This window comes from Pipra filicauda, unplaced genomic scaffold (genome assembly GCF_003945595.2).
Source record: "Pipra filicauda isolate LSUMZ 115617 unplaced genomic scaffold, ASM394559v2 scaffold359_size756093_pilon, whole genome shotgun sequence".
Lineage (NCBI taxonomy): Eukaryota > Metazoa > Chordata > Aves > Passeriformes > Pipridae > Pipra > Pipra filicauda.
The window spans coordinates 42637-186815 of record NW_024104486.1 but is presented as its reverse complement, the minus strand read 5'-3'; the positions used below and the strand labels follow the sequence as shown (position 1 = coordinate 186815).

At 39.2% G+C, this 144179-nt stretch overlaps 3 protein-coding genes across 10 annotated transcripts; all 3 read right to left on the bottom strand.

The window, feature by feature from the left end:
- Nucleotides 1-12137: 12137 nt before the first annotated feature.
- ZDHHC21 (zinc finger DHHC-type palmitoyltransferase 21) lies at nucleotides 12138-51211 on the bottom strand. 8 transcript variants are annotated; one of them, XM_039384483.1, is made up of 9 exons: nucleotides 51146-51211; nucleotides 47576-47685; nucleotides 43982-44177; nucleotides 43072-43170; nucleotides 41197-41308; nucleotides 40223-40361; nucleotides 27591-27707; nucleotides 13677-13720; nucleotides 12138-13162 (listed from the first exon to the last, which is right to left on the bottom strand). In XM_039384483.1, the coding sequence occupies exons 2-9, from the start codon at nucleotides 47585-47587 to the stop codon at nucleotides 13030-13032; spliced, it is 852 nt and encodes a 283-aa protein (XP_039240417.1). In that variant the 5' UTR covers nucleotides 47588-47685; nucleotides 51146-51211; the 3' UTR covers nucleotides 12138-13029. The 8 variants fall into 8 exon arrangements, with proteins under 8 accessions (XP_039240417.1, XP_039240416.1, XP_039240419.1 ...); XM_039384482.1 differs by lacking the exon at nucleotides 51146-51211 and adding an exon at nucleotides 50326-50455; XM_039384485.1 differs by lacking the exon at nucleotides 51146-51211 and adding an exon at nucleotides 50326-50455 and having other exon boundaries at nucleotides 47590-47685.
- Nucleotides 51212-58479: 7268 nt separating this feature from the next.
- CER1 (cerberus 1, DAN family BMP antagonist) lies at nucleotides 58480-60256 on the bottom strand. Its single transcript, XM_027744943.2, has 2 exons — nucleotides 59633-60256; nucleotides 58480-58773 (listed from the first exon to the last, which is right to left on the bottom strand). The coding sequence occupies exons 1-2, from the start codon at nucleotides 60155-60157 to the stop codon at nucleotides 58480-58482; spliced, it is 819 nt and encodes a 272-aa protein (XP_027600744.1). The 5' UTR covers nucleotides 60158-60256.
- Nucleotides 60257-67211: 6955 nt separating this feature from the next.
- Nucleotides 67212-129001, bottom strand: FREM1 (FRAS1 related extracellular matrix 1). The gene is made up of 36 exons (XM_027744944.2): nucleotides 128647-129001; nucleotides 123658-123752; nucleotides 122805-123106; nucleotides 122101-122297; nucleotides 121124-121447; nucleotides 119587-119695; nucleotides 117584-117715; nucleotides 115615-115959; nucleotides 114801-114943; nucleotides 114017-114213; nucleotides 112753-112843; nucleotides 111554-111721; nucleotides 110830-111038; nucleotides 109938-110031; nucleotides 108691-108943; nucleotides 106810-107007; nucleotides 105359-105544; nucleotides 104199-104395; nucleotides 103172-103400; nucleotides 101415-101559; nucleotides 98981-99122; nucleotides 97410-97605; nucleotides 96374-96638; nucleotides 90810-91224; nucleotides 89396-89597; nucleotides 88822-88966; nucleotides 86529-86658; nucleotides 85062-85134; nucleotides 84039-84188; nucleotides 82600-82838; nucleotides 81793-81840; nucleotides 81355-81513; nucleotides 80961-81086; nucleotides 80155-80270; nucleotides 72113-72198; nucleotides 67212-70810 (listed from the first exon to the last, which is right to left on the bottom strand). The coding sequence occupies exons 1-36, from the start codon at nucleotides 128875-128877 to the stop codon at nucleotides 70611-70613; spliced, it is 6537 nt and encodes a 2178-aa protein (XP_027600745.2). The 5' UTR covers nucleotides 128878-129001; the 3' UTR covers nucleotides 67212-70610.
- Between the last annotated feature and the right edge of the window lie 15178 nt (nucleotides 129002-144179).

The following is a 144179-nucleotide window of genomic DNA, read 5'->3' as shown; positions in this document are numbered from 1 at the left end:
CCAATAGGTGTCCCTATTGGGGAGAAGACAGGCTCAGCCTATCTTCTGAGCCCAGGAGTTACAATGGAGTCTTCCCTAACTTTCCCCACATTCTCAACTTACTTTTATGCTGTTCCTTTATATTCAGATGGAACTTGAGTGACTTGAGTCATAAATACCTTTGTTACTGATTGGTGTAAAATTCTCTTGCTTCATTTTTAAAGATAAAGTCAAGAAAATATGGAGCACGTGCCCAGTGCGGGGTGGTCATACCTTGGAGGTGGGTAACTTTGGGATGGAGGTGTGCACTAATATTATAATTAAGCTTTAATGAAGTTGATCTGAGCAGACAGTTTCACCACAGTTATTGGCTCAGCAGCAGGACAACGTCTCCCATCTCCCTTGGGTGACAGGTGCTATGCAGTTTATCATCTGCAAAATACCATTGAGTCCCCCACCCTGCAAGGATTTCTAGAGCCTGGCCACAGTGTTTCCACTGTGCTCCACCCCCTGTTCCATCCCCCTTGGCAGGTGTTTACTGTTGTAAGGGGAGTCACTGAGGAGCTACCAAGTGCATTTCATCCACAAAGTAGCAGTTGCATTTTATCCTATAATTTCTGTACCATTATAATTTCTGTTAGGATGTGACTATAATTTCTGAGTTTCCTCTAATTTTACCCCAGACATCTTTCCATACCATCCATATATTCTGAATGCCTGGTACTATTTTGACTTGATAGGAGTTTTGGCCTGCTTTGTTGTTTGTTTTGTTTGTTTTTTTTTTTTTTTTTTTTTTTCATATTCATGTGTTTCTGCATCTTTGTTTTGTCCAGTTTTAACAGATAAAGTTTAGCATTGTGGGCAGACCATGAAGTCCAACAAACTGACAAATCCTCTGCTGCCACGCGAGATACCTCACACCTACAGGAAAGAGCAAACATGGTGAAATAGAAGTCCAAAGGGAGTTCAGTGGTGCAGCACTAGAAGAAGCTAGCCCAAGTTCTTTCAGTTCATCATCTTTCCATACCCCAGTGAGCACAAAGCAGCAAACTGTAACAGAGAACAGCAAGCCCTGTGTAAATGGAAAGAAGCGTAAAACTTAGCTCAGTTCATATCTGGGAAAATTATTATTATCTGTCTGAAAATGGTTCAGAGTCTCAGGAGTGTCAATTTTTTAAAGCTTGTTCCCAAAAGAAATTCATATAATAATGTAGATCAATTCATCTAAGCAACTAAAAATTCTAAGGATGTAATAGGCATATTGAGTTAATCAATTCCAACCACCTAGCCAGCTCCTCTGGCTGATAATAATCAAAACATATTTAGTTCATGGTATAGATTCTTACCTTCAAATGCCCATTGGCTTTTGTGAAATAACTGCACAAGATATTTGGATAGAGACAGCATATCCAGCAAAGAGCTCACTAAACAAGTAGACCCACAGTTGCTGTCCTCCTCACGAGGTAATTTTACAGTGCTTATTTGCCATTCATTTTACATGATAAATAAATACAGCTTATGTTACATAACACTGGTTTTGTACACAATTACCACTGTAATACAATACAGATCTTCATATTCATAAACTTTAGGAATTATAACTGAAAGTGCATTTAAGGTACGTTTGCCAAAACCTTTTCTAGACCTAACACTAATAAGGAACCTCATCAGTACTCTCCTAGATGCAGACATAATACTTTTCTCTCCACCCCCTTTTAAGAAATACATTGTTGTTTACTGCCTATCTTTTATGAGAAAACAAATTGCTTTTCCATCCATTGACATAACTTTTTTCCTAATTCCTTTATCAGAATCAGCCACAAATTGCTATCAGAAAATTTGCCATTGTTGACTTTCTCAAACAAAAGAGATGCAGTTGAGATAACTGTTTCAACTAAACACTATTCTGTATTATCTGCTTTTCAGATTAATTCAAGATCTGCTTGTAAGCATAGTAATATTGTTCAGACTTCTCCAAAACTGCCAAAGTATTCATACTCATCTGTACATACACATTAATTTCAACTGTGAAATTAATTTTTCACAATTCTTTTTCTAAGCAGTTAAAATAGGATATCTAGAGAGTGACACATCTTAGATGTAGCATTAATCTCTGGCTGTTCAATTGCATTTGAGTTCATTTTTCAGAAAACAGCATCTACATTTTAATGAGAAGACTCTTTGAAGTCTAGGGATATCAATTTGGCTGGCTAATACATTCAAAAAAGGAGTAATTTTTGCTTGCCTGACAAAGGCATGCAGGTAAGAAATCTGATCAGTTGGATGTGACCGTGGATGAAGTTCAACAATTCCTTCAGTGTTCCATCTTCTTTTTAGTATCTGCAGCTTTGACAGACTTGAAATGTCTAGTTTTTGAAAAATGAGTTCTGTGTGGAATTTACAGGAAGACTTAGGAAGCGTGCACTGTGTGTCCCAGCCAGATGCATCCATCCATAACTCAGCAATTCCATGGGGAAGCTCCAAGGAATTGCACTTAACAGAATAAAAACAGCTGAACTGATGACAGAAGAAAGGATAATGAGACCAAATAAGAGATTTTTTTTCACCAAAAATGCTAGTATATAGTGACAAAAACAACATTGCTTTTACTGATAGATAGCTTTCATATATAAACAGTTTCAATGTCTTTCATTGTCGCCTTCTGTTAACATCACAAACCTACACTGCTGCACTAAGAATTGACTTTCATGCCCCACACAACACCACCGGGAACAAACTAATAAACAGACAGGGAGTATCAGTGATGGTGAAGATAAAGGCTTACTGAAACAACACAAGCATGGTTTCAGACCTTTTGAAAATAATTGCTTTTGATAACTCGAGGTCTGTGGGCTGGCAAAATGTTATTTTAGTACCACTATGCCAACAGCAGAGCTTGTGTCCCTAAACTGAGATTTCAAAAAACACTGAACAGAAAGTCACTTTGAGTGAGAAAATGAAGATAAATTGCATTGATTCAAAAATATGAAAAACACTCTGTTGAAAAGTTCTTCAAAACCAAACACTTTCTTGTAAAAAATCCCAATTTAAGCTGCCATTTTCCAATGAAATAGTTCAGTTGTATATACTTCAAAACTTGAGCTGATCAGGATAAAATGTGATGTTTGCAAGTATACTGATGTCATTGAACAGTCATAAATCAGGTCCCGAAAAATTACTTACTCAGTTCAGTGTGTGCATCTCCTCCTGTTCACTTATTGAGGTCCAGTCATACATTTGCCCCAGAGAACTGCAAGTAAAGCTGTGTTTATGCAGCAGGTACTCAGACACAATGCTGCTGAGACGCCTGATTAGTTTCCAGTTCTCATTGAAAAGGTGTAAGATGCTCACACGGTCACAATCCTTCGCTTTATCTTTTTCTGAGAAGCTATACAGGTTGTTAAGTTGATCCTGTAGGAATTTGGCATTTAGGTGCTCAGTAGAACATCAGCAAAAATGTGTTAGGATTTTATAGTTTAGACTTTATGTGAATCTTTCCACAAAACAAGTCTTTTAGCAGGGATTGTACAATCCTTCAGTTATCAGTTCTTGCTTGTCTTTTGGTATGGGTCAAGCCACTGTTTAACTGGAAGATGACAAAAAGTGGAGTGCTTGAGTTCCACCTGACATCATGCATTTGCTTCAAGTGACAACACTTGAGGCTTTGTACTTGAAAGAAGCTTACAGAGTCTGTCAGAGAAAAGAGAAACTCGTGTTCAGGTATCTCACCTGGGGAAGCAGGCCAGCGCCCAAGCTTCTTACAGGTAAAATAATTTCTAACTGCTTCCTCTGTTTTGGTAACAAAAATTTTTATTTCCCTGACTTTACAAGGCCCGTCTCTCCCATTCACAAGAAGATGCCTCTGAGGCATGGAGCATGGTGCTAGATCTCTCTGTTCATACAAAAAGCAAGCAAGAAAGAAGGGTCACAGAGACACACAGTAGCCCCACCTCTGCCTGGTGTGGGGTGGCTGCAGTGCTGTAGCTTCATCTACCTGAAAACTACACTGGGTTAAAAATCTATGCTTTATTCCTCAAACAAAGTTCCTGACTCTTCAAGATGCAGGAAAAAAAAAACAGACAAAAACCCCAAAACAAAGCAAACAACAAAACCCAAAAAACACCCAAACAAAACAGAAAAAAAAGCCCCAAACCAAAACCAAATCCAACAACAAAAAAACCCCCAAACCAATACACTTGGACCAGTGGAAAAGGCATTTGCCTCTCTCAGAATACTGAGTTATAAGGATATGAGATTATTTGACTAGTTAAGAAAAAATAATGTCTTGGCTGATTTGTTCTGTCAGTATTAAAGCAGAAGAACAAGGAAATCATATTCTGATTTTTCAGCGCCAGGATTAAGAACACTTGACATAAAGTTGAACAGCTGATGATGCTGAAGATGTTGTACTAGTGGTGAGTGAAAAAACTTACAATTAAAATTTCCTGTCCCGGATGTTAGTAACAAATAACCAGAATTTTTCCCCATCCATACACGTTGCATGTATAGGGTTTTCTAGAAATATGCGCTGAATGTGCAACCGTGTAGAAAAGAGCCAAATTGGATGCAGAAAAGTATTTTCAATTTCCCTACAAGTAGTTTCTATAATAAAGGCATATGCATAAAACTTCAACATTTGAAAACAAAATAAATTTACCTCAACATGATCACCTATGGCATACTCATCTGTTATCCTTTAATCCAAATTCAAAGGTAGAAAACTAAATGCAGTTTCTTATATAATCTTTCTCCTTGGTCATTGGTGTATCCAAAAGGTTTATCAGGATGAGCTGGAAAACACGTACGTCAAATTCCAATCACTGCTGGATGTTAGGAAACCCAAATTCCTTATCTGACCTGTGGGATACGGCTGTTTCTTCTGAATTGGATTATCCAGGTTTCTGTGACCTGGATAATACACCTTTGGCCCTGCAGATTTACACAACTTCCACTTCAGAAACCCAGGCGTCTTTGCCAAAAGAACCAGAGGTCACACAGAGAACTCAGATCTTCTGAGTCCCAGACCTGCAGACTAACCCAGTGAGTTAGCATCCATTAGCTATCAAAAAAAATTATCAAATTCCACCTTTATAGGGCTCAAATTACTGCATTGTCTGCACTTACCCTTCTTACACTTTATATTTACAAAAAAAGAGGAGCTCATCATCCACATGGCAGCCAACAGACTGCAGATTTTGAGGGATTTTGGCCACAGCTACAGAAAAGTCCTAGCTCCATCGTATAAAACTGAGGTTCTGAAGCATATCCTAATGAGGTTGTGAAGCATATTCGTATTTGGGAATAAATGGCTACTCAGGCTTGATAGCGTTGTTATTCCTCAGCAGTTCTGAATTCTATTCACATCCAGTTAATTTTATGTTCATCTCTGTGCCACTGAAATGCAGTTTTATGGCTTACTGCATACAAAGCTGCGTACAAAGCTGCATGTGCTATTAGTTCTTAAACTAATCCTTTGGCAAAGAGAATGTTTTTGAAATGGGAAGTCTAATGAGAAAAATATTGTGAAACTAGAGGACATAAAAAGAGTGTGCTGTAACTGATACACATTCTTACCTGTTTTTTTTTTTTTATCAGTTTAGCTTAGCTGTATTTTACTCAGACTAACATGTCTGCCATCCTTCCTCAAGCCTGTTTACTCAGCTGGATGTCTACAGGGTTCAATTTTCCCTCTAACTGCCCTTCCACACTAGTATAATTGCAGCTCATACGGGTAATTGGTCTGCCTACAGGAGTGTCTGCACGCATTTGTTCATCTGTACTATCTAGCTGCCTCTTAAAATGTATCTGTAGACTCAAAGTACTGTTTCATTCAGTTTATATAATGATAAAACACATCAAGAAACACTTCCAGGAGCTTTAGGCACTAAAAATACTGGAGTGTACATATTAAAATTACTTTTATGGGCAAGTGGGAATACATCTCTGTTTCCACACATCAGAAAGATGGCATGCACTCTCACAAGTCAGTTGTGTCTAATTACTAAGTATCTAAATACTAAACTAAATAAATGTCATAGCAGAGATAACCAGATTTCAAATTATTATATGAGTAAAAGAGGCCCATTGAAATTTCAGACATGAGAAACTGAAGTCATTGCAGAAGGTAAGAACAGCCTTTTCTGGAATACACACAGAACAAAGAATTTTAAAGGCTCAGTTTATGCTATTGTGGAAGGATCGGTATGGAAGTGATTTTTATTATTGTTATTTGAAGAATCTGGTTCTTGGGTTGGAACAGAAGACACAACGTCTGTGGCCACAAACCATCATCATTTAGTTTTTGTGACCTTACTCATGAAGTGACAGAGTTCAGGTATTTTAATCATTTCCTTGCAGGCATAATCACTGTTTTTTCTTTGGTTCACTAGTCTTGCAGTGAATCTTCCTAGGCGTCTAGGATCTTCCCCTTAGTTCTTCTAAAGCTGAGATTACTGCTCACACCATACTGAGCAGCTTTTATTTCTCTCTAATACTTTTTTCAGTGGCCACTATTGCACTTCTTTTAGCATGTTTAAAGCCAGTATCCCATCTGAAATACACAAAATGTTTGAAACTTCTCTGCATTAAAATCTGACATAAATTCACATGTACACAAGCAGGAGACCTGCTGGTTCAGATTCACTTAGCTCTCTCAAAAGCTGTTCCAAAAATGAATTATCTAATATATTGTATAAAAATTTTTTTAAAAAGGCAAAGATTAAAAAACCCAAACAATTCTGCTTTTGTAATTTGAAAAATGGCAATTTATAAATCTTTTAGTTTATACCTACATCAGAGGTTCTTACTCTGGTTGCAGTTACAGACAACTGTGATTAGGTAGACTGTAACAGTAACTAATACTGTAACTAGTGTTGTTACACCAACACTATTTGGTATACTAATCTCAGTGGAGAAAGTTTCCAATGCTTCCACCAACATCCAGCTCTTTTCTTAAAAGCAAACAACAGAGCTCAGATAATAAGTACTTCATTAACTATTCAGTAATTTTTCCCAGTTCAGTTTTTCAAAACAATCATTTGGGATTATAGCCTATTCTCTTGTAACAAAAACAAATATTCAGCAATGAGAGTAATTTATAACAGAATTAGGAAAATGTATAAACAGACTGGAAAAATATTAGCCAACTAGTTACACAACTTTAAACCAATATAAATGAAATCCAGAGGAGAAAAAGAAACTTTTATTTTTTTTATTTAAAAATAAGATTTCCAAAAAATACGAGATGAAAGAATTCTCAATAGGAATGAAAAAATAATCTATAACTTAAATCAATTTTAAAAACCCCACAGAAATATTACATTAATGAAATTGTAAACAAAGATGAATAAAAAACAATACACTGCTTATCAGCTGGATATACTGTTACACTTTCAGATTTAATGAAAGAATACCAGAGTAAACTTCCCTGTTCTAATATTATTCAATCATTCATCTCATACATTACCCACTCAGATATAAGCAGTGTTAGACCTTGTAATTTTCAACAACTCCAGTACGAACATTATTCAGCAGTATTTGAAAACAGTCAACATCAAACTAACAACAAATTAGTAAAACTCAATCACATGCCCATGTGAGAGCTACAAAATTCAGAATGCTAATTTACAAAAATCAGTATTATTTTGCTATTTGTTAAGTAGATAGAGTGATAATTTTCTATCTATAGGCTACACTGTGATCTACAGATATCAGTCTTGGGAATGTGAATAGAAATACTTACCCAGAAATGCACATAAATTATAAGTTTCCTATTTTCTAACTTGAAAAGCACATGTTCTACTGTAAATACAAGCTCCTACATCAAAAGAAGTGTGGCCAACAGGCTGAGGGAGGTGATTTTACCCAGCTAATAATTTGAATCTAATTCTAAATTAGGCAAAGTGTTAGGACCTCAAAACTGTCTGTGTGATGGATAATGACAACTTGAATTTTACACAAAATAATGCTGAAGGTTACCAAAAGCTCAAGCTGTGCTTTATTACAGAAAAAAAAAAAGGCAGTACTTTTTCAAAACCAATTAAAAGGTGTGACAACTTCCTTCTGCATATTTTAGTGTAAACAATCTATAAAAATTATCAGATCTCTTAGCAACTGATGATTTGCTCTCAACCTAAACCCAAATGGAACCAGGGATTTGGAATATCAATTTTATTTTTTTTTATTAAATCAAACCAATACTCCATATCTCAACACCTTCCTAGGCTACTTTATCTCATTGTCAATTCTGGCCAAGATGATACAAACATAACGGCAGGCAGGACTATGCTGTGCTGCTGTACGCTCAGTGAAAAGAGAGGAAAAGAGCCATCAAAATTGGAAGTGAGTAGAGAAATGAAAAGAAGTCATTTTAGGTAGTAACTTTTAGGTAGAACATGAATAACAACAAGAGTGATTTTGTCTGGGTAAATGGGACTCAAATACAACCAAGAAAGCTCTGATGTCTTACAGAAGTCGTAACTGTAAATTGCTCAAAAGTAGAATTTCTTCCCAGGACAAAGAAATGCTTCTTGAAAACATTCTAATTTGCACTGTCTTGAACCTTCCTACCACATATACGTGTTATGGAAACACTGAGTGTCAAATAGCAAATACTTTGGACAAAGGGTCTGGAACTGAATGAGAAGTGACTATCACCTGATTTGTTGTGAGACACTACCAACAGGTTCGGCCTCTGAGCCACTGACAGAAGTTATTTTTAAACCTAATTCCTTCTCCGTGAAACACAAAAATGCATTATGTCATTAATGGCAAGCATCAACTACTGAGCAGGAAAATTAAGCCAAACTTGAGCCTTAAGTCATCTGGTTAAAACAAAGTGCAAAGTTTCTGGAGGTCTGGGACCTCTAATTTCAAAGGCCCTTCAAGGATTCACACTACTTAGCACAGCAGAAAATCTAAGCACGAGATCTATGGGCCATCAAGGAATAATCTCAAGTAAGTATCTACCTCTTACCTGACGACTAACCTGATGCAGCTGGAAGGCAGTAAGCTGAGGTCTACCAGGACTTCAAGAAGCACACCAGCACACCATGTGCCCACTACTCATTCAGCCTAGGTAAGAGCTAACAGACAGCTACACAATGGCTATCAGGTATGACTAATGGTGATTTATACTGGGGGCAATAAAGAAAAATCCTTTCAGAGGGAAATGGTCTGACTGAGAAGGGACAGGCCCTGAGAAATGTGTACACCGGGCTTGCACTATGTATATACGAACTTATTTAGGATTATTTTTATCAGCAATGGTGGGCAGGTAAAATGCTCAGTCGGATCACTTAATTAGATTCAAACCTTCCTCTAGAGACTTTAATGCCAGATATGAGATTTTCCAGTTAAACTAAAGCTAGCTGTTTCCTGAAGTGCAAAAACCAGAACAGTACCCTTGTCTTCTGACAGTTAACTTTCAGTCAGTTACAAGACTATGAATAAAAGTGATTTTTTATACACAATGCTAAAAAAAATAATTTTTGTGCTTGTACTTTAGAAGTACGAGAGAGAATGAGAAGTACTAGGTGGCACTAGTTAAGATCTGCATTGTTTTATGCAGCTCTTATTCAGAAAGGGCACTTAGATTTTATTTTAGGAATAGTTTAGAAGTGCTAATCCAGTATTATTGATGGGAATACATGTAGAATAAGCACCAATCTTTGTCCAGAAAGATCAAGACCACACCCTACAAATAAAACAAACAAACAAACAAAAAAAAAAAAAAAAAAAAAAAAAAAAAAAAAGGAATGCAGTGATATTTCCAGTTGGGATATTGAGAAAATTGCCAACAGTCAATTGTATTTGTGTTGCTCCAATGAAGCTATGTTGGCCTCCTACCAGTGAACTGCAGTGAAATTGAGTGCATACTGAAGACAAAAGTGGAAATAGCCAAGTTAAGTAACCCATATAATTGATAGCATCCTCAAATGTATGACAGAAACTCCTGCTCTTTGCAATGACTTCAACTGGTAAACTTTGATATCAAATCAAAACAACACTTTTGGCCCATCTCCATTTTCTCTGTGCTTTTATGAATCTTCTGGTCATGTCTGCCTCCTCTAGATGCATAACAAGGAGTAAGCTGCCTAGTTTAAACTCCATCCTAAAAACTGGTTCTTAGTTCCTTCTCCTCAAGACTGAAAATGACTGTGTATCTGAACTACTCTAGCAGCTGTGAGACGGAACCTCTACTTCAAAGCAGTACATCTGAGGACAGGTTCATAGACATTATTTAATGCATTATCTTTTATTACAGACATTACTCTGATAAACTAATAACATGATATGGTCATTCAGTTAAATGTAAAAAAAAAATAAAAATTTATTCATTTTACCCTCTTAGAGGCCTCTCATTCAAAGAATACAGTTCAGTACCTCCTAAAACATGGAAGATTCTCCAAATTCTCTCTTCTGTTCTCTAAATACCTAGAAAAGGGGCAGAAATGACCTAGCAGCCTTAATCATATTACATATTGATTACTAATGTTGTGATGGATGGGAGGCTAAGAAAAAGCAGATTTAAAAAAAAAAAAAAAAAAGAAAAGAAAAAAACAAAACTTCCAATACAGAAACATTTGAGACGTCGCGAATCTGCGAAAACAACACTTTCGTTCGAGAATTTCGTTTGGGGAATCGGGCAAGGTTTTCATGGCCGGGGCTCGGCTCGGCTCCCGGGGAGTGGCCCCTCGCGGGCCGCGCATCGCCGCTGTCGCGACGGGCAACTGGCGACAGGGGGCGCGTGCTCGTGCCCGGCCCCTGGAACACGGGCTGCTCCCGGATCCTCCATCCCCACGGAGCCCGCGGAACTGCACTGCCCCGCGGCTCGGCTGCGCACCGGGCACACAAACGAAGAGCTCCCTTTGCCACCGAGGCTCCCGCCGTCGGGCGCGCTCTGCGCGGCAGGTTTGGTGCTCCAGGCACTGTTTCGGTAATACACTAACACCAGGAAACAATTATATGCCCCCCCCCCACGGTAAATGTAAAAAAAAATAGTTAAATTCGTGATCCTCTTTCAGAATAAGGTTCAGAACAGTAAAATCTCCTAACTACGATAACTGATTAGCACGAAAAATCTTCTAAAAAGCTTCTGTGTTTCACTCATGGAACATTTAAATATTGGCATGGAAAATGAAACTGCTATTATTCCCCTGTATATGCCAGAGACTATAACAGTGGCATTCCTTTAAAAAAGAGAAAAAAGGGGGGGGAAGGGGGGAGAGGGAAGAGAATACATCCATTACTTTATTATGAGTATCCACATTCTTTTTCATTTCCAGCACTGTCCCAGTCTTTTGTTTAAATCTTGCGGCCAATACCACCTCAAGGAAAGTCTAGGCTTGCTAAAACTGGCATAAAAAAATGGTTGAATATTAGGCTTGAAATTTAAAACAATAATACAATCCTCTATTTTTAAAAAGAGAGGAAAAGTAAAGTTGGATCAAATGTTAGAAGTTTACAAAAGTTTAAAATTCAAGTGATTTTTAAGATGCACCCTTTGGAACTGTCAGTGGATCATCAAAATCTGTTAATTCAATAAAGGGACCTCTAACATTGAGAGAAACTGCATTACAAACGAATCTTTTAAAATTTGTTACAAACACCACTCATGACAAGTCTTGCCCTTCATTTTTGGATGATCTGTTCCAAATAAAGTATTACTTCCTACACAAACTATATATATATTATCCTGATTTTGTATCTTTTATTGTGTCCAGTTGCATGGCTGCCATTTAAGGTGGAACCTAGTCCTGTTAGACTACGCAAAAAAACATTATAAGCAGCATAACTAAAACCACTGAATTTCTAGAAGAAATTCACAGTACTTTCCACAATCATCTCATGCTGATATTTGTACAGATACAGAGGGCTAAAATAAGTACATAATTTTTCCAGATACAGAAAGGCCAAACCAGTACTTTGGCAATTGTTGTCATTTTACCAGATATGAAGGATGCTTTCTTTGGTTAACTACTTCCATACTTAAAGGAACAACAAGTTATCTACATCAACACAATACCCTATTAAATGAGTTAATATATTTCACTGAACACGTTAGTAACAAATCTATATTTATGTATAAATATTTTAAATATTTGTATTTCCATTATACAAACACTCAGACTTCCAGATAATCATGACTAAAGAAAATATAAAATTTATAACTTTATTGACAATATACTCTTTTTTATGGTACATTATGCTAACTAACTACATCTGCATTTTTAAAAAGTAAGCATTCCAGTATTTGCACCATGCAACTTCTTTGTTGAATTATTGCAAGGAAATCCTCGGGATATAGGGAAAACACACTTCCCATTTGGACAGTTTACCCTGGAATATTTAATCCTGCTTGTTGACATAGAGACATGAATAATTTTCACTAAGATCATATCTAGGCCGAAAGATAACTGTAAGATGTAAGACTTCTCTCTATAAACATACACATTTATGTGTATTTATAAAAAACCTCTCTGAGAAAGGTTTAGGAAGTAGTCTGCCTCAGTTTTAAATGTTGCCTTTTATAGTGCGGTGCTGCAGGATTACTATTGCATATCATAAATAACTGGAAGTATCAGTTCAACACATGCAGAAAAAAAAAGGACATTATCTAGACAGACCTGCTGATAAAAACACTAAAAAAAATTCAAGGCAGAATAAGACACTTGGAGAGAAATCTAACCATAAATGTAAACTTCAGTGCTTCCTACAAAAAAAAAAAAAAAAAGGTAAAAAAAACAAAGAGCCAGTATCAAACAAATAGAGGAAGAGTGCATTTCAGTCATTTGCTTTTGGTATTAATCTCAAAACCAAAAGAAATTTCTTTGGAAAGCTAATCTGAAATTAAATATGCATAAAGTTAAACAATCAATTTGCATTAATCTCAGAACAGAATCAACACCACAACTAAAATAATGCCTGGGGCACATTGTGATGCCTACAACTGGATTTTAATTGACTTGAAGACTGTCATAGTCCTATTATCATAAAACCTGTAACGCACTTCCAGCATGGAGGACCCATCTGTGCCCACTATCCATCTGTTTAGACATGATTGGCAAAGTGGTAGGGAACTCGCAGTGGTTGCCTCTGCCTGAAAGGAATAAACCACAGGATCTTCCAGTGAGTGCCAAAAACTTCTGAGAAGGTCTGCTGCCATGGCTTTCGGGGCCTCGATCTACAGAAGACAGCATTATTAGTGAAAGACAGCATGCCCACGGTGCACTTCAGTCAGCTAGAACAATGTAGGTTGGCTGGGGATCCATTTCTGGACTCTGATGAATTGTGTCTCAGCGTCACAAATACAGCTTTCCTTTCATTACAGCATGCAGCTGAGACTTAACTTTGGACAACAGAAACTATCTGGGTCATCAATGAAACAAAAGCAACTTTTGAAGCAGAGGAGACCTCACAATCAATGAATTGTATGTCAAAACACAGCAGAAAGTATATTTTGATCTGTACTTTTGAAAGAAAATATAGTTCCACTGGGTTTGGGTAGGGAGGTTACTTTGTGTACAACCAATACTAATAGATTAGTGAGCTGCTGCTAAAGATAGGAAGTACAAGGCACAGTACCATGCAAAATCACCTTATCAAAGTGCCTTCAGTTCCTTTACTCTCTCACCCAGTTTAAAAAAAACAGCAACTCCTTTAGCATTTCATCAATGTAAAAATTTTACAGAACTTACATGTCTTCACAACAGTTTGACATTTTTTCTATACCTGTAGTATCCTGTTGAAGAAAAGAAAACACAATGAAAAAGTATTTATTTACATTTCTAACTGTTAAAATGTCATTATGAAAGCAACTAAATAAAGTAGGGGATCAATTATTAGTGTACACTGCTTTGACATTAGTTCAGTAGGTTGCGTATTACTTAAATGGCATATTAATTTTAAGTGAATCTGAGATTACCTACACAAATTTTACTCAGTCTGTTACATGATTTTTACACACATGACATGAAACTGTACTGTGTAGTTTGATTACAATACCAAAGAATGTCAACAAAAACTTATAGCACTAGTACAGCTAAAATGAATTCAGATACTACAATTAATTCATGGGACATTTAGAAGGAATGTGTATAAGGTACAGTCTTGCCATACTTTTCACAAGCACCCATTCCAGACTTGAAGTAGTCCACTCAGATAACCAAAGGAAAATTTAGTAAAATACAACTATTAACACAGATGTAGTATTTTGAAAAGCAGGAACTAGTAAGAGGTTTTAAAATCATTATCTTCATGAGTATTATAATGCAAACAGTACCACTGGAAATATACCATGAGTTTTCATAATTGCTACAGTTAAATAAGTCACCAACATGCCTGTAACAAATGTGGTTAGAGCCTTCCCAAATCTTCGTTTGCGAAGCCCAGCCATGATGACAATTAAATAACAAATATACAAATTATTCTCATAAAATGTAGCAGAGGCTAAATAACGTGCAGAGTGAAGGCAACCCTACAGCTAAGAGCAACTTAAATTCATATTTTTCTTTACTTAACATGATTTAATAAGTCACCAAGTTTTATAATTAACAAATCAATTTTAGCTTAGATCATCCTCAAATAAAACTTTTAAAACTACCACATATTTTTTCCTTACTTTTCACTATATATTTCATAAAAAAAATTATTTTGGAAATGAGCATTATTTAGGGTTTTGATACATATTCATAGTTCTTTATGTTCTTTAAATCACTCACAAACTCCAAAATACAATAATTGAAATACTTCTCCTGGTTTCAACTCCTGTTCATCGGTAGTTTGATATTTTCCTTTACTATTCTTTGATGGACATAATGCACCTGTCAGATTATACTAGCATTTGAATAACACCAAGAGCTAGTCTCAGTTGTCCCAGTCATATAGAGACACAAGGACTGTGGTTTAATTAGGCTGCAACTTCACTGTCACCTGGAAACACGACCTAGCAATAGAAACCATACTGTGTTTCTTGACTGTTCCTGCCATCAGTGCATGCAATTCAGTGCGGGTTCTGCTGGGATTCTGCCCCTCTTTAAAGTTTTAAGGGGGAAAGATGAGTGTGAGTGGGAAACAACATACAGGAAGCTGCTTCCCTGCTCCACCAGAGTTGGGTGACTTCAACTCCCCTTGCCAGATTTTGTCCTTCTAAATTCACTTCCCAGCTCAGATGAGTTTCGGAACATGAACCCTTACAACACGCCAAATAGCAAAAATCTTAATTTTGCCCACAGCCTACCTAGCTGAATTCCAGACACATTATGGCAAAGGAGAGAAGTCCCCACTTCTCACTCCAATCCACCAGGATGCAGAAGATCTTCTCTGTTTGCAGAGAAGGTATGCCCACAGCAAACTACATAAATCATTCTGACCCCATCATTAGGTGGGTTTTAACTCCCACTTAACAGTGAGGGAGGAAAGACTGGAGCCAGCAGACACTAAACACTGTCTGTTGTTTTGATTTCCACAGATAAACTGCTGTCCTTTCACCTTATGGGCCTGTCTAGCATATCTCCCCTCACCTGCCACAAGCAGCAGGAAAGCATCACAAGACACAAGCCATTCTCCTTGTTAGGGCAGGACCTGGCTGCACAGCACAGGGATATTCTGCTTCCTTGGGCTGGCTTTTTGTCCAGCTCTTGTCAGAACAAACACCACCTTTGCTGACCACAGAAATTCACACAAAGCTTTCTGAATAAAAAGGACTAAGTAAACACAGAGATTACTTCCATGGCACTTCAGCAAGGTAGTAACAGCATTTTCGTGAGATTCTATAGCTCCTTCTGTAACTGCAAAAATATCTCAGCTCCAGGAATTATTCTCTCGTCAACTCAAAGCTGTCTACCCAATAGTACAAAACAATATTGGTATGTTTGAAAGCAACAATGAAAAATATTTTTTTTTAATAAAACAGTAGCATCCTAGTCCAGACTCTAAATTGATTTGTAGCTATGAAAGATTTATGCTATCATTTCACAAAAGGAGTCCTAAACCAGTTTTGTGTGCAGAAGTAACATTACCAAATACCTTAAATATGGCTTTTTGGTACATTTCTGCGTATTGCTTATTCATTAATACACTTATACTCTTCCCTAAAATACTGTGTTTGAGATTTTTGGAGGAATTTCCTGGTTTGGAACTGAAGGGTGTATTTTGTTTTAATTGTTGTCATGGCATGTTATCAAGACCTGAAAGATTCTCATTAGGTAACTGCAGAAAATAACTGTAAGAAAAGACTGTCAAGCTTTCACACCTTTAAAAGATATTAAGGATTTCCCTTCCCTTCCTCCCTCCCCATCTTCCTTTCTTTACTTCTCTTCCTTCCTTTCCACCTCCCTCCCTCCCTTCCTTCCCTTCCCTCATTCCCTGCCTTCCTCCTTCCCCCTCTTCCTTAAAATGCCAACACATACTTCAGTTTACTTTTGCTTTACTGGGCAGTGAGTCCTTTGCTTCTGAGATACTTTTTCAGAATTAAAAAAACTTTACAGCCACATTTTAAAAGCTGCAGACTAGGGCTGGAGGGAATGGGAAGAAACATTGCTCTGAAGCTTAGCCACTCCACAAATGCTGGTGACTGAACTTAAGGAACAAAATGCCCCTCATAGCTTCCCTCCCCCAACACTGCTGCCAAGCAGGCTCATTTGAAATGTACTTTCATTTGAGAGTGAACCAAATTACCTTTTCACATGAAAGTGAAACTTCACAGCACCCCAGGAAAGTCAGTAGCCCCTCTGGAGATAGGAGATGAAGGAAAAGGAGAGGACCATAGTTGAGTTTTGACTTGTTATTTAAGTTTTTCTTCTCAGACATGAATTTTTCTTCTTTTGGCAACAGAGATCAGAATAACCACTATTCTTCTGAATGACAAGGTGTTCTGCTCATTAATACATCTCACAAATGGCCTTCAACCAGAATATCATCTCTCTTAATTATGCACTAGATGTATACCAAGGTTTTGCTACAACATCAGAATTACTGTGTCCAGCCTAAGAGGCTTTAGCTGTCTGCATCTACTATCAGCTTGGATTACTATTAATACAAATAGAACTCTGCTAAGACCTTTTTTTCCAGACTCACGGCTAATGCTAATGTTAAAACCTTTTGGAGAATTGGCACTCATCCAAAAGTTGAAAATAACTTAATATGAGCAAACATGGCATATCTATTGAGTCCTAGTAATCTCTAACTCTAAAAATCCCTTAAAATTTTTAGATAAAATTAAGATGAAATTGACAAACACACAACTAATTAAATTCACATGATGGATCATCAGGAGCCCCAAAGTCATCATCCAGATTGGAATCAACTATTGTTTCTACACTTGGTTCTTTAGAAATACATACTCTCTGATAAGCATCTTAAAGCATCTAGAGAAAAAATATTATACCTTAGTGAGAAAGGCAAAATAAATTAGAGGAAATAAACATAGGAATCATTAACAACATATCAGTTTAGAACATCAGAAAAAGTGCAAAGCGTTCCTTCTGAGGGGAGGAGGAATGGGGTTTTTTTTCACTTTGAGGATACACTACAAGTAAGAGCAGCTGTTTTACTCTAAGTTAAGTAAGCTACTGCCATGGCCAAGACTGCTTTATAAAAGGGAGGAGAGGAATGGAGAGACATATGTAAAAGCACTGAGTTCTGCAGACCAACTTCAGATTCGCTTGCAAATGAATGCACCCATGTCAGCTCCTAAGAGAAATGTATCTTTCACATCTATGTTTCTAATCAGCATAACTAACTGCCTGAAAAAAATTTAAAAGAGCACATGCATTGTGTAACAAACTGTGCTACAGGATGGGTTTCATCATGAACTAATTTATCATGAAAAAAAGCACACACAAAGAATATTTTTCTCTTACTGATTCATGTTTTCCAAAGGGGAAGTTGTAATTCGTAACTTACAGGACTAACTCCAAAGCATGCAGCCACAATCCCCGGTTCAATTTTTCTTCTGTGTTTGCTTAAAGTGACATGAAATCAATACAGCTCTACTAAATACTTGCAGTAGAAGAATGTAAGCATTATACTATGCTTTTAGTATTTTCGAAGCCTCAGTATAGAGATGAATCAGCAGAAAAGTATGATGAAGAATAAAGAAAAAACAAAACCTTCAAGCCTTCCTGGACTTGCAGCCACCGCTTTTATCTGAAAGTTCAAGACTTACCCTCTATATGAACAATACATTTTTTCATTCCTTCTACCTAACATCCTTTCATTGTATGTATGCAAATGACAAGTGAGCAGTTGAAGAATATAAAATACTGAACGTAGAAAGAATATTTCATCTTTCAGAAATTTTCTTTTTTGGAATTTAATACATTTTCGGTTTGCGTTTGGTCACTTCTTAGCATTCCTTTCTTAATCTAGACTTCTCATCATATAATGTAATATGATTAATTTTATCAATTACAATTATATTCAGCCTGAAAATCGCTAGTTCTGTTTTAACTTTAAATCTGTGCTAAATGAAAAATGAAGCTACACTATGCAATATCTAGGGAATGGTCCTGCTCTCTTCTATGCTCTGATTAATTCAGATAAATAGATTTCCAACGTATGTATCAGAAAATGATTCAGTGAAAAGAAAACCCCTGGTAACAAATAAGGGACATATCTACAAAGGAGGCAATACAAACAGATCTCTTAACTTCAGCCTAGTTCAAATCCATGGTGTGTTTGGTACAACATGACAACAAGATATGTGACAAAACATTATTTTTCTTGATACTTAGAAATGTAAGTACAAAACGTCCTTACAAAAATAGCAGGGGAAAAACCACTTAAGAAGGTTAGTTGTTGATCTTCACGTGGAAGTAATTTTAATGGTCTGATGTCTAAATCTGACAGGCAATATTTAAACAAAATGTATTCAGCCCCCAGAACACTCAAACATAATTTTTATAGTTACTTATTTTCAACTGGTTAAAGGTACTTCCTTTACTATTAGAAAAATAATTGAGCTGTAAAAGAAATTCCCCCTTGAGTGATGAACAGGGCATACTTTTGATATTCTATGATATTTTACACTCCTTGAACAGCATAAAATCTCTTTGATAAAATTTTCTAACTTACACTTTTTCTTTATAATATTGTAAATAATTAACTTCAATAAAAGTATTCACATTTACCTAAGACCATGAAGCGACCTAAATGAAACAGATGAGATCTTTTGCCACTTAGAGTGTCTTCACTTGAATTTATTTTAACATTTTAAACAGCTCATAAAAGAGTTTTTATAAAATAAACTAATAGTTTATTTTTATGGTAAATATGTGTTTAAGACTGTCCAGATACATTCATAAAAATGTTAAACAAATTGCTAGTCTATTTGAGAAAAATAAGGTAAAGATATAAAAGAATTTATACAGTTAACAAAATTGTATTCAAAGACCAGGACGTTACTAATTCCTGACTATTTAATTTATAGTACCTTATGCAGTCTTCTAATAGCAGATCTACCTATAGGTGAATCAAAGGTAGAGACAGGAAAAGGGGAAGGGTTAAGAACAATGGGGAAGAGGAAGACAGACAATGTTAACATGAACTTATTTTCTGTTGCATCTCTAATTTCCAATTACCATTTGGGTTTATAGTTTATATACCCTTTGCTCTCCCCTCTACAATTGCTTTATATCTTACACTTTATTATAGACAGGTAAAGAATACACTTGCCTGGAAATCCTAATTTCCCCAACCAATCCTAATTTTTAATATGCTAAACTTAATTATGAGGATTAATAGTTCCTTGATTACACTTCTGCCATGTTTGAAAAAACAGGAAAAGCCCTCAGTAGTCACTAATCAAAATTGTATTTAATAGATTATCTGATTTAAGATATGATTACAAATATTTTAATCATGAAATACTTATTTTTAAAGACAAAAAGCATTTCAGCACAACTAGATCACTTGTGCACTCCGCATATTAAATCAGCAATGGATCAATGCTATAAAACATGCAAAGAATTAAAAAGCCTTTGATTTTATTAATAGAATAACTGCAGCTACATTTCCATTATTTTGCAATTCAACCTTTGGAAAAGGTTGAAAAAATATCTAGTAAAATATATTTGCTACTTTAAGGTGAAAAGGAGAAACACTGCAACAATAAAAAATAAAAAACAACATTTTTAAATGCTTCTAAGAGGAAAAAATTATGTGGTAGGCATCATATTGTGCACTAGACAGGCTGCTGAACAGCATTTTCCCTTCCATCCTCCCCAAAGCAAATAAAGAGAAATTTCTCTTTTCCACATCCACACAGTACTGATGCAACAGGATATTGGCATATCACTGTACACCATTCAAACAGTTAATTAACAGGAAACCCTGGTAGCATTAATTTAATTAATAAAGTCACTGTCCACTTAGTTTATGATAACACATCCACTACCTTGCAAAAAGACCACATGGTATCTATTGAATTTTTAAAAGCCCATCATTAAATAGTTCTGCCCCAAAGAAACAAGTTCATTACTAAATAATTTCAATGAAAAGTTTTTCTTTGCAATACTAGCAAAAACCACATTAAATCATATTTAGTGGACTATAGTGTAAAAATTAAGAAAATCTCTTTTCTTCCACAGAAATAGTTTGTCAGAACATATGGAAAAATGAAAACACTGTTTAGTGTTTGAAATAAAAACAATCAAAGGTAATCCTCTAAAATTAGGGTTCAGATTAGTCTCTGGAAAGGATGCTGTTTAACTGAAACATCTGGTAGTGTTACGTTGAGAGACAGGCCTTTTTTAACTTTGGAAATGAGATTAGTAGATCAGTTATTTGTAAGTGTCCAAGTAATTTCTAATTATTTTATCTGGGTCACAGATAATCCGCTTTTACAGGGCTCCCACAATGACATCAGAGGATCACTGTTGAACTGATTATCCTGTTACCTTCCACCATCCATGGGAAGGCCGGATTTTCCTTTTGTACAGAGAAAGAGAAAGAAGTGGCTGATTGCTTCAGACAGGTGGCAGCCAACAAAATAAAGAACACCACAGATCTTGAGAGGAAGAAAACCTCACATATGCAAAAGGTATCAGCTTTAAAAAACAATTATCAAAATAATCAGAGAGGCAATTGTTTAAAAACATGCCATATTATTATATTTTTTATAGTAATACACTGTAGATCAAACATAAACAATATCAGAATCTTACAGTATAAATAGAAAAACTGGTTTTTATCATCATTTAACTGTTGAAGTGATGTGAAAGACAAACAGAAGTACTTTCTTAAAGCGACAATGGAATATGAGTGAAAGAAATGCAAATGCTAGGGGCTAGTCTGCTGGTCTATACACATGAGCATCCTGATAGTTCCACCTTTTTTTAAAAATCCTGAAAAAAAGCTCTTTTTAAAAGAGCTCTTTACCTCCAACAATCATACATCAGAAACAATCTGAGGCTGATAAAAGAAACTTTTTTCCTAGGTGAATTTTCTATGCCTTTTTGTATGAATAAATAGGTTAGTCATGCTTTTTTAAGGAAAACAGACATCAGTTTCACGTAAAAATGAGAGAGGAATTACTAAAAAACACATGTCAAGAAAATATGTCTTGAGAAAGCAAGTAAGTTTCTGGGTACTATTTGATTTAGCTTCCCGATATTTTATTATTTCATATATCTTCATAAAAAATGGGAATTAAAAATTAGTAACACAGATACATCCTTCTTAATACTTTCTTGTAGCTTAATACTGTTTTCTAGATAAGCTTTGCACTTGCCATTGCAATACAATGTCATTAACTGGTGTAGGCAGTAGTTGCACAAGACAGAAAGTTTGGATTTTTTTGTGGAAAATTTTAAAACTTTCTGAAATAGACAAAATTATAATTTACCTACAAATTGTACTTTTACTACTTATGACCAACCACCAACAAAAAAGCACCTCTCTACCTTCATGGAGTTTTAAAGTGTCTATACTAGAGCTGTCTTGTTACTCTGTAGTGATTGAGGCAAAAGATGAATAATTGCTTGTGGAGTACAAGCAGCTAGAAGAGGTCTGAAGTAAAGAGTAACAATAATTTTTACCGCTGTTACTCTCGGTAAGAGACCATCTAGTTTTTCTAGGGTGCAACTGCCAGAATTCTTTCTGATATGTTTTTGGGGTTTTGTTTGTTTTACTTAAGTTTTATGCTAAGTTTGCTTCTACATCATTTCAAACAAAATCATTACAAAATATCATGCTGCCTGAGAATGTAAAAATACAGGCTCATTTCCAGTTAAGGAATATAAAATTCAAAATTGCACTACAAGTAATGACAGGAAATAGAGGACTGTTAAAGCAACTAACAAGCACAGAAGGCAAGCAGGCCTTTAACATATACGCATGATCATTTTGGAAATTACATCAGATAGTGTTTTCCTCACAGGTAAAACAGATCCTTCTATCCGGTTCTCTAGAAACTTGAAACTTATAAGTAAGAAGACTAATTGTTATGCAGAGATTTTAAGAAGAATATCATCTTAGGATCCCAGACTTCCTAAATTAGGATTTTAAATTTCTCCCTATTTCAGAGGCTTATGAATTAGAGAGAACTTAGATACTTCTATTTCCAAAGTATCCAAATAAAAATTCCCCAAGAGGAACGTCAGATAGATACTGGAAGAAGTGTTAAAATTCAGGATGATGACAAAATCAGAGGCAAACAGGGCTTGGGGAAAGCAACTGGAGAAGGCGGATGAAAAGAACAATGTGCCGCTTCTGCTAGAAGTGTGTTTCACATATGCTAGTTTCTAGGGAGAAAGCACTAATCCCGTATACAGAGGCCACCTCAGCTGCTCCCCTCTTCATCGGAACAATTCATGTCAAAAGTTCCTCTAAGGACAGTTTTTGCCAACCAGCTGTTCTTCTCTCATTGTAGGAAGTCACCTCCTTTGCTCTTTGGCTTCCTGGACCTCCAAATGAGTTATGAATAGCCTTAAGCTAATGATACCCTAACAGTGATACCACACTAAGAGAGGTGGTAAAAGTATGCTGAGAAATTACTGTCTGGTAGGTTACTTGGCCTATTCATCACCTTCTCAAGCAGCATAGCTTTAAGAACATTCTCTCTGTAAGAGCCAATTTTAGCACACAAGCTACAAAGTTTTCAGTTTTACCAGAGCGCATTTTTCCCAAGCACCCAAATATCTGCTGAACACACATGAAACAGGATAACAGCAGAATACATGTGTATTTTTCTTAAAGAAATTAATCTACTGTTATAACTAATGACAGCTATGCAATGATAGGCACAGAAGATCAGGCAACTGCATAACAACCTGAATTTTGCAAAGTGCCAGCACACACGGCTGAATAACTTCACCTGCACTTGGTAATATGCTGCTTTGCTTTTCTGTTTTAGCTACTGTCCTGTTCCAGAAAAACGTGCTGCAGGATATCAGTTATATCCTTTCCATTATGCATTCAGCTGGACATTTCTTGACTTCAGAAAAATGTATCCAAGAGGTGAAAATGCCTATTAAAGGAAACATGAAAACCTTCTGCTAGTTCTTACAGCTTGTCAATCTACCACTTAGCACAATTCTAGTAAGGAGTAACTGTTTCTAAAAATGCTGTATACAAAAGTCACATAACGCAAATTTATTCTACACATTAAACTGTATGTATCTTCTTGAAGTGACAAAAGGATAAACTGTAAATACAAAGATCAAGGATTTGGGGTTTTTTTTAATATGCATGTCCTATACTCCTGGAAAAAGTCAGCCTTAGCTTTATATTACCAAGATGAACCAAAAACTATTGGTTTGATTTCTGGAAAATTATATAACGATGGTCATGCAAGTTTATCTTACGGAGAATCAGGAATTTTCGTTACAAACGGGTTAAAGTTTGACAAATCTTAGATTTTTTTTTTCCAAAAATACAATTTTGGCAGCATTTGAAATACAGGTAAATAGTAGTATTAAAACCTAACAAACCTGAGCTTGCTGGACTTATTTAGCAGCCATTTGTATTCACCAAACTTTAGATCACAGAGCCGCAATGTTGACTGTTGCTACTATTAAAAAATACCTTTCATCCAGGAGCTGTGGAATTAATCTTGGTTTATGCTGAACTGCAAACATAGGCATAGAGCATGAACCAGGAAAATGTGTATTACCTGTTCTCTTGTACAAGCACAAGTAAAAGTTGCTTAGCATTTTTCAAAAGGCCCATGCTCTTGTCCAGATCTCTTGCACATGCCTTTGGGCAGCTTCAGCAACCACTGAAATTAATGCTCTCAAGAGCAGCAATGGAGTAATGAATACTTTAACAAACATTAATTCTTTAACTGTGCATATACATGCCTTCAAGCATTTTGAGTCTCTTTCAAATTAACCTCAACTGCACTATTACACTTCAATGACTCTGTTCTGTTAAATTTTGATCTGTACTTTATACTAAGTTTAATTTCATAATTAATTTAGTATTTTAAATAGACCTCATTTCAGATAAAATTTAATTTATACAGGAAGGTTAGATGCTGAACAGTAACTCTAGTACAGTACACAGTAGAAACATTACTGCTTCTTAGTGACCATGGTTCACTGCTTCTACAGGACTTGAATGTCTTCCACACAGTGAGCTCAGCACTGTGGGTGGGTATACTCCGACTCTTTGTTTCCCTATTTTATGCATCACAGGCATGTCTTTCGGGAGCCTGCAAAGAAACTGCACACTCACCTGCTGCCCTCTCCTCTACCTTTTCCACTGGCTAGCTAAAGCTGTTAGTGCTTATGGAGGAAGCAAGTCCCCATATTACAATGCTGGCAATCAAAAGCCATTTGTACAGAAAGATTTTCTGACACTACTTGCAGACTAAGCACAACCTCAACAAACAGACTTGCTTTGTTCGTTTGAAGTCTGACTAGTTCTTGCCAAGTAGATTTCCTCAAAGTAACTGTATTGTTTATTCCTGCCAATTCTAGAATCATGAGGAAAGGAATGAAAAGGGAAAAGACGATTGTGTTGCTGGTATGGAAACACTTTGAGTGGGGGATAGACTACACAACCTACATTCTTCAATGAATCAAGGCAACAGCATCAACATGGTGTGAATGAACTAGTATTTGGAGATCCCAGTACTGGATTTCTACTTCCCCAGCAATCCGAACAAGCCTAAAAACTTGTCCATACGAGGCAAGCACAATAGCCCTTCTGCTACTGGGGGCAGGTAGAGTGCAGTGAGAGGCCTTAATGCAGTTCTGTACTTTCCAGCATCTGTCTCTCATAGACCATCCATATCCACAATTACTGCAGTATGTTTGTTTCACATTGGCAAAGACAACAAAAGAGAGTATCCAGGCATACTGCAGCTCAGCAATCCTCATAATTATGATTTGAGCACAAAAAAAAAGGGGGGCTGGACTTGAAAATGCTGTTAGCCCACACCTGTTCCAGCGTAGTTGCCAGCTCTGTAAGTGAATAGGATGTACCTCACAGTGTATCAGACCACTGACATAGAAAGGGCTTTAGAGCAGTTTATAAGCATGCAGTGGTGGTAACAGCCTGATGGTGTTAAGGCTCACGACAGTGAAGTAACAACTGGGTTCTTATTGGTATTCATGCCTTTTGCAGAGACAGCACAGTTGGTATCCTGTGTCAGAATAGAAACGTTCCAGGTTTCAGATATATGTGATAGAAACAGCTTCAGTCTAAGATGTTTTTATTTCATGCATAGTAATAGTACCTGAATGGATGCCGATGGTCACTGCGAAAACTAAGTCTAGCTTCTGGCAGCCCACAGAACAGAATGACAGACTTAGGGTTTGTTCCTTGTTTTCTTCTGTGTTGTGTTTGTGGTTTAGTGCAGTAGTGATCACATGGGCTTTTTGTTTCTCCTCATATATATCCATTTAACAGAAATCAAAAAGACATCCATATTTCAGTATGAGAACAATCAGGCTTCCTGAGTTTCCATCTCTCCCGTTACTGGGAGTGACAGTGAGTAGAATTCAGAGGTCCGTACCACTTCAGCTGGGGGGGGGCCCCCTGGTGGTCTAGTGGTTAGGATGCAGCACTCTCACCGCTGCGGCCTGGGTTTGATTCCCAGTCAGGGAACTCCTCTGGGCAGATGGAGCTCGTCAGCCCTGTAAGGCCATCCATCTAAGAGAAGGTCACTCTAAACAAACCTACGTCCTGAGGACCTCGCTGCCACCGTCCGAGCTCGCTCGGCCCCGGTAGATGAACCTCAGGATTAAAGGGTGGGCTCAGTTCAGCGCACGCTGTGTCTCACCTAAAAAATCCACTGCGCAGGCTCAAAGGGTAAAGACCTTTCCCAAATCTTCATTCGCGAAGACTGGCCATGATGATGACCACTTCAGCTAAATACCCAACAAGGCATAGTAGTAATTCAGAAAAACATCCCAACTCTAGAGGATGCAGACACAAATGTGGTATGCCTGCATTTAAACAAGGAGGATAGAACCTGTCAGCAAGACCTTGGAACAGAAATTAGGCACGCAGTAAAGGTGCAGAAATGTAAATCTGTTGACCTGGGGGTTGAGAGAAAGTGCAGAAAGCAATCTGGTAGAGCAGTTGGAGAACAGCAGAAATAATGCACAGCATAGCTACAGTCACAGAAAGAGCAAAAGGCAGTAAACTTATGCAAAGGTAATACAATAAAACAAAAAAAGCAATATTAATGTCTTATCTAACAGAAGGAAAAACTAAACAGTAATTTTTGTCCTTTATTCTATACAAATAAATTACCCAATACAGTTGGAAGGGTTTCCATTTTGTACCTAAAAAGGTTAATACTGTGCAAACCTTCCCAATTTCAAAATGAAATCTCAGGCAGATCTCCATCAGTTGTAGTCAGAAAGATGCTGTCATCTTGTACTTTATTGTCTTCAAAAAAAAAAGTTCAGCAGGCAAGACCATACACCCTTTCAGACAGGTACGGATCCAACTCATGTCCTCTTTCTGTTCAACACTGCTGTATTTTAAACATGTATATGGTTTCATAAGGTAACTTTAAAACAATTGCTGGAAGTTACTAACTTCTAATGTACAGAACAGGATGTTACACTAAAAAAAGCTAATTTCTTGTACATATTTATTACATTACCAAATTCATCTATCTGGAAAATTTTTCCATGCGAAAGTTTTTTTTTTTGGTACCTTTAAATATAGAGTATGCATTTGGACTGTAAATCGCACATGGTTATATTCCCCAGTTAAACAACTAAAGAGATACGAGCATAAGCATATTTATTAAAATACTTAACAAGAATTCTGTATTCTCAGAATGTATGACTTATTAGTGGGCCTCACTGTCACATAATTCAGACCAGACACATGAGAGTTTAAAATAAAACCAAAAATCAAAACCCGCAAATACATACCTTGTACACTGTAAAATTCCATGACAATGTATGGGTTTACTTCACTAATACAAAACAGGAAATTTACTTGATAGCCAGACTTATCACACATTTGTTTGTTAGAAAACTTCTTAAGACTTCTTGGTGTCAAGAGTCTTGACACACCACATACCAAACAGGTACCTCACAGTGCAAGTGTTTTTCTATTCTTCCCTTAGATACAATCTGTTTTTCTGTTTTTGTTAATTGTACTGAAAATAAAATTAATATATACTTCTAAAATTAGATACTTACAGTGAAAATACCCATTAGCTGAGTGTAAAAGAGTCGACTTATTCCACCTAATATTATTAGACCCATGAAGGCAGATATTCTTAGGACAGCAAGTTCATGTCTAAATACAAAAACATCCTAGAACAAGACACAAAGAAGAGAGACTTTAGCAGTTACAAATTAATTAAAGTCTTTGAACCAAGTGGAAATACTAGACAAGAAAAGTATGTTCTCACTGAAGGTAAATACTGGATTTTGAGCTACACTGCAAATCATTGATATAATTATGTATTAAAAGTAGAAAACAATAATTTTTTGTTTATACATGTAAGCAGTTGAGTTTTATTTTGCCAGACTGTTAAAAAAAACTTCTTCAAATATTTAAGGTTTCGCGAATAGATCAAGCTCAAGTGGGCTATTCCTGAATCTTCCATTTCAAACTGTGACAGATCGCTATACACAAGCTACATAACCCAGGAAAACCATTCTGTTAAACACTCTGATTTATTAAGACTCCGATGCCTCAGCTGCCAGTCATAGTACATTTCATTTTTACATCACCTCTTTTGTAATTAAAAAAACAGCATTCCGAGCTTTACTCTTGAAGATGGTACCTACAAAATCCAAGTATCTGTACTGGATTGTTCTCACTGCAATGCTGCCTATTATCCAAAATAAACTTATCTTCACCTTTTAAATTTTGGCCTTGAGTGCATTACTGTAACTCTGGATAGGAGTGCACAATAAAGATGCTTCAGGGTACAGGAAAATAGGGATATATTGGATCAGCTGCTCTGGAAAGGATAAAACACCTTATTTTTATCACAGGAAAACATTTGCGCATGGCAGTTACATTAGGTGTACCATGAGCTCATCTTACCCTTGGATAATCACCCACCCATTCTCTTATTTGTAAGCTACAATTACATTTTCAACGCTGTCTTTTGAGTACACACACCTGTTTTTCCACTTAGAAAAGCGTGATCACAGCAGGAAACTATTAAAACCTTTCAAGTAAACTTTAAATTACAAGCAGAACATAAAAGTAAACTGAATGGAAAAAAAAAACAAAACAACCCACAACACTGCTTTTGAACTTTCCTTATTTATATTCAACCAGTAGGAATTGAGGAGGAGCAATTCTTAGACACTGGGGTTTTTAAAATGGAAAATTGTTAAGGCAAATTATGTTTAGCAAAACAAATCTGATTTTTCATTTAAATTATTTCCATGAAGGTTCAAAATATAAACCCAGGGAAAACAGCAGCACTTCCTCCAAACTCAAGACGAATGTATACCTATGAGCAAGAAATAAAGCAAGCTGGCAGGAGACCTGCATGGATGAGCAGAAGAAAGAAATTTATGGGATGTGGAAAAAGAGACCATATGGGAGAACTATATGGAATATCGGCAGGGTATGCAGGGATGTGATGAGGAAAGCCAAGACCCCTTGGAATTGAGTCTGTCAGGGGATATCAAGGACAAAAAGAAGGCCTTGTGCAAGTATGTCAACAGCAAAAGGAAGATTAAGGAAAGTGTGGGGCTGCTGCTGAATCAGATGGGTGTCCTGGTGATGGAAGACACAGAGAAGGTAGAATTACTGAGTGCCTGCTTTGCTTCAGTCTTTACTGCTGAGGCCATCCCTTAGGAATCCCAGACCTTGGTTGTAAGAGAGAAAGGCTAGAGAAAGGAATACTCCCCTTTGGTCGTAAAAGGTTGGGTTAGAGATCAACTAGGGAGACTTAACACCCATAAATCTATGGGCCCTGATCGGATGCACCCATGGGTGCTGAGGGAGCTGGCAGATGTTGTTGTTCAGTCACTCTGCATCATCTTTGAAAAGTCATGGAGAAAGGAGAGGTGCGTGATGACAGAAGAAAAACTGGTGTTACTCCCATCTTCAAAAAGGCAAGAAGAAGGATTTGGGAAACTAGCCGCCAGTCAGGCTAACCTCGGACCCTGGAAAGGTGATGGAACAGATCATTCCGGAGGTCATCACCAAGTATGTAGAAGAAAAGAAAGTTATCAGGAATGGTCAACAGGGATACACCAAGGAGAAATCATGCTTGATTTCTGTGGTGGCATGGCAGGATGGATGACAAGGCAAGAGCAGTGGATATTGTCTGCCTTGACTTATCTACCTTTTGACACTATCTCCCATGGCATCCTCTCTCTTATGAGAAGAGACTGCGGGAGCTGGGCCTGTTTAGAGAAGACTGAAAGGGGTAAATATCTCAAAGGCAGGTGTCAAGAGGATGGTTGTGGAGTTTCCCTCTCCGGAATGTTCAAAACCTGTCTCTAGATATGTTCCTGTGCAACTCCAGAGGTCCCTTCCAATCATAGCAATTCTGTGATTCTGTGAACTGGGTTTGTTCAGCCTGGAAAAGAGAAGGCTTTGGGGTGATCTACTTGGAACCTTCCATTACCTGAATGGAACCTACAAGAAAGATGGAGAGGGACTATTTACAAGAGGTGGAGTGGCACAACAAGAGGGAATGGGTTCAAACTGAAAGAGAGTAGGTTGAGATTGGGTATTAGGAAGAAATTCTTTACTCAGAGGATAAGGATGCACTGGAGCAGCTTGCCAAAGGAATTTGTGGATGCCCATCCCTGGCACTGTTTAAAGCAGGTTTGATGGAGCTCTGAGCAACCTGCTCTAGTGTTCTGCTCACAGCAGGGGTGTTGGGACTAGCTGATCTTTAAGATCTCTTTCAACAGTTATACTCCCTACTAAAGCTGTGAAGAAAGTAAAAGTTTGATGAACACATAGAAATCACTAGTTAACCAGCTAAAACAAAAAGCAATCCCCAATAGTCTCTTCTGAACTGCTGCAACGGTGCATCCCCTCTCCCCCTCCCTTGTTAATATTGGCCTTTCTTGCTGTTGTAGAAAATATATTCTTTGCTTTCATATTTTTAGCCCTTCTTACTCAGTTAATGAGCTAATTAAAAGTTAAATCAACTTAAAATAAAAGCAGTCATACTAATCTGATTTCCCTTTCCCTTAGCCCATAAAAGCTTTAAAGAAAAGCAAGGTAATACACAGCTTCTACTAGTTGTTCATACCTTCATAGCTGTTTTATCATATCAGATATGTTTTGAAATATTCAAACTCAACTTCACAGAAAACATTGAAATGTAAGAGAAGAGTGCCAACAGCAAAGTTACATTCTGGATCTGGCTTCACACTCCCACATTAGCACCCCCTGCAACTCTGATTTAGAAGAATTCCTTCTCTTGAGCATCACCTTCAGCATGAAAAAGGTACCTCACCCAATACATGACAACAGAAAATCCTAGTGTAAAAAAGAGAGGTTACATTCTCATCTGACCCTTCTAACAAACGATAAACCTAGAGGCACAGAAAAGGAAAGACCTTTCATACTGAGGATAACAAAATCATAGGTTCACAGAATGGTCTGGGTTGAAAGATGCTCTCAGTCTATTCATCCCCCAGTCTGGCACCCCAACCCAGGTGCAGCACCTTGCACTTGGTCTTATTAAACCTCGTGAGATTCCTATAGGCCCACTTCTCAAGCTTGCCCACGTCCCTCTGGATGGCACCCCATCCTTCAGGTGTGTTAACAGCACCACTCAGCTTAGTGTCATCTGAAAATCGGCCAAGAGTGCACTCAACCCTTTCATCTATGTCATCAGTGACAATATTAACACTGGCCCACTACAGCCCCCTGAGGGACACCACTTGTCACTGATGCCCATTACCCTCTGGATGCGACTGTCCAACCACTTTCTTACCCGTCTAACAGTCCACTCATGAAATCCATCTCTCTCCAATTCAGAGCAAAGGATATTGTGGGGGACTGTAGGGGGCGTGTTTAAGGTACAGGGTACCAAGGCAAGAGCCCGAGGGAGCATGCGCCAACATAGACAACCTTATTGGTCAAAGAAGTCACATGGTTTTAAGGGATAAAACCAGCACCGAATTTGAAATAAACCTCTTTGTTCACCACCTCACGAGGAGCGTGTTTTTCCTTATTATATAAGGACATGTGCACCTTACAGGGGACTGTGGCAAAGGCTTTACAGAAGCTCAAATAAATGACATCTGTAGCCCTTCTCTTGTCCACTGATGTAGTCGCTCCACCACAGAAGGCCACTAGGGTCAGGCAGGGCTTGCCTTTAGTGAAGCCATGCTGGCTGTCCCGAATCATTCCCTGTCCTCCATGTGCCTTAGATGAAAGATCCCTAATTCCCTTCTTTCCCTTCTCCCTTTCTTCCCTCTTTTCTCCTCGATGAAAGCATCTACTGCAAAAGACTGGAGGTTGCTGAATTCCTAGTGAGAAGAGGTGACAGGACCAATGTTTTTTCCAACCATTATAAAACCCTAGTAAATCAAAGTCCCTGAGGCAATGATGACCTGAAAGTCAATGTCTGGCCCTCATTTAGTTCCTTCTTAGAACTGACAAAAACATTTTTTCATCTAAGAAAACCAATCAAATTATAACTGATCAATCTGCAAGACTAGTCAATAATTTACTAATCCCTCTTTCAATGTATTTTGAACAAATCCTCCTGTTCAAACACCATTTAGGATTCATCAGTCTCAGTGCAGTCTGAGTACTGAGTGTGATTTTGAAGTCTGGGGTGCAGGCTATCTGCGCTAACAGGAAGAACTACTCAGACTGAGCCACAAAGCATATGTACAGATTAGCTGACATCACCAATGCACGAACTATCAGCTCTCGTGGCAAAACAGGGTTTTGTCCCACGGTAGCTTTTTTCTACGTTGGGCCAGGCTGACATATGTGGCCTTGGCACAGATATTAAATGCACAGTTCTAACATGAGAGCTGCCCTTCAGGTACCCCTTTCTCCTCTCCTTTATGCCAACTCCACAGCCTAACTGCTCTGTCAAAACTTCAGTTCCCACGGGTTGCTGCCACTGCCTTTCTACTTAGCATTTGCTACGCCACTCAGATGTCCACTCCTCCTAGGTTGCTGCCTGTTCTCCAGGTTTTTAAGTTCCGTTTAACTGCTACTTCTATCCATCCAGTCAAACTGCAAGGATTCTTAGCTACCCATAAAAATGGATCGAAATGTGTATGATAGAAACTTGTCACAAAATACATGTAGGTCTATAGGATTATGTTGAGGAATGGACTACAAACCATGAGGTCTAGCATCTTTATCTTAACAAGCAATACCAAAACACTCTACAGACACCAAGTCTCTGTGACAGACTAACACAAGCCTTCCTCAACCCCATAGCAGAACACGTGCCAAGTCTTCATTTGTGAGCATCAACCACTATGGATGATCCCCATGACAATCGCTACCACTGACTAGAACAACAGCTATTACTGCCTTATGCTATCATACAGGAGAGAGGTCAAAAACAATGATGGGTCCAGCTCAAGATCATACTCAACTATATGATTACTGCTTCCAAATTCAGCTTTCTTCTTTATCCTGCTAACAATTACAGCAACAACAAAAAAGCACAAAAGCGTGTAACAGGTCCCTGCCATTTGCAGTATTGCATTGTTATTTTCAAGCATTTATAGTATTCCTTTAGAAACAGCACACTGTACTGAGGACAGAGCTTTCAGCAGCAAACACAAGACTATTGTATCTGTTCCAAAAGGGACAAAGTGAAAAAACCACCTTCGTAATTTTTCAGTTACAATGGAAGATTCATTTATTCAATCTCTCTTCTTTAATGAAAAATGTATCACATAAAAATTAATATACCAACAAAATATATTAAGATACCTCTTGAGAAACAATACTTCATGTAATACTTCATGCTTGTCTATTCTCAGCTACAAATGCCCAGGATGTCTGTCCCAGTCTGGTGATGAAATCAGTCTATCAACTTAGCTATCATAAAAAGAGCACAGAATATAGAACAAAGCCAGGTTGTCAGATTCCAGAAAGCAAACTAAAAAATACAGACTGCAGGTTTTGTAGGAAGAAAGAGGAAGGAGAGGTCCAAGGGGCAAAATTCATTCTTGTCAATTAAAAAGAAAAGAAAATTAATTCACAGAACATGAGTTGCATTCTAATAAGCCCTTTTTTATTATTAATAATGACCAATGTTTATGTAAAGCCCTTTTTACTCTGGACTATTTCAGGTCTACTAGATGAGTAATTTTCCAGTCTGATTCATGACAGATTTGGTTTAAAGTAAAAATGGGGATAGTGCTCTGATTCCAAAAATTATTGTCTACATAGAGTTCAATATCACTGAATTATTTCAGTAATTCTGAAATAGTTTCAGACTAGAACAGATTTTTAGAGAAGGCCATACAATCTTTACACAAAAATTATGGTACTAATATATTAAGTTTTAACAAAATGTTATCCTCTCAGTCTTTCCTATCTTTTCTCTACAGATCATGTATTTACTTTCTAGACTTAATTCAATTTTCTTATACTGTCCTTACATTCATATACTGTAGGAGAGCATGGTTGGGTTGGTTGTGCAGAACAATGAGAAAGAAAATGTTGTTTTCTTTTTTTAAAAAAACTCTCAAATCCTGTACGCTCTTTCATGATTCTAAGACAAAAAGGTTTCTGTTAGATTCTCTTGACAACGTATATGGACTTTGGATGATACATATTTCCACATTTCAATTAACATTAGTTAATGCATAATATTGAAATAAATATTACTGCAAGAAATCTTTCCACAAAGTCTAATGACTAATTCCTAGAACTTATTATTTCTGAGTCCCAGACACAGTAGGCTGATATGAATATATATCAGCCATATATATATTCATATATATATATATGCCAGAATACATCCTCCATGTTCTTTTCTCTGCCCTCTACCACTAATGCTCAGAACGCGTTAAAGATTAGGTGACAATATTTTCAGAATATACAGTGGATAACTGAAGAAATGGGAAAAAAATAAAAGAGCAAAAGGGTTTAGTTTTTTGTATGTCAGGGGATTTTACTATGACAATCATTCTAGCAACATTTCTAGCAAATAGAATACATCAGCAGAATTTCTTTCACTTAAAAGACTAAAAGCCTTCTATAAACCAGGTAAAATATACTGCCAAAGCATTTAATTTTGCTTCTATTTGACCAGCTGTGTCTAGAATCTGTGCCAGCACAGCCATTGAGAAAGTAACTATTTAGTTATGAGAAGACTAGTATTTATTTCTATCTGGCTATTCATTGAGTACTTCCTGAAAGATAAGGTCAGGCTTCCTGACTTCGATATTTTATAATGAAGATGCAAAATTAAAAATGTTCCAGTGTCAGCCTCTGAAAACCACTAAGGCCTGCAGAGGAACTAATATGCTATTTTATTTGAATTATATATTTTCCTTCTGCTATGATCCCACATAGAGAATTTAATTACCACCTCCTTCATTTCTAGCAGTAATTGCACTCCTCCTGCTGGACAAACAGAGGCAACAACCACAATCCATCTTTCTGGCAGTGTATCAATTACAAGAGCAAAGAATACTATGAAACAATTTTCTGCAGTAAGAGGTGAAGCTAAAAGATTGAATCTCTATAGAAACAGCTTCCTCCATTACCTTTAATCCTATCACCCTTTCCTCAGTATACTTAAATTAAAAATGTTTTTCTTTCTTGACCCTTTAAAAATGAAACACGAGATTTAATTCAGAGGAAGTACTAACATGGTGATCACATTTTCATAATGCATTAATCGGTACTGTAATAAAATTACTATTTCACAACAGCATTAAAAGCTATTTTAATTCTCCAGCTTCTGCGTTATGTACTATTTTATATCCAAAGAATAAAAAATAAGATGAGGGCACACTGCCAAAAAACTCTCAAGTATTTTTAATGAGCAAGAATAAGCTTATTCCAGATGGCTGTTTAGAAAAAAAATTATTCAGTTCTTTGAATCTGTGCTAAACACTAGCCCCTGTCAATTCAGAAAATGTAAGCTCTTCGTTACAGCCAAAATTTCAACAAAGAACAGCACTTCTGTGAAACAGTCTCTGGAATGCTGTGCTACTTCAGCTTTAATTGATACATACAGATGAAAACAATCTTGCAGGATGCTTGCCTGAAAACTTAACTAATAGTATGCCAATTTTATCACTGGTCCCATTCATTTGATGTCAAAATGACACAGTTCTGACAAATTATTCTGTAGCATGAAGTTATATGGCACCACATCCTCAGCAATACTTTAAAAAATCAGCTCCTTAGGGCTCTGATGTCATCTTCCAGGCAGATATATTGACTAGGCAAAACAACAAACTATTCTTAATTTTCTGTACTTCAGTGTATACCCCCCCTAATCCTGCAGTTGAAAAATTGAGACAGCTAAATAGTATTCAGTGTAACACTGTACTTCACAAAGGTCTGAACAGATCAGACCTGGTTTGTCTACTGTTCTTCCATATTGTGCAAATATATTTATCTCTCTGGGGCACAGAATAGTGTATACTATAACACAGATCAAGTTTTTAAAAGGAAGAGTGTAATTTGAAGTGTCATGTCCAAATTGATAAAGCCAAAAACCCCACAGCTAAAACTAAGCAAAAATAAACAGAACAGAGTGAGTACTCAATTTCTTTCATGACTCTGTAAACTTAGGCAGCCAAACACAGGAACCTGATCCACTCTTCAGGCAAGCATATTAAAATGGACTAAAATAATTGCTGTATATGTACTCTACCTCCTAACCTGTCACCTGTCAAAGGGTACATATTAAAAGTAGGCTTCTCTCCAAAAGAGAGAACAAGTATCAGTGAGAAAAAGTTTTATACATACTCATTTTTGGAACTGTCATCATTAAGAACTACTTATTTTTACCTCCTTAGGGGTTGTAAAATGTCTGAAGTAAACTTGATTTCCCCTTCCTTCTCTTGCACAGACCACCTCCAAGCAAAAGGTTACCTTTCATACTACTTTCAAAAAGCACAGCTAACAGACAGACCTTGGGTTCATTATCTATACACAGTTGTGGTGGTTTGAAAAACCTTTTCTCTGAGGTGGTAATGGTTTGCCCCACTGATAATACTCTTACTGGACCAATCAATAGTCCACGTGTGCCCTGCGGAAATTACATGCCCACAGAAACAGAAGAGAAGGCAGTGAAGATAGTGTAGTAGGTAGGTAGCCATGATCTGAGCCACTAGGAGGCAGGGGGCCAGTGAGCCCCTCTGGGGACCAAGGGCCCCAAGCCCCAACTGAAGCCATGGGAGACCCGGTATAGTGTCACAGCTGGATCGGGTCCTGTAATCAAGAGCTGGAAAAGTTTCCTTACTGTCAGCAGCAGCAGAAGACACTGAAAGCGGCAGCAGAGCAGTCCTGAACAGAGACAAGGGTGGCTAAAAGCCAAAAGATAGCCAGTAGCAACGAGATAACGTGAAGCCAGCTGAAAGACACAGAGATGTTCCTGCAGGAGGGAGAGCTGGCAACAAAACAGAGGTGAACTCAACAGAGCTGTTTTGGGGTAAGACTGTATTATTTTCCCAAAACCAGAGACTCTCTAAAGAGGAGGGGTGGACTTCCAAACCCTTAGGGAGTCCTGAAATGCAGCAGCAGCTAGAGAGAGAGAGAAAGGAGCTGAAAAACCGGAGTTTGTCCTGAGAGCTGAGCCAGGACGGAATGCGGAGGAGGTGGCCGTGCCCTCTGCTGATGCTGCTGCTGCTTCTATCATGCTACTGAGCTGAGACAGAGCAAAAGAGCTTTGGTAAGACTGAACTGAAAGCTGCCTTCAATGTTCTAACCCAAGAGGAGTGAAGATCTACAAGGAAATCGCCTGAAGGCTCAGGCTCGGGGATGAAATTTCCACAAAGTCAGAACAAAAGTCCTGACTGCCATACGTAAATCTGCTGCCTCAGGAAAATGAAGGACACTAACCAGTGCCACAAAAAACTGAAATGAAGGAACTGTGGCCTGAGAGGTGATAGAAAGACTTTTTTCTTCTTGAACTTTTATTGAAGGAGAAACTTAATTTAATGTAAATATATATGTGGGTGTAAATAAACCTTTGTAAATATTTTCCCCTTCCCCCCAATAACGAATGGTTGTGTTTTGTCTGAAAACTCTCCACATGGGGTGAAAAAGATATCAAGTCCATACCATCACTAAACCCTCTCACAGGAGCAAACTGGGGGTGGGGGGGGGTGGGTTGAACTTAAAAATTAGATTCTTGGGAGTTTCAAACCACCACAACAGTGTAATTGCAAAATTAAGTTAGAGCATTCAGGGAACTCTCACAATAAAAAGGAAATACTCTATCATGATATATTACACTATTAGAAGCTTACAGGTCTGTCTCAGCATCTATGGAAAGATGCTCCAAGCAGACAGCAAGTTTTTCTCTGTTCCATATTTCTAGCATCACTTAAATAATTCAAATGGAAATGTTGATATAGATGAAAAAAATAATTAACTTCCTTTAGAAGTTTTTTTAAGAAATATTTACAAAACCCCTCAACTTTGGAACATTCCATATAAAAAAATGTTGGTATCTATGAAATTGATTATAGCACTTTTCTCAGTTTTGGATTATCCAAGAAGTACAGTCTTCCTACATTTTCAGTTCTCCTTTGAAACATCATCTTCACACACATGGGAACATCACATCCACTTCAGACTGATACAGGTGCAAATAAGAAGCTTGGAAGGCTACACCCCATTCTTTTTCAGGAGTAGAATTTTTCATGAAGTTTAATATTCTTATTTTATATCATTTAGGATACAAAATCATATAATAAACTTTAGTTGTTCAACAAAATGGAAAATGGGACTTGCCTTACCCACAAGGAAAGGCGAGTCTCCAGCAGCCTTGAAAGATGAGCGTGACATCACCAGCAGAGAGTATGCTGGGGTGTCACATCCACATGGAGTTAAAAAATCTGCTGCACCTCAGTACTTGGAAAAAAATCTCAACAAAATTTAGAGCACACTACCAATATCTGAGATTATCTTAGTCTCTTCACTTACAACATCTGGAATGTTATCTAATTTTGAACATGTTTTAAACTTGTTTTCTAGGTCTTTTTCTTTAGTGCATGTGAGACATTGGATTATTATATTGGGTTAGAATAATTCATGTCGGGGTGGGGGACGAGGGACAAGTCAAATCTCATGGAGGTGAGGTCATGCCCTGTCCCACATGCCAGCCCCTCGAGACTCACCGGGCAACTCCAGAGCAGTGGTCAGTCAAAGGCAGCCTGGGAGCACGGCCTATACCACACCCTGGAGCCCCTATCCCAGCCTCAGACTAGATGACACAGTGGGAGCAATGCCTCTTACCCCGCCCCAGAGCCCCAGTGGGCCAGAAATCCCACCTAGGAGGGGCGACCACAGGGGGCCAGAGCAGATAAAACCAAAGACGTGCTCTCCACATGTTCAAATCCACCATTTTTAGCCTCCCGTAGCTGGACCTACGCTGGATCTAGGAATGGGCTATATTTCTCCTTTCATCTCTCTTTTCCTTGTCTTCTAATTTCCTTTCTTAATATTTGGGATAGCTGGATACTGGATGGGTTGGCTTTCACTATGTTGTATGTGTTAGCATGTGCTAAGTCAATGCTTCATGGAATGCTTGCTTTGGTTGTATGCTACCCTTTAAACTTTTGCCGAGTACTCTACTTTTTTCTTAAGTCTACCAGTAAAAGTATCCCCTGAGAAAATGTGTGCAGCTTTTCTCTTTTGTGCTCTCTCTTAAGGTGTGGAAAGAACTGAGGGCTCTTTTAATAATCCAGAGATATTGTTGGAGCCTTGTTTATTTTTAAAGTAAAACTCCCTTGGTGAGCTCGTAGCTCTGATGCTGGGGTCTTACAGTGTACTTATATTTGTTACAGTTCCATACAAATAAAAAGTCCATTTCAGATTGTAGGTAGAAGTTTTTATGCTTCTTTATAAGGAAGACCTTGTAACATTTTCTTCAAAGGAAAGAGTACTAGCTTTGCTGTTCTGGCACTTTCAAGCACTGAGCAACTTTCAAGCAAACCTCTTAAATATTCTGAAAATTACAGGTAATAAACATAAATGAGCACCAGAGAAAGAGACTTTACAACTTTAGTTTCAAAATGGAAGAAATTCCATTATTTTTTACTCTATTCCAATCTTAAGTCCATTTTCTCTGTTTGTGTGTTCAACTGCCTTTTACTGATGACAAGATATGAAAATATGATATCTGTTTATATATAGTTCAAGTCAAACAAATCAAACTTAATTCTCCCTTAACCCACATAACTTTTTCAAAGCAACACAAAAATATTGCTTCAAACCCAATGTATATTTTTCTCCTTGCAAAATGGTCATATGTTTTTCTCACTTTTTTCTGGCAATATCAGCATTTTTAAATAGGGTATTAGGATAGATATATACTACGCATAAATTTACTTTGGAGAAAGTAAAAGAAAATTTGAATACCTTGTTTCCTCTCAGTACTCCTTATCACTTCTAAAGAAACCTAACTTCTTTTGTCCTCCTTTCCTAGATTTCTGAGAAAACTAACATTGTGTTTTTAACACACAGAAATCATATACGTTTCAGAAAAATGTTTTATTACTTACCATAAATCAGTCTGCTTACTTGATAACATACATGTAGTTGAACTCTCTTCACTGTCAACAACTGAGTCAGCAGAAATGTGTAGTAACCAGATACCAAAACAAATGCACTGCAATACTAGCTATTTATTCGCTTTGTAGAGAAAGCGGACTCTTACCCAGTTTTCTTTTTTCAGAGGCAAAAAGTAGTAGTAATGGCAGAAATCAAGTATCAGCGTATAGGAACTAAGGATCTGAGTGTAGAAACACAGCTGTAAAAACAGCCAATGATTGTCTTCACCAACACAGTTATTAATCCTGCAGAGAAAGAAAGTGTGTATATATAAAGAAGAAATACAAATACTTTCACACTGAAGTTATGATACTGTGAATAAGAGACTTTATGATTACTTTTGGAGCAAATGTTATGAACTGCTGGATCCATTGCACTGCCACTTAAAGTGTAAGTTGCACTCCTGAGATCAATGCTTAGAACTGGAGACACATTTATCTTTACCTTCATATAGCAGAGATACTCCTGCAATTTTAAGGACTACTGAACTCATAGAACTGGTTTTTTAAAGTCTACAAAATTTCACAGTAATACATATTATCTTCTGCTACTCAGCACATTTCACTGGTTGTGAACTATGTAGAGTCCCAAATCTGGAAATGCAAACAAGTGTTTTGAAATAAATGCGAACACAGGTTACCCTGATGAGAAATAAATATGACCTAGGAATGAGCCAAAGGAACAGAAGACAAAACAGGCATCCCTATTCAAAAACTCCTTTTGCATACTCCAACATGAAGAAGTAAAGGAATCACAAGAATTCTAGCTATATTAAGTATAAGATTAAAAACCTTTGACACCTAGATATAGTCTGCATCACAGAAGTTACATGGATGCAATTTTATACAAGAATTAGCATGGATATCATTACCAAGCTAAGACAGAATGACAGAAGCACTATACTGGCACTATTTTCTGAAGTAGTGATTGACAAGAAAGATAGTTTGAAACATGGTTAAACTAACACAGGGGGATCCTGATGTCAATGCTGCCCTCTGCAGTTTGTCATTGCTGCCTTCAAAATTAATCACTAAAACAACAGTAGATTATTAGAACAAATAATCTACTTAATAATTTTACCATGGACAGTGGTGATCCATCCTCCTCACACAATGTCCACAACGACTGCAATGGTGTGAACGCTTTGGTCTCATCATGTTGCATTTGTTACATAACTCCCAATATTCTCGTTCTAGGTGAAAATGTAAGACATATTAGGGAGGTTTAGACTCAGTACTGTGTGCTCATAATAAGTCGGTATGCTTGTGATTCTCATTTAAAAAAAATTCTTACTATTATCTGAGAAGGATAAGCACCACACAAAAAACTTTTTCCCACTGTGACCTTAATTAAACTGGAAGATATTACTGCTACTCTGTGTCAGTCTCCCTCTCCAAAGTCCTCTCTTTTCCTGTATATTTCTACGGAGCAATTATTACAGCACAAAAGCTGTGACTCACACAAGGAGGACTGGAACACAATTATTTTCTTACACTTCTACTGTAAAAAAACCCTATCTGTTAGACAGAATCATGATACAATCGCCCTTCAAAACCTCCTGAGGAAATACTGCTACTGCCTGCTAGCTAAAATACAGTACACAACAAATGCTTCAGGAGCATCTTCAATCCCAAAGCATTTTAATACATGCCTCTCACCACATGCAGTTTTACACATAAGGCAATCAAAAAACAGGTAGAGGATAGGCTTGTATTTACAAATATACACTATTATTAAAGACCTAATGTGAGATTCTTTTTAAAAGCTTATCTCTGGAGATACTGAGTAGCTGAAAGTACTAGGAGCTACTATTGCTCAGCTTATATTTATCTCAAATTGCACCATCCAAATTAGAGGAATTCTTTGAAAATTAAAATTCAAATCGTATGTTCAGAAATTTCATCTTCACATGGGAAACAAGTCACATCATCGCTGTAATAATTCCAGTCACAAAAACATATATTTTCTGTCTTTAAGGAAAATAGGTGGATGACTGAGAAATTTAAATACTTTGATTGGTTATTTCTGCCTAAATAAACTTTTTTTTGATGCACAGAAATTCCTTAAACCCAGTGATAAAAGAAAAAAAAGAAAAAAAGCTCATTTTTACTGTGGAGCATTCTGAAATTCTATACTATAAAACACTATTCCTATGTAAACAAAATAAAGTTAAATATAGCACTTCTGTGCCACCTGCAAGCAGCACTAATCTGGTCTTTCTTGCTGCAAAATAACATTTGAATACTGGAAGTAAAGAAGCCCAATATCTGAGATCATTAAACTAGTAATAATGACAGATGGAAACTGATTTGCAATCTGTTCCCATAAATATAGTGTCACAAAGGTGTCACTCACTAATAGGGTAGCTACCAGCAGAGTTCAGAAACACCCCAACTCATTTTTTAATACAATTCATACTGTGCAAAAATGTATCCTCCTGTCAACAGAGAATACCAGAGAACCAAAGTGCTACTTTCAAAAGTACAAAATCCCTGGTATAACACCCACCAAATCAAAATATCAAAGTCACAGTCTAGCCTCAATGTTCCATCTTCAGAAGTATCTATAAAGTAGCACTGCTGCATGGAATGAATGGAGCATGCAAAGGTTGGAGAGCTATTCAAACGGATACCTTATATTAGAAAAAAACATTTTTGCACAATATACAATATATTTGAAAGAACGCAGAAAAAATTCTTCCTGTGGAAAAATTTCCTAGCAGAAAGTCCTACATAACTGAACTTCTGGTGGAATACAAGTTTTGAAAAAAAAGCTTTGAGTCTACATCAGGGAAAGTGCTAGAAATTTACAAGTTTAAAATAGTGACATACTAACTTTAATCAGTAGAGACAGCTCATGGTTCCCATCAAATCTCACAAAGTCAAATTGATTCCTAATTATTTTGAGGAGATTAAAATAACTTTTATTCAATTATATAGAAATAACTTAATGTACCTGTAATTGGTATCTTTGGATTTTCAGGTAGCTTTCCGGGATCTGCTACTGAAGCTCTAAGTAATGAACCTATACAAAACAATGAGCAGAAGTAATAACCTAAAAAAAATAAATAAGCATTTGTTAGTCTTTTTCAGGTGTACAAAGTATCTACTATACACTACATCAAAAATACAGATGCTCCAGCACTGAGTTGGAAATTACTCAGCCTTCTCATTCAATTCCAGACATATTTTTGGTACTATACAGTCTACAACATTAAGTACTCCCCAGTCTTAAAAAGGGAGAGGAAAAGGTAGCAGTGAACAGATTTGATGGCACCAGCAGGATGCCACTATGACCATACTACTGTTTTTAAAAAGTTCCTCCACTGTCTATCAAATAAGCACCAATCACTCTACACTGCAAAGCCTCCACGTGGAAGGATATTCCCAATAGTGCATCTTCACTTTAAAGTTAGTTCCAGACATAATACAAGCCTTTTCCCCAGCAAGACCTAATAGCATAACTCATATGAGCTGACCCATCCAGGGATGTATGACAACACTAACGAAACTCAGTTTTTACCAGTCCTCATCAGCACTACCACCCGAAATTCTTACAAGCACTAAGAGACGTGGACCTGAAATCCTGTCAACAAGTTCTAGGTACAGGATGTGAAAGCTGTATATTATTAATGCTTTTCACCACACAAGGATGTTCTACTATAACACCTCTGAAATGAAATGTCTCAGCTTCTCAGAACACAAAAAAGAATCCCTTCCAGCCATCCCAGTACTCTTATCCTTTATCTTACTGTCTTTATCTTTCACTTTATTTTTTATTTTCTGACATTTCTCATATATGTTAAATAGTGCCCAGAGATACTATTTTTACTAGTAGAAAAAACAGCTAAGTTAAAATTACTTACACAAAACTGCCACAACTGAAATATTTCCCTCTTCATAGTGAGGAAAAAGGATGACCTTTGGAATGAAGACTGTATTGTACAGCCAGGCAAGGATAATTAGGCCCATGCAGCACCAACCCTGAGGGTCAACCACAAAGTGAATTCGTTGCCCCATTGAACACAAACAGGTGTCACGACCCAGGAAGAAAAGATACTCCTAAAGAAATAAAGAAAAAATTTTTATTTTTTTTTTAAGGAGTAAATTAAGTAGTATAATGCAACCTACAGGATTCCATATACATTCAAATAAGGAAGAATAAAACATGTCAGGTATTGATTTAAGGAATTAAAGAAAAACTTACAGACATATAACAAACACGTTTCAAGTACCAGGTAGCAAAACATTTTATGATTTCATTAACTAGTTATATCTCATTAAAAAGTAACATTTATTATCAAGATGCAAGTAAAACAACTAACTGGAAAAACTACTAAGTAATAGGTAAAGCAAGCAACTGTCAGCCAGGTGGCAGCAGCATAGGATATAAATATTAAAGAAAAGTCTTCCATCAAAATTAAATGGTTGCAAAGCAAACAAGAAATACAGGCAATGGTTTATGTCATACAAAGATTCATCCCACCTACTTATTATAGCCTCACCCCTAAATTTCAGGCTTGTTTTTTAAAAACTTTTATGGTAAAACAGTCAAAAACTTCACTAGGAATTTGTTTTTTCCTTGCTTAAAAAAATCTCTCTGACATTTATAGCAAACCCACAGAGAAAGGAATCACTACCCTAACGTCTTTCACAGAGAGCCTTCAAAGGAAGGATTACCAGTGTTACTTTTTTGTCAGGCTACCTTCATAGTCCTATCTTAATATTGCAACAGACACATAAATCCTAATCTACTCTCCTAGCCATTAGTTACCCTGATTTCTGGGCTTCAGGAACTTGTCCATTTCAGATGGATTTCTTTTCATTCCTTTCAGCTTCTGCTTGTTGCACTGAAATTTTATCAGTCAGTTATCTCTGTTTCCAGGGGTTTTGCTTACTTGTTTCATGCTTGACTGCCCTCAATTCTATTCACAATTTCCCTGTTTAATATTATTCATAAGTTTCATTAATGTCTTTTCTTCTTTTTCTAGATCTCTGATCAAAATCAGACCCAAACAAGCTGTCATTTTCCCACACTTCTCCTTTGTACTATATATTATAACCCTTTGTTTGTATCCTCTAGTGCAACAGTGTTCCCATTCAGGTATAGCAGAGCAATGTGTTTCTCTTTACCCTAAAAATCCACCAAATTTCCTAAAACTTGCTTTTAAAACCATGTTGTATACTAAATACAGTTATTGTAGTATTAAAATTGTTTCTAAGCTCATGACAATCATAAAACCTATTTAGGCCTATATTTACTGTTCTCTGTTAATATGTAGCATGCACGCACCACAGGCTGTTACAAGATATTAATACACTACACACATATGTACAGTCTCTAGACATAAAATGATGGAGTACTATATTCCTGAATCTGCCAGTTCTTAAAGTGTCTCTGTTGTAAGCTGGTTTTGGTAACCAACAGGTTTAGAACAAAAAACCATTTTATATTCTTCTAAGCATGTACTGATGGAGGATCTGTCTCCACAAGCAGATAAGCTGTGGGAGAAGGTGAGCAGACTGTACAACATCAGGGATGCTGAAAAGGAGATGGACCACATCCCCTCCAAGTTCCTGCAGCTACAGGAACCCCCACTGCACCAAGGAGAAGCACACAGAGTCTCTGCTTGTCAGGCTGAACATGGAGACACAGAGCGCAGTGAAGTCTGGGAGCCTGTGAGCTTGAGTGCCAGCAGGAGGGTTCCTGCTCCACCTGATCCACAGAGCAGGTTCTGAGCCCTGGCAGCAGACATAGACAGGAAGCTCTGTCCAAGGAAGCCTCTGAGCCTCTGTGTCTGAGTCCTGTGGCAGTATGGGAAGAATGGGGTAAGGAAAAGTGGTGGGAAACTCCTGCTTCAGGGACAAAGACACCTCTGCCAGCCCAACCTGTCACCTGGCAAGGTCTTCTGCTTGCCAGGGGCCTGGGGCCTGGATACCATGGAGAGGCTATTACGGAGGCTGGTAGTAGTCTGGCCCTCAGGCTGTTACCCCCAGCTGCTCTTCATAGGGGCACCATGGATATAGCTACGGCAGACCAGAAGTATACTAGGCATGGAGTAAAAGGCTCACAGGGTGTTGGCCAATGCCTGGTAGCCAAGTGGTGTCTCGTTCATCCTGCTGGTGAAGGGGGAGAACTTGAGGACAAGCACACAGATCCTGCAGATGAATGAGTGGTTGTGCAGAGTGTGCAAAAGCTAGTCAGCTTTTATATCCATAGGATCTTCTATGAGGACCAAGAACTGAGGGGGAAGAGGTGCAGGATCCACCTGAAATTATGTGGAGTAAAAGCATCTTTGCCAAGAAGCTGGTCAATCTGCTAAAGGAAGGCTTAAACTAGGAATGATGAGAGAGAAAGGTGGTGACCTCTGAATGAGCAAGGAAGTGGTGGTCAGGGTTTGCAAGCAAAGGATGAAGGATATTGTGTACAACAGAGATCTTACAATCAACCAAACAGAGGTGAAGTGGAGCTACATCAAGTGTGTGTACACACCTGATACAGGACCACCACTTGGGTGCACTGGGATGGGATTAGGAAAGCCAAAGTCCACCTGGAGTTGAATCTGGTGAGGGACAGGAAGGTCACAGAGAAAGTCATGTACAGGTACATGAGCAGCATCAGGCAGGCTAGGGGAAACACAGGCCTGCTGAAAGTGGCAAACTAATACAAAAAGATCAAAGTGCCTTCTTCGCACCTTGCTCTTAACGGGTAAGACCTGCTTTCCGGAATCCCAGGTGCCTCAGACCAGTGGGAAAGACTTATTCTTGGGTAAGGGAGGATCAGATAAAGAAATCCTTAGGAAAATGGACTGAACACTTTCATGGGACCTGATGAGATGCCATCCTGAGTGCTGAGAGAGCTGGCCCTGTCATTGTGAGGTCACTCTCAATTATGTTTGAAAGTTTTAAGCTGACAGGTGAGGTTCCAGAGGACTGAAGAACAAGTGTCAACCCTGTTTTCAAGGACAAGAAGGAGGATCCAGGCAACTATAGGCCTGTTAGTCTCACCCTGTTCCCTGGGAACTGAAGGAAACGATCCTGGAAACTACTTTCAAATACATGAAGGACAAGAAGGTGATTGGGAGTAGTCACTGTGGATTTACAAAGGGAAAATCATGCAGATTGACAGAAACACTAGAAACACTGTTGACCACTAGAGGAACCCATCTGTTTTCCATCTTACGAGAGCAGCAGAGATTCCATGACTTCACAGCGCTTCCTCAGAATGGGAAATAACAGCTCAACAAACAAAACAGAGAGATATAATTACAGAAATACTTGCTTCCAAGTGACCTACTAAGTATAATGTGTGAGCAATAGCAGTGAGAGAAATTCCGAAGAAAACAGTAAGAGTGCCTGTAATAGAAATATACCCAAACTTTTTATCACTCAGTGACTAACTTTTGCCTGCATGACATTATTCTTTTATAATTAAAAAAACCTCAACAAACACCACCCACCCTCAAACCCATACTTTCGATGTGAAGTTCACAATTAAGTTGGAATTATGCAAATAAAGGCCCCACTCTCAAGAAAGAGCAATTTTTCATCATCACCTTCTGTATCTTTTCTGAAAGAGAAAGAAAACAGCGTGATACTCAAACAACCATCAACACTTGTTTGATAAGCAGCATATAATAGGCTACCTTTTATTCTGTTTTGCACACTTCACCTGACTGAGTAGAGCTTCCTCTGAAATGACATACTGCTTCTAACTAGTGTGCCTCAAATCTAGGTTCTAGGCCATTTCACAATTTTAATATAGATTTAAAAGGATATGTGTGTTCAGACAAAGGTCTATATAAAACTGCACTACTGTCAATGTATTTCAGTTACGTACAGTAACATACATTTACTTCCCATGTGCCTATTTTAATGTTAAATTAAGTTTTATGTTTGCCATTATACTTTTGTCAGCAATATTGAATAAACAATGTTAATATATTGACTTAGTCCAGCAAAGTGAACTTCTTCTCTTCTCTCTCGGTTTACATACCATGTATAAATATATAAGGTGGGGGGAATGAAAAAAACCTAATGAGCACAATCTGATGGCTAGGTAGGAAGTACTAGATTAAAATTTAACTCACAGACAAAGTGAATGTATACCCTTTTCTTTTTTAAACATATTTCAAATGAACTATATTTATTTTTTCAAATATAATGTCAAGAGTAACGATTACTGATCTCAACTAATTTTGATCTTCAGGATGCATAATTTCTGATCAGAAAAACTTACAATATGTAGCGGAAAAAGTCTATGAGTAGGTTTAGAACAAATCAATTGAAAGAAACAATTAAGTGAATTATATCCGTATACAGTCGGTATTCATACAAGCAATGCCTAAAGTTTTTCCAATTAAATAATTTATGAGAAAATACACAACACCAATGTTAGAGGTTTTGTGGTTTTCTTGCCTCATACCCTAATTTATAGCCATTTTTTCTAAATATCTCAAACAAACATCTCAAACACAAAGCATTAGAAGGCAAACAGAAGTTGTACCTCTGGAAAGTTTCAGATTTACCAAACCATGACTGAATCTTTCCTGCATGATCAAGAATTGTTCTTGCCTTTCCAAAAAAATACTTTTATTACAGGATGCCTGGACAACATTTTTTCCTAACCCTTTTCTTTCCACCCAATTCAATTAACTGTACCATAAACTCCATTTTTGTTCACTACAATCACCTGCCATGCGACTGCTCATGTGACATCCACTGAACAATGAGACGGCAGAATGCAGGCAGAAACTCAATTCCAAGAAATAAGAAAGCTTTGCTCTAACCAGAAATGTTATCATGATATATAAATAGCTTTAACAGATTCATTTAAATGCAAACTTAAAAAAAAGGTATACAATTTTGCATCAAGATGCAAAACACACTTAGAAAACTGTGTTTCATAAATAAACCTAACAGGAGCAGTACTCAATTTCTCACACTAAGAAGCATGACAGCCAGCTCCTTGCACATTCATGGGTGTTGCACTGATCCATAACTAGAAACCATGTCTCACTTTAGCTTTCTCAGTAAGAAAAGTAAGACTTCTGAAATCTGACTTGCAGAACTTTTTTCACAAATCCTTAAATAAGTCCAGAATGACACAATCAGTAATTTATTGTATGCTCACCATGAAACAGTTTTAATACCCCATGCAAACTGAACAATACTATGCCCTATAAAACACACTTCTACAGTGGAAAAAAACACCACTTTCTAAAAAGGCTGTACCCTAAGCAAGTCAGACAGAAAAAGGAACAGACAATAGAAACACAAGAGACACACCTGTCATAATACTTGTGTTAGCCAAGGCAAGGCCGTATCAATCAAGAGCCTCCCCTAATTTGTGGATCCAGCTGCAGTTTTAGACATCTTTCCCGAAATCTTAAGAATTACTGCCAAAAATTACTGATATAAAACTAAAAATACACTTCAGCAGGGGAAAAAAACCAAAGTGGACTTGAACTAATCAACAAAATTACTTTCAACTAGATTTTAAAGAAGTCATGTTATTATCAAGCGTCAGAATGGAATTACTATTATGTCTTTTGCAGCTCTTGCATTTAAAAAAACTGGTATCTGCATAACCAGCTAACACAAGCCAGAGAATATTTTTGGCCTGACAAAACCCCACGCACCTGGCCTTGCCCATGTTTATGCAATGGATGGTTATCAGTACAGATCTCAGCACTACACAGTTAGGTGGCTGTTGACAGGTTGGTTAAGGTAGGCAAGATATTCCCAACCAATTATTTTTCATTGATAGGATCTACCAAAGTGTACCTATAAACATCCACTGCATTCACAAAGGATGTTACACGGGCTTGGACACCCACGTGGCTTGCTATTCACGTATACCCACTGTATTCTCATGATCACACGTCCCATGAAAACTATGCCTACCGCTGACCAAACAGCCACTTCTAGACATGTAATGAGTGTTACTTGAGCACATCACTGTTTGGATCACCAGTGTGACGGGAACGAAGACCCGACTAACTACTGGAGCTGGGAAATGAAAGTGTGAAACCAAGGCAGGCGGGGGCCGCTGCCCTTCCTTGTGCCGTGCTGCTGGAGCACACGCCAGCCGCTCCACGCGCCTCGCCCGTGGCACCTCGGAGGCAGCAAATGCTCTCCTCGCCACTCGCAGTACAGCCAGCACTCCGGAGCTGCCTGAAAGCGGCAGCAGCACTTCCCTATTTCATACCTGGGGAGAGACTCAAGCCTGCCATGGGTTTCTCTCCCCAGCTCTCTGCACACCCAGCAGCACCCCTGAAACTGAGGTCCAAAGGATGGCGACACGGGACGCTCCAAGGTGCCCAGGAAGCAACCAGCACCAGGCGCCCGCGCCCCGAGGGGCAGCCGCCGCTCTCCATCCCGCTCGGACCTCACCCTCCCGCCCCCCCGGCCCGGGGCTGCCCCTCCCGGCCGGGCCGGGGCCGACGCCTGCCGCCCCCCGCCGCCCCCCGCCCGCCCCGCTGCGGGGCACGAGGCGGAACCAACCGTAGGCTTCCGCCGCTCCAGCCGCGCGTGCGCGCCCGGACACACCCGGCGGGGCGGGACCCGGCACGGGCTGGGCGGTGGAACCTTCGGCCGCCTCTCACGGCTGCGGAGCAGCGGGGTTCTGCCGGGTCCCGCCACGCACTGCGAGAGGCACCAAGGGTGTGGTGCCGTACCTCGCCCCGTGCGCGGGCGGGACGGTGTCCCCTGCCCGCTGGAAAACCCCTGTGCCCGGTCCGCCTGGGGCCGACCAGCCGCCTTTCCCCAGGGTTGGAGCTCGCTGTTACAGGCCCCTTCCCGAGCACAGACTTTAGTCAAAATGAGCCCTTCTCTCTCCTCCACCTCTGCAGTGTCTCTTTGCAGTCCCTGACAAAACACCAGCACTGCAGACAAGGCCTGTACCTTGGGCTCCAGGCTGCTGTCAGGAGAATCTCATTCCCTGAGAGCTGCACTAGCGAGGCTTCGTAGTATGAAGCTGTATGAACTTAATTGTATAAATTAATACTAACTTTCTTAAGAGATACTACCTTGTGTACTGCATAATCATGGTTAAGACTGTAACTGGAGAGCCCCAGCTCACCGCAAGGAGAACAGCCCCCACCTTGAAGATAAGGACCTTTTGTTTCTCAGAATTTTAAAGACATCCATGAAAAAGAAAGGTGTCCCTGGACTACTAAGATAACAGGGTCCTCTGAAAAAATCCCTCCTATTATCTATGACATCATAGGTAACTGTAGCAAGACCAACTCCAGGGACACCTAAATTAAGAAATAATCAGATGGACAATGGCACCACAGATTCATAGTTGTTTTTCAACATAGTAGCATTAGTGTGTTATGTAATGAGTGGTCAAATCATGTAGTTTCTGAGTGCATGAAAGGTATAAGGACCATTTCAGGTCCTTATAAACACATTCAGTGTGCCCTGATTGGAATAGGACACTTCATGCCTATGAATTATATATATTAATATATATATTGATTCATATATTTTGCTTCTTAGTCTTTCTTCTCCATCAGCACAAACCAGTTTAACATTTTCATGACATTTAAGTCCCCTGCTGCGCCATGCCCCTTGCTCACACAAGATCCTTACATGGCCATAGAAGGCAATCTTTGGTTTAAAACGATAATTGAGACCCATGAGGGATTAGCCGTGGCTGAGAGCAACAGACAGCTTGTGATGGACAGAATTTTCAGCGTTCCCAGCTGGGAATCATGCCTTGAGCACCCATTGCTGATGCACATATATGATCTTTTGGCTACCTAAAGGTATCCCCATCTGCCTGAGTGGCATAGTTCCCGCTGTAAATTGATGGGCTCTTGCCCTGGAGCATTCTTCCTTCACGATGGTAGATGAAATGATGCAGAGTAATATGGTGAACACCACCATTGCAGAAAATTCTTCTTTTTTTACTGATTATATTCTTTCTAAAACTTAACCACAATATGATTATTCTGAAAAGGCAGAACCCAAAAAGTCAGGTAGGCGTTTAGGTAGTTTTCAAGCTTTTGCCAAGACTTTTGGACCTTGTCCTGGTTTCAGTGTCCACAGTCTTTTGTTATACAGTGCAATTTTTAACACTTCAACCTAAGATTGCTCTGACCTGAAAATAGATATTTGTAGCAGAAACTGGACATTGTCTGGAAGGCGAAGGAAGTGTGTTTCGTCTAAACCAAAGGAGAGCACTTTCTCCATAACAACCTATATATATATATATATATATGTCCCTAGGAGGAGGTAACACTGATAATAATAGACGTATTAATTGGACTATTAAAAAACAAGGCAAAAAGAATAACTGGAAAAGTTGTTGTAATGAAAAACAGGCTCTGGCTCTGTTCCCTGACAAATTCATGTATCAATTTACGTCTATATGTAAAAAGCATAATAAGCTATGAAAACTTTTCTCTTATTTGAAGAATAAATTGTGACGGCAAAAAACAAAACAAAACAAAACAATCAAGCAGTTTAAAGGAGACAATGGACTTGGGAAATAAAATGGAAATATAAGCAAAGAAGAATAGTACAATCAGTGAAGGTTTCATGTAGAATAAAAAGAAACAGTCAATAATGTCAACTTTTATTTGAATACCAGATGTTTGCATTTTTGTAGTGGTTTGCTGATAATGGCCAGTCATTAGACCTGTAGTCCTATCAGACTGATTGTATTTTTCTCTTTTCTACTCATGGTTGTGCAGAGGAAACACAGGTTCTGGAACAAGGGCAGTGGTCTATTCTGGCTCAGTCATCAGCACACCAGTCCCCATTTATTAATGCTTCTTTTGAGGAAGCACAATGCAGGAAGAAAAGCAAGCAGTTGTGTCCTGAACTTCCCAATGGAAAAATATCAGACTATAAATATACCTGATACTTTTGCCAGAATATCAAATCCAGACAGATAGATAATGAGTCTTTGTGGTGAATTCCTATCTGAGTGGGGAAATACTAACTTTGCATAATATGAACTTTGCATAAAATCCAATATAGCTGTATTACCCAATATTATTAAAAGTCTGAAAAATTATTCACATTCTTTAGTCCTGAATATTGCACAATAGTATAGAATTCCTCTTGGAGTTTCTGATGTCTGTGTTGTGTTGTTGCTGCTGTTTATAAATTACCACAGGAGCCACCAGCTGTCATCATACAATTTTTATTGGCACTCTGTAAATATTAAATCAGCATGCTAAAATCAAGCCATGTGCAGTAACAGCTGATGCTCTGTTATAGAGAACACATGCAGGAGAGAGGTGTGCACTGTGACTCCCGTGATTCTTACGGCTTACAAGCCCCTTGCTTCTTGATACTGTTTGTCAGGATTCATTTTGAGCCCAGTTGGGCCCCTTGTTGCATATGCATTGTCTGTACACAAATATCTCCTGAGCTGAGAGATCAGTCTTCTCAGCAGTACGCAGCTGCTTGGGTCCTTCTAAATTGTGCAGTTTGTTACTACCACTTCTTTTCTGCAGCACTGTGGTGTTGGTCACTTCCTTGCAAACCTTGATAAAATACATAGGAGACACTTGTTAACTCTTGAATGGGAGCCAAATCTTTCATGTCCTGAAGGCAGAACTCTGTGTCAATGACAAAGGATGCTGAAACAAAACCTGTCCTGGCCCAGAAGTTTTGTTAGTTGCGGCGTGACATATTGCGAATGAGGCGGTAGATGTTAAACGAAAATGAGTCTCAGGCTCCATTTTGTCTCTAGCTTATTGTCCAGAAAAATCAAAGGCAAGGTATGTTTTCCAATCTGTCTGCCTCAGTAGTAGACATGGGGAGATCTACTGATCCCGCAGCCCAGATAGATTATATGGGACAAGGTAGACCAGGCAGTAGGCTAACTTAGGCAGTTAACAGTGGTTTGAGGAGCTCTGTTCAGATGAAGATGTTCTAATATTAGCTCTTCTAATGCCTCGCTATCTCCAGGAGTTGCTGTCTGAAGGGCAGGGCAACAAACTGCTTGAATGCTTCCTTATCTATTGTAGTGCGACTTTGAACAAGCTTCAGCAGATATCCCTTGTTCAGAAGGAAGCTTAGGTACATGTCTGCTCTGTTTGAACCCCCTGACTGCTGGCTGCAGCCACCAGCAGAACATCAGACTGAATGACTGGTAATAGCAATACGTTAGACCAGGAAAATGAAAATGCATCAGAACGGCCCTGACTTTATTATTGTTATTCGTTTTTTTGATAATAATTTTAGCTCCTACATTTTTTTGCTTTTCAACTTGAAGTGCATTTTGGTGGTTCCATGGAGGCCAAGGTGCTGTAAATGGATGATTTTGTTCTCAGTGTGGACAATTAGCATTTTATCAATATTCTTTCAACAGGGCCAAGTACAGACTCTTTTAATCTGCATTCTTTCTCACGTGAGCTGAGGAAGTGTGCACGGCTATCAGGGAATGATTTCAGGGGAGCTGAAGTTGGTGGCTACATGCTAGATATTCAAGGAGTTAGGTTTAGCACAACATCAAATAATATTTAGAGTTCACTATCAGTGTTTCCTGTTTCTACTGGCAAACTGTCTAATGGAGGATCCGACCTAACCCCAGCTCCACACCTCTTCAAATGCACCATCCTGCACAGCACGCACTCCCTGGTGCATCCCAGACGTGATGTGATTATGCAGCTGTGTAGGCTGGCAGAGAGCTTCCATCTAAGTAGGGAATCTTGTTGTTTTGCTATTGCAGCAAGGAGCTGGGACATTTAGGACAAAGCACTGCAAGAGATTTTACTACCTGTCAATAAAAGCTAGTCTGCTGAGAGCCATGACCTTAGCTGTGAATATTTCAGAGGCGGTGAACAAAGTACCAACCACAGCATGAAGTACCAAGGGCAGTTTCAGAGACTTTTCCCTGGAATATATGGTTGTGCAGAATTCAGTAGGAGTTTGAAGTAACTCTGGTGTTTGATGTATTTGTAGGCATTAAAGCTGCTCGCATTAAATCCACATTTAAGAGAATAGCCTGTACTGAAGATTTATTTTGCTTAGGCAGTAGGAAAAAAACAGCTCTTCTTTTCAATTATTTTCTAGATAAAGCATGCCCCTTTGGAAAAGAGACAATAGGTCAAATAAAAGGTCAGAAGTGTAGAAAGTTTACTTGGAATTGATTTGAATTTTCAGAGAGCTCTGCAACTATGGCTTAGTCTTGTTCTCTAAGATAGGCTTGCACAAGTAGTGCTCTGAAAAAAATCACAAAAACAGCAGTTGCATTGTAAGCATAGTTACATTGGAAAAGTGGAAAAGCTTTCATTACAGAAAGCATGCAACCTCCAAGCAGACACAACTAAAGTAATGCAGGTTTGTTGCTATAATGGTGTTACTACTGGAAGCGTCCATATAGGGATATGGATCACACCCTGCACCTTTCTGATCCACAGTATCCTACTCAGAGAGGCCATTGCTGTGCTGAGAGAGCAAAATCCTCTTACCCCCTGGGTACAACATATTCCTAATATGGAATTTTTGAAGGCTGAGAAATCTGATCTAATTAACACATTGATTGATTTTGCAGAACACTGTGCTAATTACATGCAACCAGTCATTGCTGGGTTAATTAAACATGCATCTAAAAAACCTACAGCACTAATCTAATTAGCAATTACTACAGCTGCCATTACCTCTTTTCACCTACTTTTAAGCTGTGCAAATTCACACTAAGAATCTGGTCCTGCAAACACCTTGCATGAATAGCTTTCTTTGACTGCAGTAAGGCTTCAGCACACAGAAGGAGCTTAAAAAATAAGGGTGAATACTTTACAGTCCACAATATAGTTTCAGTTCTGCCATCCTCGCGTGCAAAGCTCTCAGTTTATCAGTCAGTTGTGTCAAAACTACAAGACTGGAAGATTTTTCTTTATAATTGTCTTGTGATCTTTTTGGGAGTGAATGTAGGTTCTACCTTCAGGCAGTTCTCTGCAAGTATCAAGCCTTGCAAAAAAACATACAAATCAAAAACATACTTGCATTTCAGGAAAAAAAATGCAGATAAACATTCTTCAAATATTCGTATATATTCACACAGCTTTAAAACATGGGTCAAACATTCTGAGTAAACCATCTCGGAATATTTAGCTTTTTCAGATTAAAAAAAGGGTTGGTAAAAAAGAGGAAAAAGTTAAGAACTTTAACACTTTGTATGCTTTTCTTACTTTGTCTTGATTAAAAATGAACACTAATAATCACACAAAATACAGGGATCATAGAATCACAGAGTATGATGAGTTGAAAGGAATCCACAAAGCTCATTGAGTCCAACCATTAGGCCTGCACAGGACCATCCCCAAGAGTCACACCATGTGCCTCAGAGAGTTGTCCAAACGCTTCTTGAACTCTGTCAGGTTTGGTGTTGTGACCACTTGTCTGGGGAGCCTGTTCCAGTGCCCAACCACCCTCTGGGGGAAGAACCTTTTCCTAATATCCAACCTAAACCTTCCTTGACACCACTTCAGGCCATTCCATTGGGTTCTGTCACTGGTCACAGAGATCAGTGCCTTCCCGTCCTCTTCCCCTCACAAGGAAGTTGTGACTGCAGTGAGGTCTGCCTTCAGTCTCCTCTCCTCCAGGCTGAACAGAACAAGTGACCTCATCCAGCTTCCCCTCAAGGCCCTTCACCATCTTCATTGCCCTCCTTTGGATGCTGTCTAATAGCTTAATATCTTTCTTGTATTGTGGTGACCAAAACTGCAGATCTTGACAGCTAGTTACTTGGAATGACATCCTATATCATGACATAACATATAAACAGCTATATATAGGTTGCACATCAGTCCTTTGTATAAAAGGATAGAGAGAAGACTTTCTTCAGTTTTAGTATGCAATTTTTATTATTTAAAAACAGGTTTATGTGTAATGAAAGGTGACTACGTACAGTTCATTCCCTGCAAGTGACCTGCAGAAGCAAACAGCTTCAGATCCAGTATCAGAATATCATTCAGATGCACTTTTTGATAAATATTCAACATAGGACTCGCACTCCAAAGCAATGCTGCACATATTTTTTGACAGAATATTAAGGCACTTCTGATCCCATGGCAGTTCAAATACAAGGAATCATTTACCCAACCCTTGAATTGACCAGCTAAATCAATAGTGATTTCCAATACCCAAAAAAAAGAGTTGTGACACTTTAACAACAGTGGCCCAGTTCGGAGAGTTTGGCAATAGCAATGGAACAGATTCTCAGAGGACTGAAAGAACTGGCTTAGAAATAGACTGAACTCTAATTGCTGGAAGCTGATCTCTGCCTGGTGTGCCAGAGCTGCAAGAGAAATCCAGGGAGAAGCAGCTGGAGTGAGCAGGAAAGCCAGCAGTTCAGCTAGCAGCCGCTGTTGCTATGTTGCTTAGCAGTAGACTCAGACGCTTCCTAGCAGAGTTCTCTCAGTTGTCCCTGTAAAGCTATTCAGGTATTGCCATGATGATAAAGTCCTTGTGCAGATCCTCTATCACACAAGTGCCTTTTCTGCTTTAGTTTAGGTGTTGAGAACTTGAACTATATCTTGGATTCACTGACAATGTTAAAACTTATTAGATTGGAAAATATGCGTTTCCAAAATATGTCTTTCCACAAATTTAAATAATGATAATAACATTTAAATTTAAATGTGAATATAAATAATAATAACAACAAAAATCCATGTGTGATGTTTTCTTTGAGATTATAGCATTTTTTATATTGTACCGTGTAACACTTTCAGTAAAAAAAAAATGTACAGAGCAAATGCTGGCATATAGGAAGAGAACAAATGCTTTCTATGGCAAAACATCCTTTGCAACTACTATCAATTGGTGTAAATTTTGAGGACTATTAGTTTTCAATGGGAACTGAACTCCAGGTGGGAGCAATCAGAATGACATTAACTAGTCACAGTTTTCTATGTGCCTTGTGTCCATTTATAGTTCATGCTTTCCAGCCATTATCTTCATGTAAAAGTAAACCTGTTTTTGCAAGGAGGAGACTACTTCCCTGCAAAATATACTGGCAGTCTCTGCAAGCAAAGGAGATGTAAACCAGTCAGTACATTTAGTTTTTACACAGTTAAACAACGTTAATTCTTCAGCCATTGTTTACTAGCATCTCAGAAACAGTGATAGGAAGGGTGGAAAAATATTTAAGGTTTTTCCTTATTAAAGTAAGACCTTTACACATAAGCCTAGTAATCTCATCTCCACTTCTTTAACAGCTGCAAGGAAACATCCGTTACATTTTAGGTAAAGTTATTGTTGGAACAGAGAAGAACTTCATGTAGAAAATCTATATTTTTAATATTTTTATGTACTAGAGTGATGACAGCTTTACTTGTTTAGTTTTTTTCACTGGTGAATTCTTATGATTGTGTTAAGAGGTACTTTGCACTGGTTAATTGTGCTCATGTACATTTGCATGTAAGTTTGACAGTTCAGATCCAGTTGCAGCATCTTTAATCTTCCGAGTCTTACATTTACACTCTTCTACAATCATGATTTCTTTAACCACTGGGACAGAACCAGTGCAGTTGAGATTCAGGCGCTTCATGGAGAACTTACTGGGCAAGCAATGAGAACAAAAGGTATAAAGATGATCTTCTGGACCAGGAACATGAAAGGAACTACATTTTCCAAAACACAGATTATTCTGTACTGTCACCTTCTCACAGCTGTTATGAGTAACACCCTGAAACAGAAAGCAATTTCAGGTTTCTGGTAAGAAATGGCCCACAGACTTTGCTAGAAGATATGAACAAAAAAAAACAACAACAACAAAACAACCCTCAAGAAAACAACACTGCATTTTTTTCTTCTCAGAACAAATGGTACAGATTTCTAGGCCACATCTATATTTAAATATGTCTGTGTGAAATAAATTCAGTTCTGGATATGAAAAAACATAGTCCTTGACAGACTGTGACTACAGAAACACTGAGAATAGATGTTGACTTACAAGGAATGCGACACTTCTATCTGTACTATTTACTTGTCTTGAAATTACTGTATGACAGAAGGGCTTCATCATTGCATGGGAAAATTTACCAATTCTCCAGCATTTTTAGCACAGCATCAAGTTTAACCATCAGTCTTCTAATTAATACAGCGGAAAAGAATCCTTGCTTAGCTTTAAGAAAGCAACTTATCCTTTTAACAATTATCCCGTGACTCTGTAAATATGCACGTGTGACTGTGTATATACACATACATACATATAAATATATATATATATCTATATCTCATAATTCTGATATACAAATTGTTGAGGTGTATATTAATTGAATGGATAATTACTCCCCAATGCCCTACGTGCTTAGGCTTTGTCAGAACATCTTTGCATAAAAAGAATAAATAGCTCTCTGAAAATCAAGTGTGCGGCTTTCCAGTGCTGCAATTTAGCAGTTTGCCTTATCAGACTAAAGTTTTTTCATCAGTGTTTTTCAGCTGCTCATCATGAAGCTGTGTGACTTAGCCGCTGAAATAACCCATGTATCTTTAGTTGCTGATTACAAAAGGCATGTTTGTTGATCTCAGACACCTGTTCTTACCTGGGCAAAAGGCAGGGTTCTGCAGTTTTCTTGATGCATTTCATTGGTCTTGATTGGCAGGACAACCTCTTCAGATGCTGAATTTTTCTTTAAGATGAAGTGGTCCCAAAATTTCTTGGCATCTTTTCTGTAGGGAGACTCAGACTCCCTCTTGCTGGAATAATGGGGTGGAGAGAAGTTCTCCACAGGAGAGATCTCTCTGGGTGCTGCCCAGGCTCTCAGGCCTTGGTCTGCATAAAGTTCTGCATTGGGAAGGATGAATCTTGACATTTTTTTCTCCTCTTTCTTCTCGCTTTCAGATGCTGTCTGTGGAATTGCTACGAAAAAGCTTGGTACTTCCAGCTTGTCCTCAACAGCTACTGGGTTCTCACCTACCAGCTCACGAAAACTCTGACTTTTAAGATTTTTGTCTGGATACAAAAAGTGCTGAAATGGCTTTCTGCTTTTCCTTTGCTGTGAATTTCCCTGTGGCTCTGTGGATCCAAGACATGAGAGCACTAACAGCTGAAGGAGAAGCACTGACATGATCCTGGAAAGTGCAACCCTGTTGACCTGCTGCTATTGCAGTGAATGTAGTGTGCTAGCTTTATACAAGAGCCTGGTGTCAGCTTATGGCTGCTGTCTGTGTGCAGAGGAGGGGAGGGCTCAGGGGAGACCCTGTTGTGTCTAATTGCATTCATTTACTGTAGATTACAATTATGATAGGGGAGTTTGTGCTAATGAAACTCTGCTCTCAATGTGGATTATGTGTATTAGAAGTTCCTATCTAAAATCTAGTAACCCAGGATGTTGTGGGGGACAGAAGGAGTCAGCAGGAGGAAATGTTTGGATAAGCTGTCTAGTTTAGGCCTAGGAATTAAGGAAACATTTGAGGTTGTGTATTAGAATGTTCAATGTCTTCATTGTTTATTTTGCCTTTCATTCCATAGAGCCAGAGACTGTCAAAATAGGGAGTGTTATTTCATTACAGTAGGAAAAGGTAAGCGATTAAAGTTTTCTAAAAAAGGAAGGTGGATTTTGAGACTTCAAATCAGACCACATTTTCAAAAATTAAGTCTGACTTTGGTCTTTCAGGTTTGGGATATGCCCACTGCCAACTGACCAAACTGGTGCTCAGAGACTCAGAAGAATCTGGCAGGGAGCACTAGCCCTTTCTTCACCTTCCTCACAGTAGGTTTGCAGCTGCTGGAATGCAGACATGTCACTAGCACAAAGTAAAAGGTCTCAGGGTGAAGAAACTCTGCTTCCTAGATTCTCAAAGATTAACTGACGGTACCATATCCTGTACATGCACCAAAGGCATTACAGGCATCCTATGAAGCTGGTAAACAAAATAAGCATTTAAACAAAGCGTGTTAGAACAGACATATTTTATGATTCTAACCATCGATGTCTTAATAGAAATACCTAAAGACTACTAGATCTTAAAATGGAGGCATCTTTTGCAAAATTACCGTGCTATGCACCATGCAAAAAAAAATAAAAATCTGCTAGAACATCATATAGAGAAAAGTTTTGGGAGAAGGAAAACTTATTTTCAGTAAGCATTGCAAACATTGATCCTAATATGAAAATACTAAAAAGGAATTCTGCATCAGATAATTTGCCATTTACGTACTCTAATCTCTCTACACATGCCTGTTTCTACCAGAGTCTAGCAATAGACTCTTAAGTTTGTATTATTCTCGAATATGTAGGTAGTGTGTACTAGATGTATGAAGTTATTTGACTTTTAATTTCCAGGGAATTAGTTTATTGCCTGATAATTGAAGTAAAGTGATTGCCTACTAATGCCCTTGTGAGGCACTGACTTAAAACTTTAGCACAAAGTTAGTGGAGGTCTAGAGCTTTTCCATACTGCAAACTTCATTTGAGTTAAAATTTGTTCTCATCTCGTGATCCATCCTGAGAGAGAAGTGCATGTAGCTCCAGCAAGAATGGGTTTCACATACCAGCATTAGAATGTATTTGTGCCTTCACCTCAGTGGGTTGATTTCATTAAGGGAAGCACAGCCATCAAACACAAGCTTTATTACTCTGTACTTTCTGCCAAAAGCAATTTAAATTGCCACTGGTTTGGTGCCTTCCTTAAGTCTCAAGTTTGCCCTGCGAGGGCAGATTCTCCCACAATTATCAGGAGTGAAATAATAGAAATTACTGGCATCTGCAATAAGATCAGTTGTGAGGCGTGCACACAAGAAGCCCTTGCATCATATTTACACAAGTGTGTGCAGCATTAGGGTGGAGCAACAATGAGTCAAGAGGATTAATTTGATGGTAGATAAGTAAGTAGAATTCTCACATCACATCTGTATTGGTCAACAATTTGAACTAAAGCAGTTGTCCCTTGTAAATAAAATACTCTTTTTCTAATGCATGTTGGTAACAGTCATTCAAAATTATTCAGAAAAGATAGGAACATTAAATTTTGAGTTTTTCTCTTTTTTTCCTCTTTATTTTAGTTGCTGAAGAGACACAAGACTGGGCTGATACTCAGACCTATGTATTATGTTGTGTTATATTGACACAGAGTATCTGAGACATTTGCCAGTGCCTTTCAAAATGAGGCAACATATATTTGAAGCAACTTATATATTTGCAGAGACATCTAAGGATGTCTCTGTCAATGTAGATAAAAATTAAGTAACTGGAATAATTCGACTACCCAGACTAAGTAAACTAAACTGGACTGGGTTATTGATGCAGTGCAAATGATTACAAGGAATATATAAAAATCTTAGTATTGACATATATGTATAGATGTTGATGTTATATTTGCAGTACAATGGCACTGAAAAAAAACTGTCCAAGATAAGAATCCATTTCCATTATGTACTCTTCTGTCATGTAACATACAGCAAGAAGAAAGGCCTGCCTTTGAGGGCTTCAGATGTAAAGGCACAAAATATTATTTACAGAAGTGTAGGGAAGAAGACTGAAGCAAATCAGTGTCAGCAAGTAACTTCACAAGCTGGTCCGCAACCCAAAGGCTGATAAAGGAGCCCTCTTCACTTCTAGGTCAAGCCAGTTCTAGTTCATGGGTTTTCTTGGATGATTTTACCTAAGATCTGCTGAGACCCAAAAGCAGCATGCCAGCTCTGGTTCTGCCAGGCAAGTCTAACAATGTTCCTTCGTGCCTACAATAGTATGCTATGGCTGATTTCCAGGAGACAAAGTTGGTAAGAAATGGGACCTGGCACATCTGGGCACACTTTTTTCTATATTTAAATACTGCCTAAATGTGTTTCAGAGTCAGCTGCCTGTGTTACTGTGCACAGGTAGTAGATCTCTTCTTAGCTTCTCAGCTCTGGCAGGAACCTGCCTGCTTTATGGGAAGGCATCCCAACTCAGACAGTGATCTCAGAGAGTAATTCTGAAATTAAAAATAGTAAGCATTTGCAAGTCTCTTTGTGGTGACATCCACTACATAGACCAATAATTGACTACAGGGATTGGACTGGGCACATAATCATTATGTTCTAAATACAGCTAATCTCAGATTTCTACAAAAAACAATGCCATCTCTTTTCTAAAAACTTGTTTTCCTGCCTAATTACCCCTTCATATAAGCATAGCATATGTTTTCACTGTATTTTGGTTGTTAAATCTTGTGGCTAAATGCAGCAGTGTCTTTCAAGCAGGCTTTGATTTGCCTTCACAGTAGCAATTTATGCAGGACACTGTTTTCACTAGAAATAGTCACTGTGAATGTTTGCCCATCCTTTTAAAACTGTCAGGTCTATAGATGACAAGTGCTATGCAAATGCAAAGTGGTATTATTCATTTGTTTCAGAGCCAGAGTTTATTCAGTCATTATGGACATAAACTGAGTAATTAGCTATGCTGCCAGTTGATGCCTAAAAATAATTCTTGAGTAGTGCTTGAATTACTTGCCTTCTGTTGAGCTAAATAGTCTCATCATACCATGGTTGATGATTAAATCCTTAAAATGGATTTTATAGATTACAGTCCAATTCAATATCTTATCATTTGACAAAACACATCCTATGTAGACAAACTGGTATCCAGATATATCTTTTACAGTTTCCATATGAAGACCTCAGAACTAAAGAATTAGCACTATGCAGTCTATTCTCCAATTATTGTACTTATCAAAGAAGGCCATCTGTGGTCTTTGTTTTACAGAGTTTCAGGGAAACAGATCACATACAGGCCTCGTGGGAAATTTGTAATTACGAAACTGAAAGGCTTTTTACAAGGTATGAAATGAAAGAACAGACAATAGGTCTGTTAATTTTGTACCTTCAACCTTAGATACTCTACATCATGAATTCCCCCTTTGCTATTCTGTTTCAAGTCCTCTGTTTCTTCACTCATTTAAATCTTCCTGTTCGCATTTCTCTGTTCTTTTCTGTATGCTGTGGCAACAGAACTGAGAACAGTATTGTTTCATACTGCAGGCAAAGTGCAGGTGCTCACACTTGAAAATGTTCATTCATGTCTTGAGCAGGGCTAGGATGAGTGTCCTTTCATGTGTATTGGCCCATGCTCTTGTGTCTGTAGGTACACACAGATGATGCAATGGAAGGTTCTCTCTCTATTATAATTGTCAGACTCATAAGTTTTGAACAGGTGTCCACCTTCTGAAGCATCTCCTGAATGGTACTGGCACATATATACTGCCTGAGAGTGTATCCAATTTCAGAATCATAGAATCATAGAGTCATGGAATTGACTGGGTTGGAAAAGACTTCCAAGATCATCAAGTCCAACCCTTGATCCAACACCACTATGGTTACTAGACCATGGCACTAAGTGCCACATCCAATCTCATCTTAAAAATCTCCAGGGACGGTGAATCCACCACTTCCCTGGGCAGCCCATTCCAATGTCTGATTACTCTCTCTGCAAAAAATTTTTTCCTAATATCCAACCTAAACCTCCCCTGGCACAGCTTAAGACCATGCCCTCTTGTCCTACTGCTGGTTGCCTGGGAGAAGAGACCAACCCCCACCTGGCTACAACCTCCTTTCAGGGAGTTGTAGAGAGTGATGAGCTCTCCCCTGAACCTTCTCTTCTCCAGACTAAACAATCCCAGCTCCCTCAGCCTCTCCTCACAGGACTTGTGCTCAAGTCCCTTCACCAGCCTCGTTGCTCTTCTCTGGACCTGCTCCAGCACCTCAATATCCTTCCTGAGCTGAGGGGCCCAGAACTGGACGCAGTACTCCAGGTGTGGCCACACCAGCACTGAGTACAGGGGAAGAATCACTTCCCTGGACCTGCTGGCCACACTGTTCCTGATCCAGGCCAGGATGCCATTGGCCTTCTTGGCCACCTGGGCACACTGCTGGCTCATGTTCAGCTTCCTGTCAATCCAAACTCCCAGGTCCCTTTCTGCCTGGCTGCTCTCCAGCTACTCTGTGCCCAGCCTGTAGCACTGCAGGGGGTTGTTGTGACCAAAGTGCAGGACCCGGCACTTGGCCTTGTTGAACCTCATCCCGTTGGAATCAGCCCAACCCTCCAGTCTGTCCAGGTCCCTCTGCAGAGCCCTCCTGCCTTCCAGCAGATCAACACTCCCCTCCAGCTTGGTGTCATCTGCAAATTTGCTGATGGTGGACTCAATCCCCTCATCCAGATTGTCAATAAAGATATTAAACAAGACTGGGTCCAACACTGATCCCTGGGGGATACCACTAGTGACCGGCTGCCAACTGGATGCAGCCCCGTTCCCCACCACTCTCTGGGCCCGGCCCTCCAGCCAGTTCTTAACCCAGCAGACAATACCCCTGTCCAAACTGTGGGCTGCCAGCTTTTCCAGGAGTATGCCACGGGAGACGATGTCAAAGGCTTTGCTGAAGTCTAGATAGACACATCCACAGCCTTCCCCTCATCCATCAGGCGGGTCACCTGATCATAAAAGGAGATCAGGTTGGTCAGACAGGACCTGCGCATCCTAAACCCGTGCTGGCTGAGTCTGATCCTTTGTCCATCCTGTAGGTGCTCTGTGACTGCTTAGGGTGATCTGCTCCATAACCTTGCCAGGCCCTGAGGTCAGGCTGACAGGCCTGTAGTTTCCCGAGTCCTCCTTCCGACCCTTTTTGTGGATCAGCGTGACATTTGCCAACTTCCAATCATCTGGGACCTCCCTAGTGAGCCAGGACTGTTGGTAGATGATGGAAAGCAGCTTGGCAAGCTCTTCTGCCAGCTCTCTCATCACCCTAGGATGGATCCCATCTAGTCCCATAGACTTGTGAGGATCCAAGTGGCTCAGTAGCTTGCTAACTGTTTCCTCCTGGATTACAGGGGGGCTACTCGGCTTCCTGTCTCTGTCTACCAGCTCCAGAGGCCAGTTGTCCTGAGGACAACCTGTCTTACTGTTGAAAACTGAGGCAAAGAAGGTGTGAAGTACCTCAGCCTTTTCCTCATCTTTGGTGACTATGTTCCCCCTATGTCCAACAAAGAATGGAGGTTTTTCTTGCCCCTCCTTTTGCTATTGATGTATTTGTAGAAGCACTTCTTGTTATCCCTATGAGAAGTCGCTAGATTGAGTTCAAATTGTGCCTTTGTCTGTCTAATTTTCTTTCTACATGACCTAACTATATTCCTAGATTCTTCATGAGTTCTTCAGAACCAGCCTGAGGAGCTCTGTTGGGTATGTGCTTCACTGTTTCAGGTTGCTAACTGTGGGACAGGGGAGAAAGAGTCTGGGCAAAGACACATCTTTTTAGGTTGGCGTGAACAATTTGAGAGAGAGAGATGATTCACTGAAGAGTTTGACAACACAAACAAAATGTTCGTGCCATTCCAAGGAAGAAGATGCAGATAAGATTTAATTAAAAATATATTTATACGTATTTGAAAATTTCATCTGTATGAATAAAATTATATTCTTTTACTCACTGTGCTTATAACCAGTACTTCAGATACCAGATTCCCATTCACAGAATCACAGAGTCATTAGGGTTGGAGGGGACCTCTGGAGATCACCCAGCTGCCAAGGCAGGGTCACCTAGAGCAGGTTACACAGGAACACGTCCAGGTGAGTTTTGAATACTCCAGAGAGGGAAACCATGACCTCCCTGAGCAGCCTGTTCCAGTGCTCTGCCACCTTCAAAGTAAAGAAATTCTTCCTCACATTGAGGTGGAACTTATGTTCTAGTTTATGGCCACTGCTTCTTGTCTGTTGCCGGGCACCATTCAAAAGAGTCTGGCACCATCCTCTTGACACCTAGCTTTCAGATCTTTGTGTGCATTGATGAAATCCCCTCTAAGTCTTCTCTTCTCTAGACTAAACAGGCCCAGCTCCCTCAGTTTCTCCTCATAAGAGAAGTTAACTCATGGTACAAAGAGAATTTAACTCATGGTACAAATGTGATTATAATATTAATTCAAGAACAGGCCCAAGCAGAAGAAGAAATAGAATTCAGAAACTGCATAGAGTAAACAGCAGGTACATTATGCTTAACTCTAAGTGCATTTCTACTATGCTAAACACTATAGCTTTATCACTTGAGAAAAAGGTTTTGAGATGATGAAATGAAGTACATATTCACCAAAGTATATTTTGGTTTTTTATTAGAATACATAACAGAGTTAAACATAACAATATATATAGCATTTGAATACAAGAATTACAGTAGCACCAGTCTTGTGATGTAAATAATGTAGAATCACAGTATTCACTGAATCTTACACATAATTCTCTCCAAATTATTTTTATAATTTGAGTTAATAAAGACTTGAAAACATTCAGTGAGTTTCCATGTGTAGAAAAAAAAACTTTTCTGATATTTTTCAGACTAAAAACTTGATACTTTAAAGTTAATAGCAACACAAATATTTTGGAATATTTTGGTTTGGAAAAAGTGTTCCTGTGACCGGTTGCCTAGCCATTTTTTCATAACTGTTGTCTTTGAGTCAACTACTTTTCTATCAAATTTGTTTGAAATTGGTCAACATATTTAAAAGATATTTGACAGGGAGTGAAGGTGGTTAAAAGTGACAAGCACACAAAGAACTCACACTGCCCGTCACTATAGAAATCTAGGCTAAGTACTGGGTTCTTTTCACTGAGCTGTTGCATCTTGGTTCTATTGCTCTTAAAAGGTATATGGATAGTTCTGGTGAAATAAATCCTTTGTTTATCCAGAAAGTGTGACATCCATAGGCGAACACCAGAATTTACACACTCCTTATTCTTACTTTCAGCGTTTTGAAATTCCCCTGCTGATGCTGATCCTCTAAATACTGATTTTTACCTGAGTTTACTCAGTCTAATTCAAAAGTATTGAAGACTGGAAATATCCCCAAAGCTCCTCAGGGTTTTAGGCCCATCCTTTACTAAACTTCTTAGATGCAATAATTTCCTATGTCAACAGGAAAAAAAACCCTTATTTTTACTTTCCCTGATCCGAGTATGCTGTATTCATTGAACTCCAGTATTCTAATAATAAAAATAAAAGTTGTAAAAATCTCTGAAAAAATACTTCTCTTTTAAGGACAGAAAAATTAAAATTTATTAATAAACATTTGGAAGAATTGATTATATTGAAAAACAATACAGCAGCCTTTCAGAGCAGAAATAAACTTGCACTGCAATATAAGAATTTTTGTTTCATTAGTGTATTGTATTAGGTATAATTAGAACAGTAGCACATACAGTTTGCACACCTAACATTCTGTTGTGTAGTGAATCTTCATACTCTGCAATCACTTTAAGGCAGTTCAAATGAAATACAGAAAAGGGAAAATTTCCCCTCTTCTTACAAAGACAAACCTGAGGTCACTGTTGTCTCAGATGGCATGAGTCATTTATTAGTTACTGATCGAGTAACAAGCACCTTTTTCAAATTCCCTCTCATTGATATAATTCATTTATTAAATAATTTAGAGAGGTATTTGGGCAATCTCAATAGGCTTTATAAAGATAGCACCAATAAACTCTACAGCTTTTATTAAAAGAGGGTCATAAAGAAATAAAAGTTTATGCTTGTGTCTCTCTTAGTCAGCTTTCCCTGGAATTCCATAACACACCACTGAGAGATCTCAAGAGTGCTTTTTTAGATGCTAATTTTTTTCTGTAATGAAAACTATCAGAAATAAAATTAGGTCTGGATGGGTACTCAGGAGTACCTGGTTTGGAGACAATTAGCCTATATATGTTGATTTAGAAAACTTCTTAAACAAAAGAGCTAATGTCTAGAAAAAGTGTCTAGAAGCTTGTCATAAATATTATCATTAAAAAAAAAGGGGAAAAAAAAGGAAAAAATAGAGAGAAATCCTGGAAATATTTTTGTCTGTATCTGTTGATAGCAACAATAAGGGTGAGGAAGCTCTGTCTGCAGTTCTTTTTTCTCTGATTTTGTAATACGCTCATGTTTATAGGCAACAGCCCTTTCAGAAAGGTTCTTTCCTATATACAAAGGCTGTCCAGCTACTCACATGCATATTGATTTAACTTGTCACAGGCAAGGAGGGAGGATGAGTAACCAATGCACACCAGAGGCAAGGAAGAGGGATATATAACCCCTGAAAGTGTCCCTCAGCCCAGAGAGGAGAGGTGATTCTGTTGCATCTGTCCCGTGCAGGACTGAGAAATTGCTGTGAGAAACCTTAGAAGGAGGTTTTGCACCTTTGGGGCAAAATTGATCCAGAGGCTGGCTGAACAGATGATTAAGGGGAGGATCAACTGGTGGCAGCTGGCAGACAGATGGGGGGGATGAGAGTTCATAGGTACAGGGTAAATTTACCCCACTCAGTACCAGACCAACTGTCACCCACTGGGCAAAGAGAGGGTTTGAGGGGAGCTTGAATTTTATATTTTTTGGGAAACTTATGCCTGGTTTCTTTTTTTTTTAATGTTAAGGGCGGCAGTAAGAAGGTCCTAAAGCAAGCTTTTGACAGGTCAAATATAAATTTATTACAATGTTACAAAATGGTTATACTGCAACTGTGTATATCTAAAATAATAACTTATGGCCAACTGTTTTTTTTCCTATTAACGGCTGATTTTAAACTCTTTCTCAGAAATAAATCTGGATTTTTAAATATTATTCATAAACCTCAAATCCCTAATAAGGACTTAGATTAATACTTTTCAAAAGCCATAGCTGCTTTAGTACAAAATATGTCTCATGATTACATTGGTTTATACACACATATAAATCCTATTGATGTTCATGTGTCACTGAATATCCCAAGATAATATTCTAGGATTAAGCTTCAGTATTTTTTTAATAAATCATTCTTTTGATATAACATTAGATGTAGAGATGTCCCATTATTTAATTACACTAAAAATTACACCAGTATCCTGCAATTCAAAAAAACAATTAAAAATTTTGGTTAGGAATATGAAACAATATGCAACTCTGTATGAACAGATCCATAGGGATCCAGAATTGGCCTTGGGAGGTAGGAAAAAAAACCCCAGACTTTGCTCCTGTTGTACTCTGTCACTAAATCCAACCAGTGGTACTTTTGTAAGACACTGCACTAAGGCATCAACCAAAGAAGCCCTGTGTGCTTACATGATGTCACTCCCCTCATCACCCAAGAGGACCTGGTTCTAGCCAAAAGTCTGGCCCCATTTTCACCCCCAGCAGTCTTCCTCCTTTTGTGACTGCAGTTTTTATTGCAAACAAATTAAAGCAACAGCCAATTCACAACCCCTCCTTAAGAGCAAAGCAAATCAACTGATTTGCTACTTTTTTTTTTTTAAGTACTTTTACACAGAAGTGCAATGAAAGCTCTGAGGCCTAGCTCTTTGGTGTAAAAATACATACGAGTAAGTGATATATCAATGTCTTTGGGGAGAATTCAAAATTTAATCTAGACTTAAACTTTGCAGTGGACCTCTATACCTTGGTTAGAGGCAGTGCATCTGCACCTCTGGCAGCATATAACATAAACCTTGCTGATAATCAGGACAGTTTTCTAACTATACTCCCATGTCTGCAGATAATACACTGAAACAGCATGAATGTCCACTTATGCTTTCACAGGCATCCTCCATTTCTTACAACTTTCTTGAACATATATAGCTGTTTGGTCTGACATTCTTGCAGTCAGTTGCTTGCCATTTTCCTCGCTTCTGCACAAATACACAATTTCTTCCTCTCACTGGAAAGCGGTTGGAGCCTCTTCTCCAGTTTATGTAGGTTACAGGTTCTCCTCCGTTCCACTCCCAATGTCCAGGATTGACTTGGTCATTCAAGCCTGTGTGAAATCAGTAAGACCAAATCAGTGATGTTTTCTGTCTCTGGAGCCCGATGCCAAGAGAAGTATTTTGTTCTATATCTTTGTTGAAAAATGCATACAATTTAGCGCTGAGAAAAACCCATCTGATGGAACACAAATAAAACACAATTTAGTATTTAATTAGGCCACTTGAATCACAATTAGGGCCATCTGAATAAGAAAAACATACTTTTCCACATTAGCGCCTATCTAAAATGTTTTTCCTCTTTCCATCTATCACATGTCTATGCCTTTACAGTTTCTGTTCTGATACTTGAGATAGCAAGGAGAATATTATATTCTAGTCTGGGCAGCCTCAGATGCCTTCAGATTTCTTCTGAATGTAAAATCCTGCAGATGTTTTTAGACCTTGTTTACACCATTTAGATTAACAGTTGTAAAATTAGGTTGTGTTAATTAGTACAACACAAAACATATCTTTTCACTTAGCCTCTGAGTTACTAAGAGGGTAAGGTGGGTGACATATTTTTAGATAAGACTTGTCTTCTTAAGAGTGACCAAAATCAGAAAATTGACATAAGAGTCCTGTGGTCTTTATTCTTGTCAGCAGAATTTATTTCTCTCAGGTTAACAAAATCATGAGACCACTAAACAAGATTCCAAACTAACTGTATTTTTTAAAGTTAATTTATTATAGCTAGTAAATTAATCTCAGAAAATTACTTAGAGCTGACAATTGCAGATCAGAATTGAAAAATAAGAACCAAATTGAGGACAGTATAGCAGAAACAAGAAGACCCATCTGAATTCTTTCCATTTCTCACTAAATATAATGTGCATAATAAGAACTAGCTAAATCTAAAATGATATGATGAAATGTTCATCTAATTAATTCATAAGAATTCTGACACAAGATGGCATCATTAATTTAGCAGGAACATACATAATTGTTTAAAGTTAAAACTAACAAATAAAAAAAGCTAAATTAAAGATAAATAAAATAACAGTCAAAAGAATGGTGAGATAAATAAAAGTGTAGGAGCTATTTTCATCAGCTTGTGTTAAAATGGGAAAGGTTTCAAGACAAAAACTATCCAGCAATGGGCAACACGATAAACTCTTCTTTTTGATAAAGACTTATAAAATTAGTGAGGTAAATTATGCTTTTGGCTTACGCTTTGCTCTGAACTAATAAAAGCAGCAGAAAGTTGAGTACAATGCAATGTTTGAAAACTGGGCTGGACCTGCTGTGGCAGTTCCTGCTTTTCAAGGTGCACAGGAATTTAATGCTCAGAGAGGACAGGCAGTGGATATACTTGCCTATCCAAAAGGGCATCCTCCCACCGAAGTCCCACAGCCACTGCATGTGTTGTTCATTAGCCACACTTGCTAGACTCCCCAGGTATCTAGGCTCAAGAAGAGAGGACAGAGTAATTAGCATTCCACAGAGTGACAGACAGGTCAACTTATCAACAAGGGGCACTGGTTCTAGTATAAAGCATATAAGTAACTTGTCACAGGAAAAAAACCCCATGACTTACTGAAATGAAATAATAATTACATGGAAATAAAGTCTTAAAATTGTGGATTACGTGGAGAGGAACCAAAGTCCTAGTCTTATTTTTCTAACAGAAAAATTGAATCAGCTGAGCAACTGAAAAAAAACGTATACTGAAAGTACGTGCCTCATATTCACAAACTGTGTTTTAAAACATTAGCACAATTATTGATACCACATTTTCCATAAAATAATAACTTCCTTCACAAAAATCCAAGCCACTGAAAGAAAAGCCAGCTTCACTCATTTGGTAGTAGAGCAGACTGTATCTTTTTAAAATCAGGTTCTGAAAAGACTGAAGCTTTGAGTAACAGATTTAAGTGGTGGTGTGGTTCTGAAAAGTAATCTTAGAATGTCCTGAGTTGGAAGGGACCCCCAAGGATCATTGCAGTCCAACTCCTGGCCCTGCACAAGACAGCTCCAAGAATCACACTATGTGCCTGAGAGCATTGTTCAAACACTTCTTGAACTCTGTCAGGCTTGGTACTGTGACCACTTTCATGGGGAGCCTGTTCCAGCACCCAACCACCCTCTGGGGGAAAGAATCTTCCCCTAATATCTAAGCTAAATCTTCCCTGTCACAGCTAACACATGCACCCTCTAAAATCAACATTCAGGCTGTCACATCATTCCCTGCATTTCTCTCTTCTCCACCTATCCCACCCTCTTTCTTCTTTAGTATTTTCATCCTTTTCAATTTTGCCTTTCAGTTGAGGTATTCTGTTTTTCCATTCTTTTATGAACCTGCACTCGGTAAATGCAGGTATACCATGGGTTTCCCAAGTTGCTCTTCACAAGAAGTTTCATATCTGAAAAGGCTCTGAGGAGCAGCCCATTCTTCAGAGGGTTGTCTACAATGACTACACATTTAATTCACAATGGAGAGCAGTTGTGGTGTGTATAAAGCAGACTATTTCTGAATTAAGTCAATATATAAGTTCTGCTCTGCATTTGTACCTAAAGAATGCTGTATCCAAAGGAGTATTTGCAAACCCTAGCCACTGAGTGGCCTTGCCACTGACAAGTCTTCCAACCGGTACCAAACATGTAAGTACCTGCAGGCTGCTCTTAAGCCTTTTAGAGGCCAATCTAAATCCTGAAGTATTAAGACAAATGGTATTCTTCAAATTTGTCAGACACTGTCAGCCATCAGTGGCTTCATTCTCCTATTTATCCGTCTTTCTGTCTGCACTGATATCATGTCAGCTTTTTACTTGTCATGCCTGTTGTTGCCATCCCTCTGATGCTGTCATATCTGTCCAATATTTCTGACTGCCACTCAATCTAACAGTGATTCCAACCCTTTCAGCCTCTCATAACGTCCCGGGTGATGCTTGATTGGGCCAAAGCAAACAACACTGCTCATCAGAACATGTTTTAAGAGAGCAAAAACCCCTTTTGTAGAAGCAGAATAAGCCAACGGCTTTATGAGGTTTTGCTAATTTCAGTACTTTTGCCAGTAAACAGAGACAAAAGATCACTATTCCTCCAAATGAAGTAAAGACTGTCTTAAGAGCTGGAACAACAACCAGGTCTCAAGAATTACAGGACAGACGTGAGTCCACTATGGAGACCATGATGGTAGTGCAAGCCCACCATCAAGCCTGCTGCCCAGTTAGAGACCCATGCCTGGAGCTCCATTCCTGTTACTGCCCTCTACCTCTTCTGAGAGTAGTGATGCCATGGATTCCATATGATGCCACACAAGACAGGGAAGCAGCAAAAATTTACATCAGGAGGAGTTCAGAGTAGTAGTCCACAAATATTCTACACAGTCCCTACTGCACAAATGGACCATTCCTTAATTTGGGCCCAGAAGGGAATAGTACAGAACAAATTCATTGTAATGCTGATGGAGGATGCTCCTGCTGCAAAGGCCTCCTCCACTATCCCTGCAAGTCAACCAAAACAGCAGGGGATGGAGTCGCTCTCTGCTCTACTTTGCATGGTGGATCTGCCAAGGCCTGCAGGACAGCTGGGTGTTAGCCCTCACCTGTGGAATCATGGCTGGCCTAGACAAGTAATATAGGTCCAGACAGGGACCCTCTAAGTTCAGGGACCACCAGAAAACAGAAGGATGTCTCAAATGAACCAAGTTTGCAGATGATACAAAACTGGGAGGGGCTGTTGACTCCCTTGAAGGCAGGGAGGCCCTGCAGAGAGACCTCGACAAATCAGAGGGCTGGGCAATCACCAACCAAACAAAGTACAACAAGGGGAAGTGCCGGATTCTGCACCTGGAATGTTTGGACAGACTGGGGAATGAGATGCTGGAAAGCAGTGCCACAGAAAGGGACCTGGGGATCCTGGTCAAAGGCAAGTTGAATCTGAGTCAGCAGTGCCCTGGCAGCCAGGAGGGCCAACCGTGTCCTGGAGGGCATCACGCAAAGCTTCGTCAGTCAGTTGAGGGAGGGGATTGTCCCGCTCTGCTCTGCACTGGGGCGGCCTCACCTTGAACATTGTGTCCAGTTTGGGGCACTGCAATATAAGAAAGATATTAAGCTCTTAGAGAGAGTCCAAAGGAGGACAATGAAGACAGTGAAAGGCCTTGAGGGGAAGCCATATGAGCAGCAGCGGAGGTCAGTTGGTCTTTTCAGCCTGGAGGAGATCAAAGGGGAGACCTCATTGCAGTTACAACTTCCTTGTGAGGGGAAGAGGAGGGGCAGGCACTGATCTCTTCTCTGTGGTGACCAGAACCCAAGGGAATGGCCTGAAGTTGTGTCAGGGGAGGTTTAGGTTGGGTATTAGGAAAAGGTTCTTCCCCTAGAGGGTAGTTAGGCACTGGAACAGACTCCCCAAGGCAGTGGTCTCAGCACTAAGTCTGACAGAGTTCAAAAAGCATTTGGACAACACTGAGGCACATGGTATGAGTCTTGGGGATGGTCTGTGCAGGGCTAAGGATTGGACTCAATGATGCTTGTGGGTCCCTTTCAACTCAGCATACTCTGTAATTCTGTGTACACTTTCCTCACACAGAGGTGTGGTGGGATGGCTCAGAAACATTGCTCATGTCTTTCCAAAGGGGTTAGCAACTGCCTGGTAGGGTTTGAGATTGTGCACCCGCTTATTGTACAGGTTCCCAAAACTGCACCCAGTGAAGCTCTCAGCAGGACTTCAACTGTGTCTCTCATCACAGTGAAATTTTGTGCATGGCATTTGTGCCTCTGTGTCCCAAGGGTGGCATGCTTCCACTCTTCTGGGCTCATCTACCAGGCACTGAATCTCCAGTGGGCTGACATAAGCTCTTGGAAAGTATTGTACTCCATCTTCTTCTGCAGACAAATGTCCAGGAAAGCAGGCTCAGTTAATTCAGGGCGTTCTCCCAGGCTAACTGCTTCAGCAGGAGGATACCATTTCCCCTCACAGTGACTGTGGTCGCACTGACCAAATCTGGGGCTAAGGAGAGGTTTGGGCAGCAGTTTCTGTGGTATCACTACTAGCTGACCAAGAGCAAAAATAAAGCATTTTATCTAGCTTCTGTTTAAGGACACTCAAAATCCAGGAACTAAGAAAGTTACTTCAGGTAAACATACTTACTCCTGTTATTTCAATTGTGAAAATGTGAAAATGTGAAAACAAAAAGTACCATTCTGTGTCAGTAACTGCTGTATCATTTATGACATACAGGGGTGGTCTGAGAAATATGTTTCAGACTTTTACTTCAATCCACATACCAGAGAGAGACTTCAGCACTGTGAAAGGAAAGCACTGAAATAGTTATAACGTTATCTAATCTTTTCTCTATAGGAGTGCTGTCTAAATACAGCCTGAGAAACACGCATTATTGAAGACAGAACAACTGTTCTAATTGTTACACCTAATTAAGGGGTTATATGTATTGCAGGGAAATGAGATCAGTCCTGAAGGAACATACCACTTCTGATAATATTAATTACTGAACCTCTAGGCAGAGCGTCAGACACCGGAAATGACAAGATAACATTATTTATGGAGTTGTGTAAATCTAACACTTCCTAATGTAAATTACTCAAGATAAGGAGCCATGCTATATTTCTGTGTTAAAAAGCCCACTTGAAATTGTTCCTACGGGCTTTAAAATTTTTGCCATCAAATCAAGAGCATCCTTTATCTTTGAGCAGTTGCCTAAATTAAGGAAATATTTTGGGTAGCTATTGACCTTGAAGTAGAAGTGGAAAACACTTAGCACAAAGACTTTACTGATTTTCCATTAAATTATCCAATAAGTTTTAAAGGGTCTTGTACCATTTTGTTAAATTTAACCTCAGAAGAAGCACATTTGACTAGGTATGAAGGTCTCCATAGGACAAGAGAATATTTAATTTTAACTGTTGTAGTAAATCCACGTCCTATACTGATGTCGAAGGAGGTGTGGGGTGACTGAGAGGCTGCGCTCATCCCAGTCTTTTGTTTGGTCACCTATCCTGATGCCTTGAAATAGGTGTCTAGTGTTGCTTACAACACCTTGTCGTATTCAGAACATTCAGATGAGTGGCAGACACGATGCAGAGCTTGCAGGAGCCCTGCACTTCCAGAATGGCAGTTGAAAGTCAGACAAGATACAATAGACTCTAGGTACCTGAATTCCCATGCCGGAGTCACTCGTAATACTGTAAGTTAAACCTGTCACTTACAGAATCAGCACAGTTTTAGGAGAGGAGGGCAGCAGGCTCCATCCTGCTTTGCAGTAGGCAACACTGAGCCATCCTGAAGGATCTAACCTATTATGTTAGATGTGGTTCTGCCTATGATTCCCAAGGATTGAAGCCATATGCAGCTAATACACTAACACCAAACAAAATAACTGCCCCTGACTTACATAGCTAGCAGTAAAGGATCTGAAATCTGACCATATTTGAGCTCTATTTAAATGTTCAAGAAGATAAAGGTATAATATGACTAACAAAGCAAAAGACACAACTGTGGGTTCTGTCTATCCAGTGCTGTTCCATCTCCTCAGTGGCAGCAGTGAAACTATCTCACATGTGAGTGAGCCCTGCTGTACTGACCCTTGGGGAGGATGTGTTCCTATGGGATAAACAAGAACTGTGACATAAATCACCAAAATTGCTTCTAAATCAGGCTGCTGTGGGATCACTCAGCCGTAATATCCCCCAGATGCTTCTCTTCATAGTGCCAAGAACCTCTTCATGCATACAAACAAAGCTAGAGCAACTTGCATCATGACACGCATTTATGTGTTCTGCTTCTAACCTGCTCATGGAAACTGAAGGAAAGGTTGGTATATTACCTGCAACAAATGGATGCGATGTGTGTCAATAAAAGCCCAAATCTGCATAAGTATATCTGCATAAGCCCCTGCATATATAGTTATGTCCAGACAACAACTGCTTACACAAGAAATTGATAGCATTGCTTTCATGGAATATAATCACAGAATATCAAGTTGGAAGGAAACTCAAGGATCATCTGGTCCAACCCCTCTGGCAAAAGCACAGTCCAGCCAAGATGGGCCAGCACCCTGTCCACTTTAAGATGAACCTCAAAGTGTCTGATGTCGGGGAATCCACCACTCCTCTGGGGAAACTATTCTAATGGATGGTCTCATTGTGAAAAAAAGTCTTCTCTTGTGTCTAATTGGAATCTCACTAGGAGTAACTTGTTCCCACTGCTGCTTATCTTTTCTATGTGACTCCTTGTAGAAAGGGAGTCTCCATCTTCCTTGTAGAATCCCTTTAAATGCTGGAACATGGTGATAAGGGCTCCCCTAAACCTTCTTTCCTCACATGGCAGGCTTTCCAGTCTTTTGATCATCTTTGTGGCCCTTCTCTGGACCCTCTGCAGCCTGCCCACTTCTTTTTTGTACAGCTTGTTGCCCAGTCCATCAGCTCAGGATAGCAATGCTTCCTCAAGGAGGCTAGGAGGTTGGTTATTTGGAGGCTGTTAGTGAATCAACTTTAACAGTGCTTGTGCTTTTCCCCTGTTCTGTGTAATAGAAAAAGTCTAGCAAGACAAATGAATAGAAGTTTAAAGTAATGTCATTTTTGTAGTAATAGAAAATTATTCTTTTTCAGTGAAGTTGGCTGATTTACTGAAAGTCAATTCTAATATTTTGATTTAATGCTTGCTTGATCTATTAAAAATTGAGATTGACCTCCATGTTGGTTTTACTTCCTTGTTTGAAATATCAACTATTTAAATGTCAACAGAGTAAGTATTAATAACAGAAATACCACAATCAGTGGCAGTGGTGATTGCCAGGAGGAGCTGCGAAAAAGCACAGAACAAAATTTACTAAGTTATCTTCTTGTCCCATTTTTAGTGTGTTCCTGAGATTGTGCTTTTGTAAATCTGTTCCATATGGAGGACAGGAGGACTTCATTTACCAGGATAAAGCTTTCTAAGTCTATGCTAGTATGACATTAATTGAATCATCGCTGCCCTAGGATTCATTTCCTTGTGGACTCAGTGATATGCCTTGACGTTTTGTGCAGGTGTTTAACACAGTCATTTACTTACTGTTGCTTTCATTTATTTACTGCTCTTCAGTTTAATATCTACATTGTACAGTATAGCCTTCATCGAGAAGTTACCACCTACAAAAAATATGGGTCCCCAGAAGCACACTCTTTTTGGAGATAGGAAACACCTCCCAGTAGAGTGACATATATTCCCAAGGTATCAATTGAACATTGAAGCCTTCAGAAAAAAAATATAAAATATCACTATTTACAGCTTTTTTTGCATAAATACCATAATAAATGCAGACAATAGAAAACAATTTCAGGAGCCGAAATTTTAAGTAAACCAAGTAGTCATGTGAAATTTGGGGTGAGCTCACAAGAGCAGGTAACATTTACATTTTAGCAAAGAATATCTTCCAATAGCTGGGAGGTATTAGAACCAACACTTTTATTTTGTATGTTACCAAGACAACATGATCTGGCAGAACTGAGTGGAATAAATCAAGGTTTGTTATGCACGCTTGGCCGTGATTCATGTTTCCTGCATGTCCTTCCACTGCTTACGGAATATACTCTGTTTCTTTCATTTCCGAGTCTTCCCTGCTCTAATTTTCCTTTTACGGAGTAATGGAGAGGTCTTTTTAAGCCCTTGCTATTATTCAGATTGGTCTTTGACCTGATGCTCATAATTCAGTACAAGGTAGAGAGAATGCATGATCCTAGGGCAAGCTTCATTTTACCATGGATAGCGTTTCTTCCAGTCCTAACTTAATGCTCTTAAAACCAAAATCACAAAGCAGATGCCCAAAGAGCAAGACTGTCAGGGTTTTTATTTGATTCTTACTTTGAGACAACTATTACTGTTGTTGTTGTGGTTGTTGCTGCTGCTGCTGTTGTGGTTATGCCTTTATTTATCCTTAAAAAGTCAGAAACATACTGTTAAATTGAAAGTTAAAGTTTTCAAGTAGTTACAGAATCTGCAGAGCTGCATCTTCAGAAAAATACAGTGAGGCACACAGGAGCTGGCAACCTCTTACTGTTGCTATATCAAGTGAAGGTAGAGCCAAGGAAGTGGTGGGTCAGAGAGGATGAAATTCTGAGTCACTGCTGTATTTCTCTTCTCTCAGACTAACTCTCCCATTAGGAAATATCCTTAATGCAAGTGGACAACGTTGGAAATTTGTACTGGGAATACGGTAGCATCACCACCTGAAACTTTATGAGACTAACAGTATTTCTATCCTCCACTGGGTCTGAATCCCAAAAATTGTTCTGTTTTTTTGGGAACTGTGCAGAACAGCCAAATTGGGGCATATCTGATTAAATTTGGCCTCAAGAGCAGCATGCAGCTCAGGGCAACAGCAGTGCACATCAAACACATTTGCGTGGTGGTCGCTTACTGTTCTCTGCAAGCCTGAGCAGCAGTGTTCCAGGTGACCTTGTGATTCACTACCAGGAAGTAGCAGCTGCCTTCATGATAACTCCATCCAGAAGGACATTTCTTCATGCTTACCTCCTAAAATAAAAGAAGAAAAGGTAAAACAGACATGCTCACAGTGATCTGTGAGCAGATGTCTGTGCACAGATAGTCTGTACACTAGTGCCCAGAATTAAACTGAGCATGAACTTCAATGTGTATCAATGAAACTACAGCATTGCTTAAAAGATTTAAATAAATAAGTGCTTGCCAGAGGAGGCTACAATTTATAATTAGTAGTTTTAATGGTGACAACAGGTTTCAGTTCAAAAATCCTCTAAAGAGATTGTATTAGTTTGGACACCACTGACTGTGTCCTGCAGTCTGCATAGGGAATGCAGGGCAACAAAATTCAGCATAACATCTTACGTGAAGGAGGGAATATATGTTTACAGAATACCTAAGTAAGCTAATTTCACTAACTGTTACTCATTCTCTCACAGAGTTCACTCCCAAACTGTCTTATGCCCACATACTCACAAGCACCAAGGCACCAGTGCTCACATGGTTTGTCCAGGAGCACCTGTGGATGACAGAGAGGAAAGGCAACCCCAGCAGTCAAGTCCTCATCATATTTCTGGGAAACTTTTATTTCTGCTGAAAGCAAACCTACTCTGGACAACACTTTTATTCCCTGTACAAGTTAAAAGAAAGTCATTTGTTTGAGAGTATCACTCATTGCAGACTTCATACTCTGGCTTAGGTGCATACTCATGGCTACATTTTTACCTTGCTTTGGGAATTCCAGAATTTCCATGTTATCCCGTCACACTGAAATAACTTTTGAGTGCTTTCTTCATAATGCAAGAGACCCTTTAAATCTGATGTACAGGCCTTCGGAAAAGAGTAAAAATCCTGGAAAGAGAAAATGTCATTATAACATTGGAAGGAAAATAATTACACAAAACAAACAAGCAACATGAAATAGATTAATTAAACCTTATATCAAAATTTTATGCCATGAAAACTTTTCAAAGGCTGAGTTGTTATCTGTGTATTGGTTAAGCTCAGCTTTGGAGTGGGAAGGGTTAGGCTGCAGATCTCAGAGGTGTTAAATCAATTTGGAAAACAGCATGACTGAAGACAGATGGTGAAAATGCCTATGAAACAAAATGTTTCATACCTTATGTCTTGAACTTGGTTCAGATGCAAGTTCTGCCTTATCAGCCTGTGGGATTTCTATCTTCTTAGAGGAGATGACATTTACCTGTGGTTTTGCCCTCTTGCTAGTTTTAGCTGATGAGGTGTCATCCTCTATTTTGAGTGATACCATCCCATGATACTTTGTTTTACAGTATCACACATGCAAGAAGAACAAGAGAGGGAAAAGAGAGGGTTAGTACATACAAGCAACTCTTAAATAAACTAAATAAATAATAATAAAAATTAATTATAATACAAATTGTTGTAAATCAAGGGAAAATTACACCAACGGAAAAGAAAGATACATAGGAAAATAACATACTGGTCATAACAAATTATTAAAAGTGATAAAGCCTGGAAAGAACAGAATCAGAAAGAAATCACAGAAATGGATGACCAATACTCATAATGCTCTTACTTTGAAAACCACATCTGTTCCATTTCTAAATACAGATGAAGGCTGAACCTGAAAAAAGCAGAACAGCAGAATAAGATGAGCATATTCATGCATTATAGAAACAAATAGACTTTATGCAAAATTTACTACAAGATCTAGGTTATAAATCATGAAAAGCATGTCTAGGTTTTAGTTCTTTCTCTTTCAGAATAGAAATGGATAACCTCTGAAAACAGCCATTAAAAAGCAGAAATTACAAGCGTCTTTATGAACGGATTCCATTAACTTTTAAGGTTACAGTAGCAGAAAGTTATTAAACCACCTAGCTAAACCAATATAACTTAAGCAGGAAAATCAGCGGGCAAGATTTAAATAACTGTTTCCTGTTTAAGCTAACAGTATTTTCAGCTTTAGAGTTTCAGTACCAGATGCACAAGTTCTATACATTTGCCTGGCTCCACTGACTTCTTCTTCTAACTGCCCCATAATTTATACAAAATGAGAGGCTTCATAATTGCTGAAGTTGTTTGATGCCTGTTTCCTGCCCCAAATCATGTTTTTCTTCCTCTCTTGCACACATGGATTTTTGTGGGTTTTTTTGTTTGGTTTTTTGTTTGGTTGGTTTTGTTTTGGTTTTGGTTGGTTGGTTGTTTTTTTATTTGCAGTATTTTTAAATAGCTTTCTGGTCTGATTCAGAGCAAACTCTGGTAGTTTATAGTTATTGTATGATCAGGTAGGATCACTACAAAAATATGACAGTTTAATTAAGATATCACATCACAATAAATTCACAAATCAGTCAATCACTGAACTACAGAAATGTCTTACTATTCTGCCATTTCCAGTCACTCTCAGCCTGGTCCTTGACAGATTCACCAAGCTGTGCTCCCGCCACGGGTCCCCTCCATGCTCTCTCATCCCTTTGGAAGGAGGCAGTGGGATCCCTTCCAGGGAAAAATTGCCAGGCCTGGAAGGTGATGAGGAGCCTTTGGAAACTGGAAACAGTGTTTCTCTCCCCCAGAAGCCATGCTTGCTTTGGCTAGAAGAATGGGAATAGCTGCACTGACCTGAAAGCATAAAAATGGCAGATGGTCAGTTCTAACTGCATGAGCAGATAACTGGTCACGTTGATATGGGCACATAAACAGCTTGTCATTAAAAGTTGGATGATTCTTTCACTTGAAGTAGTTGATTTGCTGTTTGTTTAGTCATCCTCATTTCTGGGGTAGGCTATGACTATGATTGCAATGCTACCTATATATGTATGCTTTCACGTGATGCATCTGTCTACCCACAGGTCAGAATTTCAACCAAGCATCTGCTGAAAATACCTGTTTTTCTCCATATATTGGGGTTTGCAGTGCTGTTTTTTTGGTAAGAGAGACAGGTATCTTTAACTACCATTGGTGATACTTCCATCACGCCCAGACAATTTCCTCCTCTGAAATACAGGACACTATTGTTTCCACAAATTCAGTGTGTCAATTTACATTATGATTTACATTAGGATAGTTAAGGAGAAAACAAATCTGAAATTTTGAAAGGATTTTTTATAACATGAAGCCTAATTCATTGCAACATAGGTATTTAAAATCGTTTCACTAAACACCAGAAAAAAAACATTCTTCGGCTTTCAGAGGACTCAGATGCTTTGCTAGTTATTTCTATTTTTCTACAGCTGTTCTATTTTTGTGTTTCTACAGTTGCTTCTTTTTGGGTATGTTTTAGGCATACAACATCTGACCACTGAAAAACACAATAATAATGCAGTCTTAAAAGCCTATACTCTGTAATGATCACTGCTGTGTGCTGTAAAGTTGTGGACTGTGTTCGTTAAGCATGGAACATATATTGCTAAGAGTTGGTTCATTTGTTAGATTTCTTTTTTGAAAGGAAAGTAAATCTTTTGTAGAGATGTATAACTGCTAAACAATAACTGGGAAAAAACACATTCTAATGGACATAAAAACATTTTTTCCCACTTTAATACATGAGAACTGAACTCATGTTGTTATGAAAAGTGTTTTCTTTCCTGGCACCTTTCTTATTTTGTGCTCATTGCTTTCTCCATGCTGTGTTTCCTCAGAGGATGCATATGATTGTGTGAGAGAATAAAGGGTTTGCAACTGCTGAGCCTGTTTTCTCTAAGAAGAAATTAAGCGGTTTGAACTAAAGGTGAGTGTTAGGAACAACTTGTGGTTGAAAATAGGTAGCTACTCAGACAAGATTGTCCCACCATCTTAATGATGAGGATCAAAAGAGAATACCTCCTTTTGAGTCCAAAATTTTCACTACAGCTCTTGTCCGTGTGCCAAGAACAGCATTCACAGGGGAGTTCAGAACTACTTCAAAGACTTCATCATCTTCCTCTAATCCGTCACAGGTAATTGCTATATTCCATGTCTTGGTTGACATTCCTAATGAAAATAAACATTTTAATTACTCTTTAAGTGCTATTTCAGTCAATCAGGATGTCAAAGAAATATATTAATTAACATGTCTGCAGCTAGAATGGAGTAGCTTGTGTATGCTATTGTGCTCCTACCAACTGACTGGACTCCTGCTGTTCTTCCAAATAACATTAAGTTTGAATTTGTTCCTGGGCAATGATGGTTCTGTTCAAGTGCACACAATGTAACAAAAAGCTGCTGTAGATGTGCAAAATGGCACTGGAGTACATAGATTTTAGTACGTTGCAATTTTCAAGATAAAATCGTAGGGTTTTTATCTAAAAAGCCTAATTTTAGAGATGGAACACTTATTCAAAAGACCTGCAAATGGATCAAAGACTGTCTTAGATTGAAGTGCAACCTTTTAGGTGGATTTTATACTTGTTCACAAGATTTTTGCCTGGTTCCTTGCCTTTCCTGAGTAACTTCTAGCTTCCATTATGTGAATGAGAAAAGATCTTGTAACCCTTGAATAACTTCAGTTGTACTCAGTTTTGTTCAAATTTGTGTCCTGGGCTTTACTAATTATGACTGAAGTTTTTAAAGCATCTCACAGCTCAATTCAGGATGAGTCCTCCCCAGCCTAGCTGTAGGGAGATTAGGAGTCGTCATTTCAGCACTTTTTGTATTTTAACTGAAGTAAAGGGACCCTATACCATCTCACCCTAAGTATTAAGGATACTAATTCACAAAGGAAGCCCTTCCAGAAAATGAGTCCCAGTGTCTTTAATACTATTTGGCTCCTCTAGTTAAAGATACGTAACAGATTTCACTCTCCAAAGCAAGAGTTTACATTTTCTGTGAATTAATTTTAGAATTATTCTGTGCACTGGTTCATACCTGGATCAAACTGAACAAGCTTAGAGGGAGTCACTGTAAAGTCCTTTCCCAGCATAGCAGATATTTCATTGACCTGAGAAGAAATGAAGCAGTAAATGCCAAACTGTGACCTGTTTCACCAAACCACAGCATTCTGCTGTGTGCTGAAGATATTGTGCACCTCTTCAAGGAGTCTCAAATAGACAGGCCAACCCATACATGTGCTTGGGCTGGAAAAAAAGATAAAGACCTAAAGAATATATCTTGTGATGTACTACTGGCATTCTGTCCTTGCTCATGGCTTAAAATACACATCATCAAAAAAAAAATTTGCTGATCTTATAATTTTGCCTCATTCCCTCTCACATTGCTACTTGACAGCACGAGGTGACACTGCTGTTCTCTGTGCCTGGGGACCCTGCCATTACCTGGCCCCTGGACAGGCACATCCTGTCATCTCAGAAAAGCAGCAACAACCTGGCCGCATTTTCTTATTTAGCCCTTTGTGATGTCTTGGAAGAAGTGTTTGCACACACAGCTGTCTGTCAGCCCCAAAGACTCTTCGGGATAGACAAGAATCCCTATATATGTAAATACAGGGACTCCAGCAACTCCCTGAATTTTCATAGGGGATAACCAGAGGACAAGTTTCCACACTTGAGTTCTTGATACTGGGATCAATTTCACTGGTCTGTTTAGTCTAGTGACAATCAGAGTAGAATCACCGGAGCCCATGAAGGATAGGACAGGATAGCCCCCAGTGGAGTCAATAGCAAAATACCCAGTAACTTCAGTAGAAGAAAAAATCAAAATTGTGTTTCCAATCAGGGCTACAATCCTGAGAAACTGTGAGGGGAAGAAGTAGTATTTCTCTAGCAAGGGGAGATGGTAAAATCCTGGAAATTCCATTTTTATGAGGAAAGATAAAATTTGTGAAGGCAAGTTGCACAAAACCTGTTTTACAGAATTATAACGTGCAGGCTTCAGTCTAATTTTTTTGACAGTAGAGAGAGGCTGTCACTGAAGATATAGAGGTTTCTTAGGCTTTTTCCTAGGTTAAGGGTAGTAGGGGGAGAAATGGGAAACGCTACCATGGCTGTGTAGTTGAAACCTCTATAGCTCCTGGGCTTCTCCAGCCTGAGTAGGGAAAACAAATGCCCCAAGGCCCCACATTGCTCAAAGCCTGGATTTTTAAGTGGCAAATCCTGGAAACCAAGCTTCTGAGCACAGTGCCAGAGGAAACTGCCTGCTTTACTTTTCCATCAAAACTGAAATACTTCTCCAAAACATTCCAGGTTTGGTTAATCAGCATTTCTACTTAAAACTCGGGAAGTTTTGTCAGAAATATTTCAGCCATCTGTGGTAGCAAGGACAATGTCCCAGTAAGTCTGGATTGAATCACATGGCCTACCTTTTAAGTCTGAGGAAGAAATTAGCAGGTTTACTTATTGCTAAGTTTAGGTTCAGGACACTGGTTTTTGACTTTACCTTCACAGTGATAAAGGCAGACTCTACTGAGTGTCCTGCCCTGGTGATTTTCAGAGACACCACTCCTACGCTCTCACACACTTCATATTCAGTCTGTTGCATTTCAATCCGAGACCACTTTAGCTCCAATCTGTGGGAGAGGAAGGAATGCAGGTGTGAAGCAAAGCCACCCACCAGCCATCCCCAGCCCTTGATTGTGTGAAGAGCCATTTCTCTCCGACTGTTGATTTAGCCAATACACATACTGAGTCTTTCAACATGTGTGATTTAGCTGATTAGGAAGAGGCTGTAGTAAATCTTCCAGACCAACCGTCATCCACCCTAAACCAGGCCTGAACCTTGTTTCACAACCAAAAGGGTTCTGCAGGAAATTTGAGAAGAGCAGTTTATCTGTAACACCAAACAGGCCAAGACAAGCTATCACTTTTTGTCCTGCTTCCCTTTAGCCTTCTGGTTGTATTATACTCTCACTTCCCATTTTTTTGCTGCAATATCCTCCTTTCTGCCCACCTTCCTTCATTGATCCTCTGCCTCTCCTCCTGTAGCATATAGAGCACGCTCTAAGACTTCACTGCCTCTGTGCCAGCACCCTCCCCACTCCCCTTACTTTACTACTTGTACTTTGCTCTTCAACTCTTCACCCTGGCTGAGTTTAGGTGTTCCATACACTGAATTTTAGAATTGTTTATAGTGAGGGTGTGACTGAACCTCAGAAGATCGCATGCTGCACAGGGTAGTCAATAAAAATCTCACCTTTGTAAAAGCTGTGATAAAAATTATTGAGAGTCAGAGAGGAATGAAAGAGAGCGCAAAGAAAAAAATGAGCTGAGCTACTTACAAAATAATTTGAACTTTTCTAAAACCTTCTAGACCTTTCATGGTTGACTAGCTCTAACACCAGTGGAAGTTTTCTCCTGTCCTCCTTTATCCTCTGATGCTAATCTTGAGGGCAACCCATTTAGAAGCTGGTTTGCTTTATTTTTGCTAAAAAGGATGGATGTGCCAGATGTAGCCCAGCAGCATTCAGATAATAGCTGGGACATAAACAACAAATGAAATTTGTATTTTGAACCAGTGATCTTTAGATGATAAATCATTTAAATAAAAAAGTATCTCACGAGCTTTTAAATCTAGTATTAAAATATTATTTTTTCGCTTAAAGCCAAATTCTCCTTTGATCTGCTAATGTATAACTTCACTGAAACTCCTATTTTCCATTAAAAAGAGCTTTTTTTTGCTCTCTTCCTAAAGTTGTGCTACACATTGGTATTCATAAACAAGAAGTCACACTTTACCATGAGAAGTGGCATCATATAATGGTGGTTTTAATATTGGTTCCTCTGTGAGCCAGCACAGAGCAGCTGGGCAGTGCTCAGGCTGTCCATGTTCAGATGTGTTTGTGTATGGGGACATCTTTTGGCACAGCCCATAACTGCCGAAGAGGTCCCTCCATCTCTGCTTGAGCTCTGCTTGATCCCTGTCCTCTCTCAAGCCTGCAGGGAAGTGCTCTGCCCCTGGAGCCAGCTCTCTGCTCTTTTTCTTCCTCTATGAGTCTGGTTGGTGAGTGGCCAGTTTAGCCCAGGAAAATAGCATTGGTTATTATTTTGCAATTTTTATTACTTATTAAGCATGTTGATTTAACATTTAGTCCTATTTTCGGAAATTAACAGAAACATTGCCTATGATGAAGGGCTACTCCTACTTAAAGCTTTTATCATCAAGCACAGTTCAGATGATATTCTAATTTTTCTATGTGAGGTTTACCATATGTCACAAGGAAATTTGGATAATATGCCTAATATAAGCCGTGGATGACAAAGAAGATGCTGTGTGCTCTTCACCTCCTTTCAGTGCTCTTTTGCAGAAGTATGTCTCATAGCTTTATCACTTGAGAGCATCCCTTCCATTGTAATCTCAAACTTGTGAAAAATGCACTGCCATCAGCACAGGGCAAGAGTGACCTGCAGCTGCAGAGCCATGTTCATGACGCAGTAATCCCATCCTTCAGCACCCAGCATCTCAGATCTCCAAATGCCCAACTGCCACTTAGAGTAAACTCCATTTTGCTTTCCTAAGAGGCCCCAAAGGCCCTTGAGAACTATGACCCACTCTAAACTGGAGCTAACCCCTTGTATTTCACCTCCTTGAGGGAAGAAAACCTCCTCTACTCCCACAAAGGCAATGGCAGTTTAAGGAGTAGCTATCTGTGTTCATGTCTGTGTGGCTCCAAGCCCAGCACCAGTTCGTGTGCCCCAGGGTGTGGTGAGCGCATATCACCGAGGGTCGCAGCTACCTTTGGGGCCCTGCAGAGTTTCCTCTGGCATCCATGACTTGAAACTCCAAGTTGTCTGAATTCACTTCCTGTGACAGGTTGATGACATAAAGTATGATTTTGTTGTTTAAATCCTTTTGGCTAAACCCTTCCCGAATGAGTCCACCTGGGAAAGACGAGTAATATGCAGATGAATCAAAAGTCTCTTAATAACGGCTTATATAAACTCTTTTCAACCTTTTTGTTGAAAATCTGAACTTACAGAAAAGTGGTTTTATACCTAAACATCAACATCCCAGTCCATTATAAGCCCAGTTGTTTTTTGTGTGACATCTTTATCAAAAGGCCAAGTTTGATATTAATCTTTTTTTTTCTTGATACAAACAGAAAATAGTTTCCCAACAGAAGACACTAACAATCATCTCATAATGAACATGAGACTCAGGTTTCATAATAAAAGTTTTTTTACTGCATTCAAAGTTTGCCCAAAGTTTGCTAAGAAATTTTGATTCCTTCTGTCAAGCAAACATTAACAGGGTAGGTTTTGGGGTCTGGTCTGCTAGTCCCAAAATACAGAGCATATAGAAGAAATCACCTGTTGTTGTATTTTCCAGGTAGCCATAATGAGGACCTTGCAAAATCTTAAAAATTATTTTGTCATCTTCTGTATTGGGGTCAGATGCCTTCAGGGACCTGGCAGTAATATAGATCCCATAATTGCCATTATTCAGCAGTTCCACATCAGAAAAGCAATGGAGATGAATAATTTTTGGTGCCATTTTGTCCAAATGATCCACCTAAATCAAAGTTAAACATTCATTTTACAGCATCAGGACATTCTCTGTCCTACTTTTGCTGAAAGCACAGTAACCGGCTCAGGGTGACAATAGCCACTTTGGCTCACAGTCTGCTGCAGATATCTGATTTCCAGTTAAGTTCTCTTTCACATGAGAAGTTTCCAGGCCCGGATTGCCCATCACTTGCCATTAGCAGCATGTTACAGAACACACTGGGGAGGGTAACACAAATTCCCTGTGCCTCTGCCCTGATGTTCCACACTCCCCATAGTCCTTCTTATTTTTCATGTGATTTTCTACATAGCAAAAGGTAACTTCAGCAAAGGTTTGTCACCTCTGTTTTACAGTAACAGGCATGGAAACCTAAGGGTTATGATAATCACGGTAATAGACATGGCTAATGTCTCCTCAAATCTGTTCCACCTTTCACAACTTCTGATGAATATGCTAGCATTCCACACTGATTGTTGCTGTTCCCATATCTCACCCCCTGCTGAAACTGCACTCCTCGTTCATCATGTGACTTGAAACTTTGTCATCAGGAAATGTTGGCAGCCTACTTATTAGTATCAGTGTTTTGAAACATCCAGAATTTTGACATACAATTCAACTAGGCCTACTTCGTGCACTGAAACATGCCAGCTACATGCAAGGAATCATAGCAAATACATCTGAGCGCATGACAAAGTGTAAAGAACTGGCAATGGAGGAAATGGGAACTAAACAGAAAGATTCTAGCAAAGAAAGGAAGAATCAGAGCAGGCATCTTACAAAAAAACAGAAGACAGGCTCTCTGGTTGTGGAAGCAAAGTGGCTGTAATTCAAGAGTCCTGTGACACAAAGATCAACAGTTACCCTCGCATCTCTCATGTGCAAGTCACGGGGTCAGGCATCAAGTGGGAAAGCAGAGCAGGAAGAAGTTCAATATTTCCCAAAGCTGGTCTCAACTATATAGTTGAGATTTCTATGTAAAATATTTTAGTGTTTAAGTATTACATATATGAGTATCTACTTGTTTATGTTTATGCATTGTGTCAAGTATTTCATTCTCCAGGTTAATTATTCATGGAACACAGGAAGCAAACATTGTAGCTGAAAAATACCTCAGTTAAATCATAGGTTGCAGCAAGTATCAGTTCTCATAAAAATTACTGCATTTTTGAGCTTTTCATGCTATTTATCCCTTTAAAGTAGGCCTGTGGTCACACTTGCCTGAATGGTGAATGCCACTGGCTCGGTCTGCACTCTCCCATTCACGATGAAGCCTTGATTAGTCCTATCTGTGGCAACAAATGTAAATCTGTCCATCTGGGAATCCCCACCTCGGTGCTTGTATGCAACATCCCTGTTGTCCACATCTCGCTGTGTGAAATTGTACTGCAGTAGCACAGCCCCACGGTAATAGAGGTGACCATATTGGGGGAGCTGAGCCAAGAGGAAGGTAAGGTTTTCTTTGGCAGTGTCTGGGTCTGAAAGCTGCAGGACATCAGGAGAGAGAAGTGCCATAGCGCCTTCCATTGTTTTTAACCCCATGTTCCTAGATAGTGTGGGCAAAGCTTGGTCAAGTGCCTCCAAGGAGATTATGAATGTCCCATTCTTAGTCCTCAGTCCATTGCTGATGGTGAATCTGGCAAAGAGAGGCAAGATAGTCTTCAGCGTCTGTTCTTGATTCACCATGTACTGAAATGAAATGATAATGCAGACCTTTACTACAGGACTCGCCTGTGTTGATACTGCAAAAGTAGTAGAGCTGGACTGAGCTCAAACCCAGACAGTGGATGGGTTTACTTTAAAAAGTAAAAGTAGATGGCCAGATATTTGACAAGAGTTATAATGCACCTCAGTACTTGCCAGAGGAATGTCTTTGAGGATAAACAGTCATAACAGAGCTGATCTAATCTTCTAGCTCAGATACAGATGGAGCAGAACTAAAATGATGGGCTGGCTGACTTATTGTAGCCTCTGGCATAAATACATTGTACATATCCTTAAATGTATCTCCACTTGGTTACCTGGCAGTAGCACCTGCCAGTGAAAGTGTTGGCTTTGTTTACAACATATAGAAATAGGTTTGTAAAGTGTAAGATCTGCCTGGGCAAGGGTCTATTTTTGGTTTGTTTAGGTTTTTGGGTTTTTTTTCTGATCACTGTTACAAATCTTTTCCACCCAGTAGCCCAAAATTATTTGAAAAACCAAGCTGGAGAAAGATTCATCCTCATCCCGCTTTACAGGTTTGTTTAGGCACTAACCGCATCTGTAAATTTCTGTATATTCAGAGGAACTATTTATATTTCTTTACAAAACTCAAGTAAGGTTTCACTAAAATACTAAGGTATTGGGCAGAACAGTACAAGTTGCCAGGGTAGTTTTAAAAATACCTATACCATATATTTATCAAATGGTCATATCTGCAAAATTCTGGTTCTGTGCTGGGAATTTCTATTAATATCAACAGTTTCTTGTTTCTGTCAAGAAGTAATGTTTCTTTAGATATACTAAAGATTTGATTATGCTCTACAGTTAGATCCCCTTTCAAAAAGAAAAGAAAAGATAAAGGTGTCAAAGGCTGGAGAGAAAATCTGTTGGAAGCTGCGCTGGTTAATTTTCTTCATAGTCACTAGTATAGGGCTGTGGTTTGGTTTTGTGCTGGAAATAGTGTTGATAACGTAAGGATATTTTGGTTTTGTTACTGATGAGCAGCGCTTACACAGCCTCAAGGTCTTTTCTGCCCCTCACACTGCCCTACCAGTGAGTAGGCTGGGGGTACACAAGCAGTTGGGAGGGGACACAGCCAGGACAGCTGACCTCAACTGACCCAAAGGATATCCTCAGACCATATGGTGTCTTGCTTAGTGTATAGAGCTGAGGGAAGAAGAAGGAATGAGGAGACATTTGGAGTGGTGGCATTTGTCTTCCCAAGTCATTGTTATGCATGATGGAACTCTTGCTTTCCTGGGGGTGGCTGAACACCTGCCTGCTCATGGGAAGTGAATGAATTCCTTGGTTTGTTTTGCTTGTGAGTGCAGCTTTCACTTTACTTATTAAACAGCCTTTATCTCAACCCAGGAGTTTTCTCACTTTCATTCTTCCAATTCTCTCCTCCATCCTATCAGGCAGGTAGTGAGCAAGCAGCTGCATGGGGCTTTGTTGCCGGCTGGGATTAAACCACGACAGAAGCCTACCAGCTGGGTATGGGCTTTTGTCATACAACTGACAGTATGGTCTGCAGAAATTTATTATCAAATTTAGTGGTGGATAAAAATAAGGAGAAAACCAGTCTTTTAGCCTTCAAAATTCATCATAGATTTCATTGTCAAGACCATTAATTAAGTATTTTTTCTGAAACGAATTACACGGAACATTGTCATGCCTATAACAAAAACTTTTGAGTGTATTTGAAACTAAAAATGGCTTTGCAAATATCTCACGATCCTACATGTTCCATCAACAAACAGTATGCATGAGTTACCTGTCTTTCTACATAAATTTCAGTGATTATGCTGCACAGTACATGCAAAACCATTTTGGAAAGTGGTTTTCACACAGGTTTGTGTTCTGCCTGATCCAAAATGGAGACTGCTTTGCAAAGAAATTTGCTTGTGGTAGAGTGGGACAGTTGTTTCAGACTGTATGAGGGCCAGCCTGGCTGGCTTCTTTCCACCTAGCCCTCTTCTACCATACATAAGTGAAATGGAGACTGGCTAACATTTAGGTAGATTATCTGTTTCCTCTTGTTCTCTTGACTGCAGACCTTGAAGATGTATTTAAAAAAATTACAGGGTCAACACCTGTTTCGTGCCTCAAATGTGAGTGGCTTTCAGTAGGTCATGATGAAGCTTACTGTGTTACACAGACCGTCCATCTAAAACTCCTCACTGCCTTCACCAATGCTGGATGATTAGGGCTTGATCAACTTGTCAACTGGCAGTGTGCCATGAAACAGATGGGAATGAGTATAGGCAGACCAGGGACTATATAGCAGTTAGAAATATGTTTACTGAGGATGGTATTCCCAGCTGGGAACCTAGAGACATCTGTCTGCACTGACCTAATGCTATTGTGGCAATGGGAAAGGGGTTCTGCTATTAGTAAGCTATCTGAAATCAAATACAAAACTAGAATAATGATGATAAATACTATGCTAAGGGGGAAAAAAGGGTAAAACACCTTTAGTCAATACCTTAAATCTTCTCTCAAAAATTCTGAAAGATTGAAGCAGAAGTCAGTTCCTCTCATTCTTTTGATGGCTGTAAAGTAATTTGGATGATGTCTCAAAAATATTTAAGTGAAAGATTTAGATAAGTTCACATAACTGAAGATTCATCCAGTCTTCTACAGAATACCAGATAGGAACAAACCTCCTAGTTATATACATCAGACTGAAATTTACAATGCAAATTTCATTCACCATTCAGTTTCATAGATGATGAAACTGCCGGTGCCCAAGATGACCTTTTTCTGCACTTTGGGAGATATTGGTTGTTTATTTCTGGTTTATGTCTGCTTCATTATTTCCTCAGAAATGGAGAGCAGCCAGTATTCTCCTCATTCTGATGAAATTTAGGGGACAACTCCCAGGCCCAGTTTGGAGGACATGTTGCATGGTTTGATTTCACCCCTACCAACATTTCATGCTTTCTGCAGTTTGATGGCAATGGAGTTGGCTAGAGGACCTACCATCTGTCATGGCATTTAAAAGATAAAAATGGAATCATAAATAGTGCCAACTCATTACAAAATCGAGCCAGCATGTCAAAACGGAGAACATTAGCATGTTCTTTTAGTATCCTGCTGCCAGCATCTGATGTCAGATTGCTAATCACTTGAAGTCATCTGTCCAAACAAGCACTGCCAAATCTTTCTTCCAGGCCAGCAGCACCAAACAATACAGGTAAATTTATGTCTGAAGTAAGCACTTTAGTGGGAAGTAAAAATCTGGTCACTTAATTCCTCCTCCTGCCATAATTACCCATATAATTAATGTAACTATTCCGTGTTGAAATAATAATAATAATAATAATAATAATAATAATAATAATAATAATATTCTGCCATAATATTTCTATGTCTACACAAAACCAAATGTCTTTCCAAATGATAACATCAAGGAACATAATTATTGTGATTAAAATAGTTATAAAATATCAATAGTTATCAGATATCAATATTTATTAAAACATCATAACATTACTTTTATAAGGCTAACTTTCTAGTTTGGCTCTTAGTGATTGGCCTAAACATTGGGTTTATCCACATTCCTAGAGTTTTTTGATCTGCTTCCATTAGTGTGATATGGAAGTCATACCGAAACAAGCCACACAAGCCACCACTACGCTGCCCAAACTAGGATTGGCATGACTGCGACCTGACTTGCCTAAGCTGATTCTAGTTTTGGTCAAAGTGTTTCACAATCAAGAAACATAAAACCTGGGAAAAATTGTTCACTTTTTCTGCTGTGAGTACAAGTGGATCAGACAAATCTCCTAACTAGAATTTCTACCACATTGAATTTAGTGGAAGGGATAGTTTTAAATGTTTGATTTGAGAAAAGTTTCAAATTTACTTTTTCTTTAAGTATAGATAATGTCACTTGAGCTGTCCCAGTATCACAGGGAGGTTTATTTGATGTCTCCAGGCCCCTCTTGCTTGACTTCCTTGCAAAAAAGCTCTCTAACTGGATGATGCAACGTTTTTGAATCTTCATTGTGTATCACAGAAAAAGCCATTCAGATCAGGAATCCATTAATAAGAGTGTGTAAAAAAAGGGTCTTTTCTGAATTGCAGCTCTTAGGAGCTAAGTCTTTCATTTTGCTTAGTTACAAATGAAAAACAATAAACTCTTAATTTTGAAATTTACAGTAAGTCTATTTTCTGTCAAAAGATGTTTTCAGAGGAAATTACCAATGCTAGCAAGAAGCATTCTTCCTTTAGAAATATTATCCTTATTTCTGAGCTTTTCTTTACCCTGAAATTGATCTCTTTTACAAAGCTGTCTGCAAGACTTTGAGCAGCAATACATCTACTCTTTATGTGATGATAACTCATTACATCATTCCACTTTATAAGCAAGGGAGCTTAATTTAAGAACAAAATAAGGAAATACTTTAGGAATGCATCTAGAATAAACTGTTCTCAGAGAAAGGTTTCAGAACCAGATGAAAATAAACTTGAATATCATAGGTTGCTCAACTGGGCCTATAGGTAAACCTAATGGGTTTACCCCAAGAATTCAAGTGTCTACATGAATTTCTGAGCTATTGTGGTGTCAAAATAGATTAGGAGGACTGGTTTTCATTATGTTCAAGAACTACTTATGAATTCAAAAAGCCCAGAACTTAATGAATATGATAAATAAGAATAGACAAGGAAGCTGTTGTTTAATACCTGAATGGATCAGTTTTACAGCATCCAGCTGTGGCAAGAAACCAAAGGAAAATTCCACAAAGTACATTCTTAGTCTTTCTTTCCCACTTAAATCTTGACAGCTGTGTAGCCTGAATGCTATAATAATGTTGAAGCTAGTATAATTGAGTAAATATTACTCTGGCTATGTTTTCAGCATTAATGACAAAATGCATATTTTACCGAAGCAGTCACAACTATAACGTATTGTATAAGCAATATATTTGCTATATAAATATTGACAATTCACATAGATATTCCAGCTCTTTTTAATAATTTGGTTTGGGGTTTTTTTTGTTTGTTTTGTGCAAAATTTTTAAATACTCCCAAAAATTCAAGGGGAAGAGTTTGGGGGATGGGGTCATATACCTTACCTGAATGTATCTTCAAGAACAGCTGCCTTTGTGCTGTGAACGTAGCAGACAATCTGTCGTGCTACATCCATTTGACTGAAGTTTGTAATGGGGATGCCAGGATAGCTGATATATTCTATTTGTCCATATTGGGGTGGGGAGGTTATCACATAAAGGAGCTCCTCCGGCTTGTCAGTCCCGTCCAGTGCAAGGAGGACATTGGTTGTGATGTAGCCATGATCTCCTTTTGGCACTCTGAGGAGTTTCATAAAAACTGCAATGTCTCCTGCAGGATAGACAAAGCAACACTAAAATTGTCATAATGAACTTGTTGATCTCTTGTGCATTATTTAGCCACAGGCAAGCCATCGCCAGTAGAAAAATCGCAGGACTGTAGGATTATAGAGAAATTCAGCCTGAAAGGGACTTAAAGATGTCTTTAGTCCAACCTTCTGCTCAAAGCAGGGTCAGCTGTGAGACCAGCCATAACCACATTGCTTGGGGCTTTATCCCATTGAAAACTGCCAAGGATGAAGAGAGCACAACTTCTTTTGACTATTCTTTCAGTCTTAGCAATGTCAGGTTAACCTTTAGCTTTCTAATAGGGACGCGATAAAAGAAGAGAGATCATAAGACTGTAGACTAAAGAGAGAGAAGAAGACAGAGCTGTGTCTATCTGTCTAGGAGACAGAGCTGTTTCCGAACAGTCTTTTGCCTACCCTTTTACGTTCTTGCCATTTTTCTTTGCTTTGATTTACTCAGACATAAAGCTATTTTCTAAAGGGTATTTTCAGCTCAATTTCAAAAGTAGCTGGGAGTCCTGGGAGGCAAGGTGCAACACGTTGCCATCAGCAGTGCCTTTTCAAATCCCAGGACCACTTCTTCACCAGCAGGAACATCAAGGCTCTGGCCCACAGTGAAATTCAAGCAGTCAGACTTACAAGATCTGCAGAGAGACTTGCCAGGGGCCTATATAGTGCTCAGGAAAGGATCAGAACACGTACTCAAATATCTTTGTTTCAGAAACAGGTGCTGTAAAACTCTGGTAGATCTTTACCCTTTTCCATGTCCTTGACATTTATGTAGAAGTCCACAGCTGGGGATCTGTTGTACCCATCCCAGAGGTAAAACGTGAAGCTGTCTTGGTTCTTGGACCCTACAGCTCCTGTATGGACATATCTCACAAGGTTCATATCCAGCTCTTCCTGAGTGCATGTCATTCCAGTTCGGAGAGTCACCCAGCCTTGTCCTACCTGGAAAGAATAAACATCCTTCATTAAATAGATAGTTTCCCAGGCATCCTCCCCAGTTAATTGTGTTTCTTTTTAGTTATGTAGACTGTTAGTGGCAGCTACTTGGCTTCACTTCCAAGCTATAGACTTTTTCCTCATAGTATGTTTTGAAGGGCAGCAAATAGCTGGAGTTGTTTCCAAGCAGCTATAAGGCTGGAGAAAATACAGCGATCATTAATAAAACAGAGTAATACGGAGTTTAGGCACTTCTACTACAGGAAATAAATTCCTGTACACTTCTCATTAATACACCAACAAGATGAAAATGAAATGGTCCCTGACTCAGCTTATGTTTTCTATTTCTTAATTTCACAAAGCTGCTCTTGGTTCTACCCAAAATCATCCCTGAAAGGATGTCAGAAATGAACCTATGGGGAACTTCAGGGAAGCGCAGAAGTTTAGCACCCCAGAGGTTCTCAGCTGCAAAAAAAATTAACTATCCTATAAAATTTCCTGCTTTTCTGGAAAAAGTGTCATACCCTAAGTTGGACTGATCCACGTGTTGACATTTAGTCTGCAGGAACAGCATTACTAGCTTTGGAGCAAAGGTTATCAAGGACAGAGAGCTTAGATATATGCGTGTACCCTACATGTTCAAATTGACAGACTCCAGTTAGTAGCTGCCTCTCGCCTCAGTATATGGGACCCTTTTAATTCACAAGTCTTGTGTGATCCACAGACCCATGTAGGGATCCAGCATCAAAATACTTTCCAAGGTCAGGGGTTTTAGAAGTGGATTTTTTTTCTTTTATATATGCATGCAATTTAAAAGAGGCATTTTTTTCTATCTTGGTTCCTCTGGCTTGTCTTTGGTCAATAGATGATCATCTCTCCTTCCATTTCTAATCTTATTTTTTGCCTTTCCTCTTGCTATACCCTTTCCATCTTCTTTTAGCCTTCCTTCCTCTCATACTCTAACTCATGAGTTATTACTTACTCTTCCACATACAACTCCCTCTGTGCTTTCTGAACGCTGAAGTAAAGGTTTATTTTGATTTGGTTTTTATCAAGGACTTTCCCCCCTGCCCTCTCCCAGCTTTGATGCTTGATTTTCCCCTTAGTGGGCTGATTATCCCAGCATCTCTCTCCACTGTCACCTCAGATGATCTACCATGCTTTTCACTCTCCTCCTGTTGAAGATCTGGGCTTTTAGTGTCAAAGCCTCTGGGACAGCATCATTCTTTGATTTAAATGTTCCTTCAACAGTCAAACTGGCCACAGCTGTCTACATCAAAATATGACAGACATTTGGGAGAAAAGGAAGATGAACTTCATTCTAGCCTAAAAAGAAAGAGTTCTTTGCATGCCTGCTTTTTGTTGAAGTACAAAGACTAACCTTGAGCTGAAGCTGACCATTTTCTGGAAGTCTTTCAAATAAGTAGTAAATTCTCTCCCTGGGGGTATCTTTATCTTCTGCTGACAGAACAGCACTAGAAATTATTCGAGTTTCACCTATATTCACCTCTATATCATTCTTCCTGCAAAAAATAAAAGTCATGCATTGATGCAATAAAAGGAACCTTTTCAACATGTGATTTCTCTGCCAGGAATATGGATTACCCAGATGCTGACAGAAATGACAACTGCAGAAAGAATATTGTGCCTATTTCAGCTCAAAAGAGAAAAAAAAAACAGTGTAGGCAAGCTTCTCCTTACAATGGTGAAAAACAGCAAAGCAGACACTTACAACAAACTGGGATTTACTACGTCTGTCTTATTCCCCTTCTGTTTGCCATCATATAATTTGTAAGAAGAGGACAATGTAAACAAATAGGCTGCTTTATACAGTACTGCTACTACAGACCACAGCAATATTGGCTCTAATGTTCACTAGGGAAAAGACTGTCTTTCAAATAACTAGTATTTCACTGTTCACCTTTACTTATAAGAGACACAATAAAGGTCTAACTGGCTTCTTCTCATCTCGAGAAGAAGTTCTCAAGGGAATGTGTGAAAGCTTTACATTCCCCAAGGGCACTCCCTGCTTTAGGATGCAAGCCAAGAGGTGACAAATTGAGCGTCTGGCAATCACTGTGAATAAGAGGCACTGTTTGCCAGCCAAAAACATCCCATCCCAAGTTCTTCAGTCTGTAACTAATGGAGATGAGAACTGAAAATCCCTGAGGTAGAAAGGGCTCCCAGATCAAAAGGTGAGAAAAAGCTTACAGGTATTGTCAAATGGTCACCTAGAAAACACTGCAGTAGCTTAAGGAAGTTTGCACCCCACAGTAAAGATGTGGTGACCGAATGCGGCAGCTAAACCACTTCAGTGCCAAACTGAATGTTTCCTTAAAGCACTTACTGCTTAACTACTGGCAGCATACCTCATCTCAGTGGAAGAGTAACAGGCAAGAGGCAGTAACTTCATAAAGAAATAGCTATTTTGCGAGTAGATGGCTCACTCTGTGCTACTGTTCACCATAGAAATGGCAAATGGTGAGACCTAACATCGCCAGACAAGGCAGCAACAGTTTCTGGATCTAGCTGGGCAAAGCTAAAATCACTGGACTTCTTGCATTCATCATCTTCTTTCAGAGAGAAAGGGTGGAAAATGACATCAATCTATAGCACGTGAGGAACAAATAGACAATTGTCAGTAATTATCAGTACACCATATATGAATACATAAACTGTACGCTTTATTCTAACAAAAAAATGGATGTTCTCTTGTTAGCATTATGTGGTCACTGATAATCTTTCAACTAAAAAACTAACATTTGTTATTGCAGGAAGCTCTACATGGTAAACAAAACATAAAAAATTCTTTTCAATGGGAAATATAAGTCTGATCTGAAAATAGGCCAAATATTCTGAGGGATCAAAAATTTCTGCTTTAGTGGCAGCCTGCTTAACAGGTTGCAAGTTGTTTCTGAAATGCAAACATCAGAGGTTCAGACCTATACCCCTGACACCTTTGGGCTCTAAGCTTCCCATCTGCCTGTCTGGGGCTGGAAAACAGTCACAAGGATGGAGGCCCTGATGCTCTGTGACAAGTTATCAGTTAAAAAAATGGGGATCCCAAGAGATGAACTCCTTTTTAAAATGTCCAGGAGGTTTGGCTCTCTTGAAGCCAGCTGCCTGTCTACAAATGATCTGCCAGGCAATTCCTGATCATGTCTAATTCATTTATGACCCTTAGTTTTGAAGCATAAGGGAAGTTAGTGTGTACCTTTCCACAAGTTGAATTATGGTTGAGCTTTAGAATATATAGAAGAAGAGAATCATTCATCTGAAAGCCTTTCCCATGCATCAACTTTGTGGATTCTCTCATGCCAAAATCCAGAGTTGCTTTCAGAGAGGCATTTTAGGAAGGTGTTTGTCTCAGGGAAAGGGAATACAGTACTATGGTGGTCAAGGTTCAGCAGAGGTGCATGAAGATCAGGGGTGTCTGGCAAATGTTTTGAAGCAACTTGTGAAAGATGCAACAAGCATGTTCCCCCACCAACACTCCTTTTTCTTTTTTTTCCACTCCATTTAATACTGATCAACATTAAAGCATGCTATTCTTTCATTAATTTTTTTTTTTTTTAAACAGGCTGATAAAGACCTAGATTGGCATCAGTCTGTGACTAGTTATGGCTTCTTCTCGCAATCAGTCACTGGGGACATGGTTTGATGGTGAACATGGTAGGGTACTAGTTAGCAGTTGGACTTGGTGATCTTAAAGGTCTATTCTGACCTTAAGGATTCTGTGATTTGCTGTTTTGATCACTTTTCCATCATTTTGTCTGAACATATTCCTCTGTCAGAGACAGGAACGTGTGACTTACTTGCTCAGCAGTGGTTTCTCATCATTAACTGGAATGACCTTTACTGAAATGGTTCTGAGGACTTTATGTTTTCCATCTGATAGCTGGATTTTAAAGCTGTCAGTGAGGTTTTCAGAGTTGTCATGCATGTACATCAGCTTCATTCCTATATGGGTTGGGAAGGGGGAGAAAAAGAAGAGAGAAAGCGAGGGAGAGACACACACACAGAGAGAGAGAGAGAGAGAGAGAGAGAGAGAGAGAGAGAGAGAGAGAGAGAGAAATAGAAAATAAAACTAAATCTAACTCCTGCAAAATATGTCACATCATTTCACTCTGCTTCTATCACTCTTCTATCTCCCTCCCCTATGCCCTGGTCAACGTAAACTTGCTTTCAGCTACCAGAAGTTTGGTAAGCCACTGCTGTTAATTAATCTAACAACATACTATTGAGTCAAAGTCACCAGTCTGACCTAAGTAAGAAGTGACTCTCTTCCAAAAGAGGTCTCAGTCAATCTGAAAAAGGCACATTCTTCTCTTCTCCACATTCCAAATAACTTTGACTATAGAGAGAGTGAGATTGTCAGGCAACACTTTTCTGTGCTCTAAATAATCCTCAGGAAGCTTTAAGGAAGCATTGGGAAGGACAGCTGGCCTTGTGTCTATGACCATGTACACTCAGAAGTTCTGAGCTGGAGGTGGCTTGTTCACCGTTGTGGACAGCAAAAGGGAGAGAACAGCCAAGGAAGAGAGTCAAAAACAGGACTTGGGAAGGCTGAGGAATTTGGGGTGGACACTTGATATTTCTCAATGTTCATATTAGACAGGCAGAGAGACAAAAAAATCCTCGTTTTTTTGAGGGTTGAACTGAAATTTGAGTGGCAGTATTGAGTTCATGTCTTACTTTTTATTGATAGATTCCACATTTCACTAAATAGCCACAGTCTATTTAGTGAAGAATCTATTATATTCTTGGCAGTGTTAAATAGATTTTTTGATTACATGTACTAGAAAGGGATTTGCGGCTTCAAAGCAGGTTGACTGATCATGCTAAGCTATAGACCTCCAGTTCACACCTTTATTGTTAGACATATGGAGGTATATCACAGCCTTTCAATATCTAAAGGAGGCTTATAGGAAAGATTTTTTACCAATGCCTGTAGTGACACAAGGGGCATGAGTTTTAAACTGAAAGGAGGTAGGATTAGGTTGGACATCAGAAAAAAAGGATTCAAAATAAGGGTGGTGAGACACTGGAACAGTTTGTCTAGATTAGTTGTGGAGGCCATGTCCCTGGAAGTGTTCAAAGTCATGGTGAACAGGGCTTTGGGCATCTTGGTCTAGTGGAAGATGGCAGGGTATGTGGACTAGGTGCTCCTTAAAGGTCCCTTCCAACCCAAACTGTTCAATGATTCTACAATTCTGTGATCACTTAGAGAAATACTTAAACCCAAGATCAGTTAATGTGTCTCTGTTTGCTGTCTCTGTTTTAGGTGCTGTCAAACATTTAGAAATCTGCTTAATGATATGTTACATTATTCCCTTTTTTTTTCCAAGGCATATTACTATCCTTTCTGACACATAGGTCTCTCAGGATGATTTTATTGATAGATCCTAGAAAAAATAGACAACAACAGCATTAAATATGTCAACTTCCATTACCAAACACTGTCTGGAAAATACATAAGGCAAGTGCATAAATAAGTGATGAAAGTTTCTTAGTGTGCCACTTGCCTCATTAAAGAAATAAAAGACCAATGTCAGAAGAATGCTGCACCTACCATTCTTCAGTAGCTCCATGGAAAAGTCATGAACAAGCAACCCATGGCTGTGGTGATTGTGGTTAATTAACTGTTTATAGTGTAGAATATCATTGCCATAGATTCCATTAATAAGGAATCCGTACCAGGGCCTCTGCACAACCCTAAATACCAAATGGTCTTGAGGTACATCCAGGTCAACCGCATTGATAACCGAGAGATCCAGCTCTTTCATCTCCCCTTCTTGAACCTGAACGTGAAAGAAAAAATATCCAATCCTTTTACATAAAAGGAAATAATAGAATTTCATCATGGTTTCCTACGTAGGGGCAAATGTATCTCTTTGTTTCCTCCACCCCTTTCCCAGTAGCTTTTTGACCTGGCTACTGATTTCAACCAGTTTAAGAGACATAAAGAAGTAAATGGCTACAGTGATGAAAAGAGAATTTGAGATGAGTTCATATATGCCCCAATTAAACAAAAAGATGTTAGATAAGTCAGTGTCAAATCAAGTGCTCAGAAATGCACAAAGGAGAAAGCCTTTAAATACATAAATGTATCTAAAAATACAGATGCATGTAAATTTATACATATACATGCACTTTTTACTTTACAGTAAGATTAACTAACACTGCCCTAGAATGGTGCTCACAGAGTGATTTATATGAAAAACAGTCTTCAGAGAGGAGAAAAGCTATGCCAGGAACAAAAAAATACTCTGTAAAAAAATTGTAAAAGCTCTTGAGAAACCATAAGAAGCATAAAGATATTTCTGTTTTCTAGATGACTTATTTGTTTAAAGATTTGAACCTTTTCTTTTACTTAACTGCAGATTTTCGGAAAGAGCTATGAACTGCTTCAATCCCACTGAAGCTCTGTCTAGCAGGTTTACATAGGATTTAACTGGGCTGTTTCCTGAACTAGGCTGACTACACAAAGAAGGGGAAAGTTGCAGAGGAACAGGAGTCAGAACAATGTTCTTTTTGATATTAAAGAGTCTTCTCTGTTTAAAATAATTCTATGACAGGCATTTTGCTTATTTCCTTACAGTAATATTCCTGGCTATGAATTCTGGGACTTCGTCATTGGTTGGGGTGATCAGCACAAAAAATGGAGTCTCTGCTGAGCGATGCAACCCATCAGTGACATAAAGTACAAACTTGTCCTCTGTTGGCTCCATTCGCATATGCCTGGCTTGTACATAGTTTATATTCATGGCTTTCAGGTGCTTCAGCTGAAACGAAGCTAGAGATTTTAAAAAGAAAAAGATTTAGCACAATCTTTTCCTGCCCTCTAGTCATGTATATCATAAAAAAACTTTGAAACTGTCCTTTTTCAAAGAATAAATAGCTTGGATAAGTTCTCAGTCGTTTTTTGGCTCTAAGAGTTAGTTACACTGCCGGACACATGCCTCTCCCCAAAACAAAAATACATCATTCTGCTTCTGGTGGGACTGTGCATATTCATACTTCTCAGTTTCATCTGAAAAACCGAGCCACATAAAAACAATTCAAAATAACAAGTAGGAAAAGGTCTAAGGTCCATGATTCCTTGGCAGTGCTAGGTTAATGGTTGGACCTGATGGTCTTTTCCAAGCTAAATGACTCCGTGATTGTATGATTCTCATTACACTGTTTTTTGACCGACAGATGAGAAAAATGGGGATAAAAGGCTCAGTGATTACAGGTTTCCAGCTCAAGAAACTGGTAAAAGCTGGTAGCATTACAAAGCATGACACAATCCATTCTGCTGATGGTGAAACGATGTTTGAAAGCGGACAAGGGAAGAGACCCAAGTCAACCACCGTCTCTATCGTCTTTGTAACTTTGCCTTGGAAACCCATATGAGACCTGGTTTACTACACTTAAATGACAAATGTATTGGTGAAGGGACATGTGGGAGTTTTTCATGGAGGAGTGAAGTGAGAGGCAGGAAGAGCAGATTAATGTCCTATATTGCCACTTCTAATAGACTGCAGCTGGAATGCATAAAACAAGGCTTGGCTTGTTTATTTCAAGAGCCAATTTTTCACATTTGCAGGGCTGCAGTCTCCCTTTGAACTCCACCCACACAGTCCCACTGCTCTTCGTTTGCCAGCACCTGCTTCCCTAAATAAACCCATATTAATGCCCACACCTGCAGCTGCACCACCAGAGCCCACAGCACAGCCCTCCACCGGCTTGATTACCACAAATTGTTAAGACTTACCTATACTTATTCCAATGTTGCTCTTCTCAAACCCAGGAGAAGGCAGTATATTTTCAATGTAACCAAACTGGGGGGGAGAAACCAACACAAACTCTAAGTCATCTGCAGTGGTGTCAGGGTCAGTGGCAAACAAGTGGTTGGCTGTAAGGGCTGCGGAGGAGCCCTCCTCCACCACAAAACTTGCACCTGCACACAAACAATATGATACTCATTATTGCTTATTTAGCTCATTTCACTGTTGTTTTTGTTAACAAGAGTGGAAATAATAACTAAGGGGGGACATACAACAAATGCTTAGTTACTGGAGGGTTTTGGTTTAGAATCTTTTTCTCTGCTTTCGCTGACAACTCTGTTCTTGCTATCACAGAAGTAGAGAAGAAGAGGATCATGAAATTATTTTACTGGTAAGTTAATAGGTATGGTTTATATACTGTTCAAAATCAGCAGTTACCTCTGTTTGTCAGAGCATTAATTTCATGAGACCTGCTAAGAATTGCTCATAATGAACAATTTTTCATGCATCACTGATAATTTCCCTGCTGGGACAATGCTTCATTTCCAGAACACTACTTGGGTGAGAGCCCGCAAGTTACAAAACTACTTATAGATATGCTTAAATATTCTCTGAGATACATAATATATACCTTACAAATATACGCTCATGAATATATACCTTACAATATATGCTTACAAACAAATGACATTGAAAAACACAAACATATGGCAAACATACCTTTAATATGTATACCAGAGACCTCATAAAAAGCCCAGGAAATCAATGGAGATTTCACACAAGGGGCTGTTGTTGGACTAAATGTACATTATCAACTCTATTTCCATTTTAACTGGTTTTTTTCTATTCTGAAGACTCCTAGTGATAATGTAGCTTCACGTCTATCAATATACAGCCTATCTTTGTCTTTATTCACTAAAAGAATTAAATATAGGTAATATAGGTAATAATGATTCTCTCCCTTCATATAAGGCCCAAATTTCTTTTATATACTTTACATGCAAAGGTAGATAGATATTTATGTTTATGCTTTTGCACTGTAAAAGCCTGACAGTTGCTGGACCCTGAACTCAGTTCATGGACAAAATATTGATCACTTTTACCTAGGCATAGCTTATATATGCAGCAGTGGGCATGGAGAGATGGAGGGGAGCAGATCCGAGCACTCCCATCTCTAACTACATGACTTAAATATACGGCTGAAGAGCAACGAGCAGTCACTCATACTCACACTGGCAGTTGGACTGGGTGGTTGCACTGCACTAGGCAAAAGAAAAAAAAAAGATGGAAAAAATTCTGATCCAAAACTTTTATATGTTGATCTCAACTGACTCTCTCTAATGCTAAAAAGCAAAGAACAAAAAACTACCCTGAGTCTTTAGCCATTACAGTACTGCATAGCCCACTTTATAATGCCATAGTGAGAGGAAGCTTTCACCAGTTGCAATAGATGGAGGCTGGTTGTCCACTGGAAGTACAGTGATGTTAAGGTCATACACAGGAAATGGATCATGAGGTGAAACTGGAGGAGGAAGAGGTCCATCATAACAGCAGTCTTTCACATCTAGGCCAGCCTCACCATCAGAGACAATGAAGGTTAAGATCTCAATGGAAGGAGTCAGGCCGATCTCCCCACCTGAAAAAAAATACTGAGGTTTAGAAGAAATGTTTTACTGAAAGTTCATGAAGAATAATCTTTATCCTGAAAGGACAGTCTTCAGTATTCAAAGTCAGAAGAAAAAAGAAAGCAAGAGCAAAATTACAGGAATTCTTAATTCTGCCTGGTGGGGGTGCTGTTTGTTTAGGGATTTGGTTTGTTGTTTGTAATTAATTTTAACCAGCTCACTTCTATTCTAAAGTAAGACAGTGTAGAAAAGAGAATAAGTATTATTATTATTACAAATAGTTATAAATTTATTATTACAATGTTACGATATTTCATTACTGTAAAAAGGTTAATAGTTCTCATGATTATGTTCTTTGTGCTCTAAGGCATGTGCAAAATATACATTGTGCAGAAAAAGAACCTTTTCTGCATTTCTTCTTGAAGAATGTAGGAAAATCTTTCTTTTATATGCATGCTCTCTCTATGACAAATGGTAATACCCATATTCTTCCAGAAGAAAACTTTTTTGTATACCAAGTAGTGTATGTATTCCTGTGTGCCTCTAATCCCTGCAAAATGGACTACAACAAGGGCTGTGCTTTGTTACTGAACTGTGTATTATGTCTATGTGTAATGACATTCAAAATGTGGGCTGATACACAACTGGGAACTGCCCCCCCTTGCAAGAAAACTCTGTGACTCAGAGTTTTCCGGCTCTCAGCACTTCTGGCAGCCTCTGTCTTGCATTGCTGCAAGATATTACTAATAAGCTGCCTGCAAAGGAAAGGCAGTGACTCCCACACTCTCTTGTGATATCTACCAGCAGCACATTTAATGTGTAGAAATTTGGGAATGAAAAACGCAAGCACTACACCCTTGAAGGTAAAACTTCATTGCCCCTGCAAAATACTGTCATTGAAATACAGTTCCTGGTGTCTTTAGGACACAGGAGAAAAATTTGTTGTGGGTGGCCATAATCAAGACTTCCTTCTCAAATACCAGCTGTTCATTTTAGAGAGTGCCAAACTTGAAAATATCACATCTATCTTTCATGCTAACACAAAATTACAGAATAATTCAACAGAAAACGAGCACCCTTGGAAAAAAAATAAAGCTGTTAATCAGAGATGTAGAAAATGCTAATGAAAGTATAAAATTAATAGGAAAGGAAGTTAGCTTGATTTCTGTGTATTAACAATAAAAGTATTAACAATAAAACCACAATATAACAGCTTTTTAGCACTGTGTTTCTCATGAAGATCAGAACTTCATTTATCTTGTGATGCAGAAAGACTATGAACTGTCCAAAAGTAGATATCCTTCTAGATTGGAGAGGCAAATAAGAAGTACCAAAAGGGTTTTTTACTGTCATGAAACACATAAAAATACTCTAGTTTGTACCTAACATAATAATATTTTTTTTAAAAAAGCCCAAGACATTTTGTTAGCAACAGTGAAAGAGATGCTCCAGGATTATGGTGCTTTCATGTACTTTTTTTAATATAATTTTCAGTTGAAATGTGGATTTCGAGAACATTTGGTAGTTGTCTATCATCAACTCTCTTCTGGAGTCAGTTTACTTTTTTTCCTAGCCACAACATGTGGTTCTTCAGCAGTTCCTGCTGAACTTGTGCAAAGGAATGGATTCAGGTTAAGATTTTTTTGCTAGAGCCTCTCTGACCACCTTCCACTGTAGTTCTGTCCTTAACTCACTAGTGTGCTTGTACGTGACTAAACCAGCGATGACATCAGCTTGGGAGAAATGATCCACAGCAATACCAGCTTTCCTCACTACCCCGTGGTAGGGCTGGCGAGGCAGCATAAACATCAGTTTCATGTCATCACTGTCTGCGTCTGTAGCAGAAATGTACTCTGAGGAGATGACCACTTCTTCACCCTCCAGGCAGTGGAGCACAGGAACAAGGCCTGTTCGCATAACAGGTCGCTCATCATTCACAGGCAGCACCTAATCAGAAGAACAATTTAAGAATTTTTTATTTTTCACTTCAGTGGAAGCCAGTTGTTTCAACATACTGCTTTGCCACCCAAACAGTATGGTGTCAGTGTCAGAGTACACTGAGCTTTCTCTGTAAACACAAAGAAACCAGCTGAATTAAAAATAAGAAGACAAAAGTAAACCAAACTAGATAATTATAGTTTAAGTACAAAGTGAGTAATTCCAGATAGAATAACCCAAGCTAGAGTAAGAACAAATGTCTTTTAGCTAGTTGTGATAAACTGAGAAAATAATTCAAGCTAATTAAGAGAAAACAGTGTAAGGTCAATATGACCTGGAGAGAAAGAAAAACAAATCGTAAAACTTAATTGGGTCCCTATAAAGAGATAAAACAAGTTACCTCCCTTTTACCTTGTGTAGGATTTATAGTGAGAGAATTTTGTTTAGTTAGCTAGATAATAGCACCTTTCTTAAAATTTATAAGTTTGTATAGATAACAAGCAAACATCTGCTGAATGTCTGATTTAACAATATATTATGGATGCTTATAGATAACATTCTTGTTAAGAAATATCTGTGGAATGTCTGACCTAACAATGTATAATGTTTATACTCATGTACCTAACAATGTGTAATGTTTATACTTATGTATAATGAATATTCATGTAGTAGCTGGAAATAAATGTAGAACAAATGTCTTCTTTAGGTGTGACAGGTGTTGGGAGTTGTTGAACCCCTTCCCTGATCACCCAGCGCTGAATTTGCTTTTATCATATAATAAATTCTTGGAAATTGCCCGACTGGGTTTCTATTTCTCACACTAGTGCAAGTCAAAGTTCCTCTCAAATTTGCCACATGAATCTGAAAGCTAGGGTTGAAATAGAAGCTTACCACATCCATTATCTTCCAGTTTCCAAGGGAATGCAAAGACTTTCAGAAGTCAAGATTTAAAGCCTTTGCCTCTACACAGACAATTGCTTTCAGAAACATGCAATGCACTGACCTTGACCTGCAGGATGAACTCAACAAAGTGGATGCCATCTGTGGCTGCAAAGAGAACATCATCAGTGAGAGTCTCAGAGCCATCATGACGATATCTGTGAAAAAAAATTAAAGAGCTACACAGATTTCTCACAGAAAAAAAGAGAAGCTATGCTTTCTGGTCATGCCCTACAATGTATATAAAAAACTGCTGCCTGTGTCCCTAATACTGCTGATTCTGGATCAGAGTATCTCCAGAGGGCTTTTGGGGTCTCTTACAAGAAGAAAAGCCCCAAGGTAAACCATACATCAGTTGGGAAAAAGGTTTCCCTGTGGCTTTGTCATCTATGTCCTGGCTGCTTGTGAGGTGTTTACCAAACATTTATGTTCTCACTGTGGTAAGTGCCCACTTTGACTAACAAATGGAAATAGAGTCAGAGAACTCTAACTCTGCATGCATGCAGAAAATCATGTCTTGGTCTTGCCACAAATAGAAAAACAAAATTTTAATCTACAGCTTAATCAGTGTTAACACAAGTTTTCTTGTAAACTACGCAAGTTTAATAAACACACAACTTTTTTAAAAGAAAAAAGCTTGCAACTATTGCCTTCTTCACAGGAACTGCATGGCTGAATATAACATTTGCCTCCTTATCTACATAGGCCAGTGCTTTATAGAGAAACCTCTCTACATCAGGCATGGGTGCTAACTCCTGTTTCCTGGCCACACAACAGCCGGTTTGCATGGTGACATTGCAGTCTCAGGGAATCTTGGCCTGGAGCAGCTCTGCCAGAGCTGTGCTATGGTGAACATTGCTGGTTGTAGCCTCTGCACCTTGCACCACTTCACTGGCAGGCTTTTGCTCATCCGACTGAGACTCAGCCACACAAAAGACAGCCACCACTCTTCTAACCTGACTGCCAGGGTACGCAGGTCCTCGCAGGAAAGCCTGTTGCCTTCATTCATGGGAATGCCATCCAGCTCCACCACCCCATGCTGAGGCTGCCTCTGCAGGAGCAGGAGGAGATGCTCCTGTTTTGTGTCCACATCAGAGATGAGAATGTGTCCCTCTGTAACAGGGGCCAGGCCACCCTCTTCCACTCTCAAATGGCTTGTCAAAACCTGCAGGGAGGAGAAATGTTGAGCTCTCTTTTCTACTGCACCTCCAAACATACACTGAACAGGGCAATTCCCATTTGCTCTTATATAAGGATGTGTGCCATCTTAAAAACCAAAATGCCAAATATTCTTTTCTGCTGTGTTAGAAAAACGTAGGAGGTTACCCGTAGGGCCATGATATGTTTTTCCCAGTTCTCATCCTATTCATGGAGGCTCCTGGCCTCCATAGGCAATAAGCGGTTTTGCTAACCAGGATGTGACATACGTGTTTTTGACCAGATACACAGATGCCAAAGGTAGTCCACAGTTTATTTAGGACAAAATATCACACTGCACACTCATCAGACTTCACCTCCCACTTCCATCCCAATGCAAGCCATGTGCAAGACACTGAAAACCTGATCCCATGGAAGATTTATTTTTTTATCTCAGTCAAGTCAGGATATCTCTCTATATTTCTGTTTCAACATGAAGCAATTCCCAAGTCCTTCACCCAGTCCCTTTCACCACCACCCTACCTCTGGAGCTTGATTGTCCACAGGAAGAATTGTAATATTGAAGCAGATCCCATACAAAGTACCTCCATGCTGATTGCTGACGGAAAAAATAAACTGGACTTGCTGAGGTTCAGGACCGATGTCCTGCAGTGGTGGCATATAGGCAACTTTCATATAGTTCACAGCATGCTGCAAAAAGAGAAGAGGGGTGCATGTAAGGGTAGATAATGGGAATATCCATAATTCATGACATTAAGGACCTTTCTAATCCCCTGATTGGATGTTATTTCAACTGTCAAAATTAAGTCCTGAAATTTTGCACTATTTTGCTACCAGCAATACCTTGATTAAATGCATCTTTAGCTACAAATTAGGTGACTACATGTTCAAATACTTGACCTATAGCAAAAGATATAGACACGGTTTATAAGTGATAGCGGAGGTGATAACCTTACCCTCTTGATGAAGCCCTTTAAAAGCACTGGTCCCAGGACCTTTTCTAACTGTGACTTTAAAATAAACAATTCATAAAAGCTAACATCTCCTCCAGCAGCTGAGTTTGCCCTCACCAGTGTGAATAGCAACTGCATGTCCTGTGTCCCTCAGTGAGGGCAGGCTAGTGAAAGAGGCTAAAATAGTTATCAAAATCTTGCACCCAGACACCCGTATTAGGCACACAGTTAAGGGTTTGTAGGCTCAGAGCTCTCGATATGGTACTGCAGTGATCACCATTATGCAACTGTAGCCACACAGCAGGATATAAAACAGGGCACTTTAGTAATACTTGTTTGTCAAACTACAAAACCATGAAAACTGAACAACAAAATCCTGAAAAGCACCTGTTCCAGCTGGCCATACTGTGCCACATCTATTGGTGGAGATACTGAGAAGCAGCAGGAAATTGTTCAAGGTCTCATTTCCAAATTTTGTGGTTTTTTCCTTCCTCTTACATCAGATGAAGCCAAATTCAGCCTACCCTAAGCAACTGCAACCCCTATTGGTTTTAGGAGAGTTGTGTTTACATATTGCAAGACTGAAGCATGATAGAAATTTGTTTTGAAAGTTGGTATTGAAATAACAAAGTTTTGAGCTTCTTAAGCAGAGCTCGTGATAGTAGTGCTCATTTTCCACCTCTTGTTTTCCTGTCAAAAAAAAGCTGAACACTTGTAACTTTTTTACATTGTTTAGAACTGCTTATGATACCAGATAACATAACAAACCTGAGTAAATGACCGCAGTGCAAGAGCAGCAGGATCCTTGACCAATTTGGGGATAGTGTCCACCATAAACAGCTTCCCAGCATCTGAGTAGCTACACAAAAATACGTATGTCACATACTGGCCAGCAATACCAAAGAACAGAAAAAAACAGTCACTTAGCTCAATCTTGAATTTCAAATTACTTTCCCACTCCCAACTGCATTGAAAGGAAAACCATTTTTCTTTCTTCTATCCTTGTTATTCATTTAAACATTATCACAGAAAACTGACCACAGGAAATATTTTTCAGGATGGTCATGAAAAATCATCTCATACTTTATGAGCAAGATCTGGGATTGCTACAAGTGTGTTTCTACACATCCCAGATACCATTTACACCACCTGAAAGTCTAGTCCATCACATCCTTATTGCTTGCACACCTTCATTTATCTTTAAGCAGAAAAATAAATAATTTTTGGTTTTCTTACATCTCATAAACTCTGAAATGAACTAGATTCCAATAACGTGGCTTTCCAACAGGAGTGACCAGCAAACTGGATAACTATATGGCTATTTGACTGACTAGGGGAAGAGACTAAATGTGCTTCTCCTCTAGCTATGTACTGATCCTCTGTTGCTTGAGGTCAAAATTGAAAGCGTTGATCTTCAGCTTAAACCATGCAATGTCTGGATTTAAAACTTTTCATTTAGCAAATTGTTGCCAACGCTGCGATGAAATTACAGCATCACTGACATAAACTCCTACTACACCTATTCATCCCATACCCCTAATTGCCCCCAGAACCTGTTCTGCCTCCATTCTGCTCCACAGCTTCCTAGTCCAGGACCAGGAGTCCTTCACAATGCCATGGTAATAACACTTATTCTTGAAAAAGCTGTAGCACCTCATCTTAGTCTGGGGCAGGCACAGGTCAGCCTCATTCTAACAGAAGAGGTGCTGTGACTTGTGCTTGAAGCTGTACAGGATCCCACAACAGTGTAAAAGGCAAATCCAACAAAGAAAATATTTCAGATGCTTTCCTGCTTCTTATTTCTTGCTAAACTATGCATTGGGGTTTTTCATTACACTATGTATTACTCTGTTGTTTTAGGCTCTAGCTTACCCTTAATCATCAACAAGAGAGCTGCAACCAGCTATTGTCGCCTGCCCTTTTAGCAAAAATGAGGAACCTGAGGCACTAGCATGTTACTACCACTGAGGCTGCTCCTCTTACATGGGTCATTGCCCTGGCCCACCTGAAAGTTATATCAGGTTGCACCTACCTATGGGTGCAAGAGAAAAATGGGGAAGTGGTTATGGTGTATGTGAGCTCCCTGTCTTGCTCTTCCACATCTATGAAGTGGAGATGTTTCTTAGTTAAGTGAGCAATCTCAGTCTCCTTAACAACCAGGTGACGGGTCACGTCTGGGGCTTGTCTGGGTAGTTGATCATCCACAGGAATAACGTGCACCATCAACACCTGAAATTGGGAAGACAGTAAAATCACTAGCCATTCCTCTCAATAAGAGAATGTCCAAGTAGCTGTTTACAAACATGTACACAGAAGTAAGTGGATCACTGGAATATGAGATACAGGATGTGGCCGTCATACCATATCATGAACACATGAGTAATGAAGTATACAAGAGTTAAATGCAAAGCTTATGAATCTTAGTGGTTTCCCTCTAAATTAAATGCAAAGTTGAATTCAGTATGTTGGACTCTTGGGTAAAATAAATAGTCTATTCTCATTTGACTTCAAGAGGTGTGTTTAATTTGTTTCTGCTGTCTCCAAATACAAATTGCTTTCAACATTTCACTTTGCAGTGTAGGAAAAAGTCTTTGCAATGGACTTGTCTCTCTGTCGCCAGGCAAAGAATTACCCCAAGGAAAGTAAGAACAAGAAATAGCTCTGGAGAACAGTGTTTGTGGTAATGACCGTGGTGATGGCAAATTGCAAATATCTATACCAGTTCAATTTGAAAGCCTGTCAGAACATGTAAGATCATCAGATCATCATTTGAAGGAAAAATGCAGCAGACTGCCAAAGATGCTTCAGTTTCATACCTGTGGCTCTGAGAGATTGGGAGGATCGTGGCTGTCACATAGCACAAACTCAAGGGAATCTTCAAATACTTCTCCTCCCAAATGATGATAATAAATTATTCCATTGAATAGATCCCTCTGAAGAAAACTGTTGACAGAATACCCTGTAGAATTGAAGAATATATCTTCTATTGAACAGTGCATGATTTTAGTAGTACATCAAAATTATCCATTAGCTGTGCAAGTGACTGGTGAAGCATAATGTCCTCTTTTTAAACATAACTAGGGAGAGTCCTTTGAAATGTTCTCTCATTATCTTCCACGTTCTTTGAAGATCATCAGCTTCTTTTCTACGTCACTTAGAGATGACTCAACAAATGAAGCAACACAGCCAACAGGCCTAAAGCCTTGTTCAGAAGTCAGAAGAGAATTTGCAGGACTAGCAGCCTCTGCAGTCTAGCACAGGAATTTCTGAGTTCAGTTACATGGAGGGAGAGCTTTCTCCTAGTTTAGCATCATTATCGTCATCTATCAGCTCTGAATTTGTCATGGATCCTTGTAGGTAAACTAACTCCTGACTAGCCTAGAAAAATACTGTAGGAAAATAGACTCAGAGTGGAAGAATTGTGGCACAGGTGTACATGTACACAGGTACAGTTATCCTCATGCACAGGCTGACATTAATTAATGATGGTGTTTTTAAACTATAATGAAAGAAGTACAAGTTTGCCATGATTTGTCCTAAGCCAAAGTAATTTGTCTAATTGTAACTTTTAATGTAAATAAAAAAGGAGGAGACAAAGAAAAGCATGCTGTTATGGATGTGTTTCATTACCTATCATGTTTGGTCCTGGTTTCTTCATGATTTCTCCAGCCTGTGATGGCTTGGTAATATTGAATAGTATGTAATCATCACTGGAATCCATGTCAGAAGCATGAAGCATGGAGCCCTGAATCAGGATGGTCTGTCCCTCAAGAACTTCAATAACCATATTGCTGATCAGAAATGGAGGGCTGTCATCTTTAGGGAGGATATTGATTGGAAGTTTGTGGCGAATACTGTGGGGGCCATCAAAAATTCTAAATACCACAAAGTCCTTAGTAGAATCACTGTCATCATGATGGTAGTGAACAACTCCAGCCTGAATGTCAGAGACTGTGAACAGGAATCCTTTCCCTCCTGTCAAAACAGTGGAAGAAAATGCATCAAAAATGTGTGGTTCAGCCCAGAAGAGAATCCTTCTACCAATATGAATGTTATTAGGGGAGAGAGAAAACACTGCATTTCCAACTAGAAGAATCAAATGTAACTTCACCTATCAGAAGCAAGCTTGTATAAATTGGACTAATTAATAAAAATGCAGAAAAAGTCCTCCAAATGCACTAAAGATAACTTGGATGGAGACATCAAGGATTTTTAACTGTGACTGTTTCCACTTTAATTTCAACCTCTACTTTCTTATCAGAACATTTTACATGTATTTTAAGCATCAAACAGAATATGCTTTATAATTAAATTCAGCATTTCATTGCAAGTAAAAAATTTGTAGGTTTTTTTGTATATTGAGGCTTTTTACTGTTTATAATAAAACAATTTTATACCTCTGCTTCACTAGATGTGTTATGCATACAGACAAGTATTCAGGTAAGTTAAAGGTTTTAAGAACTGCAATCTGGTGCTGAAAGGTATGATCTCACCGGGACCTCCAAGAGAAAAATCCAAGCATTCCTTTAAGGTTTGAACATCATTTGGCACTTGCCAGACAAAGAAAAAAAGAAGATAATTGCCAAAAATTGTGTTGATGGTTTCCTCTTTACGTACCTATGCAGACATATAAAAGAGAACAAGGAGAAGAAATATCCAGCCCTGACTGATGCATGGGAGTCTGAGAAACCCTCAGACTGAGCATGCAAGTATGGGACTGCCACCAGGATGGGCCCTGCAGGCACAGCTGGTCTACCGCTCTACTGCCTGCAGCCACCCTCCAGCTCCTGGCTGGCTGCACAGTCCCTCTGTAACACTACCTCCAGGACTGAGCCTACTCAGCACTGCTGACACCACACAGTTTGTGTCTGTAGTTTTACAGGAGGATGATCTTCCAGACAATTAACTCCTTGGCAGTAGTTTCCTGAGATAAAATGTACTTCTAAGTAGTTTCTATTTCCACTAAATTCCAAATATCAATTTCCCCTTTTCTTTAAATACTTGACTTATGTCTCTAGATTATGCATTTTACATGAATATGTCTAACTATCAAAAAAACCCAGCACTGACAGTGGCAGCATGTTCCCACCTTGTGAAGAGCAGAGTCTCTTTTTTTACATAAGCATTTTCCCAAGCACTGTGCCATCTCATGGGCTGCAGAGCAAAGCTAGCAGTATTGATAAGGCAGAAGGCTAATGAATTAGAAGTCTAATTTAATTGTCATTTTTGGAAATAAACCTTAAAGCTGCCAGTAAGTATCAACCATATCCAAATGTTATCTGTATTCGCCAATAAATCAAAATCACTTGGCATTCTTTAGCATTTTGCAAGCAAAAATCTTAGAAATGAAAATGCAGTGACTGCATTTCACCTGTCATGCTTCTCAATGAAAGCATAGCTGATTTCTTTAAAATTTCAGCTTTGGAATGTAAATATATATTAGGAAAGTAAAGGTTTAAATGCCAAATTTTTTAATATCCCTTTTTTAATCCCCATGCCCAGCATGGTTGTAGCAGGGGAAGGTGGTCAGCAGAGGGAGTAGAGCTGTTGCATTATGATAGAGGATAAGTTCCCAGTCTCTGGAGTTGAAATGACATACCTCTCACTGAGAGCCGCCCATGCTGTAAGCCATCGACAGTGACCAAGTGAACATTTTGGATGTCATCATTGTCTACAATTTGGAAGTGTTGCCATGTGATGGGTCGTGATTGCCCCTCTAGGAGGTTGAGGCCTGCAAAGAGCAGAGCATTACATCACCAAAGTACCTGTGACATTCAAGGTTGTCAGCATCTAGCCCTTCCACAGGCATTTACAAACAGGGGAAAAAACCAGAATGTTTAATTCCATGTACACACGTACCTGCGACAGGCTTTCCAGGTTCGGGTTGGAAATCAGGAAAAATTTCTTCATTGAAAGAGTGGTTAAACATTGGAACAGGCTCTCCAGGGAAGTGGTGGAATCACTATCCCCAGAAGTGCTCAAAAAACAACTAGACATGGCACATGGCTATATGATTTAGTGGGCATGGTGATTTTTGGATGAAGGCTGGACTCGATAATCTTGGAGGTCTTTTCCAGCCTTGATGATTCCATGATGCTATGATTTTAAGGCTAGCTAAAAGCCTGATAACAGCTTCTGACATACTTGCCTTAGTTAACTGTCTTTAAGGCATCTTTTTCAGATGAATAGTCTATTCTGGTGCTGCACAATACACGTAATGTGAGTGGCTTGGTGTGCGAACTGCACACTGTGCCCTGGGTGAGGGGAAATGGGTGGAGCCCCAGGCAAAGGAACCGTGAATGGGTACAGACCCTTTGTCTAACAAAGGGCACAGGGAGTGGCTGGTCACATAGAAACACTGAAGGATTCCATAAACAGTGAGAAGAAGTATCACCACTGGGACAAGTACACAGACTGTGAGGGTATAAAAGCCCAGGGATTCCTTTGTTCAGGGTCCCTCCGTACAGACACTCAGCTTGAGCTGGTTTTGTGTTGTTGCACCAAGTTGAATGACATAAAGGAACCAGATATCTGGGACTCTGCTATGGAAAACCCAGGTTCGAGCCACTAACTAGTCTTATAGTGTGAATGTGGTGTGTGTAGGGAGTCAAGAGGGGCACCCATCGGCTCACTGGAGCTGCCTGCTGTGAAGGGGCTTTGGTCACAGCAGTGAAGGTCTTGGGTGGTGCAAGTGTGGTCCACAGAGGAGGCCATCTCAACGATCAGACAGGAAAGTTTCCTCAACATCTGGTTCCAATTACCTGATAAACTAGCAAGGCACATTTCTGGACATTTGCACAGACAGGAGTGTTGCACTTGAAATCTCACAATGTCTGAAACTGGGCACTCAGCTTCCTTCGTGAGTCTGCATTTAAAAATATATATTGATCTTCATGATGGAGAACAGCATTCCTTCGTTCTATTCTGACAGTCATTTCAGGTGGGTTTCTCTGGAAGACACGAAGTGCCTTCCTCTCAGCTCCTTCCCTTTCTATGGTGAGGAATCTGCACTTTCTCCAGCATTAACTTCAAGACTCATTTGATGATACAGTTTTGTCTTTTGATGATTAAATATCAATGTACATTTCACTCTCTAACAGGAGACCCTCTCCCCTTCACAGTGCAGGCATCATAAATCTGTTTGAATTAGGCTTAACCCTGTAAAGTTTCCAGGATTTAAATGGTTGGTGGTATATTATGTCCTCTTTTCCCAGTTGTTCATTTTTGCACACTTCCACTTTAAACGCCAACAAGCCTTGGTCTTTTCCACATGCTACCCTACTATTTCTATTCCATCGTACATTTGTCCTTACTATTTAAGCATTTTTATGTACAGTTCATTCTTAAAGAAAATGCTGTATAAAGAAATCCTGATTTTCCCATTTTTCTTTATTCTACATTCCAGTTAAAATCTTAGATTTTTTCAAGTTGTTATAACATGTTCCCTCCAAAATGGATAAAGGGAAAGAACAGATTTATGCCCCTTCGGTTTAATGATCCTTAAACTCCAGATATAAACCTGAATTTTAGAGTTTTGTCAAATGTCTGTGAAAAAATGTTATAAATTCTGTAGCAAAGTAAACTGAACAAGAGAGATCTCACCTGTATTCCATGAAACCCGAGGGGCATTTGTATCTGTTGTTCTGATAGAAAGATGGACAGTGACTGGTAAACTCCTTTCAAAGTGGAAGTCATGAACCTCAAACTCCACCTGTTGTGAAAACAGATGAAGTGTTTATTGAAAAATAAAGGCCCTGAAAAACAAATGTACCTCAAAACACATATAGTGCATTCTATTCTGAGAGATCTTACAGGCTTCTGATAATATGTTAAACAAAACTTGATTTAACTTCTAAAAAAAACCATTGAAATTCTGCACTAGAAGACTATCTGTCTTCTGTGCTCTTCACAGTGAATTCTGAGGAAGTTAGTTTGCAGTGTGTGGAAATGAATGGGAAAGATAAGCATTTTCATTGTTGTTTGCGGTACAATTAACTCAGCAATTAATATAACGCTTTTTTTTATTAGCAATAATGAAAGTGGGTGGGGGCATTTCCTGCTCTTGTAAGACATATAAAAGCAAATATGAAAGAAAATATATGGGGTGGCATAGAAAAAATATAATTACAAAAAAAAAAACCAGTCTTGAGTTGTCAGACTCTGGGACTGTCAAATTCTTGAACCTGCACTCAAACTATGCTCAAAGCAGGACAGAGACAAGGCATTTAAGGAGCAGATGGTTCAGAAGGATGTCTGATCCTCACACCAAGGAAACAGAAAGATAGGAGGTTCCTATGACAGCCAAGATTAAAAAAGAGACAACCCTTGTCAGCATCAGGTGCCAGTTACTGTTACTGTTCCTCTGCTTTCCAGTCATTTGTCCTCAGTTTAACCTTACTCTGACTTTTCTTTCTTCAGTTTCATTACTTTAGTACCAACCATTTTGTTTAGATCAGGGAATTCCTTAACTATCTTACCAGACAGTTATTTTATAACTTACTCCAGACTCTGCAGACAGCAGCTTGATCTCATCATTTGCATCATGTTCTCTGTGTTCGTGACATGCTTTTATCACTCCCATCAGGAACTGCTGGGAGTCCCTTTTTGTTATCTGTATGCCACCATTGCCACAGCAGGTAGGCTGTAAGACCAAATGGCACTCCTGACCTTTAGCTGGTCTGTCTTTCATGACTTTAAATATGTCACCTCTACAGAGGTCACAGGGATGAGTACTGTCATGTAGGGATAAAAGCTGTGTGGAAAAGGCACCACTGATTTTTCCAAAGGCTCTTGGGTAGACCTACAAGTACTGTTATTTCACTATTCCCCTTATAAAAAAGTAAAATCAAATCAAATAAAATAAACATCCTGTTTAGATATTCTCAGTCAGAGCGGCTAAAAAGATTTCAGTGCAAAGAAATTCTTACATAGTCAGTAATAAATATCTAATTTTTTTAGATAGTTAGTGATGAGTCATAGGGAAAAATGGTAAAAGATTTTACCTCTGCTCCTGCACTGTATATAGTTATAGAAACTTTTTTTTCCTGAAAAATATCCATTACATACGAATGCATTTATTTACAGCTCACTGAATTTTTCAGAGATTAAAACAGCAAATGCTCATACATTCCACTGTTACCTCATAATTCCTCCTCTCTGTGTGGCTGTTATTTGGAGGCTGATAAGCAATGAGCATGTCACTGAGATCTCTCCAGGTGAAGGAGCCAATAGGTTTTGTGTGGTCAGACAGGTGAGTGATGAAGCCCTGAGGAGGTGGCTTGGTAATGTTGAATACAAGCAGCGACTTTGGAGTTTCACTGTCTTCAGCATCAATGGTTGTGGTTGAAATGGGGGTTAAAATAAATTGGTCTACTTCGAGGATGAACTTTGCCATTGGGGCAGCTTTGGGTATTTGGTTGGGAACAGCACCTTTAATGTGAACAGGGAGCCACGCATACTCAGTCTATAACAGGAAAAAATGAGACAACTGAAAAGGCAAAGTCTAGCAAACAAAGTAAATTCATTTTCTGCTAGCTTCATGGAGTGAATTGGGGTACACATTAATGCAATAATTATTTTGAAAAAAATAACTGAAACCTTTTAATTGCAAAATGCCTAAAGTAAATATTTAGATGTCATAAATATGACTTCCAGGTTCACTAGTCTTACTTGTGTCCTTAATTTGGGGCTGAAACAACTTACTTAATTTAATGGGAGTTTAATGAATAACTTTATCTGACAGAAGCATACACAAGCCATTAATTATTATTAACTGAATATGTTCACACAACTCTTAGCTTGTTAATTACTGTATATTTTGAAGTCATTGAAGATCATGCTGTATAAAAAATGTGCCAGAATTAATTTATCTTTCAGGATAAACTACTTATGTCTGACAGTAATCAACCAGAGATGTTTCTCTGTAGACATAATGGCCAAAGCATAGAGGCATGGACATAATGCCTTTCCTTTTCTCAGCTGGCAGCATTCTAGGAGCTGAACAAAGTTTAAGGCTCCCTATCTCTCTTCAAATGTGAAAAGGACCAATGAATTTTTTTTTCTTTTTTTTAAAAATGGGAAGACAATCAGACATTGTAATCTTGCATAAAAATCTACCTTGTGCAGAGTTTTGCTTCTGCTGTCTGTGAGATCCAACCGCACAGGAATATAATCAGTGTCAGGTGAGGGAGGGTCAAGATGTCTATACCGAATCCCCATCCTCAGAAATTCTTCACAGCTCATTTTTTTGTTGTGAATGACTCCTAGTCCCAGCATGCAGCTCCCATTTCTGCACTGCTGGCCCAGGCTGTGCTCTGTAAACCAACAGAAGCAATAATGAAACTGTTACTGGAGCGAAAAATGACATGGGGAACCTGTCTATACAACTAAACTAACTCTGATAGAAAGTCAGTGGGATGAGAATTAGGGCTCCTTTCCTGACTTAACTTTTCCTACAGGATTTTGTTTTCAACTGACATCTTCCAGCCTCATCCTCCCTTGGTCTCTTGGTTAGTTGCTGCCTCAAACAACTCCTTATACTGTTTCTATTGAGTCTTGGCTCTCACAAGGTGGTCACATTGGTCCACGTGTCTAGGAGCCAGAAAAAGACTCCAATCAGGGAATTATTGACCCAGATCTGTGATCTGCATTGCGCCCCACAAAAATTTCACATCTCTTTCATGTCCATGATAGCTCAAGCTGTTCATTAAACTTCACATGACCCACTCTTACCCAGCATGTCTGAAACAACCCACTACTGCAGACTTAATCTGCTGGGTCTCTTTGAACATGCTAATGCAAACAAGTGAAGCACATCGTACTAGTGCCAGGGAATAAGCTCTGTGGCTGATCTCCATGAATCTGCTCTTGCTGCACTTTCCCGGTGGTGAGCTGGCCATGTGCAGGCAGGTGGGTTTCTGAAGAGATTATGGAAATGGTGCAATCCAGATTTATCTTCCTGTCATAATCAAAAGTGAGAATGTTCTTGTCAATCACCCTGGACAGACCATAGTACTCAGGGACCTCCAGGGCATGGGAGCGCATTTTTATGATGTTACAGTCTGGCTCAAGTAACTGCACGTGAAGGGTGAATGTTTCTACAAATGTTTCCACTTCTGTAAACCTGCAAGTGACAGAAGAAAATTAATTATGCTCCATCCCATCCTCTTTTGTTTTGTGAACTGGGCACTGTCCTTATCTTCTAAACTGAGTTACTTGAACCCCTTTCTCTCTTGTGCCCTCAAATCCCAGACTGCCATGGTTCAGACCCTGCTGCATGACTCCCCATTCTTGCAAGCAGGGTGTCTATGGGAAGGAAGAGTTTACTCTCTGTGTATATACAAGTGTCTGTCCCTATCAGCAGAACAGCAGAGAATATACAGCAATCTGAAAGCACTGTTGTCACTCTCAATAGCATAATGAAAAATCACTGAGTTTCTGTCATAAGCAAGCAATACATAATGCACATTACACAAGTGTACCTGCAATACATGGTGAGAAATGTTTCTGTAAACAGATGGTCACTTGTTGACTAATGATGCAGCTACTGGATCGAAGTAGTTACAACATGTACAGCAGAACATGCTTCTACTGTGAAAAAACGGACTGTTTGCTCTTCCTGAGGTCAGCTGGGCTCCTGGTAACAGTGAAGTGTGATCTCCTGCCATTGCTTACCTGTACAGCCGAAGCATGACCATGTCTTCGTCTAAAATTGGACAGCCATTGTGGGTATATTTGACCTCATTAGGAAGGAAGTGACAGTCAAAAACCTATGAAGGAGAAAGAATAGACTAGTACAACACTGTCAAAGATATTAACTTCACGGCATCTGTTCCACTTCTCTCTGAATGTCAGTAATGCATCAGACTGAGGGAATTCTTAATACATATTTCATTTCTATGAATAGATATTCACCTGTTCTGTAATCTTCCAGTGAGAGTCAGAGCAACCACTTTAATGGGGGGCTGCTAGCACTCCACAGTTAGGAGGGGAATGGCCACAGGTGATTGTTTCAGGCTGTCAAGTCCCTCCCCTGTGCAACAAATAGTTTTAGCTCATACTTCTTGACCACTGCAGCCTGTGGAGTTAAGGATGCAGGTGGTATTCAACTGCAGTGGTGCTGAAAAATCAGCAGATCCTGCATTGTAATGTGAGATTTATTAGCTTCTAAAGTTGCTTATGGAGGTAGCTTGATTATACAGTAAATCTTAATTTATGGTCACTACCACTGGATTACAAAAGTATGACCCAGAGAAACTTCTCTGTTAGAAACTTTGCCAACTGAGATCTGTTCCATGTTTTTGTGATACTGACTTTGTACCAGTAGCTCTTTACTAGATCAGATGTCATCTCTGTGCCATACCAACCCCATCCCAAAGTCACTGCAATCTCACAGCACAAAAGCAAGCAAATTTCTACATTGTCTCCAACAGATAAATCAAAATAGACTAATTCTTGTGACATATCTGATACAGGCAAAATCTGTGAGGCTGTCTGGCCACAGTTTAACCATCTAAGCCAGGCACTTGTTTCAGGCAGATTGATTTATTTAATGGTTGGTCGACTTGTGAAAGCAAGGCAATTTGGAAAAGTGCCTGACACAAAAAGAAAAAACATTGCTTTGCAGAGTTCCGACACACTTATTCTTTACAAAAGGGGTTTGGATTCTGGGGCATACAATGTTCATGTCCTGGCATACTGCAAATTTCAAGTCTGGCAACATCAGATGAAAGCTCCTAGGATTGATAAAACTATGTCTGTGTTATCTCTTTGGTAACAGAGAAACTCTACACAGTCCATGGAGGATGGAGGATACTCATGTTTCATATCCACAGAGAGACAAGGCATATTCTTGTCAGCAGGGAGCTGAAAGCTAATCACGACATTTCTTGTCTCACTGTGAATCTAAATGGTTGCATTTTTATGGGCAGTATTCACAAATAGTTATATGGACTTCCATGGACTAAAGCAAAATCTGTTCAACATTCACTAATAGACCTAACGAGGCCATAACAAATAAGTATTAATATACATATATGGCTGAATGACATACCACTTTTTTTTTTAAAGAGCTCATTTCTTACTGACAGTTATTTCTTAAAATATGACAAAAGAATCATGAAAATGAAGTACCTTGCTTGAATTACCTTCATTTCCCCAAACACTTTGGAGGATGGTGGAATGGCTGGGGGATTTTAGTGAGATTCTAAAATGCTGACTGGAAATGCAGCTCATGGAGAAAATCTTTGAATGCTCTTATTTTCACTGTAAAAATAAAGTAATACTCTAATTCCTAAATTAGTTGTCATAATGGAAAACTGATTGGAATTTATCAGCTTTTATTATTACTGGAAGGGTCCACTTCTACTGAAGTTATTCTCAGATGCTCAAGATATGTGATAATTGTTCCATATTCCTAGCAATTTTTAAATGTATTGCCTGCTTTTAATTTTCATCAAGACATGTACTGTACAAAGCCTTTTTTTTTAAGTAATGGGTTTGATTTTCAGACACATACACATGGATTAACCTCTTGAAATAATCCATATTACACAGTGTTACCAAAAGTACGATTGGTTTCATTTGTTAGGACTGCTTAGAAAGGAAGAACAAAAACAGTTTGTGAAAAACAAAATTACTCTCATATGATGAACGTTCTGACTATGTTGTGACTGTTCTGTTGTGTATTATTTTCAAATGCCACAGAAATACGTGCTTTGCTGTTTTCCAAACAAAAAAAAAAATATGTATTTTTCTTCCTTAATGTCTTTTCTTTCTTGCTACAAACTAACATAAAGGAACACGACAGTTAAGCAATTAATTAGATAGTCTTAAGTGATATTCTACAAAAATGGAAAATAAAATTAAGAAGTAGTTACGTGGTGTGTTACCTTCTGGGAAAAAAAGAAAGTGTATTATACACAAAACCCAATCGTATTACAGCTTTAGAAGCTTAATATTGTATCCTGAAGATGAGACTGATGAGCCCTCGAAGTCAGTAGGGTTTTGGTGACAGAAGGATGTTGTTGGAGGACTGTGTCAAAGGCTTTACAGAAGTCCAGATAAATGACATCTGTAGCCCTTCCCCTGTCCACTGCTGCAGTCACTCCATCACAGAAGGTCACTGGGTTGGTCAGGCAGGACTTGCCCTTGGTGAAGCCATGCCGGCTGTCCCGAATTACCTCCCTGTCCTCCATATCTCTTACCATAGCTCTTCCAGGAGGATGTGTTCCATGATCTTCGCAGGCACAGAGGGGAGGCTGATGGCTGACAGGTCAGTAGACCGCAGGGAGGATCTACGCTTTTTAAAGATGTAAAATGTTCCCTTCTTCCAGTTTGGAAACTGGGACTTGCCCTGACTGCTATAACTTTTCAAATATCATGGAGAGAGTCTACATCAGGTCCCATCATATCAAAGAATTAATTTCTCTATTTTTAAGACATCACTAGTTCCACATCTTAATTTTTAACAAGGGAATGGAAAATGAAGGACCTTTCCATAAAGATCTGCTACCATTGACTGACAGTCAGTTTATATGTGTATTAAGACACAATCTGCTTTGCAAAAAGAAACATCTGTTTTATGTTTCCTGATATGTTTTCCTTTTATATGAACAGGCAACTCTAATTGGCTATAAATTTGCTGGGTAAGACGAAGGAGATCTAAATCTTTTCCTAATTACTGTTTAGTTTTGTTTTTTTCCACTTCAACTGCCTTTCAATTACAATTGATAATTAAATTGTCATACATTCCTAGAACATTACTCACTGTACTGGCAGTAAACCAGATCATAGCAGAGACATTTTCTAGCTGCAGAATCTCCTGTAGAAAGAGTATGAGTGGCACCAGGAAATCCAGACTCTAGCACCTTTGTTTGGGAACAGTGAAAGCTCAGGCAGCAGAAGCAACCACAGCTCTCTGCAGCCTGGTACCCTAGGGCCACCTGCCCAGCAGAGCCCTTCCCTCTAGATCAGTTATGCCTGCAGCCTCCAAGAGCCACACTCGACTGCCTGGGCACACATCAGAGCCATGAAAGGACAGGTACTCAACAGAGGTGGAGCTGGGAGTGGGGAAGTCAAGGACCGTAGCTATTTTGGAAAACAAGGTATGGGGAATACACATCTCCTGGGACTTCTTGAGAAGTACCTCTAACTATGTGCTTGAAACATGTTGGTTTACACAGGACAAAGAGTCTGTTTCAAGATACCTGAGTCCTACTGCACATAGAAGCTGAGGTGGAAACTGAAAGCAAAGTCACTTCTTCAGTCACATTGCCTACAGAAGAGGTTTGCCAGAGGTTTGACATGTGTCTTTCTTTTTCTCCTCTTTTTCTTCCTCTTCTTTAGATTGGATATTAGGAAAAATTTCTTCACTGAAGGGGTGGTCAGGTATTGGAACAGGCTGCCCAGGGAAGTGATGGAATCACCATCCCTGGAAGTGTTCAAAACTTGTGTAGATGTGGTGCTTAGGGACATGGTTTAGTAGTGGACATGGAAGTGCTGGGTTAATGATTGGACTCAATGATATTCAAAGTCTTTTCCAACCTTAATGAGTCTATGTTTATATGCATCAAGAGCCAACCTATACTGGGGAAGTAGAGGTGGGGTACTATGGTCAGAATCGCTGTTCTGGTAGAGAACAAGCCCTGGGGAAGTTTCAGCAGATGCACTACATTTCTTGGGGCCAGTCTCTAGAGAAGATCAAACATTGCCCTGCTCATTGCAACACCTCCTGTTTTCCCTGCCTATGCTCCTTAGCAGCACTGATTCAGCTGAAATACTTGTCAGTGGTCTGCAAAAGTAACAGTGATGACCAAGAAAAAAGTTCTGAAAAATCTATTGATACTCCTGCACCTACCTTCGCAGAAGCTGCCAAAAACTTGGAAAGGATGTTTAAAACTATATACATATATAAATACACAAAAGTGTATGCTGTATGGTACAATAAACAAAATTTTTCAAAAAGACAAAACCTGTTTTCCTGTGGTTTATTAAAACCATTCATCTTCTATCTATACCATTACCTCTTCACGTCAATTACTTTATAATCCTTCCTGCTATGACTCAGGTGGGGCAATTTGTAAAGCAGATGAGTAGCAGAACGGTGATACGTGAGATACATCTCATTATTCCTACAGGCTTGACATTTGAACAGAAAACAGGGGGAGTTTAATGTATTTGCCATCTGCTAGCAATTTGGATGTTGCAGAGCAGAGCAAACAATGGTGTACACAATGTGCTTATTGTATGTGATTATTTTTTTCTTAATTGCTCCCTAAGTAGTGGCTTCGTGACTAAAATGCAAAATGCTCTAGTGGGGTATGCATTACCCAAGGGGCACTCATTACCCTCATGATTGGAAAGCAAGCAACTGAGAGGCTCAAGAATATCTCCTAACCGAAAGTTTTGAAATACTCATTCTTTGCTTGTGAAAGGAGACTCTGACCAAACTCACTTCCGTTCACTCATGTTACTGAGCTCAGTTTTTGGATTTCTGTGTTACAGTTCTCTGCCAGCTGTCTGCTTAAGCAAAAGGCTAAATGTCACAGACCATTCAGTTTCATGCCTTTTAGTCACTATCCAAAAGAAAAAAAAAACAGTAAGGCAGCTCTTTCTAGTTTCTACCACATGGACACTCAAAGCAGCACAATGGAGCCCAAATACCTGTGGAGTTAATTTTCCAACTCTCTGCGTTATTGGCTCATTAATCACAACTTCAACTTTGCAGACATCCTTCTCTCTGGGGATGGAAAACTTGAGGTCATCTTCTAACAGGAAGACAGACTGTCCCTTCATCACTTTCACCCCGCGGTTCACGCTGATAAAGGAGGAACACACCACTCTTAGCATGACAGGCAGCAGCAGAAATAGCCAGCTTTTCTCAAAGGACTTCATATTATAAGGGGAAGCCAGCCTTTTCCACCAGTGAAAAAAATTTCTTAACAGAAGGAGTCTTCTTTCTCCACAAGCAGACTTTTGCCGTATAATGAAGCACCAAAATATTAGTTGCAGGTAAAAACATATGACATGTTTTCTATTAAGAGTCACTCCTTGACTGAAATTTGGGCAGGACCCTTTCAAAATATCCTTGGAATTTTATAAAATTCATTGGTCAAGCCTGACAAAATGATGAATGTGTTCTCAGAGTCCTTTTAAGGTTTGTTAATCCTGAAAAAAATAAAAGAAAGAAAATTGCTATAAGGAATCAAGCAACTATTGGGATTAAAAAAACCCTACAAACACACACACAAAAACCTTCCACCGTTTCTTACAGTTGCAGTTCATTTAAAGCAGCAGCTTAATTTTACCCGTATTAGGCCTGGTTGAGATGGAGCTCATTTCCCCACAGCTGCCCTCACAGTGCTGTGCTTTGCTTTGGTGGCTAGAAAGGTGTTGATAACACATCAGTGTTTTGGTGACTGCTGAGCAGCGCTGGCACAGCATCAGCACTGTAACATCCCCCCCACCCCAGTGGAGGGAAAGATCCTGGGAGGGGACACAACCAGGCCAGCTGACCCCAGCTAACCAAAGGTTAATCATATGATGTCAGCTCAGATATAAAAGCTAAGGAAAAAAGAAGGAATGGAGGGGCATTTGCTGTTCACGATGTCTGCCTGCTGAGAAACCGCTCTACATTCTGAAGCCCTGCTTCCTGGGAAGTGGCTGGACATCTCTCGCTGATGAGAAGCAGAGAATAAACCCTGTTATTTTCCTCTTCACTTGTGTGTGTGCAAACTTCCCCTTTTGCTTTAGTAAACTGCCTTATCTCAACCTACGAGTTGTTTTCCATCTTATTCTCTCTCCTCTGTCTGGCTGGGGAGTGATAGAGCGGCTTGGTACCTGGCACGCAGCCAAGATCAACCCACCACAGTCTTGGTGGGTTGGGACACAAGTTTGGGACACAAATCTTAAGTCTGGTTTTCTAGCAACTTATGTTTCCATTTTGGTTTAAAATATTGCAGCCATATCAGTCTGAAGAAAATCTGAGGGAAAATGTAGAATTCTAACCAGAGGAAAAGGAAATTCTTGGTAGAAAATGTTTTAAAGTGTTTCATTAACAAATCAAAATCTCAAATAATTTTAAAGAAGTTTATTTACACAGACAGGTTTCACTAAAATCTAGTTATGGAAATATACCCAAAATACTTGCTAAATTTTGTTTCTTTCTTCGGGTATGGGTATCCATAGCACTTCCTGAGACAGCACTACACTTTCTAAAATTCACAGTTTTAAAACACAGTCTGCAATTCTATAAAGAACATCTAGGAAAAAGGGGGAGAAAAACATATTACACTTGAGACTCCAAGTGTGAAAGTATGCTTTGCAGCAAGTGCACCCTTTTAACCTGAATATCTGACTGGCATTTCTCACGTAGTGCATGGATTTCTAGCATTTATCAAATATAATGCATTTCCTTAAAGTACCAGCTGCAAAGCAGGGAGAGAGGTTCTGAATTAAAACGTTCTGTATTGCTGTGTCCTTTTTTTACTTCCTGCACTGAACAAAGTGAAGATAGGGCCGAGGAAAGTGAAATAACCACTCTGACATACGTGTCACAAAGTTGCTCTGAGGAAGATCCTGCCACAAGGACTGCAAAGGATTTTAAATCTTTTGACACCAGCCCCTGCCTGATGAAGAATCAATGCATGAGTAAGTCTGAGCAACTTTCAGAGAAGACGCATTTTCTTAAGCCATAGAGGGGCTCAGATAAGAAGATAATAATTAGGAATTTTAGATTCTGGCTAGGACCTGGCAAAGTGCTAAGAGGTAGTGAATGATTCTGAGCCATAGGCCTGGTGGTTTACTGCTCATGACAATGCCAGTAACTCTGTGCTGCATAATGGCAGGCTGGGGCATTGATTTATGGTGCAAAAAGCCTTTATTCAGAGGGCACCTCAGGAGAAAAGGTAAAATAAAAGCCTGGTGAGTTTCGACTTTCTCCACTCCCACCTGAATAGCTCCTGTAAAACCACGTTATAGTTCAGAGACAGCCTAATCATCATTTCACAAACAGCACTGGTCGGGAAAGGTATTGTTCTCTTTACACACTACATCCGTGCTTAAAACAAGGGAAGGCAGCTGCCTCCCTCCAACAGGCACTGGCAGAGTCATTCACACAGACACTTCTGCACCTCAACTCTGCTACAGCCCAGGTTGCTCTGTTACTGGTGCCTGCCCCATAAAACTCAGCACAGAGTACAAGTAAAAACCTCAGGCACAGGCAGTAGTTTCTTTCTTGCCTTTTCCTACCCTGCATCAAACAAAGAGCAAAAAGTTTCAAAGGGGAGCCAGGAGCGTTTTGACCAATTTCATATTTGTTGTGTGAGGCATTCTCTGAAACAAATTTGGTTATGTTGTCACTGTCTTGCTTTGACTACTTTTACTTGCAGGCACAGCTCCATTATACATGGGTTTGCCCCATATATTCCAGCCACTGGCCCTACTTGTCTGCTGAGCGCTGTCTCCTTAGGTGGCCAAGTGAAGATCTTCATCAATCACTTATCTAATGTTAGCAAAATGAAACGGCAAGAGACCCTTTCAGCACAAAATGGCAACAAAAATGAGAAGGTTTTGGTGTGAATGCCATCATATTAGCATCTTCAGCCGGTATGAAGAAAGTCATTGCTTCAGCCAAGTCATGTGTGTGCTACATAGTACTTACTCTGATCAACAGTAACAGTGAGCTGCTTCCCAGCAGCTATACAACTGCTGGTGATGCCATTGCCATATTTTGTGGCTGCTTTGAACTTCCTTACAATTTTTTTACTTCTCTGCCCCTAATATCACAGCTGTGCCTGATTCATCCCTGCTATTCCTTGGCATGTCATCTGTGTACCCAGAATGGACGTACAACTAAGGCACTGTAAAATCTAAATGCACCACAATATTTCAGATGTACTGAGTGGCTTAAAGAAATAATGGTGTTCATAAGCAACACATTAGGATAATCAGTATTGTGAAACTAAGCTGTTTCCTCATCCACTTTCTGTCTATATGGCAAAACACCTAAAATAACTCCAGGTGCACTGTGTGAGTACAAAACTACCAGCTTTGGTCCCAGAAGTAAACCAGTCATGTCAGTTCAGTAATATATCATATATTAGTTGTTATTCCTCAGATGGAGCACATGATTTATGAGGAGAGGCTGAGACAGTTGGATTTGTTCAGCCTGAAGAAGAGAGGGCTTATTGCTTGTTTTAGACTTCTAACAAGAGAGTGCAGAGAGCCTGGAGGTGCACAGTGAAGGGTCAAGGTGCAATCCACAAAAACAGCAACACAGGAAATTCACATTAGACATTAGAAAAGAAAAAAAAAGACAATGTGATTATGGACACTGGAATAGGTTTTATGGAGTCCTCTTAGAGATATTTTAAAAAGCAACTAACCAGGGCCTGAGTTGCCTGATGTAACTTTGAAGCTGTACGTGCCATAAAAGCTGGCTGTTATTGGAGCAAGAGGTGGGAGCAGTTACAGTTTTTCACCCTAAATTGTGTGGTAACTCTAAGCAGAAATGACAGAGCCAACTGATTGCCAGGACCTACGTTAGTTACTTGGTGTAGTTTTGGAAAACACTGCATTATACCCTGCCAACTCTCCCATAATTCCCATGGCATCCAATTTAAAACCCTACTGGTATAAAAAACTGTGTTAGCAAGTAAAGAGACCACCTTTCCCATAATTATAGGTAGGTTAGCCAAGCTGACACTGAGATTTGGAAGCCTGGAAAATATGTCCTGTAGATGTGTCCAAGGCATTGTACAAAGGACACTGGGCAAGGGGAACTCTAAGGAGCTACTCTGCTGGCAAACTCCTCCCCTGCTCTGCAGATGAGCCCAGGGTGGGAAGGCTGAGGCAGAAGGGGCCTGTGAAGAGGCAGTGAATATGACTGTAGAGTTAATGCAGCGACATGCCAAACTTGGGACAATGTAGGGGATGGTTTCCGTGGACTTTAGATGCGGTTTGTTAAAAATTTCCTTCAAATGCCAGAAGAACTGATTTTCCCTTAGGGCTTCTGGTGCACTTGTGAGAAATGATGCAATGGTTAATTACAAACATTAGCATTCTCACCAAATACAACTGGTAAGTCTGATTTTGAGGAGAGCTAATTTGATGTAAGTAAAAGACTAATCCAAATTACTTAGATAGCTATCTATCAGTACCCCCCCCCCAAAAAAAAGAAAGAAAATAAACTCAGAAATGGCACCAGCTCTCAGCCGAATAAAGAATCTGTAATCAGTAGTGAACTTAAGCCAAGTCTCTATGACACCCAAAGTCTACACTGGGATTTGGATGAGACTTTAAGGGTTTGTCTGTGCGTGACAAAATCTCTGGTTACCTGGGATATCCCACTGAACAGCTGGATCAAAAATTGCCCTCTTCTTTTTCAAAGTTGGAGGGGATAATGGAGAACAATTGTTGTGGGCTGGGAGTTGCACTGATTTGTTTTAATGAATATCAGAAAAGGTTTACAAGAAATAGAAAGAAAATAGGATTTTTATTTTTTTTTTTAGAATGGGTTTAAAGAAAACAAGTGACAGCCTTCCAGGATTTCTAGGAAACAGGACGAATATTATTACAGCAATTAAAATTCAGCCCAGGGCAACGAAAGGATTGTGGGTATTAAATCAGCTCATACAGTCACATAATGGTTTTAGACAACATTTTTCAAAACATCAAGTGCAATCCAGTTATAGTTTAACTTCACAACCAGCTACTAGAGATCTTTGAATACTTTTGCAGGACTTCATAATGGTAGCAACTAGAGAAAGAAATTACACACTTTATCAGGGAATGTTTAGCACCTTCCCAAATGTAGTTGGGGAAGATTCAGGAGCTACTGACTCCCAGGTTCAGGGTTTTTTACCCAACTGCACAAGAGGCATCTGAATCAACCCAAGGACATGTTCTGTGAGTTGTTAAAGCATGAAATGTTATATGGACACCCTAGCTATAGTAACTGCAGCCCACACAGCCATTACTATGAGATAAACCAATCTGGGTCCATAATCTGAGATTATGAATGGCACATAATCTCAAAAAATGAGAGAAGTAAAGTTAAAGTATTGATGACAAATGATGCACTCAGTCCCTCTTTATGCTCAAACAGGTACAGGCAAGTGGATTGCATTTTTAATGCATCATTATTTTAGCAGCATGTGCTATTTTGCTGCCATCTGTAAATTCACAGATTGATGGAGATAGTGATAGTTTCTTTTCCCCATGAATAGATCAAGTCCTCTTGGACTGTAATGTTATCATAGACATATATGATCAAGAACACTTATCATACACTAATATTATCAAGACTACTTCAAGGACTGCAGAAAAAAAATGAACATAAGAATGAACAAATAGGAGGTATTTTAATTTAAAATTAAAATCTATTCTGGAACATATGTTCAAAATCTAAATGTTCCCAGATCCAAACCACCTCATTATCTAGGTTGAAATGATCTGCATGCAGTTGACGTTGCATGCAAAACAAACCCTAAGGAAGAATCAAGAAGAAAATGCTGACAGACACACAGCAATAACACCTGTGTAAGAAAAAAGAGCTGGGACGACTTCTACAGGTGTGTGTGCTGTTCTACTGTGAAAACAACTGGTAGTTTACAGTGACAATGTCTCCCAGTGACACCCTGGACACATCAATAGAGATACATTTTGTCTAAGGTAAAGTGCAGTGCCGAGTTAGCTGAGATGACAACTAGCAGAATTCTCTAACTAGCAAAAATATGACTGGAAAAATCCCCTTTCAATAACTGAAGAAACTGTGGATAATTATCCACAGAATTTGTTGGAATGTCTCAGCACAACACAGAGTGACAGCAACTAACCTCTAGAATAGAGAGTTTGTTTTAGAGTTTGGTTCTAGATAAATACATAGAAACCCGCAGGAAATATAAAAACCATGCAAGCACATATATCTTAAGGAACACACATAAGTATTCATCCATACGACTAGTGAACATCTGCCTCATTCAGATGAACCAAGTCAGTTGTCTGAATGTACATGAAATTGTGAAAATGCAGACAGATCTCTACTGCAAAGTAAGTGTACAATTTAAAACATGCATTTAAAAAACAAGTTATCTCAGCTAAACGAAATATATCCTATATAAAGACTTAATAATATGAAAAGTTTTCATTATATTTTTCAATACTTTTTTATTGTATTTCTTCTAGTGTGTCTTATTAGTAAAACAATTCTAAGCAAAGAAATCTTGCTTAGTGCTGCCAAGCTTTTATAAAAGATAAAGCCAAAAAGTTTTATTAGATTTGATGGAAAAAAGCCAACATAGTTGAGAAATCTATATCAACTTGAACGTTAGGATAAAGTAAGTTGCTTGGAATCCTTGACTTTCAAGTTAACTTTTACTAAACAACTGGCAAGAACTAGTGTCTGCTTTCCTCAAAGGTAGAACGGAGTTTTCATCCATCTCGAGTACAAAAATTACTGTCTGACTGCTTGGCTGCAACATTCAGCAGCAAACTGAACTCTGCAAGCACTACTATAACCACAAACACAACAGCATTTGGTGTACAACAAACTTGAGTCTGATACTTACAGGTAAGCAGTGTTTCTGCAGGAGGCTGAACATGAGAGCACACTAGAATAAGAGGAAAAATGTAAGTCACTGACCCGGGAATCTCTGGTTTAAAAGGCTGGCAGAGAAAGAAATCCAGTGAGTGGGCGACAGAGAGAAAGCAGAGAGGGGGAGGGGAGAGATAGATGAAATTCCAGTCTTTCTGGTCAGCTTGGCTGTAGCTTTCTCCGTACTGAAAATCCGGGAAAAACACTCCTTGCTTGTAAGACTGACTGCAGAGTCCCAAATCATAAATACTTTCAGGCTCCCTATGATAACAGCATTCAGAGATGCCTTGTAGTGTTTACATTCAGCAATGCTTCTCTGGCAGCCGGCCCCAGATCTTCCTTTCCCCTTCTGCTAGTTAAGTCTGTTAGGACTAAAAACTGAGCTGCTGTTATTAAGGTCTGCTCACTTATATTTCTCCCCACTTCTGTGTTTATTTCCTTCAAAACACACACACGCACAGACACACAGATACACACACACCACCCCAGGAGTATTCAAATTTTAATCTTTTTTCCCCATTCAGAACAGCAAGAAAGAGGAAGGGTATAGAAAAAAATCCTACCAATCATAGAATACCTCACAGAATTCAAGATATCTCTCCAGCCGCCTTTCATGAGATTCACATAAGATTTGCATATTTGACTGGTTGGTGGGATTCTAAGTAAAATTTGCTACCACACAGTGGGTCATTGGTGCATCCTGAGGGATAAACCTGACAGTTCAAATTTTCAGAGCACAGAGGTTGTATTGCAAAGTCACAATATAGGGAGAGGCTATTCCATGTCCATCTCACCACAGGGACCAAAAGAGTTTTTAAGCATAGGGGACAAAAAGATTTTCAGCCCAGCCACAGGTCATTGTGACAAGGGCAAGAGGGACAGCACGGGGAAGAGCTATTGACTCCCAGGTTACCTGTGCAAACAGGGGCCAAATCCAGCACAACTGTAACACTTAGCATGTTGTCTTCCCTTGCCCCTCTTTGAACAAGAAAGCTGACGTGACCCTCACAAGGAAATAAAACCGCACTATAAAAATGCAAAACTGAAGTCAACAGTAAGAAAGAAAAGAACCAGCAGATGTTCCTGCGGCATGACTTAAAGACAGATGAAGAAAACAGATGGCTGTTAAAAATGAAAATTAACTCTAAGCTATACCATGTGTAATATGATACAATCTAGCCTATATTTGCTTATGAGAAAATACTAGGCAAAAAAATATTTCCTTGAGGTACATCACCAATATCAGAGTGGTATACTGGCCTGGATTTCATCCTGCACATTTTATCAAGTTTCAGAAAAACTTGGAATAAGTATTTATCTCCTCTGTGTGTTTGTATTTTCGCTTGCTGGAACATAGCTTCTAATTCACTGTGATGAATGGCCTGTTTGTATTGTACAGTCATCTGGTTAGGATCATCAGCATAACTGTCCTTACAGACTGATTAGAAAAGTAGCAGCTTGTTTTAAGTGTCAAGTCTGTGACCCATTAGTCAATAATATAACGGCAAACTAGTTTTATTTCTCCAGCAATAAACTTAGCATCTCATTTCTTATAGTACTCTTTAACTACAATTAATTTGTGCAATCTATCAAGGTCGCATTATCTAAAGGATAGAAAAAAATTACCACATCTTTTCTTGAGAAATGCCAGAGCACTGAAGAGCTCTGAAGACATGTCTTTTGTAGACATACTCATTCTTTTAATTTCAAAGTTTGCCCACACAGGAAAGAGAGTAGTTCAGCTTCCCATGGATGAAAATTAAGCATGGTATATATTTTTTATTAATTACTAGTAAAATCATGCAGTCCAGACTGTTGATATGAAGATAGTAAGTTAAAAGTTTTCTATAAGCTTTCTTTAACAAGATTGTCTGCCATCTGCACAGAGTGTTTGAGAACATGAGGTTCTCAAAGTAAACAAAAGACTCATGCTCATCCTAAATCTGGAGGCTGTTCACAGGAAGATCTGTTGAACTGTGGGGGAAAATAGATACAATTATTTTCCAGGTATTCACTATATGACATAAATTTTATTATGTGAGCAACAGCACCTGGTTGCAGCAGTCCACTCTTCAGTCCCTAATGCAGGCTGAGAAGAACAGAGTGAAAGATCATGTTTAAAAGGATGTTAAATGTACCTTCTTCTCCCTCTCCAGCCTATATATACACTCTGTCCATAAGGATTCACTATGGGAAGGCCCTTGAGTGCACTATGTTCTTCCTAAATACAAGGTCTGACAGTGAACACAAAAGAAAGGGTAGACAGGCTGACAGATAGCTGATCCTGCAAGTGGCTGTCAATCTGCTCAGCTTGCTTGGAGACTTGCCTAGTGGTTCCCATGATCAAGATAATAAAAACACAATAATCATGCCATCAAAGAAACCCAGCATGGTTCCTATAGAAGAAACAAGAATAATCTGGGACTACTGGTGCTTGTGGCTGGGTTTCTTTGCAGGGCTGTGCATCACCATCACAACTAGGAGGGTAACGCTGCTGCTCCAGCCTGTCATTTTCATTCACAATAATCACAAGGGTTTACAAGCACAAAGTTAATAATGAAATTCATGAGCAAACAGTACTCTGGTTATTCTCCTTCTTTATCCAAAAGCTTTTTCTGGAGCACTACCAAGGAATCACTATAGAAGATATTTCTTTGAGTTCTTTCCTAGGAGACTGAGGATCTCCTGCTTGTATAACCAACAAGAAACATGCTCAGTTTTCATAGTACAATGCAATTAATGTATAAAACACAAGAAAGGAGCTAGTTCTTGATACTGGGAGTACATCCATTTCCTCTTCAGCTTCTGAGGCACTGAAAAGCTTCATCTAAGACTAAGATACCACAAAGAGCTTCTCTTCTTGGTCAAACCTTCAGTGGTGATGCTCTGGAAAAGTTGCTGTAGTAGCAAATTGAGTAGAGAGAGGCCTACGCAGAAACGTTACAGTCTTCAGATTCCTTGTAACACATACTACATAACCTCATATTTTGGCACATAGTCTTTTGTGGTTTTGGTGACTTCAGTAAAGAACCCAATGGTTTGTGGCCTAGCGGTCAGAAGATCTGTACTCAGGTGACAACTACATCCTTACAACCATGAAACAAAGCAGCCCTTGAGATTCAGTAGCACAACTGCATGAAGGAAGAGCAGTGATTCTGGCTGTATTCCACACAACCATTCTTGTCCTTGGGAAAGAAAAAGACTGGAAATTGCATTCTATCATTGCTAACGAGTTTGGTGTGATATGGGTTTAACTCTTCTTGTAATTAACAACAGGAATGTCAAGTAACTCTCCAAATGTGGAAGAGGTTTCTATGCCAACGAGTCCAAAATTATAAGGCATTACATTGTTGACTTTCTCTCTTGAGTATCACAAAGTATCACAAAGTATCAGAAAACATTCTTTTTGAAAGACCATTGTCATAGAAATTCGTCAGGATCTAAAGAATCTCTCAGAGGCCTGACGTTTAGGGAGAAATTTTCAGCTCCAGTGACAAAAATATTGATCCCTTAATTTCTGAACCATGACATTACAGAAAAAAGCTGTAACCTAAAGGGAGTTTTAACTGGCACACACCTCCGCTAAAAGTGATAGAAAGGCAAGCCATTAAACTTCAGGGAATGAGGGACATCACCCAGATCCAATCCACTGACAACAGCCACTTACTAAATCCAAGGAAGCCTGTATTTACTCTACTGCAAAGCCTCACATTAGCAGAAAAATTACTATTATTTCAGATTATATATTCAGATTGCATTTAGAGGTTTAGTTTAGGCTAGGTAGCAGCACTACCTCTCTTTGCAAACACTGCTACCCCTCAACTTACTTCTAACAGGTAATGGACACAACAGAGATATCAAAATGCTCACCAGATTGAGCATAACACCTAAAGTTAAAAATTCTGGATACTGTTGTAGACCCCGGCACTGGAGCTACGGGCTCAATGAAGGTGTTTTACTTTAAAAACATACGAGGCTCCAACAATATCTGCCCTCCGTTCTTTTAACACCTTAAGAGAGAGCACAAAGGAGAAGATGCTGCACACATTTTCTCAGCGGGTACTTTTACTGGTAAACTTTAAAAAATAAGAGGTCTTGGTAAAAGTTTAAAGGGTAACATATGTTACCTGAAGATTGAGAGCAAAAAAACTCACCAGGCTAATTTAGTATAGATAAGATGGAGAGCAGCTCTTTAATGAAGGTCTTCTTCACAAAAGGTGTGCACCCCTGTGCCCGGGGGTTCCAAAATTTATGGTCTGATCCGAGAACCACCCACTCCCAGATCTGCCCCCCTGGCATGCCTCCATAGGAAACTGAAACAGAGGTCCCACGACCCCTTTTCTTCCACGTCTTCCTCTTCTTCACGGCACGTACTGTCTTTGGAGCTTCTCCAAGGTTCTGGGCTTGAAGGTTGTTTTGACTACGATGGTACCTTGTCGTTCAGGCTTGGGATACAAATGTTCTTAAATAGAATGTCCTACCTTGAAAGGAGCCTAAACAAGACTAAAGAATTTAGAAGATTCATTATGAAATAGGGGAATAGGGTTTGGTAACTGTTAACTACTATTCTAAAGTGTGACAGATTATACAGTCACATTAAAATCTACAAAAAGCTAAAAATTGTAAAAATTCAAAGGGATCACATGCAACTAAAATAAATCACTCTACAAAGCACTGACTTAGCACATGCTAACACACACAATTTAGCAAAATCCAGCCCATCCATTATCAAGGTACCCAGAATATTGAGAAAGGATATTAGAAGAAGAAGAAGAAGAAGAAGAAGAAGAAGAAGAAGAAGAAATAAAGAGAGAGCAGGAGAAAATTATAGCTACCACCAGGGTCCCATGAAAGTCCAGCTCCCACGTGTCCAGGGGCAGGGGCTGAACAAACATGGAGAGCATACGTGTCTGCCTTTATTGCTTTGGACCCCTGTGGTCACCCCTCCCCCAGGCGGGACTCATGGTGTTCCAGCCAGTCCCGGGCTGGGCCAGGGGCTCTAGGATGTGGTGTGGCCAGTGCTGCCAGTGTCCAATGACTGATAGCTGCCCCGGGGCTGCCCAAGGGATCTCCAAGGGGCTGGGGTGTGGGATAGGGCATCACCTTACCTTCATGAAATTCAACCTGTCCCTCCCCCCCCCATATACACACACTTGAGTTGGCCCAAGCCAATAACTAATATAACAATCCAGTGTCTCACAACTGGCTTCAATTGGAAAGCTGTAATCTAGGTTCCTGGACAGCATCTGGTGTCTCAGTTTTCCTATAAAATGAAGATTCCACTCATCTCAGTCATGTTAAATGACCTGATCCATTGATACCCTATTTGAAGTCATGGTTGGTCTTAAGGTGCCAGGGTGTATATTTGTAAAGCATTGAGATTCTCAACTGGAACATATCATAGAGAACATTAGTGCTATTTATTTCACATATCATGTATAATGGTCTGTTGATGTTTACTAAGATTGCTTTCTAAAATAATATAGTCTTTTGATTAAAACAGTGTAGTCTTTTGGAAAAAAACAAAACACAAAAACAGCAAAAAACCCCCAAACAAAACAAAACCAAAAAAACTAAACCAAACCAACCAACCAAACAAACAAACAAAAAAAAAAAAGAAAAGGAGAAAGAGAGCCAAGGAAGAGAGCCAAGATGCTATTTTTGCCTAAGTTACAGCAAATAAAACTAGGTTTTTAATCAGTCTGGAAATCTAGATGAATCATTCTTTGGACACAGGCAGAATTTCTACAAAATCTGACTTATACCGGCAAAGCCTTCTCCTCTCACACTGTCTGTAACAGTGTTCTTAACATCTCAGATTATTATAGGAGGCCTGATAGATGATACTCTTTAATTTAGCTTCATGTAATGTCAAGCAATGAGTCTAAAAGCAAACCATTTCGGTTTTGGATACAGCCCCAGGGAGTAAAGCCATGTATTGCAATGCAAAAAGTGTTAGCATTGCAGTCCTTATCAATATCACACAACTTTTAAATAAATTATTCTAATGCATTAATGTCTTACATGAAACACAGCTGTGAGATGATCAAATGCACTATGTCACTGCCAGCTGCTTCACTGGAAAATACATGCAGAGAATGTATAATGGCAAAGTTCTAAATCAAAAAGAGAAATTATTCAACTTTTTGACTGCAGAAGGGACACTAGACACAAATGGTTTTCTGGAAAATACAACAAGGCAGCACAAAAACATTTGTTTTGTGTAAGTCTAAAAGTCAGAACGGTGTCTGAATGTCTGAGACACATGAGTGGCTTTTATAGTAAAACGAGTAGCTTCAATGAAAAATCCATGATTAATGCTATTATCTCTAATTTTAAACACTTTTATATTTCCAAAAATTCTTCATGTCTTGGGCTACACCCTCAGTTGTTTCAGAATAACAACAAATGGACATCCTCAAAGACTTCAGCATCTTGGCAGCCCTTGCAGTCCTTTGTCTGAATACACTTAGAGCACATTAGCACTACTAAATTTTCTTCAAATTATACATCCATAAGGATTAGCATACATGCTGCAAATCATAAAAGCACCTCTTCATGGCCATGGTATGCTTTTTGGAGATGTGAGAGGGACTAGGCACAGTTGGATGCACAGCAGCAAAGTCTTCCCCCATTCCCCCCAGGGCAGCCTCACTGTAGCGTGCATGACCACAGGAGATGCGTGACTATGTGACCATCAGAGGTGGCTTGTCCCTCACTGGATCAGGATAGTAGAGACACATAACAATTTGGTAGGAAGAGAACTCAGCTACCACTGTTCTTGCAGGATACCTTCTGCAACACTAAAAGGCATGCTTGTGTGTTTAAGCTTCATCACAGCATTTTAATTCTAGAAATTATAATTAAGAATATTTGTACTTGCACTTCCAGCACCTGTAAAGGTGTTGATACTTCCCATTTGCCTTCCAGGCTGTTGCCATATCTTCATCTGCGGTAAAAAGATAAAGGTTAGTTTTTTCAAATCTTCAGGTGACATGGTATGTATGAAATGGTTAGCAGCAGCTAAGGCGACCAGCAGCATTTCTAGCTTTGGAGGTGGCAACAATCTGTTCTGTCACACAGGATTCACACACGAGGCCCAGAATGAACCTTTTCCATACCTTCCTGATCACAGAGATCACAGACAGGTTGAACACTGCTAAAGTAATCAATTTGGCACAGCTGGAGACATGTGCTTAATGAAGACACTGAAGGAATGGCAATGCCTCCACAACAGAGGATATATTTATCTTCCAGCTCATGAAGAGCTGGCCTGTTCTTTAATGTACCTAAGAAAGGATAGAAAAAGCAATTTTTTAAACATAGAAGCAGAGGAGAGAAAGGGTGAACACCACATGTTAAAAAAGTTGCATAAAAAAAAGGCTAAAAAAGACCCCAAAACTCATGGACTCAAGGACTGTTGCATGCTGGCAGTCTGCCCACTTCCTGTAACAGTGCTCACGGTTAGGCTTCAAAATGCATCTTCAAAATGCGCACGTTTTCCCTCTCTTTCTTTAAAGTCTGTTGTTCCACACCCACTCATTCCACCAAAATCCCCAGACCACATGTCCCCACTGATGCAGATGGGGAATTGTTCTCATAATTAAACTACTCTCTGATTTACTACAGACTGAAAGGCTTTTAGGAATATTACCTTATAGCCATTAAAATAATTGGCACTCAGGAAAGCTTCCTTAGTTATTTTAACTGAGATCAATCAAAGGGAATTTAATGAAACTGGAGATTTTTATCCAAAGTCTTTGAAAACCGAGCCTTTTGTGGTGCAGGGCCTTTATTTTGGCTTTAGACCACACATAGATTGAGACTACAGCTGGTACAACTGGATTTTCATCGCAGTCAATGCTTCTAAAGTTTCACTGACTTTCTTTGTTTACTTCACACTGCCACTGACCATGAAATACCTGCAAAAAGCGTTTTCCAAACACTGTCATAGATTTTATTTTGTATTCTACAGAAGAGTCAAAGCTCTGCAAAGGCAGAATGCTTCTTATCTGCATAATCAGGTAGGACTAACACATAACAACTACCACTCCTCACCTCAAGCAGTAGAAAAAACTGCTTAGACTACTGCTTTAGACTACTGAAATCATCCTGTGCTTATCCTTGCGTGTGCTACACACAGCATCCAGACTGAAAACCAGGAATGCTAATCACCATGAAGAATTTCCATTGCCTCTGAACTCTGCCTTTTCACCTACAGCAGTGCTTTAATAAGTATTCTAAAACTGTTGCAACCCCTAACAGTTCAGAAGGTATGCAGAAGTGTTTAAGCACAGAACAGTGCTTTAATCTGCTATAATCCTCTAAAAAGATTACTTTCTGAGGAATTTTTGTACCTTGGCATTCAGCTAAGGTATTATTAAGATGAGAGGTTAATTAAAGAAAATTGAAGGACCCTTCTGAGACAGAGGAAGAAAAGAAACCCCACTTGTATGCTTCTGCTCAGGAGGTCTTAAGAAAATCTATGAAGGTGTGTTATTTTTTTGGGGGACCCCTGGTGGTCTAGTGGTTAGGATGCAGCACTCTCACTGCCACAGCCTGGGTTCAATTCCCAGTCAGGGAACTCCTCCAGGCAGATGGA

Excerpts from the sequence above, each read along its gene's own strand:
- ZDHHC21 (XM_039384483.1), bottom strand. Across the intron at positions 13,721-27,590 it reads AGCTAATGGGTATTTTCACT|GATACTACAGGTATAGAAAA; the intron begins GTAAGTATCTAA and ends TTTCTTCAACAG. Across the intron at positions 13,163-13,676 it reads TCAAACTGTTGTGAAGACAT|ATCGAGGCCCCGAAAGCCAT; the intron begins GTAAGTTCTGTA and ends TGTCTTCTGTAG.
- CER1 (XM_027744943.2), bottom strand. The coding sequence starts at position 60,157 with ATGTCAGTGCTTCTCCTTCAGCTGTTAGTGCTCTCATGTCTTGGATCC. Across the intron at positions 58,774-59,632 it reads GAACCCTGCCTTTTGCCCAG|GGTGTTACTCATAACAGCTG; the intron begins GTAAGAACAGGT and ends TTTCTGTTTCAG.
- FREM1 (XM_027744944.2), bottom strand. The coding sequence starts at position 128,877 with ATGAAGTCCTTTGAGAAAAGCTGGCTATTTCTGCTGCTGCCTGTCATG. Across the intron at positions 111,722-112,752 it reads CACTGCGGTCATTTACTCAG|CATGCTGTGAACTATATGAA; the intron begins GTTTGTTATGTT and ends CTCTTTTTGCAG. Across the intron at positions 103,401-104,198 it reads TCATAGCCAGGAATATTACT|GTTCAAGAAGGGGAGATGAA; the intron begins GTAAGGAAATAA and ends TTTCACGTTCAG.